Genomic DNA, 144,179 nt, shown 5'->3' on the forward strand with positions numbered 1-144,179 from the left:
TGACTTCCAGTGGCTTTTCCACTCAAGTAACCTTCATCAGCTCAAGCTGCATCTTTCCCAAAATCAAAGGTGAAAAAACACCAAACAAGCAGCAGCTGGCCTAAATGTGCTTCATACTACTTGCCAAGAGGCACCAAACCCAACCCTAGTGGCAGCTGGTCTTTGAAACTATGGAAATTGGGACTATAACTATTATCTTCTCCTGCTGTTTATTTTTGCCATTATCTCCCAATGTATTATTGCAGATTAGCAAACCCAATAAAAAAGTAGTTGGTTTTTTTTTTCACAGCCAAACTTCTCCCAGGAAAACGCCAAGCCCAACACAGGTGGAAACCAACTGCAGATCACTTGGCAGATTCTACCAGGTGGTCCCGGGCTGAGCAATAACAGTACTGGGCCTCCATGAGAGACACTCTCAAGAGACCCCAATACCAACACGTGAAATGGCTGGCTTCAGACCACACCGGAGCACAAGCTAATCAGCTCCACAAGTAAAAAATTTCCCATGGGCACACTCAGCAAACACCAGAAGCTTGCTAAAAGTGAATCCCACTTTATAGAGTCAACCCCCATGAAAAATTTTCTCCATAGGAGTCAAGACCATTCTTCACAGCCATTCAGCCTAAAGGTCAGGCCGCCACACTGACATGCCAACAGCAATCAAAGCTCAAGTACAACTTGAGGGCACATACAACCCAAACTAGGCACACCCTTGGAGCACCTGCCTCAGGTGATCAAGGAGACTGCACCAATTGGTCCCATAGGACACCTAATACATAAGGCCACTCTGCCAAGACCAAGAGACATAGTAGACCTATGTAATACATAAAAAACAAGGAGTGAGCCAAATTTAAAGGCAAAAAAAACCATGTCCCAAATAAAAGACCAGGTAAAAATAAAAATAATTAAATGAGATGAGGTCAAGCAACATACCAGAGGCAGAATTCAAAATACTGGGCAGAATTCAAAATAAGCTCAATGAACTTAGAGGAAGACAAATGAACACAGCAAAAACTTTAACAAAAAATTGAAAACATAAAAATGGAGATAGAAGACAAAATAGAATCAGTCAAAAATGTAGAGTACAATAACTGAAATAATAAATTCGATAAAGAGAATCAACAGATTTGATGAAGCATAGAATCACATCAGTGATCTGGAAAAGAAGCTAACAGAAAACACCCAATCAGAACTGCAAAAGGAACAAAAAAAATTTTTTTAATAGGATAGTTTAAGAGACCTCTGGGGCAACATCAAGCATGCCAACATTCACACCATGGGGGTACCAGGAGAAGAGAGAGAGCGAGTGTTTGAAAATTTATTGAAAGAAGTAACAATAGAAAACTTCCTTATCTTGGCAAAGAAGATAAACACACGAGTCTAGGAAGCAAAGAGGCTCCCAAGCAAGATGAACCCAAAGAGGCCCACACCAAGACACATCACAATTAAAATGCCAAAGGTTAAAGACATAGAGAGAATCTGAACAGTAGTAGAAGAAAGGCAGTTATTTACATACAAAGGCGTTCTCATACACTATCAGATGATTTTTTAGTAGAAACTTTGCAGGCCAGAAGGGATTGCAATATTCAAAGTGATTAAAAGCAAGGACCTGCAACCAAGATTACTCAGTAAACCTATTATTTAGATTGAAGAAAAGACTCTTTCCCAAACAAGAAAAAAATGTGTATGGTTGTTCATCACTGCTAAACCAGTACTACAGTAAATGTTATAGGTACCTAATTAAGAAGAAAAGATAAAAAATATGAGTAAGAAAATACAGGAAAGGAAAAAAATCCTCGCCGATAAAGGCAAACACATAATAAAAGCAGTGGATTAACCAATCATGAAGCTATAAAAGAGTTAAGAGGGAAAGTAAGATCACAAATAATTACAACAATAAGAAATACAAACACACACCCATAAGAAGTAAAAAATAATAACAACATAAACATGAGTGGGGTCAGTAATATTGTAGTGATTTTATAATATGTTCAAACTTAAGAGACAATTACCTTAATATAGATTGCTAGAAACATAGCTTGACATATGGGAAACACAAGATAACCACAAACCAAAATCTGCAAAAGATACAAAAGAAATGGAGAGAAAGGATTCAAACACAACACTACAGAAAGTCTTCCACACACCAGTGAAAAAAGCAAGAGAATAAGAAAAGGACAAAGAAAAACTACAAAAACAATCATAAACTATTAATTTAAAAGGCTCTGAATAGGTTAACTATTAATAACCACATACACATCAATAATTACTTTATATGTAAATGGACTAAATGCTCCAATAAAAAAACCAGAAGATGGTTGAATGAACAACAACAATAACAACAACAACAAACAAGACTCACAAATCTGTTGCCTACAATAGACCCACTTCAGATAAAAAGACACACAGGCTGAAAGCAAAGGGTATGGAAAAAATATTTCATGCAAAATGAAAGGAAAAAAGCTAGGATAGTAATACTTATATCAAACAAAATAGACTTTTAAACAAAGCCTGGAACAAGGGACAAAAAAGGGCATTTCAAAATGATAAAGGAATAAACAAGAGGATATAAATATCATAAGCATTTATGCACCCAATGCAGGAGCACCTGAATATATAAAGCAAATTATGACAGATATAAAGAGAGAGAACAGTAACAGAGTCGCAGTATGGGACTTTGACACCCCATTGACATCAATGGATAGATCATCCAGACAGAAAATCAACAAGGAAACAAGGGCTTTAAATAACATATTAGATCCCAGGAAGTTAATTGATATTTTAGGGCATTTCAACCCAAAGTAGCAGAATATATATTCTTTTAAGTGCACATGGATGTTTTCCAGGATAGACCATATGTTAGGCTACAGAACAAGTCTCAGTAAATTTAAGACTGAAATCATATTAAGCATCTTTTCTGATCACAATTATATAAATTTAGAAATCAATTACAGGAAAACTAAAAAAAAAGCACAAATATGTAGAAGCTAAATAATCTGTACTAAACAGTGGGTTAGCAACGAGATCAAGAAATAAGTAAAGGGATGCCTTGAGACAAATGAAAATTAAAACACAAATATTCGAACTCTGTGGGACACAGACAGAGCAATTCTAAGAGGAAAATTCATAGCAATACCAGCCTACCTCAAGAATCAAGAAAAATCTGAAATAAACAATCTAATATTACATCTAAATATGAAAGAAAAAAAGAGAGGGTCCAAATAAATAAAATAAAAAATGAAAGAGAATGTATAACAAGTGACACCAAAGAAATACAAAGGATTATGAGGAAATACTACAAATAATTATACACCAACCAATTAGATACCTTGGAAGAAATGGATAAATTCTTAGAAATATAGAATCTTCCAAGACTGAATTAGGAAAAAACAAAATTGAAAGAGACTTATAAATATTAATAGACTTGAATTGGTAAACAGAAAAACACCTAGCAAACAAAAGCTGTGGATCTGTGGCTTCATAGGTAAGTTTTAGCAAATATTCCAAGAAGAATTAACACCTACACTTCTCAAACTATTCCAAAAAATTGAAGGAGAGGGAAGGCTACCAAACTCGTTTTATGAGGCCAGCATTACCAGATACCCAAAACAGAAAAAGACACTATAAAAAAAAAGAAAAAATTATAGGCCAAAATTTTCAATGAACATAAATGGAGAATTTCTCTACAACATATTAGCCAAATTCAGCAAAACGTTAAAAAGATCCCATACCATGGTCAAGTGGGGTTTATTCCTGGGATCAAAATTTGGTGCAATGTCTGTGATACACTACATTATCAAAATAAATAATAAAAATCATAGAATCAAATCAATAGTTATAGAAAAAATGACAAATGTTGCTACTAAATGTAGCAACTAGTTAATAGCACCTCCTATCTGGCATTCACAATGTGCCCTCCCATCCAGGGCTCTGAAAGAATGGAATATAGTACAAACACTTTTAAACTTTTTCTAATCCAGCATTGCCTGCTGTGTATGTCTGTTAATATCCACGGATTGACCAAGTTCTTCCACAGTTACTTAACCTTTAAACATTTCTCCTCTTCAGAGAATAGATGCAGTGAGTTAGATATATGGACTTTGCACTCAGACAACCTGGGATCAAACCTTAATTCAGCTATTTACCAGTTGTATGACCTTGAGCAAATGATTTAACCTTTTCAAATGTCAGTTGTATCATTTCTAAAATGGGCACCATAATAGTACCTTTCTTAGAGGGCTGTTGAGAAAATTTAAGTAACTTCTATGAAGTACTTAGCCTAGCACCTGGCATATAGAAAGTTCTCAAATTTTTTATAATTATTATTGTATTGCTACTATCAGAGATGGCTCAGGCGTCTACATTGTAGCTACTCATAAATAGTGGGGGGGGGGTGTCTGTGCCCCACCCCCACCTAGACCTTGTCATTCAGAAATAACAGGTTTGCACGGGTAATGAATCTCCCAGCTGGCCTCCTTTCCCATCAGAATCTGTCCCAAATGTGAGCTACCACATCAAAGTCTAAGAAAAATCTCACTTGGAAGCAAATTCCAGAGATAAATTTATCTGCTCCAGTTATCTAACCTAACAAGATTACGTAACAAATTTACCTTTCTTATAGCTCTGATTCTTCAATCCTTTCCCCTTCTGTAGCTCTCTTTTCTTCTTTGGCTTTTCAGGTCCAGTACCGCTTTGGCTAATTTTTCTGTGTTTCCCCCCTCTTTCATCCAGCATCCACGGTACTCATTTAAGGTTACCTGGCTATGCTTACTAATCCACCAGTTCAAAAAATACTTTCTGAATATTTAAGTGGTTCTTGAGTTTATGTATCACTCTGAGCATCTAGTTCCAGAATATGACTTTGGCAAAGGGCAGAATCTGAATGCTTACGTAATATGAAAAGAATACAAAGAAAACACTTCGCTTCTTTAGCAAGCTACCTGGTAAAATAGCTTACAATCAAGAAGCCCTTTGGTTAGGAGCGAAGTTGTGCGCACAGCAGGAAGAAGCGAGACCCAGTGACAAAGGTTGAGTTTTTCTATTGCAGGCACACCTCTTGCCCAGATGTTTTCCAGAAAGCTGCTGACACAGGCTTTGGCCAAGGATCATCCTTTTGTCGGCTGATAAACTAAGCCCTGTTTTATATTTAACTCCAGAGGGGTGGGGTGGGAATGCTCAGTTTATAAGGAAGCCGCAACACTTTTCTCTCCAGTCTTCTTCCCGGGGCTCGGCCACTCTCCTACCCCGCCCCCGTTTCCGCGCTCACCCTTCAGGGGCTGGGCGAACGTGCACGGAGAGGAGAGGAAAGAAGCCAGAGAGGGGTGCGGGAAGAGCGAAAACAGGCTGCCAAACCAGGGCATTCCTTCCAAGTCAGAAAGGAAGTCTGCTGACATTAGTTACATTTCACATCCTTTCGAGTGTAACAGTTGCCTTTGGAAACAAAAATGAACTTTGAGGAGAGAGAAGACCCGAAGAGATACTGCATCAAAACGAAACATGTGGCCATCATCTGTGCGGTGGTGGTGGGTGTAGGGCTGATAGTAGGACTTTCTGTTGGCTTGACCAGGTCGTGTGCTGTCTCAGATGTCCCTTCCCCCAGTCCTTCCACGGCGAGCCCTTCCACGGCGAGCTCTCCCACGGCGAGCTCTCCCACGGCGAGCTCTCCCACGGCGAGCTCTCCCACGGCGAGCTCTCCCACGACAAGCCCTCCGGAGGATGAGGGGGCCTGCCCTGAAAGCGACGATGAAAGCGGAGCCTGGACGAATTTCAGGCTGCCGGACTTCATCATCCCGGTGCACTACGATCTGGAGGTGAAGCCGGTGATGGAGGAGGACTCCTACACGGGCAATGTGACCATCGAAATCAACGTGACCAGGGCCACCCAGTACCTGTGGCTGCACCTCCGGGACACCAGGATCAGCCAGCTCCCGGTGCTGAGGCGGCCCTCGGGGACGCAGGTAACAGTCCAGCGTTGCTTCCAGTACAAAAAGCAAGAGTATGTGGTGGTGGAAGCAGAGGAAGAGCTCACACCCAGCGACAGCGAGGGTCTCTACAGCTTGACCATGAACTTCGCCGGCTGGCTGAATGGCTCTCTCGTGGGGTTTTATAGAACGACCTACGTGGAGAATGGACAAATCAAGTAAATATTAATTTTGCTCTATTACTCTAAACTCCCATATTTGCTTTTCATTTCTTTTTCTTTTTCACTTTCCACCTTTTCATTATTTGTTGGTCTCATCTTTATCTAAACTTGGTGTCAATGCTGCCGGTTCGTCTGGGAAACAAAAATTATTGCCCTGTTGTATTTTCAGTGCCTATCATAAAACTTGAGAGTACTAAGTGAGCTGCGCAGAGTGAAAAAAATCAGTGCAATTCTTTCATTCTATTAGGAAAAATCATAATGTACTGAACCCAATCCTTAATATTTAGTATAAACTAAGATTTGTAAAAGATGTGTATTTGATAAATTTAACTGATGGTATTCTTGGGCTCTATGGCAATGACTTTAAATTGAACCTTTAAAATGCTATTATACTAAATTTAAGTGAAAGTCAGCACATGTCAATTATAATTTTGACCATTTTATTGGAGAAAAGACACTGATAGAGTAAGTAATGTTCATGGAATTGTCTTTGTATCTCCAACTGGAAGTGAAGGCGGGTCTGTGCCCTTTTACTCCACATGGCCAGAACTATTTACAGATTAGCTTTCAATAAATCTCACCGAGTCCACCCATCAGCGGCAAAACAGATAAATCTTTGCACTTATCACCTGTAATGCAATATGCATGTGACAGAAAATTCTATGAAGGACATAAAAAGGTATATAATTAAGGACATAAAGATATTTTTCCTCCCCAGTCTTCCAAGTGTGTGCGTGAACACACAAGTTCATTTCCTGAGTCTACAAAGACGGTTGGTTACTTGCCTTGGCCATCAATCAGAGGCTGTTATTAGAGTTGCATTGAAGGCAGAAAGTCAAGGATCTTAACAAACCTTCACACTGTGGGTGTGGCCCTGTATCAGGGAAGAAGTTCACACCTGAGGTGTCACTGAACTTGAAACTGCTTTGGCCTTTGCTTCCTTGGATTCTGAACAGGTAATGATTAAGAAACCTTAGTGTCACAATTAACGAAAATGAAACTGGGGCCAGCCCACCGGGGTCAGCTCACAGATCCTTCAGCATCCCTTTCTTATGCTGTTTTAAGCATCTTACAAAGCAAAGCAAACCTTTTGGTCAAAGTTCTTTCTGTTGTTTGTCAGAGACACCCAAGGACTAAAATAAAATATTTAAATAGCCCTATCTTACTATGGTACACTAATACATTGAGTAGAAATGCTAGTTTGAAAAAAATATTTGAAGAAGGATGCTTGATGGTGTATCTTAATATCACTAGTAACAAAATAAACTTCTTTATTGTTTACATTTTTCTGTTTATAAAAATTACAGATGTTGAAAGCATAAAAAATTATCTAAAAAAATCAAAAGAAACTATAAATACTTTCACCATGGAGTGGTAACCTCATTAACATGTTAATGTAATTCTGATATTTTCCTAGGCAATCAAAATTATATTATTTCTATGTATCTAGAATCTTTGTTTAGTTATATTTTATTGATTATACTATTACAGTTGTCCTGATTTTTCCCCATTTTCCCCTGTCCACCTAAATGGTTGCCACATGTGGGGGGGCTCACTCCCTTCAGTCCCCCCCACTGAAGTTTATGTTCATAGCTCACATGTATAAGTTCTTTGGCTACTTCATTTCTTATACTTTACTTTACATTTCCATGGCTATTCTGTAACTACGTATTTTGTACTTCATAATCCCCTCACCTCTCAACCCATTCCCCCATATCCATCTGACAACCATCGAAACCGTTTACGTATCCATGACTGTCTCTGTTCTTCTTGTTTTTTAGATTCAACTGTTGATAGATACATATTTTTTTGCCATTTAATAGTTCATAGTTTTGATCTTCTTTTTCTTAAATAAGTCCCTTTAACATTTACTGTAATAATGGTTTGGTAATGATGAACTCCTTTAGTTTTTTCTTCTCCAGGAAGTTCTTTGTCTATCTGATTCTAAATGATAGCTTTGCTGGGTAGAGTGATCTTGGCTGTAGGTCCCTATTTTTCATGACTTTAAATATTTCTTGCCAGTCACTTCTAGCCTGCAAAGTTTCTTTTGAGAAATCAGCTGACAGTCTATGGGAACTCCCCTGTAGGTAACCAACTTATTTTTTCTGGCAGATCCTCTCTTTATATTTAACCTTTGGCATTTTAATTATGATGTGTCTTGGAGAGGACCTCTTTGCATCCATCTTGTTTGGGACTCTCTGTGCTTCCAGGACTTGCATGTCTATTTTGTTCACCAAATTAGGGAAGTTTTCTTTCATTATTTTTCAAATAGATTTCTAATTTCTTGCTCTCTCTTTTCCTTCCCTATGATGCAAGTGTTTGATTGCTCAATATTGTTCCAAAGGCTCCTTATACTATCCTTTTTTTTTAATTCTTTTTTCTTATTGTTCTGATTATTTTTTGCTTCCTTCTGTTCCAAATCATTGATTTGAGTATTGGCTTCAACCACTCTACTGTTGTTTCCCTGTAAATGATTCGTTTCAATTACTGTGTTCCTTGTTTCTGACTGGATCTTTTTTGTGCTGTTGAGGTCTCCACTAAGTTCCTTGAACATACTTTTAAGCAGTGTTTTGAACTCTGCATCTCATAGATTGCTTATCTCCATTTCATTTAGCTCTTTTTCTGGAGTTTTGATCTGTTCTTTCATTTGGGCCGTGTTTCTTTGTCTCCTCATTTTGGCAGCCTCCCTGTGTTTGTTTCCATGTATTAGGTAGAGCTGCTTTGACTCCGTGTCTTGGTAGTATGGCCTAGTATAGCAGGTGCCTTGCAGGTTCCAGTGGCACAGCCTCCCCTATCACCCAACATGGTTACTCAAGGTGTGACTTTCGTGTGGGCTAAGTATACCCTTCTCTTGTAGTTGCACCTTGATTGATATTGGCAGATCAGTGCCAGGGTATTACCCAGGCCAGTCATCTACAAGGACTGGTTATGACCACTTACCACCAACGTCTACCCTCCGTGGAGGATCAGCTATTCAGGGGTAGGGTGGTGATAGTCAGACATGGTCTGTAGCTGTCTACTGTGTGCACTGGCCCTGGGGTTTCCTAGGTGATGCAGGTTAAGTTCAGCCCCAGCCTATGTTTTGCCCAGGGTCATCCTGCTTGAGTGGTAAAGCAATCTGAGATGGCTTCTACTTTTGCTGAGCTTGGAGATTCCCAAGTGAAGCCAAGCCATGAATCTAGGCTGGCTGCTACTAGTGCAGGACCTGGGGCTCACTGAGGCCAGCTGTTGCTTGTTGAAAGGATTTAGGAAATTGTGAAGCAGGAGCCAAGAACAGCCATTTATATGGAAAAGCTGCTTGGGTGGGCCTGTAAGTTGTGTGGGGCAGAGTCTCTGGGAATCTCCAGGGCAGGTCAAGCAGTGTCAGCCATGTTGTTGGAGTCTCAGTTGTAGCACCAGACTGCTGGCTCTGTGGGGGAGGGTTTTAAAAAGGGACAATGACATCTGCCTGCCTTGATGCCAGACACTTCAGCTTCTCCCTGTATGTCACTGGTGCCTTTCAAGTTGCTGCCCTGGTGCTGGAGCTCTGAGGGAGTGAGTCTGAGTAGGTGAGTCCATATGTGGGTTCTTTGAGAGGAACTGCTTGGAGCTCCAGCAGTTCCTTCCACTGATGCAATTCCCAGTGGTTCTGCCGTCAGAAGTTGTGGGAATTTATCCTCTTGGCCCTGGAATCCTGGGCTGGGGTCCCTGGTGTGGGGCTGGGAATCCTTGCTCCTGAGAGATCCCTCCAGAATTTTTAATCTACCACACATGGGTCAGGCTTCACATCTGTGCTCCTCTTACCAGTCTGGATGGATGTGGTTTTGTTAATTCTGTAGTTGTCAGACTTCCATTCAAATTATTTCTGATAGTTCTGAGTGATGGTTGTTGTATATTTTAGTTGTAATTTTGATGTGATTGTGTGAAGAGGCAAGTCATATCTGCCTATGCCTCCATCTTGACCAGAAGTCTTATCTATATACCTTTTTAATTTAACGTATTATAAACATTTTCCACCCATTCTTAAATACTTTCAAGAGTCTGGTTTTAAAAATTGTGCAGTATTCTATTGCATGAATGAACTTTTATTTTTTAAAACCAATTCTCTGTTAGACTTTTGAGTGCTTCCACTATTTTATTACTATAAACAAGTCAGAAAAGAAGGCAGTTATAAGTACATATTTAAGTGTGTCTCTGTGTATTACCTTATGTTAGGATATAAAAGGTATGAATATACCCAGAAACTTGTAACATTTATTTTATTTATTTCATAAATAATACACATTCACTGCAGAAAACTTGGAAGCCAGAGGACATTGTAAGAAAAAATAAAAATCCATTTTTAGGTCCATCACTCAAGTATAGTCTTTGTTAATATTTAGGCAGATATTTTTCTAGTATTTTTTCTGGACACAGATAAGCATGACATTATTATGTTGTCCATAGTATTGTGTAACATGCTTTTAGGATATATCAACACTTAACATGTCATTTGGCATTCTTCCATAAATAATTTAATGGATACATGATAGTTCATTGTATGAATCTAATGTGATTTATTTAACTTTTCCTTTAAACCTGGGCATCTAAGTTGCTTCTGCTCTTTTACCTATATACACCTAATGTTTGTAACATTTAATGAACATCTCTATAATAATCTGTATAACGTTCCTAATATTTCTTTAGGAAAATGGTGCAAACTACATTATGTATGAATGCACGCACACATGAATTTTATACACATATACGTATATATAAACTGGGCATGTGTGTGTGTGTGTGTGTGTGTGTGTGTGTGTGTCTGTGTGTCCTCAAACTGACTTCCCAAAGTATGTCCCAAGTTACATTTCCACCAACAATGAGTAAAAGTACCCATCTCTCTGGGCTGCACTAACACTAAACTGCTTTTTTAAAGTGTTTGCACTTCATTGGAGGAAATGAAGTTTGCACTTCATTGCATACTATTCTGAAGAATATCCATCTTTGAGAGATTAAAAAAATTCATTAGTGTAAATTGAAAATGACATCTTTTGATTGATGATTTCTAAGGTTTTAAAATTATCTCTTAGGTTATGAAAACAACAGAAATTTCATCCAAGTAAAACCATCAAAACACATTATAAAAATCCCACTACAGGAAGGCCAAAAAATATGAAACAATGTTCCATTAATAAATTTCTGTTACACACTTTACGCATTTTAAAAAGCACTATCTACAAAAATATATATTGTTCACTCTGATTCTTTGGGTTGACTGTACCAGTTAATTTTACCATAAAATATATATACGAGAGCTGGCATTCTGAAACTCAGTTGTCTTTATTGTTGGTCAAAAAATACTACACATCAGTAAGATTGGCAAAGAAGGCCTGTGCTCAGTTAGGTCCTCAGGGTAGACTGGTCTTCCCCAGCTTGTCTGTTTTCATTGGTAACTTTCTAGGTTCTCACATTACACAGGATGCTGCCAGTTCTGCTCTGCACACATTCTTTGGAATAAATAGTTCTGGCACATACTCAATAACTTCACTTAAGCAACATAGAATACTTTCGGTTTGCTTGTTATGAAATATTTCAAACATATGAGAAAATGCATTTTTAAGCGTCTGGACAATGCAAGCCCCTCAGGGTTCCCATACACAGTGTCCACTAAGGACCACGGGAGTGGATTGACTGGAGCAGCACCATTCTTTCACACCATACAGTGAGCTTTATAATATTGGATGCTCATGCATCGAAAATCCCATTGTAGTAATAGATTTTCGGTATGCGACCAAAATTATATTCTCTGACATGTCTGCCTTTATGTGAAATTTAACTTCAAGATTGAGTATTACCAAGATTGGGATATTATTTGTTGCAACCATAATGCAGACTAAACATGACTGCATTCAGAAGTCACCAAAATTACTTGATTTCTGCAAATATAACCTGGACTTGAACTTCACAGAAGGGAGAAAACTATCTGAGCTTCTTTCCCTCAAACTTGTGAAATCGAGTTGTAGGAGAAGGCGGAGCCAGCTTAAAGTTCCCTAGTACCAGTCTCCACATCATGTTGCTGGGGACAGGCTTGTCGTGAGGCCTAAGGGGACAAAGTCTGGAAAACTTCAAAGTCACTTCTCCTCCTCTCTGGTCTGTTCCTTAAAGTCTGAGGAAAACCACTCAAAGGATTGGAAGCTTTGAAATGTTTTCCTGTCCTCACCACCAAAACCCTCACTCTTTTCAGTTGTTCTTGTCCCAGACAGAGTCCCCTCTACTCAAATCTCCAACATATGTAATGATATTTTTCCCTCTTCCAGGTTCAGCATTTTTTTCTCAGCATTTGAATTGCTCTTATACAGCATTTCCCAAAGTATGTTCCACAGAGCTCTAGCTGCATGGGTCATTAATAGATTTTGCCAAAACAAAAGGAGGGGAGGGATTGTGTTGCCCAATTAATTTGGGCAATAATATTAAATACAGTATGGTTGTTTAACGGTGGGACTTTTCAGAGGCTTTTATATGACAGTGTCCATTATGAATTTCCAGAGACTGCCATAGTTGCCGTTTTCCAAACTCATGTGAGTGTGGACACTTCTGTGGGTGTGTGAGAGTACACCGAGTGTGTCTTGTTCACTGCCTGGCACACAGTGCACACTCCAACATTACTGAACGGATATGGAGAAACTATTTCCTGCAGGCCTTTGCACTCCTGATGTCCTCTGGCACCGCGGGGACAGGCCACAGTGCCCTCCCCCCTTTCCCATGAAGGGCTCCGAGTTCTCTGACCACACCCCCACCTCCCAACTCGGTCAGGGTGAGAAACTTCCCTTGGTTTCTCTTCTGCCCTTCTTACTGCAGGAAAGTGCAGTTGGTAAATCTTTTTTTTTTTTTTTTGATTTAAGAACACAGTCTTTATATGTTAAGGACTGAGAATATTGGAATTGATGGAAATCACAAAAATGTTGAAGGGGGACAGACAGACATTTTCCAAGTTTGAGTTTTATGGGGTGTTCTTTGTAACATTGGTAGGCTTGAGGCTGAATTTTGATATTATGGTGGGATTTTGATAAGCAAATGAGAAGGTAAAAGCAGGCAAAAAGGAAAGAGGCTGAGTCAGAGAAGCAGAGTGGGGAGATAAAATTAGTTTGTGGGAGAGGTTTATATGAAGAGGTTAGCTAGAGATAACCCTAGAAAACCTATAAGAAAGAAAAGGAAGGATAGCTAAATGACGGGCATTATAAAGGAAAAAGTAACTGGTGACTATTTAGATGTGGATGGTGAAGGAAAGGGCCAAGTTTATACTTGGGTACGTGAGAGACATTGCAATGACCCAGGAAAGAGAAGACGAAGATCAGGCAGGACAGTGGTTTCAAGACAGGCAGGAGAGGACACAATGGAGGAGATAGTTTGGAGGTAAGAGAGTCAGAATTTGCAAAGTGGTTGATTATGCAGCGGGTTAAATGAAAGTTATGGGTCTAGGATGCCCCAGATACCTGATCTGAAGAACAGACTACACATTAGTTAGAAATACAGAAGAACCAGGTTAGACAAGAAGACCCCAAGTTCAATATCAGACATGCCCAATGTCTATAAGACATCTAGGGAGAGATGTCTAGTAAGCACTTGGATAAATAAGTATGAAGCACAAGGTGAAGCCTTGTGATATTTAGGAATTAAATGGAAATATGATAAAAAAAATCAGTGTGACGGTCTTAGTGATGTGTGTGTGTGTGTGTGTGTGTGTGACACATTCTCACATGCATGGACATACAAACTCATTTGTAATGTTGATCTTGAAATTTTAGTTGTATGCCAGTTTGTTCATTATATTCTTAGATGGATATGGCAAGCTATTAGTATACCCATTATTAATAAAGAATCTTTTTTTTTTGGTCTCGTTTACTTGCTGCAGGAGGCTTAGTTATTCCCATTATTTTAGGAAAAAAGGGAACAAAATGATTTTACTTGACCTTGAATGTCGTCTTCTTAGAAAAAGACAATTGGAAGAAAAGGTTAATTAATTAATGGGTTAATTCGAACCACCGAAAGCCTGTCGGAATCTGAATAAGCTGGATGGGTTGTCTTGGACTCAGCAGCTTCTCTGCTTAAGTTTGGAACACTCGCTCTGCACAGGCACCTAGCAACTGCGGCTGCCCTGCTTACATCAGAAGTCTTTTGTTCAAGGTTTTCACCCAGACCCTGCTATTTATTTTGCTGGATTAAGTCATTAAATTGTTGACTATAGCCTGAGAGTCTTCACTGGAAATAATATGCCAAGTGATTTATGAGATAATCAAGTAGTTTGGTTTGTTTTTTCAGTTGATGCAGAGTGAACTGGACTGTGATTTAAATCATCATGTTTTCCTCTCTCTGCTCTCCAAAGTCTCCTTGATGTGATAGAGTCAGAGAAGTCAGAGGGTAATTCTTCCCTTCTACAAATTAATAAGCTGCATAGAATTGTATTTTAATGTGCTGAGCCTCAAAAGTGACTTACTAATGTAGCACAGAGAAGCCCTCATGGAAAAGTGGTTTACCTCAGCAGTTTGCCTAGCTCTGTAATTACTCAGGACATGCCCAGCCATTACTCCCGAATGTATTGTGCTATTAGCCAGGCCTTTTCCATTAATTTGTAACACAACCCAGCTGATTTTAAAAAGGAAAAAAGTTTAATCACTGAGTAAAACCTCCCACGAAGAAGTTGTGGTCTGTAATTGTTTTGTACTGCTATCTCATATACCTTGTTTTCAAATTTGCAAATCTTTACAAAACTTTAGTAACTTTGGATGGAATTTAGCATATTTAAATAGGAGCTTTTGAGTTCTACAGGAGTTCATGAGAAAACAAGTTATCATTTAGAAGAATCATATTGTCTGTAATATTTACACGCAAACTTGAAAAAACTGATTTTGTTCCAGTACATATGTTAGTTTCAAATGAATACATTTTGAGGTCTGTTGGTTATGGAAGGTGCTACATCAGGAAACATAATTAGGCAGGCTCAGCCAAGCCTTGATCTATGTGGCACCCTGGTTAGGACTCTGCTTTCTCATCTTGGGGTGGTTGATAGGCTTTTGCTTTGGAGCGCTCTGTGCAAAGCTGTTTAGAGGGGCGTGGCATCTGGCGTGGTCTGCAGGGTGGAAGGAGCTTAACCAGTCAAGTGTAGCCTGCATGGTCTGCACACAGGAGTCACAGTGTTGTCAGTCCTGGAGGCAGTCTGTCTTTTCCTGTAAGATGTATGAATGAAGTGATGGTGTCCTCACCAAGAAATGGTGTCTAAGGGTTCTGAGGAAATAAATGTATAGATCCTTATGTACAGACCTCTGGATAAACAAGTTCTGTGTATACATTTAGGATAGCTATTTTGAATTTATACAGTTGCACATAAAAGCTGTATTATTTAAACCTGTGTCAACATTTTGGACTTTTTTTCCTCGTACACTTGGGACTTTTTCATTTGGTTGATTAAAGTTGCATATGCTATGTGTGCATGAAAAAAAGTATAGTTAGTCTTGTAGAATTTAAGAAAATAGAATGAGATGTATCCTAATCCCAATTATGTAAATTTCAAGAGAGTTTCAATGTATTACTACCTGTGACCTATCCCTTCTCTGTGGCCCCAGCCCTGTGGAGAGGCCAGATGTGCTTTGGAGACCAGCTGCTACAGATGAGGGCATTAAGAATCACAGATTTTGTACTTTGTGCAGGATCACACTTAAGAGACCGAAGTAAAGTTAGAATCTAGGAAGTTTTACTCTTAGAAGAGGATTTTCCCCATAAAATCATATTGGCTCTGCCATTTAGAAAAAAACAGTACACGTTTTGTAACCCTTCATGTTAACGAATGTCACTTTGCCTGCACCAGTGCATGTCCAGATCACGGTAATGGAGTTCCCAGTGATTAACGTTCAGTGACAGGACCGGCAAAGACACCGCACAGAGACATCTCGGACACTGTGTGCCATTTCCAAAGTGTCTCTGAGCTTTCAGGCACAGGCTTTTTTAAAGAGAAATAGAGAAAGGCTAGACAATTCTTCTATCTCTTGGGTGCAGTGACATAGAGCAGAGACTAGAAAAGAGTACTTGAAAACCTACCCTACCGCTGTTGCTCAGGAACCTGGAATTCCACTCCCTCCTCTCCCTGCCCCACTCGCCCCCCCAACACACACACACTTATATACTCAAATTTCTGAGGCGTGACTAAGCTGCAACATCATTGCAGTGTTTTTTCCTTTTCCTTTACCTGTGGAAGAAATCAGAAGCCAGAAGAACTCAGAATAAAAAGGCAGCTGACAAACACAGATTGGAGCTTGGTGCGGTTTACTAGAAAACCTTAGTACCTGAGGAAAGTGTACAGATTTCTTGATAGTCTGATGTATTTGCAGTTCACAGCAATCTGTACAGTGTTAGAAACTTCAACTCACTAGTTAAATTGTTATCCTCAAAAACTCATCAGTAATTATTTTATTGAAGAATACATTCTTGACTGAGACTTCGAGTATTTTCTTTTATTTTGAAATAATTTCACATTTACAGAAAACTGTCATGAATGGTACAAGAGGCTCCTAAAACACTTTACCCAGATTCGCCAGTTGTTATCTTTGTCCTATTTCCTCCCTCTCTCTTCCCCTTCATTGTTTCTCTCTCTCTCTCTAGCATATCAAAACACTGTTTGTCTTTACCTCTTAACACTCAGTATATATAACACTCAGTATATAACACACATCATTCTCTAACAACCACGGTGCAATTATCAAAATCAGGAAATTTAACATTGTTATAGCACAATTATTTAATCCACAGTCATAATCAGTTCTCATCAGTTAACCACAAATGTCTTTTTGAGCTGTTTTTTTTTTCACGGTCCTGAAGACAGTCTGGATTCATTATCACAAAGACTATAGTGCCCGTTAGATTCCCTTGAACTAGAACTGTCCCCTAGACTTTGTCTTTTACAACCTTGACATTTTTCAAGAGTTCAGGCCACTTATTTTGAGAAAGTCCCTCAATTTTAGTTTTTCAGACTTTCCTCCTGATTTTAGAATGCAACTTCAGCATTTCGTCAAGAATTTCACAGAAGTAAGGCTGTGTCCCTGTCTCTGATTTGGCATCCGCTGCCCATCATTTCTAAACCCATCATTCCTCCTAAAATTATTGGTAGGCAATCTATTTGCCTACCAACAATTCCCCCGTTACTTATTTGTTCATTTGTTTTATGAGAGTAAGGATTCTTATTTTATTCAATGGAGTATAGTCCCATTGCTTATTCTGATGTTCCGATTCCCTCAGACTTGGCTGGCCGTAGCACCCTCTACTGGACTCCTTGTTCCCATGATTCTCTGAGAACCTCCTCAGTTTGCGTCACACCAACATGTTCCAGGATCATCTTGGACTTTTCCTGACCCCACACTGGAATCAGCCATTTCTCTAAGGGATCCCGGTTCCTTCCAGTAGAGGCTGATATTTCAAAACGATCATCCGGGAGCTAGTTGTGTTCATTGCTTCACTGCTACACGCCGGTCATTGCATCCAGTTCTCCTCAGTGGACAAAGCGGGGAAACGTATTTTTATATCCTTTTATTGATAGCTACTTGAAAATCACTCAGTTCATACCAAACCGGCATTTACAATTTAATACCAAGTCTGCGTTCTAAATTTCCCTACTTACAAATTTATAAATTATTTTCCCCAACAGGGAGAAAGCTGCTTTCCATTATTATTTTTTTCTTTTACATTTGCTCAAACAGAGAGGGCTTTTTCTGAATTGCTAACCTATGCCACTACAACAAAACAAAACTGCTTACTAGAGCTCAATATTCATGTGTAGTTATTTTTGGGTACAATTTATTTTTTATATTTTATAAAAATATGGTTAGATTTATTTGTGATCAGAAAAATACAACTTAAAATGACAGTGAGGTATCATTTACACCAATTAGACTGCCAGAAATTAGAAAGCTGAATAATGCCAAAAATTGGTGGGGAATGAGGAGCTGTCTCAGCCAACTCATGGCTGGTGGGGGTAGCCCAGGACACCCGCTCTGAAACACAGCCTAGCGACAATGAGGGGATTACACACAGCAAGCTATGGCCCTCCAGCTCCTCCTCTTCCAACTCCTCCTCTTCCTCTCCATCAGTAAAGCCCATGGGTTGGAGGTAGGATCTGCGAGTAGTCCAGCCTGATGGTCCCTGGCTGGACACAGCAGTGACCTTTCTCTAGGTCACTCAAGAGGAGTTGAGACCCCCTCAGCACTGGTGGCAGGTTTCTCCACAAGATGGCCTTTCTGGCTTTTCCATGTCCTTAGTTCATATCTTAAGAAATTAGTGTTGTTTAAAAAAAAAAACAAAAGAGAACTGTGATTTGTGTTTTGCAGTCTGCCAAGTTGACTTCATGCTCCTTTGCTATTTGAGTGGAATTCTGTTAGAAAGGTGGCATCCCAGGCCCCAGCCCAGACCTGCTGACTCAGAACCTGCATTTGAACAAGATCCTCCGTGATTCTTGTTTATGTTGAACTATGAGAAGCACCTCTCTAGGCTGTCCGCACCACTTCATCTCAATCCACTTTTCACAGCCTTTTATTTTGAAATTTTCCACAAGCAGATCTGATTTCTTGCACTGTCTTCATTTACTGAGCATCAGTTGTGAAGCCACTACTGTGTCAGCTCCTATTTGTACTTCTTAATCCCTGCACCTTTTCACCCATTGTCCCCATTCTCCCTTCCAACTCATAATCATCCAGATGATCTCCATATCTATGATTCTGTTTGTGTTCTGCTTGTTTGCTCAGTTTTTTTTTTTTTAGATTCAACTGTTGATCACTGTGAATACATTGCTATTTTAAAATTCATAGATTTGGTCATCTTTTTCTTAAATAAGTCCCTTTAACATTTCATATAATAATGGCTTGGTGATGATGACATCCTTTAGCTGTACTTTTTCTGGAAAACATTTTCTCTGCCCTTCAATTCTAAATGATAGCTTTGCTGCATAGAGTACTCTTGATTGTAGGTCTTTGTTTCTTAACACTTTGAATACTTCTTGCCAGGTCCTTTTAGCCTATGATGTTTCTTTTGAGAAATCATCTGACAGTCTTATAGGAACTCCTTTGTAGGTAACTCTCTGCTTTCCTTTTGCTGCTTTTAAGATTTTTTTATCTTTAACCTTTAACATTTTAATTATGATGGATCTTGGTGTGGTCCTCTTTGTGTCATCTTGTTTGGGATTCTCTGTGCTTCCTTGACTTGTACGTATATTTCCTTCACCAAACTAAGAAAGTTTTCTTTCATTATTTTTTCAAAGAAGTTTTAAATTTCTTGCTCTTTTTCTTCTTTTTCTGGCACCCAATGATGTGAATGTTGATATATTTGAAGTTGTCCCAGAGGCTTCTTAGCCTATTCTTATTTTTTCTTGTTGCTCTGTGATTGAATCGTTTTTTATTCCCTATGTTCCAAATTATTGATTTGATTTTCAGCTTTATGCACTCCACTGTTGATTTCCTGTAAGATTTTTATTTCATTTAGTGTAAACCTCATTTCTGCCTGGGTCTTTTCAAGGTTCTTAAAATATCTAATGAGTCCTTGGGCATCCTAATAACAAGTGTTTTGAATTCTGCATCTGATAGATTGCTTATCTCCATTTTGTTTAGTTGTTTTTCTGGAGTTTTATTCTGTTCTTTCATTTGGGGCACATTTCTTTGTTTCCTCATTTTGGCAGCCTCCCTGCATTTGTTTCTATGTATTAAGTAGAACTGACTTGACTCCCTGTCTTAGTTGTGTGGTGTATTGTAGAAAAGCACACCAGTAAGTTGGATGGGGTGGAGCCTTAGATAATTGCCAGGTTGGGGCAACTTGTGTGAACCAAGTTGATGGAGTCTCCAATATGATGTCACTGATTTTTGGCTCTATGTGGGAGAAGGCTCAGAAAGGAGACAGTGGCTGCTGCCGGGCCTCTGGGGTTTTGTCCAAGCAGAATCTGTCCTGAGGCACTTGCCCTAATGCCAATCACTTCAGTTTCTCCCTCTCTGCAGCTAGTGCCCTTCCAGGTGCTGCCCTGGTGCTGGAGCCCAGAGAGACTGAGTTTGAGTAAGTCCTAAGTCTGTTGCAAACCCTTTATGAAGCGATGTCTTCGAATCCCGCAGTTTTTTCTACTGCCCCAACCCCCACTGTTTTTTACAGCCAGAAGTTATGGAGACTTATCTTCCTGGCACTGGAACCCTGGGTTGGGTGGTCTGGTATGGGGCTGGGATCCCTCACTTTTGAGTATCCTTCCTAATTTTTATCTACCACATGTGGAATTGGGTCACGCATTCCTCATCTCCACATCTCTGCATCTCTGCCCCCCAGTCTGTATGAATGTGACTTCTCTAATTCCATGGTTGTTGGATTTCCACACAGCTCAATTTTCTGATGATTCTGGGTGATAGCAGTTTTCTAGTTGAGTTGTAAGTTCTGCTGTGGTTGTGTGAGGAGGCAAGCCATGTTTACCTAATGCCTCCATCTTGCTACTTTTAAGAAAAATTTATATATATTAAATGCATAAATCTGTTGGGTACAATTCAGTGAATATTGACAAATGTACCTACCTTTGTTACCTACAAAGGTATCTCCTACTTTGTTATCTCCTATGGAGATAAAGACTGTTTTCCAGGCATCCTGGAAAATTCTCTCTCTTAGTTCATAGTCCCTCCAAGCACACCTTTCTGGTTGTGTTTTTTACATAGATTAGTTTTCTTGGCTGAATTTTTGACAAGTAATTTTTATTTCTACAGAAAATTTTAAAATAAGTTCAGAAATATTTTAACTTCTTATAGATGGTTGTTGACTTATGGCATACTATTTTTAAAGTAAATTAATGTATATAATACACCATTGAATGGAAATGAAATCCAGGCTCTTACCACAGCCTCTGCTGGCCTCTTGAACATCTCTTTTGCCCAGTCCCTGTGGTTCACTATACTTCAGCCACATCAGACACCTTTCAGGTCCTCGGCCACATTAATGTCATTTCCACCTTAGAGGCTGTGCACTTGCTGTCCCCTCCCCTAGAACACATTTTCCTTAATCTTCACCTGCCTGGTGTTTTCTTATCATTTAGATCTCAGCAAACCATAAGCTACTATAAGAGACTGTCCCTGACTACTCTACTTAATGTTGCTTACATCCTGAGTCATTCTCTGTCACTCTCCTAGCTTTATTTTGTATAGAGCTCCCATTATGTTCCTCATTTAAATACTATTCACTTATCTATTTAGATATCTGTTTATTTTGTCATCGTTATTCCTTCAGCACACAGGATAATGCCTAGCAAATGTGTGCCTCTGTGAGAGAGAGAGAGAGAGAATGGAAGTAGGGGTTTCGTTAAATATTTGTTGGATGAATGAATGATCTAGTAATTGAGCTTGGTAACCTTTATGATATACCTTCCTTAGTTCCTGAGGATTTTGAAGGACAAAATATTTTCTTCGCACAAAATATTAGTGAATATAAGTCAATACTTTTCTTACTTTTCCTTTCTTTTCTATTTTTTACTTGGCTTATTCTTCCAATGAGTAATACAATAATAATAATAGCTTACTGTGATATGAATACACCTAACAAGTATATACTCATTGGTTTTTTGAAGAATTACTCAGGAAAAATATCTTTACTTTGAAATGATGGAAACATTAAACGTTAACATTTTTGCTTGCATAAGCATATGCAAGTTAGAACCGTAAAGAAATGCTCTCCTCAAAAACAAGCTTTAAACCTGGTCAAAGTTTGCTTCGCCTGGGAGGTTACTCAGAGCCCTGCTGCCTTGGCTTGGAAATGAAACTGAGTGTTTCCTCTGGTGTAAAATAAATAAGAAAGAAAGTGCCCTTAGGGACAGGAGCAGTGACTCTGAAATATGCTTCTCTCCTCCGTGACAGGACACAGCTGCTCACCCTCTCATGGGCTGTCCAAGACAAGTCCCCCGAGGTGGCTTAGGGTTTATCTACTTTTTGTTTGGTGGCTTTGTGGTGAAGGGAGTAATAGCTCATAACTGGTTTCATTTTTGCTCGTCTACAGTTGCCATCTTTTTAATTATGATGCCAAAATAGCTAAAAATTCATAGAAAATATCTGAAGTTGTCTCTGGACTTTCTTTTATTTGTTACCTTAAAAATTTCAGAAAAGTCTTGATAACTCTTTGATAGTTTTCTGGATGGGAACTCATTTTAAGAAATGTAATGGTTATAATGACACTGTTGATTGTTTTCTGTGGAAATAGCAACATGGGGGCTGTTAGAAGAGATCATACACATTTTGGTTTTTTGTGCGTGTGTGTTTGTTTCTAAGGAGCATAGCAGCCACTGATCATGAACCAACAGATGCCAGGAAGTCCTTCCCTTGTTTTGATGAGCCCAACAAAAAGGCAACATATACAATATCTATCATCCACACCAAAGACTACAACGCACTTTCAAATATGCCAGTGGAGGTGAGTATTTTTAAAATTTTTTGTTCACAAAGATATTCTGTTTAAGATATTGGGTAAAGTACTTGATTTATTATGAAAGAATCTTACTGATTTCTAAAATTAAATATACTCCAGTAACTTATTTAGAGGTTTCAAAACACATTTTGGGAATCTCTTTTCTTTGAATCCTGAAAGTCTTTAACCCACAAGATCGCAGTCCAGTCAAAAAGCCACCAGGGGCTTTTAAGCTTAGAGAGAATACAGTAGACAGACACCAGTCAGTAAAGAAATTACTGACTGAAAAATACTCAAGGGCCTTGTCACTATTCTTGGTTTATATTTTAATATAAATCCATTTTTTAAGATAGAGATACTGAAAAATATCATCACTTAAAGATTGGAGGGTAGAAGCCAATTTCAGGAAACAACATATGCATAGATTTTTCTGATGATGACATACTCATTAAATGTCTTTTAAAAAGGCTACAATAAGTTCTGTCTGTACAGTTATTTACATAAGACTTTTTCCACAGTTACTGTTCCTCATCCTTATAATGGGTGATGTAGTTAAGTAAATTAACATTACCTTGAAGTTGAGGCGTATTATACCTTAAACATTTGACATGTAAAAGGGCAGGCTTGTCCTTAGGCATAATTCTCACCTAACCAGTATCAGAAGGACACCCTGTCAAAAATGTATTTCCCATCTTTCTGATTGACTATCCAAAATATCATCACTAAAATCCATCCTTTTTTATTATAAATATTCCTCGGAAAAAAGCACTTCTGTGTGAATCAGTTCGTCAACTTATTTTTTTTTCTGGTGTCAGGTGCCTGAGCAATTGAGTTTTGATTGGAGGAGAAAGAGGAAAGAATAAACTTAAAGAATGAGACAGCAATCCAGAAGACTGGGTCAGAGGAAAATGCCATTAGAACGTGGAATGGGGAAAGTGAGGTTGGGAGGAAAAGGAATGCCAACTTCACTAACTTCTGCTTAAGACTTCTCCATATTACCTTTGCCCTTGGCAGAGTATATTTCTGGAAGTCCTGGAAAAAAAAGACTATTCAGTGTAATTCGATCAGAACTAACACCAATAAGTTTTTATTGCAGACCATCTTCGCTGAGGTTTCAACACTCCCATCTAGTACATGCGTACACATGCTCACCTTGTCAACCACGCATCAATTCTAGTTCAGCTTCCCTTGCTTAATTCCTTTTTAGAGCTTCTCGCTGTTGTGTGAATTAATGTGTGACTACAGCACACGGGGAAATGTTTACACAGTGGGTAGCAGTAGTAGGCAAGTATTCATAGATGGAGTCTGAGGACTGGTGATCGGCAGCGAGGAAGGCCAACCTGGCATGGACAGAAAGCAGACAGATGGGGTCAGCAGTTGCACCATGCAGTGGAACCCTTCTCTTTCTCCACGACCAGGGCAGTGACTTTAGTAGGGACCATACCATGGGTCTTTGATACAGACAAGCAGAGATGGAAAGAGAGCTCAACATCCTACTCTACCTGGTACAACTAGTGCCCTGCACATACTCAAATCAGAAAGTACCTACTTAGTTTTTCCTGTGGGCAGGGCTTTGAGCACCAGCCTCGACTTCCTTAAGGAATCACAGCAGCTTCTCAAACATTAGGGCCAGACTTGTGCATTTCATGTAGAAGGATAACTAAACTGTCCAATTTATATCACAGTCAAAATCGTATTTCTCTCTGAGAAACTTTATACAGTGTATAGTGTAATCAGTCATTCTTTCACAGTACTAAAAATAAAATAAATTTTCCTGTAGTTTTTTTCAACATCACCATTTAGGGGTAAAAAGACATTTTATTCTTAAACTTTGGCAGAGGACTTCTGACTAGAAAGCCAGGTTTAGAACCATCGCTTGTTTTTGTACACGATCAACCTTTTGATAAATAAAAGTTTGTCTTCTGTTTTCAATAGAAAGAAGAGTCGGTGGACGATAATTGGACTAGAACAACTTTCCAGAAGTCTGTCCCCATGAGCACCTACCTGGTGTGCTTTGCGGTGCATCAGTTTGATTACGTGCAGAGGACGTCAAAGAGGGGAATCCCTGTGAGTCACATTATATTTTTAAAACATTTATCATATGCATTTTTGGCTCACTTTCTATTTTTTGAATTTTTTTTCATACAACAGAGTAGAACAGCTCCTTAGTTACCCAACAGACAAACTCTGTGAGTTGGATGGTACACTGAAGAACAGAGGAAAAATGCCAAGTGAAAGGAGAGGTGAAGAGTAAACAGACTGGACAGATGTGGAAGTGGGCAGCCTCACATTGTTGGGGTTGGTCCGGTTTAGTAAAGTGGTTGAGTGTACGTGTCTGGGTGGGGTCCCCCAGAGCCCGGGAGGAAGAAGGAAACCAGAGGTAGATCAATATTCTTTGAGTGACTAACCCCTGAGTGGTTTACAGTGCTGTTGCTATATGTAATTCAAAATAAGACAACAGCAAAAGGTCAAGAAGCATTTTTTAATGTAAGAAAATATAAAATTTTTTATCAGGATGAATAATTCATTAATTTTTTTTGAAAACCAAACACTTTTACCTAACCATTTTTCTCATTTTGGCGTTCCCCTATTTGGCTTATGTTCTAAACACTCACTGAATCTGTTATTCCCCCTCTGTGCTGCATTTTGTGTTTATATAAATACCACTTAAATGATTTCTCTATCAAAGCTGAGCGCATACATTCTATCTTAAATCAGTGAAGATTTCTTCTTTCGAATGGGGAAAATAAGATAATACTGTCATAATATAATATTTTCTGATCATTTGTTTGATAAGAGAGGAACAGAAAGTCAGTCTCTTTGGATACTTACCAGGGACCCTGAGTCAGGAGAACTCAGTGAAACTGGGACGTGGGGCTGAGCCAAGTGGGTACCCCTCCCTCCACCTCATCTACAGAAGACGCGGAGCCAGAGTTTTCTCTCTTGCAAAAACCTGTGGACTGTTTGCCTCAAAAGTTGAACAGAACATGAAAGGAGAACTTTAAGGCATCCAATGTGAATGACAATTTATGGTAAATTCCACCTCTTTGACACTTAGGAAGTTCTTTGCCCCGCTTGCTACCCACTCACTCTAAACTGAAATCCTACAACTGACGAACAAGCACAAATGCTCCCAGCACAATCTCTCACTGCAGACTTACAACAACAACTGGCTCTGCTTACATCTACTTAAATGTAACAATAGAGGGACCCACACCATACAGCACTATGTATTCTTAGAGCTGAACAGATAACTTGAGATAAGCAGGCATATGAGGAAAACAAGCAACATGAAAGAGAAAAATTCAAGACACAGTGGGGGTAAATGGTGATAATCGAGAAAACAAAAGATAATCCTCTAAAATAACACACAAAATTACACTTACGCAATCAACCTTTAATTATTACACTCAGAGATTCAAGAAGCTATGGTCACAATAAATAAAAACAAAAGGTTAGGAGAAAAAAAATGAGAAAAAGTCCTCAAAGTTTAAAAATGTGTTTTCCCGAGCATGACCTGGCTCTGACCCCTAGGAACCCATTTCTATCTCTTCTGAAACCAGAGCCTGATAAGCTTATGCTTCGGTTTTTACCTACTTCCTTGTATTTTTATCAACTCTATGGAGAAGCCTGTATTATTTAAAGCCCTGATATGTCTCATGGGTTTTCTTTTATTTTTTATTGCATCTGCTATTTATGTACATTAGGAGCAATGGAGGTACATCAGACCTTCAATTTATTATACTCTCTTGACTCAAAGTCTCTATATTACTCTGTCAGTTAAAAAAAGTAGTCATTGTGTAATACAATATTTTTAGTACACATTTCATGAATCAAAGGACCATTCTTACCTACTCTACTTCTGATAGTATTATTCTGGTACATTAATCACCTGCTATTCAGAATCAGATTATACTGTGTAATCCAAGAATCTGTAATATCCTGATTAAACTCTCTTGGGTATGGTCAGCCCTCTGGCAAGAGTTCTTTATATCAATAAACACAGAGTCAATAAACTTAATCAAACAATTAAGGTCTTAATTATATACTTGGAGAGAGCATAGCTGATTAAACCATTCATTATGTTGAAATGTCCTTGTTGCTTATGAGAAAAATTATATTGGAGGACCCAGTCCTAAAACAATTGTTAAGAAAAATGGTAACTGAGTTTGGAAGGTAGCTCAGAAGACTTTAACTCTGCATTTTTTTTGAATATTAGTTGTATTGCATTTTGACTCACTCTTGGGGGAAAACAAAAAACAGAGCAACTTACAGCACTTTAGCAACGACTGAGGCCTGCCTTGATGGGTTTTTCCATGACTCTGTTGGCAAGATATCGACACCTGAAGTGTTTTTCTCAGGTGTAGTTGACTGGTTAAGGGTTTTAAAGTGAATAAAATCACTGAATTCTACCCCCAAATATAAAAAATAAAATACCCTGAACTATAAAAAATGTAGAGAGATTCCTTGACATTTTGGTTATGTGAGTTAACTCCTGAGTTACAATGGGCTTGGCTTCTCTTGCTCTTGCAGGAGTCACGTCATGGGAAACAATGTTGCCGGTAAGCATATTATCAAATTTTTAAAAAAGATTTTATTTATATATTTTGAAGAGAAGGTAAGAGAGGGAGATAGAGAGGGAAACACTGATCAGCAAAACAAATATCAGTTAGTTGTCTTTCGAATGCCCCCAGCTGGGGACCTGGCCTGCCACCCAGGCATGTGCCCTGACAGGGAGTCGAAGTGGTGACCTTTCAGTTTTGCAGGACTGTGCTCAACCTAGTGAGCCACGCCAGCCAGGGTGCAAGTTATTAACTTGGTAGTTCAGATCAAACTCTCTCATTAACATATACTGAAATCCATTTTCAATCCAAAACAATGCTACTCATATTTTTAGGTTTTTAAAATTATAGGCTTAACACACATACACTATAGAAAATTTGGAAGAAATAAAGCAAGTATGAGAAGAAAGCATTCCCATATTACCACATATAAAATTATTTAAAATTTTTAGGGTTTTGGTGCTATCTAAGGCACCAAAATTCATCCTCAGTAACTTGCCAGAATTTTTAACTTTGCACTAGTCTCCTAGGAACTGAATTTAGGAAAAGTTAAATAGCAAGGGTGATCCTATTCCTGAAAACCAGTGAGTTCTAATTAAGTCTTGAATTTTGGGGGGGCATTCGACCTTTGTCTTCTGTAAAGAAGGTTGTGCCAAAAGGAGCAATTACCTTGCTGGAGATTATTTCCACTCTTGACTTTCATGAGAAGAGGAAGTTGAGAAGCATTGTTCACTAAGAAAATGCTGGTTGAAAGCATTTGTTTAATTAGGTTTATACTATAGCCATATTAATTCTAATAACTCAGTTAAAGAGATTATATTGTGCTTCTTTGAAAAAGTCTTACAGGATGATTGAATAGTAGCACCTAGAATTACACCTGTGAATGGATCCTTCCTACTTGCCAATGTCTTCTTATTTGTTTCCATTTTGGTCCATTTTTTGTCCGGATTGGAAAGATTGGTTTAGGGCAGAAAATATGCATGTTGTAGATGTTTTATTTCCTCTATTTTTTTAGTTGTTTTAGGTTTTTTAATTTATGCATTTTACTCTGGTTTTTCTTCAGCTTGTATAAATCTTGCCTTCTTTACGTGAAAACATTGTTAGAAAAAGTTATTGTTTTAATACTTAGGTATATTTTTGAACTTTGTATTTTGAAATAGTTTTAGATTTTCAGAAGAGTTGTGAGGATACAACAGAGTTTGCTTATAATGTGTACCCAGACTCCCTCAATGTTAAAATCTGAAATAACATTTTATCACTTACTAAAACTAAGAAATTAATATTTGTACAAAAATATTAACTACTACAGCCTTTATTTGAATATCACTGTTTTTTCCAGCTGATGTTCTTTTTTTTCTGTTTGAAGATCCAGTAGATGAGACCACGTTGTATTTAGTCATCAGGTGTCCTTAATTTCCTACAATCTGTGACATTTTTTCAGTTTTCCCTTTTTTTTTTAATGATCTTGACACTTTTGAAGAGTACTGGTCATTTTGAGGAATGTCCTTCAATTTGGGTTTTTCTGTTGTTTTCTCATGCTTATGTTGGGGTTTTGGATTTGAGGAAAGTGTTGCAGAAATGAGGTGCCCTATGCCCTACTTACCACATCATGTCAGGGGTGCATGCTATCATGATGACTTAATACTGCTGCTAACTTTGATCACTTGGTGAAAGTGACGTGTTTTTTTCCACTGTAAATGAGTTACTCTTTCTCTTCCATGCTCTATTTGTTAGAATCACTAAGTGCAGCACACACCCAAGGGGAAAGGAATTAATCTCCACTTTCCGGAGGGAGGACTATCACAGAATTAGTGGATATGTATTATGATTGCCTCAGTAATTAGTAAATACATGGGAAGAGATCACTAAAGGCTATGTAAGTATCTTATTTCTCCTTAAAGTTTTGACCAGTCAGTGTTGTGTACATCAGCGGGTCTTGCCTATAACAATAACAACTCCTGTTTTCTAATGGCAATTGATTCACTTCCCTCACAGATATTTTAGCATAGGCTTATTTTATTATCTTAAAAATATATTTTTGGCATGGTTTTGCTAAATGATTTTTGGAAAAAATCATTCTGAATGAATGATTTTGATTTTTATAACACTATGAGTTTTTAATTTGTTTTACTGGAAAGATTATTCTAAATTAAGGGCTCTAATTTTCTCCAAAAAAGTATATTTAATTCAAGAAGCCATAGGTTATTGCTAATGATTCTTATTATTTATTTAAATTTAAAAAAATGAAAGTAACATAAAGTTCTATCAGGCAAGTTAGATTTTTCAAATGTTTATTTTTAGCTTTAAAAAAATTCCACTGCAGTAATAATAATCCCCAAGCATCAAACTTTGACTTGAGTGGAAAGTAAACTGCGAGGAGATGCCTTCTGCACCCTGACCCTAGGTGCTGGGTTGCTCCTCACAGAGCACTTCACCGCGGCTGGGCTCTGAGCTCAAGGTTCCGAACATGTCTCCCATGTCTGTAGTTACAGCAGAAGAATCGTTCTTAGTCACCCAAACATCCAACCACGGTTGTGCATATTTATAATTTATCCACAGGTCACGGGCAAATTAAAATTCAGAAAAAATATATCACAGTCCTGTGGTAAGGCAGTCACAGACAAAACTTGAAAAAAATAATGGGTTACTCTTTCTTTTTATCAAGTATTACCCCCACTCAACTTTTGCGCATGGCTAGAAAAACATTTAGAAGAACATAAACTTGTAAAATTAAGCACATTGGTATTATATTCTGTAATACCAACTGTGTACCTTAAATATGCATTTATGGAATTAAAAACAATATAAAATTATTTTCTCTTTCCCATCCTGCTAGCTCAGTCTTGATAATGAAACAGTTCCTCAGTCAGATTGTTTTATTTGTCTTTATTAAGCACCTACTATGTACAGGAGGAAGATGCTAAGCCCCAAAGGGAGTGAAATATGCTAAGCTCTCTGTACCTTTAAAGAGATGTGAAGCAAAGGAGGTCTCCACTGTCTAGTGTCACCCAAGTATGTTTTCAGGTCTTTGCTGGTCACAGCATCCCTTTGAGTGCCAAACCCCTCACCCTTGGTTTTAGGAGTCCTGCAACACGCTAGGCCATTTAAAGTGATGTGTCTCTTAGGAGTAGTTCAGGTGAGACTGCAAAGCCTCAACAGATGAACAGGTGTTAATTCTACGGTATGATAGGCAGTAGACAGGCAGGCTTTTGTTGACAGGTAAAGTGACCAGGCATTTTACCATCTATAAAATATAAATAGTAAGGCGTTCTTAATTATGAATAGAGTTATAAACAAGTAAGCAACAAACTTGGGACATTCCTAGGCAAACCTGCTTGGACGGTCACCTTTATCGATAGAAAATGCTCTGTAGACAAAGTGCAGTAAGGATGCAGACCCAGGGCACAGCTGACCTGCAGGCCTCCCAAGTGATGGTGGGAACCCTGCAGGCTGGCCGGCTTCTGACCGGGTGATAGTGCAGCAGTGGCTCGCCGTCTGCTCAGGCTGATTCCTCTCTGTTCATGTGGCCTTTCCAAGTTCAGCGCCACCTTCACCTCATGCCATAACACTCCCCGCCAGATCTTGCTCCATCAACCTCACTATTCCTCTCCTGGCCCAGGTGACTTTCATCTAGTTTTTTCCCTGAATTCTCTTTCCAGTCTGTTTTTATACCATACATTCTGTGGTTTGCCTTTTTCTGTTTTTATTCTAAAAGCCTTTTCTAACAGGGTCTTGCAGAGCAAATGGTTTTAGCTTTCAAATTTATTGTGTATTTTGGAAGTCAAAAACTTAACTTTTCCGTTTGACCCCTGCACTCTCCTAATGGTTCTAATGGTAATGTGGATACCACAACGTGGAGATCACCAACACAGGCAGAAGGGCGGGCAAAGAACATCAAGGGGTTAATAATTCTATGTATTGATGTTTCTCTAATGGGGCCCATGCTCTTGATGAGACACAAAACACTCTTATGTCAAGTGCTGCTTAGACTTTAGCTTAGTTAATGCTCACAGCAATTCAATAGAAGGTACAACTGCTATCTCTGTTTTGCACTAGAGAAAGTCAGGTTTCCGTGGTAGGAACAGAGAGAAGAGGCAGTACAATATAGTAAAAACAAACTTTGTACTGAATTCTGGTGTCAGTCTGGCCTCAGACTTCATTTTTCTCATGTATACAATAAGGAAGTTTATTTTTAAAACCCTTCTAACTAAAATTGTAGTTAGAGGTCTACAACCTTATTTAAAACCTGTGCATGTAGTTGAATGTTGAACAGATTTGCGAAAAGTAATAATGTTTTATAAAGTAATAATACTCTGTTTTATTAACTACAGTTGGATCTGGGGCAGCACCTTATAATCAAACAGTAATATTTCTGCAGCAATACCTTTGTAGAGAAAAATATAAAATTATTAAAAACTCTCATCAGTTAAGGTTAGATGACTGCCAAATTAGTTTTTTTTTAATGTATAAAAAATTTTTTTGATTTTCTGAACTCTCTCAACTTTATAATTGTGGAAGCAGGACTAGTGCAAAGATTGGGATAAAGTTATTATCAGTGATATAAAATATTACATTCTATTATTATTATTAATATCAGATTCATTGAATCGATGTGTAGTGAGAAACATTATATAGAAAAGCTATATGACCTGGACATTTTTTAAGTACTTGCTAAGGCTAGTGACCACTCATAATGATTATAGTGCTGGGCTTTCTACTACTTGGTTTTGGCTTCAGAACCCAATAATCATTGCATGTACTGAGGGTACATGGCCTCATTTGGTTTTTCTAAGGAGGAAGATGTAGTAGGTCTAATAATCACACTCAAAGGGACACATAAAGGGAGTGACAGTGACCAGTCAGGAACCAGGACTTGCATTCAATTTCTCATTCCTGCAGACTCAGGAATGGAAGGAGAACATCAAGCATTCCAAGACCATTCTGTACAGTAGGTTACAATGTGAGAAGAAAAAAAGCAGCAGCCACAACAATGATACAGCAGGTGTGCCACGCCCCCCCCCACAAAGAACAATCAGCTGAATGCGGGCTCTAGAAAGCACAGACTTTTACAACTGACACCAGCTCAATAGATTCAGTGCTTTGAGATGTGACTAATGGTATCCAACAGTGATGTATCTTGGTAATTTGGTTCATTGAGGGAACATACTATTTCTATTTTTATTTTTTAAAGATTTTATTTATTTATTTTTAGAGAGAAGGGAAGGGAAGGAGAAAGAGAGGGAGAGAAGCATCAATGTGTGGTTGCCTCTCGCACACCTTTTACTGGGGACCTGGCCCACAACCCAGGCCTGTGCCCTGACTGGAACTGAACAGAACCTTTGCTTTGCAGGCTAGTACTCAATCCACTGAGCCACACCAGCCAGGGCTTCGAAAACTAAATATATGCATACTAGTTAGTCATCTGAAGTCTTACAAATTTGATATTCATATATAAAACATATATTTAAAGTTATAAATCTTATGTATAAGCTTGACATTTAACTTTTATTAGAGTCCTTGAATAACAAAGGTGTATATGACTTAGAAGGTAAGAAGAAGGAAGAATATACATATGTGCTTACCTCCTCACTCTAAGCAATTTTAATATGGCTAGTCATTTCCTTTTTAAAAAGTCATCTCAGTCAAAGCACGCAGTTAATCTGGGAACATGACATTTTTTACTAAACAGTGATGACAATTCAGGGGTAATTTTCTGAGCTTTGTCAGGGGTAATTTTCTGAGCTGAGGCTTAGCAGCTGAGAGAGGTGTTAGCCCCCTCTCTAAAGCCCACAGAAAGGAGGAGAGGATGCAGAAGAAACGTGGGCTGAAGATGAGGTCAGAGAGCAGGAAGGCTGAGCTGAGGGTGAGAGAAGGCACCAGCAGAGAGGAGGATACTTTTCAAAATCACCAAATCTAAACATCACAGGTGTTCAGCTGTTAAATGGATGCCACATAAACTACTTTGAAGCTTCAACTAACAGATAACATTGACATGTTGGTAGTATTTTAAAAATAAAATATAAAAATAAATTAAACATCTATGGCAAACTCATAGACATGCTTTGTGATGTAGGACACACTCATGGACTTGCTTTGGCTAATTACATCATGAGATGAATACTCTGTGATTACTTAGCTCAGTTGGTAAAAGCAATGGTTGATCTATGATTCTTCAAGGTAAGAATCGTAGCTCACAGGTGATGTGCAGAAAGGCCAGACTATAGAGATGGAATATATTTCCATGGGGTTATGTTTCTCAGAAACAAAAGAGGAAGGGGCTATTTTTATTTTGGTTGAATTTACATTAATATCAATACTACTGAAGGACACAGCATTCCTGCTGCTGCCAATAACAGAAATATGGAGAGTAAGAAAAACTGGATTATCTTGCCTCAGCAGAATTCTGCTTCATGGAAATCAAACCACGGGCATGCGAAATGAGAAGATTTGGGTGGAAAGAGCACATGTCTTTCTCCTCCTCGGAGGGTGGGAGGCCTCACCAGGGTCTCCTCTTCCTCTTCCTCAGCCCCCTCACTCTGCACACATTAAGTGCAGCACAGAAGTACAGAGTGTGTAGACAACAATGGAATGAGTCCAGAGGAGCTGCCCTTGCTGAAGTTGTTAATGGTAGAAAACAGAGGTGGTAGAAATTCTTAGGGAGTTTGGACACACTCATTTATTTACAGATGAAGAACCTGGAGAAGCGTCCTTTACAACATGACCATCTTGTGTGAATGTGATGGTTTTGATTTCATTTAGAGCAACTACCTGAGCTCTGTTTAGTGGCCACCAGCTGGGTCCTTAGTTTCACTGAACCTCTTGGAAAATGCTTGTCATTGCAGTAGGTCAGGAGGGCAGAGAGGAAAAGTACCATCACTTATGGCAAGTTAAAAAAAAGTCTCAAAGAACGTTGGGATACTAATTGAGTTGTGTTGCCTTTGGAGATAAAGATGATCACATCTTTTCTCATGCAGATAAAACAAGGACATCAGTTGCCTGAGGAAGTGCGAACAGTGAGCCAGTGCTGGCAGTTTAAGGGATGCCCTTTCAGAACTTGTCCTTCAAATTGATTTCTCCATTGTTCTTCACTTCTAAGAAAAGATGGCTCTGATGTGTGCCTAAGTAAAACCAAAATTAGCAATGCATTTGAAATAATAAAGAAAGTAGACGTAATTTTCTTTTTCTTTTAATGATGAGTCATCTGTTCCCATCAGGTATACTGGCTTGAATTTACCAGATGACTGCATCTTTTGCTTTGCTTGAGGATTTTGAATCATTTCTGAAATTCAGCAAATATACTTTATTTGAAGTCTTCACAAACTTTTCTATTTTTTAAAATATTTTATTTATTTATTTTTAGAGAATGGGAAGGGAAGGAGAAAGAGAGGGAGAGAAACATCAATGTGTGGTTGCCTGTCACACGTCCCCCTACTGGGGACCTGACCCATAACCCAGGCATGTGCTCTGACTGGGAATCAAACCTGTGATCCTTTGGTTTGCAGGCCCACGCTCAGTCCACTAAGCCATATCAGCTGGAGCTTCATAGGCTTTTTTAAAAAGACATTTTTTTAGGGCAGTTTTTAAGTTTAGTTTACCACTAAATTAAGGGAAGGTACAAAGATTTTTACATAGAAGGGAGGACCCCCAAAAAACCCAGAATTATCTTCTGGAAGGCGGACCCATTGTAGTACAAGCTTCCCTCACTAGTTGAGTGTTCTAGGAACCCATCTGTATCAGTGTACCAGCTGGCGTTGTTGTGAGAGGCTGTGTTTGACTTCAGTGAATTTTTTTTTAAGACTTTTCCAAAACATTTGCCTATTTCATAATGGGTTTATCTACAAGTGCACCTGCCCACACTGCACTGGGTGTTTTTCAGTTTTTGACCCAAAACAATGTGACCCCCCCAAACCCCACCCTCTCTATTCACCTGATCTCACCTAAGCAACTTGATGTGGAAGGACATGAAACAAAAAATGATAGAAACACTAAAAGGCATCAAAACCAATGAGTTTAAAAACTGTGTTGAGAGGTGAAAAAAATGTCTCTATAGGTGTATTGCATCAAATGAATACTCTGAAGGTGACTGAAGTTTGAATGTGTAAGAATAAATGCACAATTTTTTTGTATATAAATTCTGGAGTTTTGAGGTCCTACCTTGAGTGCCCCCTGTTCTCACACATTCATAGCCTCTCCCATTATCAATATCACTCCCCCCAAATAGTTTTTTATTTTACCCAGGATGAACCTAAAATGACACATCGTGTCATCCAAAGTTCATAGGATACTTTAGTTAGGGTTGAGCCTTGGTTGTACATCCTACGGACCTCACCAAATGTACAATGATGTGTATATATCATTATATCATGCAGAGTGTTTTTACTGCTCTGGAAACCTCTGGGCTTCACCTATTCATCTCTCCCTCCTCCACCACACTTGCTCCAGGCAATCTCTTTATTGTCTCTATAGTTTTGCCTCTTCCAAAATGTCATATGTTTGGAATCACAGGATGTAACCTTTTCAGATTAGCTTGTTTCATTTAGTAATGTGCATTGAAGTTTTCTCCCTGTATTTTAATAGCTCCATAGCTCATGTCTTTTTAGGAGTAAATTTTTCATTGTCTGGGTGGAGCACCATTTGTTTATCTATTCACCTGCAGGAGGACACCATGGTTGCTTCCAGGTTTTGGGAATTATGAATAAACCTGCTATAAACATCTGTGTGCAGGTATTTGTGTGGACATGGTTTAAACTCCTTTGCGTAGATACCAAGGAGTGTGATTTCTGGGTCATACAGTAAGAGTCTGTTTTGTGAGAACTACCATACTGTCTTCCAAAGTATCTGTGCAATTTTACATTCCCAACAGCAATGTGCAAAAGTTCCTATCCTCCCTCATTCTCACCAGCATTTGGTGGTGTTGGTGTTCTGGATTTGGGCATTCTAGTAGGTATGTAGTGGTATCTTGTTTTAATTTGCATCTTATTGATAACGCACGATGTAGAACATCTTTTCACCTATTATTTGCAACTAACTATCTCTTGTTTGGTGAGGTGTCTGTTAAGATCTTTGGTCCATTTTTTAATTTGGTTGTTTGTTTTCTTCTTGTTGAGTTTTAAGTGTTCTTTGTATATGTTGCATAACATACCTTTATCGGATGGGTCTTTTGAAAATATATGTTCTCAAGCTGTAGCTTGTTTTCTCATTCTCTTGACATTGTCTTTCACAGGATAGAAGTTTTTAATGAAGTTCAGGTTATCAATCATTTCTTTCATGGATAGTGCTTTTGGTGTTGTATCTAAGATGTCCTTTTTGCCTCCAAGGTCATCTAGGTTTTGTCTTATGTTATCTTTTAGGAGTTTTATAGTTTCATATTTCACATTTTGGTCTATGATCCATTTTGAGTTAATTTCTATGAAAGGTAGAGGGTTTATGTCAGATTTATTTATTTATTTTAAAAGATTTTATTTATTTATCTTTAGAGGGGAAGGGAAGGAGAGAGGAAGAGAAATATCAATGTGTGGTTGCCTCTCATGCGTCCCCCACTGGGAACTGGCCTGCAACCCAGGCACATGCCCTGACTGGGTATTGAACTGCGATCTTTTGGTTCAGAGGCCTGCGCTCAACCTACTGAGCTACACCAGCCAGGCCTTAGATTTATTTATTTATTTTTGCATGCGGGTGTTCAGTTTTTCTAGCACCGTTTGTTGAAAAGACTGTCTTGCTCCAGTGTATTGCCTTTGCTCCTATGTCAAAGGTCAGTTGATTTTATTTATGTGGGACCACTTCTGGGGTGTGTATTGTGTTACATTTATCTATGTGTATATGTGTTTGCTAATACTTCATTGTCTTGATTACTGCCGTCTTATATTAAATCTTGCAATCAGGTAGTATCAGTCCTCCAATTTTGTTTTTCCTCTTTTAACATTGTGTTGGCTGTTGCAGGTCATACCTGCTTAGAATTGGTGGAGGGGGATCAATACTTGGTATGATTTATAAATGATGTCACAGAAACATCCTGGAGACTTAAACAGAATGATGTAGCTTATCAAGCTTCTTCCCTCTCAGGAAAATTTTGAATCATTTTATTTTAGATTCTTGAACTAGAATAGTTAGAATATCAGAACAGTCATTTAGAATAGAACTAAAAGGCAAGGGATAGAATAGAACAAGTGGTACACATGTATCCAAGGGCTGTTTAGATGAGGAAAATCACGTGATCGATTTCTTCACTGGCAAATTACACAGAAATGATAGATCAGATGGATAGATAGATAAATAGACAGATAGAGATAGAAGAGTGGACAAATAGGTAAATACATAAATACATAGACATTAAAAATGCAATATATATTCTAAGTAGAAAAAAGTAATAACATTTAAAAAATATATTGAATAGTATGCCAATCATGGTCTCAAATTATTTCTAATGATTGAAATCACTCAGTGAGCTATGCAATGTTACTTTGCTTTCCATATAAGTCTCAGAGAAGTAACGTGAATTTCCCACGTGCACCTGAGATTCAGGTTAAACTCACTTGGTTCTAAAACCGACCTTCTTTGCACTACTTCTTTATGTGTTTTATCAAATGAGGAATAATTTTCACTGCATGTTTGTGTTTTGTTTAATAGCTCACTGTATATGTCCAGCCAGAGCAAAAGCACACAGCTGAATACGCAGCAAATATAACTCAAATTGCGTTTGATTATCTTGAAGAATACTTTGGTATGGATTATGCTCTTCCCAAATTAGGTGAGAATCATTTTTTCTTATTTTTTAATATTTCTTCTGTTTTAACCTAAGTTAACTCACCTCCTCCAGTTTTATCATCCTCAGTTAATACTCATCCCTAAGCCTTTTTATCGTATACCTACAGTATGTGTCTAACACTTAGTTGATGTGGAAAGATCCATTCTGGATCTTCCAAGAATAAACTCTATACTCTGTTCCTACCTGATAAATATGTAGTCTTTTACTTAACAAATAAAGATTAAAGTACCATATGTGCACAAAACTGCAGATGTTGATAATGATGGAGCCAGAAGTGGCAACCTAGATCAGTTGATTTCAAAATTAGTACCCATCCTAGTAGCTTCCATTGCTTCCCTACCATCAGTGAGTTAGGAAATAAGAATAAATGCACTGTCAAAGTCCCATGTGCCCCCAGTCTTTCTACTATTGCACAAGACTAATTCTAGATTCTCCAGCAGTTAAAAAGAAACAATGGTGCTTCTTCCATGAATATTTTTTCTAATGTGGGAACATTTTATTTTTAAATAAAAATAGAGCTGTAATCAAAATGGTATCAATATGACACTTCTATATATAGCAGAAATTCTTTATTAGTAAGTTTGGGTGGTTTTAGCAAAGACTTCAAGTGGAACACCCATATAGATGTCTGAAATGAAATACAAGCAACAAAAAAACAAACCAACCAAAACTTGACTTGTTTATTTCTGCTCCTGCTCTTATTTTGATATAATTCTCAATGCAAAGCAACTGGAATGCCAGATTCTTTGCATGAGAATGGCCATGCCTCTAAGCAAGTTTGTAGATAACCTCATTTTCTCCTCAATGGCAGTGGCTCCAATGTTTAAAAAATTGCGTAGCAGCTATTATCAGTAGAGGAAGAGACAGGAAGAGAAACAGCTTTTCATCACAACCAGAATAATGTTTAATAAAATGTTCAACACATCAATTTGAAAGGCTTTTTTCTCTTTATCTCACCTGTGCCACCCGAGATGATCCAGGAAGTGGAAATCTCGCAAATTTATTTCTCTCTTCTTGCTTTGTTCCTTCCTGTCCGCTACCACTACCACTGCCACTGTTACTGCCACCACCGCCACCACTACTACGTCTACTCCTGCAACTACCGCAACTACTGTCACCACAACTGCCACTACTACTTCTGTCACTGCAATTACTGCATCCATGGCCACTGGGACTGCAACTAGTATTACTGCTGTAACCACTACAATAACAACTATCACAACTACTTCTATTATAACTGCTCCCACAACTACTATAACTAATACTACAACTTCTTTTTCTCCTTACCATCCTCCTCCTCCTTCATATTTTATATACATTTTATCTTTTTCAAAGTTGACTCTATCTTAGACTTTCCTTAGAAATGACATCTGCACTTATTATACTCAAAATTAAATTCACTGGAGGTAATTATAATGTCAATTCTCAGCAAAGAAACTAGGTTACAAAAACTTCCTTTTTTCCAAACAGTAGGTGCAAATTACACTCCATAATATTATGGAAAAATTGGCCTTGTGGGGAATATTTCTCTACCTTTTAAGTGGTAATCTTGTGAATCTAAGAATGAAGATAATATGAAAAGGAAACTACAGCTATAATCGTGACCTCCACTTAAGATATATTCATTTTCCTTCTTTTATAAAACCTTTAAGGGCCATTATTTTAACCAGAAAAAGCCTTCCTTATATGTTAGATGAAGTTTTAATTTATTTTCATTTTTGTGGCTCATTTAAATTCTGGGTAACGATAAAGAAATGATAATGTTATTATACTTCATTAACTGGAGAAGTTGGACTCTGTCTAGGACTTGAGCGGAATATTCCCTGTTTTGGGATTCGGCGCAGAACTGGTCACACTGCTTCTTCCTGTCAGGTAGTATGTCCAAGATTATAGGCCCCAGAAAAAATAAGGAATACAGAGTTATGATAAAATTCAACATTTTAGACCTGGAAGGGAATTTAGAGAGAATATAGTCCATTTCATATCAATCCAGCTAATTTAATACATACAGATTTAAGGTGAGTTTACTTGATTCATAGAGAATCAGGTTTACCTCAAATTGTACAGAGTTAGGGAAAAAAGTAGAATTTATATTTTCTAATGTTCTATAACTAGATAGAAATATATTTTTGTGCACTTGGAAGCTCTGTACTTCTAAATCCTTATTTGAAAAGTTTATTTCCTTAATTTTCACAACTTATCCCCAAAACAGATACTCTATGTTATCTAAGTGAAAATTATTTAAAAAGCTAATAAAAAAGAAGGACAGATAGGAACAAAAGACACAAAATTATAGAGGACTTGAAAAGAGCACTGCCATTAGTAAAAATGTGTAATTAGTAAAATTGTCATTAAAAAAAAAAAGATGCTGATATCTGGAGCCAACAGGAAAAGGTCCATGGAAATTCTGAGTGCATGAAGACCGAAAAGTTATTTTTAGACTTTTTAAAATGCATTCATCCAAAGAACTTAAATTGGTAAGAAATGTCATGAACAAATGGAAAGAATGTTCTTCTCACTGGACTCTCTTTTTCCATAGATGAAATCGCTATTCCAGACTTTGGCACTGGGGCCATGGAGAACTGGGGACTCATCACGTTCAGAGAAACGAACTTGCTTTATGACCCCCAGGAGTCAGCCTCATCCAACCAGCAGAGGGTGGCCAGTGTGGTGGCCCATGAACTTGTGCATCAGGTATACAATCTTTGCATCAGATTTGCTCAGTTTAAAACATGGTTTAAACCACAGAAATAATCAAAATGAATTGTAAATTAGCAAGTTAAAAATAGCCAACTCAGAAAGTCCTGCTTGAAAGTCTTTTTTAGTGCTGATAAATACTTTACCATAGAGAAACTTATAAGACACATTGTTTTGCCTTTAATAACTATACAATATGACTTCTTATAACTTTCAATATTCCCATAATACCTAAATCAAGACAAGAAACTAAGGGAATTTTAAGATAATTTTAAAACCAGGAGATAAATGCTAAGGATGCCTTCCACTTCTGTGTCAAGTGACAAAATTTACATGAACAAATGATTTATTGAAATTTTCTAGGTCTCTCTACCAGAGGCACAAGAATTTAACTCACTTTACTGCTTATAATTTCAGTGGTTTGGGAATACTGTGACCATGGAATGGTGGGAAGATTTGTGGCTGAATGAAGGCTTTGCTACCTTCTTTGAGTACCTGGGAGTAAACCATGCAGAGGGAGACTGGCAAATGGTGAGTCCTGAACACATGCACTCCAGGTCTCTATTTTTCTCATGCAGAGCAGATCGAAGCATTTGGACGATCACCCTGAGTCTGGGCCATGTGAAGTGGTGCATTGGGAGTTTCATCGTGAGAATGGGGTGGAGCCAGCTTGCTCTACTGAACTGTGCCTTGCTCACAGCCTAAGCCCAGGCCCAAGAGGGCAAATGGCCACCAGGATTTGAGGGTATCCTTGATAGATTTACTCAGGAGTATGTGTCGAGGCAGGAAAAAATAGCTTAGACAATGCCAACTCTGTGTGCAAGAAAACACCTGTAGTCCTGACCCTCCGAAAAATGTCTAAGCTTACTTTTGTACATGACTCACCTTACATAGGTTGCTTAAACAGTGTGGAAAGAGATGAGAGCATCAACGTGGTAGTTAGACTCAAGTTCAGATCCTGGATTCATCACTTCCTAGATGCTTTCCAGGGAATGTGGCCTTGAGCAAGTTACATATCCTCTCTGAGTCAGTTCTCTCCTCTATGAAAAAACATTGTTCTCTGTCGTGTAAACTTAAAAACTCCCAAAATGTACATACAATTATTGTTATCATACCCTGTGTCCTTGAGGGGCCTGTGACGGAGGCTTCTATGAACTCTGCAGATATTTCTTTCTGAAAAGCTAGAGTTTTTGGCATTTGTATTTAGGTAGTAAAAGTATTATTATCTATTTGCATGTATGAAAGTGTCAAGTGTAGATGTGTGAAAGGAGAGAACTACAGTTGCATACTGCATGGACTACTGCCCTCTTCTGGACAGAATAAAAAGACAGTGTCAAATGCTTGAAGCTCTTAGGTCCCACTACTTTAAAAAGTGAAAAAGTTAATTTGTAACCATTGTTTCTTTACTAGTTTAATCTACATCAGGGCTTTCAACCATGAGACTATTGCTATTTTGGGCCAGATAATTCTTCCTTGTGGGCTGTTGTCCTGTGTCTCACGATATTTAGCAGCATTTTGGGCCCATGTCTACCAGTTGCCTGTAATCCTCCCACTCCGGTGTGAAAACAAAAAAAACGACTTCCATATTTCCAGATGGCCCCTGGGGGACAGAAATGTAGTCCCTTAATTGGAACTACTCATCTACTCTGAAAATTCCTGATTTCATAATTTATTGAAATTAAGCTCTATAAATGAACAACATTTTATCTTTTATTTTCTATAAAGTAATCTGGTACCCTTCTTAAGTCAAGCTATTATTAGAAATCAAAACATTTTTTATTTCTGTATTATGTATATTTTTATATAATACATAATATTTTAACATTCCAATTTCAGTGTTTCAAAACACCATTTAAATTCCAGAAAAATTCAGTATGCAGTTCTAAATGAAATTTAATCACATGATTCAACTCATTCATTCATTCCTCATTCAGTTAACACTATGAAAAACCCAAAACTGAATAAAAATTTCTGCCCTTAAAAAGTGCCCAGATTAAGAGGGGACAGATAAATAAAGAGATGTGTCGTGAGAGAGCTTGGTAAGCACCCCAATAGTGGAACCTGATTTCACAGGTGAAACCCTCATGACCAGGAAGGTTGTGTGTCTTCCCCTCGTCACACAGTCGGCAGCATAACTAAGACTAAAGCCCAGTGTTCCGACACTGAGAACCAGATCCTGTCTACTTAACTAAGTGTTTTACAGGGACAGAGGGAGTTAAAGTTCCAGTCAAAATGACGTGGATTGGCAATCACTACTCTAATATTCTGTAACCTCGAGTGGAAGCTCAGTAGTTCTAAGTCCTCATCTGAAAACTTTATCCTCTTAACTCCTCACAGTTTAACTTGATTGATGATAGTACCTTCCTATTGAAAAGGAGACCATGAAATCAGATAATGTATACTAATATTTTTAATTCAGTAAGACCAATACAGTTTTTGATTTTTTTCTTAGTAGTGATTTCACAGAGTTAGATTTGGGAGTCTAACTGATAAAGAATCAAAGCAATAACAGCAGCTGTGCCAGGTTTTCCCCTATGCCCGGTGCCATGCCAGCTGCTTCCCATGCGTTGGCTCTTTAAACCGGCTGCGCAGTTCTAAAAAGTAGATGCCACCCTTCCCCGTGTCAAAGTTAAAGGAACTTGTTTACACTTATGTTCAAGAAAATGGAAAAACTGAAAAATGGAAAAAAGGAAGCCTGACTATCGGACTAGATGGCTCAACGAGCCTGTTTTGCTGAGAAAACAGGACTGGAATGAAAAGATGATTATTAATGAGAACTAAAGCAAAGGTTATGTTTTCTTTCATTAATTATGAGTCATCCAAGTTCTAATGATTAGTTGACAAAAAAAATTTTTTTAACCCAAATGTCAATTTTTGACAAATTGACTTGCCTCCTCACTTAAATCTCAGAACAAATCTGTGCAATGATATCATATTCCCATTGCACAGATGTGGACACAGGGCTTGGAAAGTTTGGCACCTGTTTGAAAGTCACGCAGAAGTACCAGAGACAGAACTCACAGGTGCTCATGTCCTCTGGGCCCGTAATAAATACAGAGGCAGAATGAAAGAGGAGAAGGTAATATAATCTGTACAGGCCAACTAGTGTACAACATGACTAATTGAACACTTACTGCTTGTTTTAAATATTTTGAGTCATTTGTATTTATTTCCCCCAATTTACATTATATACATGATACATTGCTACATGAATCAGTATGAAGAAAGTACTATCTTTCTCGGGTTCATTCTGTCACTTTAGCTCGACCAAATGCTGCTTGAAGATGTACTGCCTGTACAGGAGGATGACTCTCTGATGTCTTCACACCCGATTGTTGTCACTGTGTCAAACCCTGATGAAATAACATCTGCTTTTGATACAATATCCTACAGCAAGGTGAGGAAAATATGGCGTTGTTCTTAATATCTTCCTGCTCAGTGCTTTTTCTTTAGTAAATGCCTAAAAGTGATGGTAAGACGGTCATACTCTGTTAAAGAGCTTTAGAACGGTGTAGAACGTTTTCTGAGTGTTGCATATTCAGTGGCTTGTGTTCTTCGGTGGAAATGAGCAGTGCTGATATTGTGCCCAGATTTTGAATCACAGTTTTAAAAAATTTTCTACTTTTGTTTATAAGAGCTCTCATGCTGATAATTGGACATTTCAACTTGAAGCATCAAATTTAAAATCGTTTTGATTTTTTAAAAGACAGTAAAACTTTTTCTGCCTGTGTGGTTGATGTGAAATGCCATGTATTGGACACCTTTTACAGTAGAGCCCTTCAGTGCTGCTAATAGGCATTTAAATCCAACTCAGTTTGAGGAATTGCTTGTATCTATTTTTAGATAAGATTTAACGATGGCTTTGTTAGCATGTAAATGAGGCATTTTTGTCCATAATAATTTTGTGGGAAGGTGCTGAAAAATCTGTGGAGACCCACAGGTTTACCTCGTTTCTCTCTCAATATCTCCTGCAACTTCTCCTCAAAATACGGTCATGCCTGAGCGCAGCATCATTCTGTCATGTCCCACCTCGGCCTCAGAGTTTACCCACTATATGAAGTTGCTCAAAAGCCACAGAAAACTGGCACATTTTGTTATTCTGAGTGATACTTAAAGTTTCATAGAAGACGAAACATTATAATTACTGAAGTCGATGTTAGATAGAGTTGACTGGCGCGAGCTCTGGCGGGCACATGCCCAGGTTGCGATCCCCCTCTGCTCCCTGCCCTCCTTTCTTGAATGAGAATAAAATAAACCCTTTTTAAAAATTGACTTCAGTGGGTGGGGGGGAGCTTTATATATGTATGTGTATATGTATGTGTATGCATATTAGTATTTGAAATATGTAGCATCATCTTTTTGGTCTTTTTCTCATATTATTGCTATGGCATTGTTCAGGCTTCTTTTATTTATTTTGTTTTCACATTGTCAATGATGCTTTTTCATCTTCTGTTAAAATGAAAGTTTCCAAATCAGAGTTATTAGTGTATGCTAATAACTCACAAGGTCAAGTTTATATTTATTGAATCAGCTTTTTCCTGAATCCTGGATACTCCATGGGTTTAAGATATTAAGCCTAAAATAAATAAATATTTATAATCCTCCTACTATGGACAAAAACAAGTTATAGTAAAAGTTACTAACTTAAATGTTTTTCTGGCCAGTTACTTGAAAAAATTGATTTAAAAAATCTATTAACAGGAGAAGCTAGTCCTAATATTACAAAAGGGAAAAGAATGTAGACAGCAGGGATAGTAATCAGGTTCTTCAGACTGAAGAAAACCCCATGAGATAAATCACTTTTGAAGAAAGGATTTTATACCTAAATTATACATCTATGTATATTAAACTATTTGACAAGATAATATCTCACATATATGCTTCCTTCTGTTAAATGTATTTTTTCAATTATTTAAGTATAAACAGCCAAAATTTTATCCTGAAACTGTTTTCCTTATTCATGAAAGAGCCCAGTATTTCTAACTTTCCTCCTTCATTAGGAAAGCCCCCTCTGCTGGTTTATTTGGTGAAGTGCAGTAATTACTTGAACCTCAAGTCGCTGAAATGCTGGCCATTTTATATATTTCTCTTCACCTTTAAGTTATTTCAGAAACACAGATACAGGGAGTGTGCCAAGTGGTATTATAACCCTAAAATCATAAAACTATAACCATATAATTTACCAGAATTATCTTCAAGAAGTCTCATAAATATGATCATGAAATACTAGTCACAATAGTGATTACTGATATTTATCCCATATGTGTTTTTCATTAGTTTAATTTCTCATTTTTTTCATCATAGGGAGCTTCCATTCTGAGAATGCTTGAAGACTGGATATCATCAGAGAACTTTCAAAAAGGATGTCAGGTATGATTTAGCATTTTAATGATATTAAAAGTAAATATCATTACACTGACATGTGGCTGATGAATTTAGGTATGTGATTAATTAAGGGCAGTTCTTTTTTTACTTTTTCTTTCCTTACTCAAGGATAAATAACATAGCTAAACACTAAAAAGTAATTTTCTATCCAGCTAAGTGCCTACATGCTATCAGTAATTACCATGTGGCAGGGGTTTCATGGAGAATTTTAAACAGATTACTTCCTTGTTGTTGTTTGTTAATCTTTTAATGTGTGTGGAGCTGCTGGGGCTGCCATAACAAAACACCAAAATATCACAGACTAGGTGACTTAAAGAGCAGACACTTACTTACCTCTTCACAGTTATGGAGGCTGAGGAGTCGAAGATCAAGTTATCGGCATATTCAGATTCTGGAGGGATCTGTTTTGCTGACTTGCAGATGGCTGCCTTCTCACTGGGTCCTCAGGTGGCTGAGACATTTAAACCTAAATGCCTCCCAAAGACCTCATTTCCAAATACGATTACGTTGACATGGAGGATTAGGGCTCTACTGGATGAATTTAGTCCATAGCTACATAATAGAAAAATATAAACCTATCTATTAAAGTCTTCGCTTACAATTTTTAGAGAGACTTTTTCCTTACTACTGGATTTGAAAATGGTTAATATAAACATCCCTATTGTGATGGAGTCAGTGAATAAAAAGAGCCTGCTTCCTTTTGGAAATGGAGATGACAGTGAACTTTCTAAAGCATTTCACATATCCCACTTAATTGTATTACTGTCATTAGATGTTTTGGGTTCATTTTGTTCTTCTAGCAGACTCTAAGCCAGTTCTCTCAGGGTCTTATATTACCGAAGTAGCTCCAGCGTGTCCCTAACCCTGTCTGCAGGTTGGCCCCTCTGCAGCCTAGAGATGGAAATGTCTTCCTAGTGTTTGCCTTCCACTGCCCCCGCCCTGCTCAGATGTCCCAGGTAGTCAGGCAGAGCAGCGCTGATGGGGCCCAGTGGGTAAAGCAGACCGCAGGTCAGATCAGCGGCCCTGCTAGCCTTCCCAAAGAGTAACGGGATGGTGGTTCCTGTAACTCTCACTGCCACCAAGTCTGCCTGTGTGGCATTTAGTACTGTCTATACTGCCCCCAAAGGATATATATGGTCCCCTTCTACCCAATACAAAAATTCCCAGGTGACTATTAAAGTAAGAAGTAAGGCTAAGATTTAGCAAATATTCAGGGAGTCCATCAGTACCTTTTCCTTCTGTCCATTAATAAGGTATTCTGTGTGGACATTAGGTGGAAAGGGCGAGGCTATGTGCTTGTTCTTATGTGTACATTGGAAAGTCTTGCCCTGGCTGGTGTAGCTCAGTGGATTGAGCACGGGCCTGTGAACCAGAGGATCGCGGTTCGATTCCCAGTCAGGGCACAAGCCTGGGTTGCAGGTGAATTCCCTGCAGGCCAGTTCCCTGCAGGGGATGCACTAGAGGCAACCATACATTGATGTTTCTCTCCCTCTCTCCTTCCCATCTAAAGATAAATAAATAAAAATTAAAAAAAAAAAAAAGAAAGTCTTATAAGCTTTCCATCCGCTTCAGACTCAGATTTCCTCATATCCGTGCTCAGTGTAGGCACCGTTAGTGCGGAACTCTCCCATCCATATCTGTGCATGCGCCCCGGTGCCTAGTAGAATGCTTTACCTGTGTTAGGTGATCCCCAGAATGTTTCTGGAATGAATGAGTGAATAGTCTATGATAAGTAACACAGAAATAAGCAGGCAATTCCTTTAAAAAATTAAATTAGAATCCATTTGCATCATTTTTATTCCAAATTAAACTAATGGACAAAACATTCCTGGACTCTCCAAAGTTGACCCTAAATTAAATGCTGTTTCACGTTAACTTCTTTGGAGAAGTACTGAGAGTTTTTACAAGTGAGCAACTACTCTAATCATTCAATAATAGTGTTGCACTTTCTTTAGCTCAGGATCTGCTGTATAATTAGTTAAAAACCCAGTCCTGTCTAAAACTAATATTTCTAAAGTTAAAACTGTGTTCCTTCACCCTGACTGTGATTAGAGATGGCACCAGAAGCTGAATAGAAAAATGGAAATTCACGTTTCATACTATTATAGTGCTATGAAGTGAATTTACCAACAAATAAAAATAGCCCCCCCTGTAACACAGTAGCTCTTTTCCTTCAATCTACGAGCACTAGCTAAAATCTGAAAATAGTATACAAGGCCACACTCAATAAGCCTCAATAAACTCTCACACCAATTGGAACTACCCTTCACATAGTTCGAGGTTCCAAACAGGATTTTACCTTGAGTTATCATCATACTGCCTGCCATTGTCTGAGATCTTTCCCTGGCAAATACTGACTTTATGCCAAAAGCGACTCTTCATTAGCTAACCAGGGGCAGCACTAACTCTGGGGTGGCCGGCCAGCCATCTCTTCTCTTTCCTGCTCATCACCTTTCCCCAAGCACAAATTAGCAAAGCAGGAATGGAGTGAGGGGGAATAAGAGCAAAACCACCAGTGGGAAACTCTTTAAGGCTGTGCTCATACAGAGAAAAAGCATCATAGACAATAGGGCCTTCATAACAGTGTATGGTCAAGAAATGTTTAGAAGCTCAGAAATATATCCATCCTTTCTTTTTCTCCTCATTATCAGCAGTACCCTTGATAACACAGGAATGGCTCAGCTGGAAAATGTCTGTTCCTGTCCTGTGATACTGGTAATAGAAATGGTTGTTTCCTTTCCTGAGGGGCTGCTATTAGTTGACCTAGGTTGCCATGAAATTTTTACTGGAATTGTGGTCTTTCAAGGTGAAGAAGAACATTTCTTAGTGTAGAACATTCATTCAGAAGTACAAATCTGGACAAAATAAAACGAGTACCTTTTTTACATTTAATACTATTCTGTATTATTTCAGGTGTACAGCACAGTGGTTAGACAATCATACACTTGACAAAGTGTTCCTCCATATCGCCAGTGCCCACCTGGCACCACACATGTCACAGTACTATTGACTGTGTTTCCTATGCTGTACTTTACATCTCTGCAAGTATTTTGTAACTACCAATTTGTACTTCTTAATCACTGCAGCTTTTTCACCCGCTTCCCCAAAACCCCTCCCCTCCGAAACATCAGTCTGCTCTCTGAGTCTGAGCTCATCTGTGCGTCTGTTCCAACTTCATTTATTTATTCTGTTCTTTAGATTCCACATATAAGTGAAATCATATAGTATGTATCTTTCTCTTTCTGGCTTATTTCACTTAGCATGATACCCTCTAGGTCCATCCATGCTGTCGTAAATGGTAAGGTTTCATTTTTTTATGGTCCAGTAACATTTCATTGTATATATGTGCCACAGCTTTTTTATCTACTCATCTATCGGCAAACACTTGGGTTGCTTCCATATCTTGGCTATTGTAAATAATGCTGTAAAGAACATAGCATTGCATATATTATTTTATGTTAGTGTTTTGGGTTTCTTCAGATATATACCCAAAAGTGAAATTGCTGGGTCATGAGGCAGTTCCATTTTTAATTTTTTGAGAAACCTCAAGACACTGTTTTCCACAGTGTCTGTTCCAATCTGCACTCCCACCAACAGTGCACTAGGGTTCCCTTTTCTCCACAACCCCACCAGCCCTTGTAGTTTGTTGATTAACTGATGATGTTCATCTGACAGGTGAGAGGTGATATCTCATTGTGGTTTGCATTTACAATTTTCTCATGATTAGTGACATTGAGCATCTTTTCATATGGCTGTGGGCCCCCTGTGTGTCCAAAATGAGTACCTGTTAATATAAATGTTCATTTAGCCTCTAGATCAATAGAAGCAAGCAAATGCAATTTTAAAAAGCAACAATAACTATAGTGATGAAAACCACACAAACTGGTCCAGGATTCAGAATTCTTTACAGAGTAATGTCAGGCAAATTTCTTTACCTCTTTAATCACCATTTTCCTTTGCCCCTCCCTCAAAATATGGGAGGTACATTAAATAATATGTAAGGTCCCTTCCAGTTGCAATAGTGCTCATTTCTAAGCTCAAGACATTGGGAAAATACTAGTAAACTCCTCCAAATTAATTTCAAGAAGCTACTATTTACTAGAATTTGTAATTAACAGATATCTATGGTTATAATTACTAGTACAATAAGCCAGGCAGTGAAAGACAAATACCATACGATTCACCTTTAACAAGAACCTAAACAACAAAACAAACAGACAAGGAAAATACAACCAAAGACACTGAAATAGAGAACAGGCTGACATTGACCAGAAGGGAGAGGGGAGGGAATTTCAGGGGAAAAGGGGAAGGGTTTGCAGGAACAAGTACAAAGGACACATGGACAATAATAGTGGTGGTGGTGGGGGGGGGATGGGAGCGAGGCGGGGGGGCTGGGGGAAAGGCAGAAAACTGTAGCTGAACAACAATTTTAAAAAAAGAACAGAAAGTGTTATTTTCAAAGTGAAAAACCAACACAAAAGATAAAATGAGTGACTTCTGCAAACTCTGGAATGAATACCTGAAATTTCTTCTCCCTTCCTTTGCCTGCCCTCTGGTGGCAGGGCTGACTCAGAACAAGTCTGAAGGCAGCAGTCCAGACTGGCGGGGCCCTTTCAGGCTCTGTGGAGCAGTCTGCTAATGCTGTTTGATCTCTCCATGCCTAAAAAGCAGAGGGATTTGGAAGCTAATGTGACTTAGGTATGGCACCTCCTAAAAATTATAGCAACTTACAGTGAAAATTATATGTGCAAAGTCACCCACTAGTTATTTTCTTTGGAAGCTGAAGGAACACTAAGGAAGCTTCTGTCTCTGTCAAAGACGCCCAGGTTGTAAGCGGGACCGTGCTAGAGAGAAACGGGGGTGATGCAGTGGGAGCCGTGCAAGGGTCCTGGGGAAGCACCAGTGGGCTCAGTTTGAGATTGGGAGAAGACAGGGAGTGTTCTCTAGGGAGATAGATGTCTCATGACATCTGAAAACTCCGATGTACAGAGATTTTCGTGAGTAGAATTGCCTACAAAGGAAGTCTTCTAGTTAAAAATGTGTATTTTAAAAATATTTGAAGAGTGAAGACTTATTTGAATAATTTCCCCAGTTTTCCCACCATCGGTATCATCGTTATTTGCAAGCTTGCATACTCATTTCTGTGCAGCGGGGTCTGCAGACTACTGCCTGTGGGCACCCTCTGGCCCACCACTCAGTTTTGTAAGGCCTGCAAACAAAATTGTTTCTAAATTTTTAAATGGCTAAAAAAAATCTGGAAGAGAGGACTATTTCATGACACATGAAAGTTATGGGGAATTCAAACACCAGTGTGGGTAAATGAAGTTTTATTGAAAGTGCCCGTTCATTTACATATTATTCATGGCTGCTTCTCGGCTATGGAGGCAGGGCTGAGTGACTGCAACAGAGATTTTTACAGCCCACAATGCTTAACATCCTTACTGTGTAGGTTTTTACAGAAAAAGTTTGCTGAGCCCTGGCTTAGAGCCAAGCTCCTTTGTTTTATGTCCACACATCACTTCATCCTTCATGTGTGTGATGGGGTCATACAGTGTCTGCGATGAGAAAACACCACCAGAACTGAAGGTAGGAAATGCAGCCAGTAGGTGCAGCCAGGTTAGCACCGCTGAGTGAAGATCACAGAATTGTGGGTCATCCTGCAGAGTAGATGGGGAATGTTAGGGACTGTTGACTGCTGAACACTTGACTCCCTGTAAGTGTCTTCTATGGCTTATCCTGAAAAAATGAAATTCACAATTCCATTGATGAAAAAACTCTATCTCATTAATAAGAACAAATATTTCTTATGCTTTACAAGTAAGTTATTGTTTGTGCAGTGTTTTTATAGGTTAACAGTGTTTTCCATACAGTATATCATTTGATCTTCATTCCAGGTACACTTGCTACATTATACTTCTCAGGGAAATATGTCCAGGGGGTTCAGGTCATGTTGGGAAAGCACGAGAAAAGCAAACAGTGACTCCTAAAGAACGTGTTCTCTTTCACATACAGGCTTATTTGGAAAAATACAAATTTAAGAATGCAAAAACTTCCGATTTTTGGGAAGCACTTGAAGAGGTAAGGAGTATATACCCAAATATTTCTTTGTTTTATCAACAAATGATTTACCAATCACTCCTTTACCTGATTATTTATCCCATGTTTTTTAAATCCTAGGCAAGTAATCTACCAGTGAAAGAAGCGATGGACACATGGACCACCCAGATGGGTTATCCTGTACTTAATGTGGAAAATAGGAGTGCCATCACACAGAAACGCTTCCTACTGGACGCAGGAGCTGATCTTTCTCAGCCACCTTCAGATCTTGGGTAAGGGTCTATAATGCATTTCAAGAGAAAAGCAGAAATTTGATGGAAATAATGGCCATTTGTTTAGATCTTGCTCTTCAGTACATGACTGATCGGGGAATAATATAAAAGTATGGTGTCTTTAGGGAAACGAAGGCATTTAAAAATAGCTCAGTGGTCTCCAGGTTCAAAATGCATCAAGGTCCTGTTCTTCCCAGATATCACTGAATAAAGAGATAGAAGTGCTGGGAGAAAGAAACTTATAAAAGAAAAGAAAGGAAAGGAAAGGGAAGGGGCTCCATGTACCAGAGCATTCTAGAAGAAGGAAAACAGAAGGAGACCTATTGACAAAAGACAAACTAAGGAAGATGCAAACAGTGAAAAGAGACTTGCGGTGTAAGTGAAAGCTGATCGTCCCTTTCCCTAGACAGGCTCTGGGCTCAGTGTCAGCGTGAAGAGTTGGCGGCAGCAGTGAGAAATGAGGCTGGAAATAGGCAACTCGTTTGAATTCTAGACTCAGGTCATTGTGCCCTCAGAACGTGCCCTCCACTTTTCCTTTATCTACTGCCAACGTTCCTTCTGTACGGAGCTCTCAGAAGTCTGGCAATGACTCAAGGCAAAATTCCAGAGGGTTTTTTTTCTTTTGGTCTAAAGAAATTGATTTCGTAGAGGAGAGCTAAGGATTTCCCTTAGGTTGAGATGCTAGAGTAAATCTTCCCTTGTTATGGTAGGATGGATGGGTGGAGACACCACCTCCCCTCATTGATGCACAGAGCTCCCAGTCAGACTTCCCAATGAACTTGTGTTCATTAGAGAAGCCAGTGTCAAAAAAACGTGACTCCTGCCCTGGCCGGGTAGCTCAGTTGGTTAGAGCATTGTCCCCATATGCTTGGCTGTGGATTTGATCCCTAGTCAGGGCACATACAGGCATCAACCGATGAATGCATAAATAAGTGGAGAAACAAGTCAATGTCTCTCTCTCTCTCTCTCTCCTTTCCTCTGTCTCTCTAAAATCAATCAATAAAATGTGTGTGTGTGACTCCCTTCTCAACAGTAGAGTGATTACATCCCAGACACTAAGAATAATCAATTTTGTCCTTTTTAAAATATGAATGGATGATCAAGGATTTAAAAAACACATGAAAAGAATCTAAAATCATAAAGGATAAAATCCCGCCTGGACAAACATAACACCTGTCTCTGTAAGAAATATAATTGAGGAGTAGAATAAATTTATGGAATAGAGTAAGAGACCAAAGACCTTATTCTAGCCACTACCTAAGAGGAAGATGACTTTTAAAAGACAAAACGAGAGCACAAAAGGTCTCTAGAAGATTAAGTTTTGGATTGTAAAAATATGTAATAGACCAAAGAAATTTGGGGCATTTTCTAAAAATATAAGACTAATAATACACATAGAACTGGCAAATAGGATAGAGAAGACAAATATGGAAAGTCTAACTGCCAGCTAATAAAAGTCTCCCATAAAAGGAAAACAGAGAAACTTGAGTTATATTGAGAAATAATAAAAGACACAAGGATTCTGACGAAGAGACCCCATTGAGTACACATTTTTGCAAGAAAAAAATGGAGCAATGGTCTAAAATGGTGAGACGCGGCGTATTTTCAACCCGTTCTCATTCTCTACCCAGTGAAACTAAACCAAATGCAAAGAAAACTCAGTAAAAATGTCTTCAGACAGGCAGTCCCAGAAAATGCTTTCCACACAGCACTTCTTCTGAGGCACTAAGACTGTGTGTACACCAGGAGGTTTGGAAGAAGGAGAGGAAAAATATGAATGCATCAATAAAAGATGAAATGAGGTCCGGGCAATAGTGCATCCCACCTAAGAAAGCCAGGAAGGGAAAAGCAGGCCGGTAGTGATGCAGGGGGCTCAGGGCCCTGAGCCACAGCAGGTGACCGGGGTAAGGTGGGTGATCTGGAGAAAGAGTGATTGGGAGGATGGAATCACTTGAGGAGTTGATGAAGGCCCGTCATTTTGCTCGACTATAAAGAGATAAATAAATAGTTATATGTAAAAATTGTGATTAAAAATATTAAGCAGGTAGAATGATTTCATGCCATTGGTATAAGAAAAAAGAGTCCATTTGACCCTTATGTTAGGATGTTAGGGGAAATCTTAGTTATTATTTTTTTTAGATTTTTAAAATTTATTTACTTTTTAAAAATATTTTATTTATTTATCTTTAGAGGGGAAGGAAAGGAGAGAAGGAGAGAAATATCAATGTATGGTTACCTTCTCGTGAGTCCCCTGCTGGGAACTGGCCTGCAACCCAGGCATGTGCCTCAACTGGGAATTGAACTGAGATACTCTGGTTCACAGGCCTGTGCTCAATCCAATGAGCTACACCAGCCAGGGCTATTTACTTTTTCTTTTTAAAGATTTTATTTAGGGAAATCTTATTTATTTAACTCTTGGCCATGGGATTAAACTGTAGAGAAGGACATAGGAGGTCTGTCTGGAAAAAGTCCAGCCATTGTTAATATAACAGGAATGACTTCTGGACTTCAGTGTAACCTGGCAGCCAAGGAGAGTGGACTGGAATGCGCACACACATGAGCAATGATGACTTCACGGTACTGGTCAGTGGGCGCAGTAGACACCATTGAGTGAGCATGTGTACTGTGTGGCCATCACATTCAAAATGACTTAGCAAGTAGAGCTGTGAATCTGCATCAGACTTTGCACGAAGCTTGAACATTCCTCTGCAGAAACCATTTGGATGATTCAGAAGGCCGCAGCTGTGGGCAACTGGTGATGGACAGCTTAATCAAGACAATGCGCCTGCTCACACATCATGTCTCTTGCAGTTTTTTGGTGAAACATTGAATCACCCAGGGAACTCAGCTCCGCTATAGCGCAGATTTGGTGCCCTGCAACTTCTGGCTTTTCCCAAAACTAAAATCACCTTTGAAAGGGAAGAGATTTCAGATCGTCAGTGAGAATCAGGAAAATACAATGGGGCAGCTGATGGTGATTAGAAGAATTGTGCGAGGTCCCAAGGTGCCTGCTTCGAAAGGGACTGAGTCATTGTCCTAAGTGCAATGTTTCTTGTATCTTGTATCTTCTTTAATAAATGTCTCTATTTTTCATATTACGAAGCTAAATATATTCTAGACAGACCTTGTATACCTCCAACACACTTGTCCAATAATATGCATATAGTATAATTTCATAAGTGTTATTTATCGGCTTTTAACTTTTACAATCAACCAATGGATAACAAATACAGAAATCTTATTATGGTAGCAGAGTAGACTGTAAATATAAATAGTCAACATTGTAATAAGGAAAAAAGCTGACATGAGAAAGGAGCTGGAAGAGGGAGAAAGCTGGAACACTAATTCAGGCAAGTGCTGGAGCCGGCTCCAATCCTGACGCAGTAACATCATGCTGGTACCTTGGAATAATTGGTCATAATGTGAGTTCATGGAAATCAGCGAAATAACTATACACTTCTCCCCACAGCCAGTTTATTACCAGTACTCCACAAGAGAAATCCTTTCTTTGCAGTTAGAAGGAGGAGCAATACTCACATTTATGAAACAAAAACAGCAGAATGAGTATATTATTTAAAGGAAAAATTATAACCTAGAGAGAGTTTAATAATAATAATAATTTTATTTTATTAGATTTTGACTGTTAAAAGGGGAATGGATGAGGAAGTAATATAAGGAACTAAATCACCCTCTTTCTTGGGTGAGTTAATAAATACTATAAAAAAATAGAGGTGTCGAGTTATGGAGTTAGACATTGGAAGAGTAAAAACCAGAAGCATTTAAAAGACGTTGCTTCTAAGAAGTACTGGCCTGTGGGAAACATGGAGAAGGAGACTGTGGCTTTTCAACAATCCTTTCTCTAGATTTTGCTTAAGGATGTTTTGCTTACTAATTGTACAAATGAAATTTTTGGAGCACTTACACAGCAATTACAAACTCAGATTCTCTTGCATGTATCACTTATAAGAAAATTTTGAACATCACTTAAAATTTTATTAAATTCTACTTATAATTTCAAAATACAAACACCTAAAGACACAGATTTATAAATCTAATTATAAAAACCTTAGCCCTGGCTGGTGTGGCTCAGTGGATTGAGCACCGTTCTGCGAACCAAAGAGTCACTGGTTTGATTCCCAGTCAGGGCACAGGCCTGGGTTGTGACACCCCCCTTCCTCTCTCTCTAAAAATAAATAAATAAAGTATAAAAAAATTTTAAAAAACTTTCCTATACATTTTATGAATTTAAAAAATCAAAATTTATAAATATAGTATATTGAATTTCTTGGACATTTTCAATGTAGTAAGAATCATACCTTTAACTACAAAGTCGGAACTATCTAGACAAATACAACTGTGCATTAAGGTATTCTAAGAATTCCAATTAAAATTACAAACCAAATATGTCATTTCCTCTAGTTTGCCAGACTTTTGAAAATCTGAACTATGTGGAAGCTGACAAAACATGTACAACATGACTGATGATTTCAGTTTATCATCCTTGTATAAATGCTACTCGTACAAAAGTCTTCATACTTTATCTCTTTATGTGTAACTGAATGCTTATTTTTATATATGTTTCTGAAGTGCCAACCACTCCCAGCTGGAGAGAACAAAATCAGGCTCTCGGGACCCCCAGCCCCTCGGTGTACCCGTTTGGGGTTGTCACTCCAGAGCCCCATTACCCACCTGCGCCTCTTCCTAGGCTGGATCCTGGCCACATGGGGGCTACACGGTGTGACGTGGTCCCCTTGGACATGGTCCAGTCTCACCCATGCTAATTTTCATTGTCCCTTCTTTCAACTTCTTCACACAGTTTATATGGAAAAAATTTTGCATCTACCCCAACTCAGGTGGCATCTAATCTCCACTGCCTGATTTCCACTGGGAAGCCCTTTCACCCTCTTTATCTCTTTTTTAATAGTCTTATTGGCCTTATTTTATAGTCACACATATAAATCATCACAGATCAATTATTCAGTAGCAATTAGGACGACATGAGGAAGAAGAGTTATAGGGTGTGAAATGTCTCAGAAAGTGTTTCATTTAAGAACTGTAACCTCCTTCCTTTATAGTTACTGTTTTATGTTCTAGCAAATTAGATTGGCCAAATTTAATACTGGTGGAGCCTTTAGATATTAAAATTTAAAAGTATTTCTCTCTTGTGAAACAAGCTTCCGTTTGGAAGTTTCACAGCAATTATTCTCTCCTGTCACATGTACCCACTGCTAGGCTGAGCCTGGATTGATGGGCAGGTCAGGACGTGGGGGGGGGGGGGGGCTACAGAGGAAGTGATTTGTAAGCTGAGTAAATTGGTGTGGGGGGTTGGCCATCAGGGGTGTTCAAAACAAAAACTACGTGTCTGAGGGCTCCAGAGTTAAAAAGGAGCATGAAACGTGTAACATGCAACACTCATTGAGAATTTTCTAAGTAGCTGGCACTATTTTAAACAGTATTTATGGTGTATTATTACAATGGATGGGGAAGTGGAGGCAGCAAGTGATTAAATTTTTATGCGTGGTTACACAGAGTAAAAGCGATGGAGCCTTGACTCGAGCGCAGGCAGTTTGGCCCCCAAAACCAGGCAATCAGGAGGCGCTGGGAGGAGTCGTGGGAGACGCAGCCGGAAGGAAAGCAGGTGCAGGGCGTGCAGACCGTGTTAAAGGTTTTGAACAACAGTGTGCTAATTCGAGGACTTTAAGGAGAGAACTGCTGGATCTTATTTACATTTTTCAAAGTTCCCCTCTGGCTGCACTATGGAGAACGGATCAGGGGGTAAAGAGTGGGACACGGAGACTGGCTGCGGCAATACTATGGGGAGATAGGAGAGCCTGTGGAATGATCAGCTGCACCGAGGGGTGTGGCTGATGTTTCAAAGATTAGGCTGAGCTCAAAGTCCTCATTAAAGAGCAAAACAATATTCAGGGAATTCAGTCAGATGCGTTTTGCAAAAACGATCTCTTTTTAGAATATTGTTGTATAGTGTTCATAGCCATTTTTTTTTCTAGAGAAATGCAAGATCTTTACAGACACACTTTGAGATACGTGTTCTATGCGTTAAGTAACAGAACCTGTTCTCTGGCTTCTCATTCAGAGCTTTGGGAATGCTAACAGCATTCCCAGTTACAGCACACTCGGGTGTTTATAAAAATTCAAATTGGCAAAATACTTTCTGTCCGTGACCTCAGAGAATGAAGAGCACTGAGAATTATTAAATTAGCTACTTGCAAGGTGCTGGTTGGCACCTGCACTGCAGAAACCCGGAGAAAGCCCGCGCTGCTCCCGGTGGAGGCCTGCGCCCAGCCTCGCTCCTGGAGCCCCCAGGCAGGCAGCGCTGCGGGCCGAGAGGAACTGCAGACACTGCATAACGTCCTCTCCTCCGAGTTCCGAAAATTAATAGTTCTCCCCAAAACAAAGGAGAAAATAGGAGTGCCTAGACCAAATGAGATCAGTCAGGGAGTGTCTGTGTATACTTCTTTATCGTTTGTTGACTTTGGAAAGCAAAAATCATGATGGCAAAAACTTTTTTTCACTCTTCTCCACTGCAATGGCATAATAAAATATATTAAAAATAAAATAAAAATAATAAAAAAGATCATACTAACTTAAAAAAAAGAATGAATGGAAATAGAGAGGTGACTTGTTATCAACTGAATAAAGTCTGCTTGTCCTGTTAACTATAAACTGTTTATTTCATAGTTACTGTTTTATGTTCTAGCGAATTAGATTGGCGGTATTTAAAACTGCTATTTAAAAATGAAAAAAGAAATCCGCTGAAATGTTAAAGGGACTTATCTAAGAAAAAGAAGTTAAAGAAACATGAACAGTGAAAGGACAGCAAACTCACAGTTACTAACAACCACACCTAAAACAAAAGCAAACTAAGAGGACAGCTAGATCAGGAGCAGAACCATAGAAATGAAGATCTCATGGAGGGTTAACAACAGAGGAGTGGGAGGAGGAGAAGGGGGGAGAAGGTACAGAAAATAAGCATAGACAGTAGATAGAAAATAGGGGGGAGGGCAAGAATAGTATGGGAAATATAGAATCTAAAGAACTTAAGACACGTGGTCATAAACTAAAGAGGGGGAATGGTGAGGGAGGGGTGTGCAGGGTGGAGGGGAGAGAAGGGGGAATAGAACAACTGTAACAGCATAATCAATAAAAAAAATTTTTAAAAATGAAAAAAGATTTCTCTCTGGAGAAACAAACGTCCGCTGGAAGAACCAACGGCACAGTGACTGCTCCCTTCTGTCTAATGCACTCACCGATCCTTGAGCCGGACTCATTAACACTGTTTGTGAAACAGAGAAATTGGATTTCTTAAAACTGCTCCTTGGCTATGGGTTCTTCTTCACACAGAAGAGAAAAAAATTATTTAGAAGTGAACTAAATATAACCTCATGTCTAGAATTACTTTTTAAGTAATAATAAAACTATAAGTTGCATTCAAGTTTTAAAACATGGAATTATGTTAACATTTATATTTTCTCTAATATTTCATTTCTACCTTCAGCTACTGTATTTAGGTTGATAGATGCATGATTTTTAGTGCTCATTTATCATAAAGTCAAGAAATTGTACCATTTAAAAAAAAAACATATTACATATGCGTAGAAAAACAAACGTAGGAGACAGATGCTTCCCTGTTGAGAACACTTGTTAAAAATCGGTAGTTGCTCCTGAGCAAATAAGTGAGAGAAAGACATATCAAAAGTCATCCTTACGTATTTTTCACTTGATTGAAAATTTAGATTGTAATGTACTCCTTCGTGCCCCCAGAGTAATGGGTTCCTTCTCCAGCCCTGGTGGCCTCCTGCTCCCAGTTGAGACTTGTTCATGTCAGGTGGACAGTGGTCGGTTAAGTCACACTATAAACTCAACAGCATCCTTCTCTTTCTCACTGTTTAAATATTCCAAGATTAGGGAATTCTTACTGACCAGTAACTTTTTATAATCCAAATGGTGTAAGTTATGGTTTTAACACCATGGCCTCAGCCGTCTCTTAGAAGCGGTCCCCATCCAGGTCTCCATTGGGGGAATTCACTGCCAGGCAAACGCGTGTCTCTGACAGGCCACTCAGTGTGGGAGCGTGGGCGTAGGGGTCTTCCCTGGGCCACAGTCAGTTTCCTTATTGACCATTAAAGTGACCATATTGAATACTGCCAGAGCCTGTTATATTGTTAGATATAAAGATAAAGGTGAATGAATTATGCTTTTAAAAATGAAATCTGATAGTCCTGAATTTTAGATAACATATAGGAGACTCTATTGCTTCGTTGATGTCATTTCCATTGCTTGACATTTTATATTCCATAGTCTATTATTTTACTCAGCTTCAACTAGATTAGATCCGGTAAGTGATTCTAAAACTATAAAACTATATAGCCTCAACCCTCTATCCTTTGTTTCTTAATGATACTCTTGCAGACCTCAGAGCAGCGTTTTTCAACATGACCTTAGCAGTCTAACTCGTGCCCACTTCCAGGCACAGTGCAGCCCCAGACACCATGTTTGGGGAGAAACAGTTGAGTGTGTGCATGGGGCTCTGTTGTCTCAATCAGGTTGGCATTGGGGAAAGGCAAGGAGAGGTGAAATACCAGTAGTTTACATGCAGCAGCAATGAGCAGAGCAGCGAAAGAGTGAAATGTGTAGGTAGGATGGGGCTTTTAAATATGTCTCTTTGTCTGTCTGAGAAGCTACAAGGGATCATTCTTAGGTTGGCTTCCCTAAAAGCAGACCATCAAGTGATAGCCTCTCATTAGGATGGTTTCTAAGCAAGACTGGCAGAGGACTGGGAAGTGGGAAATCAGGCAGAACAGGGTACTATATCAAGCCAATCTTGCAGAAGAAAGTGTCTGGGGACAGTGCTTCAGAGAGGTCCTGACAGATGAGGCAAGGTAGTCTCATGCCCATGCATCGCTGGCTGAGGGCTGCATCCAAGCATGTAAGTTCCCTGGCCGTTCTGGCTTTCCTTGCTCAGGCAGCCAGAGGACAGCCCTTCGACAGGGAGACTCGGGTTCTGGCTGTCTCAGGGAAAGCACAGTGGAATCTGGGGTGTACGAAAATGACGAAGAGACTCCAGGCGGTGAGGGTGGAGCATTGACAATGTCCGCTGCAGCAGCCAAGAAGCAACCTATATATTGGTTCTATGAAACTTGCGACCAAAAACATCCCACTGCAATAGAACCCTCCAAGACAGCTAGTAAGAACACAACCCTGTAAAACATTTTAATCGCTATGAAATAAAGCATAATTTCTTTCATGTAGATAGCAAAATATATTCTCCCTGAATGACATAAAACTTATTATATACTGAAAATAGGAAATATCATTCCCCCATTTTCTACTAAGGGCTTAAACAGACGAGGAAAAACAAGGCCGGCTGTGAGAAACCCAGACACAGACTCTTCCTCTCCCTAGATTTCCTCTATTTTTCTGATTGATAGAAGACGATATGAGAACAAACAATGAAAAAGACAGTTAAGATCTCGTTTAACTTGTTTTTATGTAGCTTATTTTTCAATTACAGTTTACATTGCCGATTATTCTGTACTAGTTTCACATGTACAGCAAAGCAGTTAGAGAATCATGCACTTTACACAGTGGCCCCCCACTGCTTCAGATACCCACCTGGCCCAGGCATCCCTGTCCCCAGGCTCGGACCAGTACTTGTCAGTGGCCAGTTAGGAACCAGCTGCACAGAAGGAGGTGAGCAGTGGGCCAGGGAATGAAGCTTCTCCTGCATCAGCTCCTGAGCTTCACCCCGAGTCCTCTCTCCGCCCCTCCACCCCCATGGAAAAATTGTCTTCCACAAAACTGGTTTCCGTTGCCAAAACGGTTGGGGACCACTGACCTGGCCCCATACGTAGTTACCAGGGTATTACTGCCTCTATTCCCTATTTATGCTGTAATCTACATCTCTGTGACTATTCTCTGTAACTACAAATGTGTACTGCTTAGTCCCTTCACCTTTTCACCCAGCTCCCCCCAAACCCCCTCCCCATGATAGCTGCCAGTCTCTTCTCTGTTTCTGTGAGTCTATTTCTATTTTGTTTATTTTGTTCTTTAGATTCCACATGTAAGTGAAATCATATGGTCTTTGTCTTTCTCTCTCTGGCTGATTTCACTTAGCCTAATACTCTCTAGATCCACCCATGCTATTGCAAGAGGTAAGATTTCATTCTTTTTTCTGGCTGAGTAGTATTCCATTGTGCAAATCACAGCTTTTTTACCCACTCATCTTATTCATGGGCACTTGGGTTGCTTCCATATCCTGGCTGTTGTAAATAATGCTGCAAGGAACACAGGGGTCATATGTCATTTAAGATCTCCTTTATGAGTTTTCAAGACTAACATGTTAAACATATATTGTATCAAAACACAAAGGTAACCTCCTCTCCCCCCACACCACCACAAGAAAATACTAAGTATCAAGAGGAAACTGAGTTGTGCTTGCCTGGTGGTATTTTCTTAGCACACTGGTTCACATGGTTCTACATAGGAGATTTTTGGAGCATGAGAAATTTGAGGAGATGATGGTGCTTGTATCACTTCAGCGTGGTTTCTGAAATGTGTTATTCCCTTTACACCATCTTCAGATTGCTTTCTGAATTCTAAAAATGCTCTGTGCTCCTTGACAGAAACTATAGCATATTGGAGCACATGCAAGTGTACGTATGAATGCTCAGTGTTATTATATGATGTTACGTTTATGCAATATCTGTCTCCCAAAGCCTGGAGGCATTTTATTGAAATGGTCATCTTTATCTTCAGCTACTTTTTTGGCCCAAAGTTCTAAGTTTTAGAGGTTCATGGAGATTGAAAGCAGTTTACACAGCCTGTCTTCATCACTCGAGAACATTGTGTTAACTGTATTCATTGCAGTGCATACGCTGGGTGATCCCTTACATAGAACATATGCTTGTCTATTGCCTTTTAATTATATTTACTTTGGTTATGTTTTAGTTCTTTAATAATAAAAGTAAAATTTTTCTTTTTAAAACACTTTAGTTACACGTGGAATATTCCAGTTAAATGGACTGAAGATAATGTGTCGAGTATTACATTCTACAATAGGTCAGAACTGAGAGGTAAATGTCATCAATTTATTTCTTCTTTGGATTAATGTGATACAAACCTAAGAAATAACAGTAAAGCTGAAACTTATAAGGCAAATTTCAGCTAGAAGAGATATCTTAAATAATTTATGAATGTGTACAAATACTTATCTACAGCCATGAGAACTTTCCTACCTTGAGATATTCTTTTTAATGATTTACCATGACTGACACAACACAAATCCCATATTCAAAGGAGAAGCATCCCATTCTCGAAAACTGGAAGATCAGTCTATGTCCTTTTTCTTTTCTTTCTCCCTTCCCTCCCTCCCTTCTTCCCTTTCTTTCTCTTTCTTCCTTTCCTTTATTTCTTTATACCAGATTAGTAAGCTGTTGAATTTTTTAAGATGTTATATGACAAGCCTGGTTTTTTAAATGCCGTTACTAAGTTAGACCTACCATTTTCCCAAATCAACATATTGAAATATTCAAATGATCTTTTCTGAGCTGTGAGTTGTCATTAATAGCTCAAGACACTATCAGTATCTAAATACACTCATCCATCCATCTACCCACCCATCCATCCTTCCACTATCTCCTTAAATGAATTACCTGGCACTTGCCTGTGTTAAAATTCAGCTGTGACTGTTCTGCTCACTTAAATTGAAATGAATGTATTTCTGTATCCTGTCTCCACCGATTTGTCTTTTTCTTGCTTGGAAATTGTACTTATATAAAAACAAGGAGAACTTACAACATGCCGTCTCCTTCAAATCACTGAAAAAATAACATAAGGCATGCTTTAGCACCCACCCCAGAAGAATCCTGCTTTTTATACTTTACCATTGTATTTGAGTTGTTTCGAAACCATGGCTTATCTAAGACAATGAGACACTTCTTCACCCCTTCATACTAAGACTTGATTTCAGAATAGCATTTGGTAAGGGAGGGAGGTAGATTTGGTTGGGGTGGGGGGCAAGTGGTGGTGGGGGGGGAATGCAGATGACTGTAGTTGAACAACAATAAAATAATTATTTAAAAAAGAATAGCATTTGGTATGATATTTCACCCTTGGCTTCTTAAGCATAGAACTATTTAGATCACCTATCTTTTATTTGCATATATGTATTTGCTCCTGCAAAATATTCTAAAATATTAGTTAGGTATTATTTCCCCTGGCAATTAAAATTTTACTCTATTTTCGGTAGATTATTTATAAAAAACAAAATTTTTGAGCTATAATTCACATGTTATTCAATGCATGCATTTAAAGCATACAGTCCAAAAGTTTTTATTATATTCATAGATACATGTAACTATCACCACATGCAATTTTAGAACGTTTTAATCACCTCACAAAGAAACTCCATACTCTTTAGTTGTTAACACCTCCCAGAACCCTCGCCCTAAGCCACCACTAATCCATTTTCTATCTTTATAGACTTGCCTGTTTGGGAAATTTCACGAGAAGGAATGGTGTATGCAGTGTTTTGTGACTGCATCTCTCACTTACCATAATGCTTTCGAGATTCATTCCTCTCGCTGCATGTGTTAGTATTTCATTCCTTTTTATTACCAAGTTATATCCATGTCATATCAATATAGCTTTTATATACCTAGCTATCAGTTGATTGGCATTTTTTATTGTTTCTGCCCTCGGGCTATTATGAACAATGCCGCTATAAACACTTGTGCAGAAGTTCTTGTGTGGATAGAGTAGATTTCTTCACCTTTTTTTTTACTTCCTTTATAAATCGTTTTTGTGATTTATTTTTTACTTTTACTGTAATCTCTACCCACTTTGCAACTGTCCAGCTAAGATCCTTTTTCTGTGGCTCTTACAACAAAACTTTCTCTTAGTCATTTATGCTATGATGACTTTAATTGCTGTGATTGTGACAGTTTTTCTGAACTCCTCCAGAATTCCCAGACCGCTGCCATTTTGTCCTGGTATTTTACGATTATGCTGTGTTTGAGTACTAAGTTCTATTTTTTCTGAACTGTCTTCTGATCATTCTTGTACTCATAAGCACATTTGCCAAAGGAAGATGGAGAATCAGAAAAGCGCCAGCTTTAAAAATGTGTAATAGCGCTGATTGAAGGCATAAGAAGGCCCAGATCCCAGTGGGGGGTTTTCGGCAGATTTGGTTTAACTGTTACCACACATTTTCCCCATTGGTCACCACTGGTTCACTGAAGGTTGGAGAAATGTCTTGGAAACTGCTTGATTTGCTGTGTACAAATTTAAAAGCATGAATAATTGATTTGTACTGATGTAATTTGCCCCTAATTTTCATAAAGCGAGGCTTCCACACAGTGAATTTTCCAGATAACTAAAGCTTTCTCAAGTGATGGCATGGCTTAGTGGATTGAGTGCCGTCCTACCAATTGAAAGGTTGCTGGTTTGATTCCCGGTCAGGGCACATGCCTGGGTTGTGTGGGCCAGGTTCCCGGTTGTGTTACCGAACAAGAGGTCCGAGGGAGGGGCAATACAATATTTGGCCCACCTAGGGATGCCAAAAACTGCTATACAACAGGGGCCCCTCCCAAGGACAAAATACTAATATCTACTGGGCTCTTCTGTCTGCCGCCAATTGGAAAGATATCTCTCAATGCCAGAGATTTGTGAAAAGGAAACAAAATGTTTATTTAATGCTATTCAGGCCTAATGCCACCACTAAAATATCAAAGTCCTTTAGGGTATACACCTACACCCACACAGCTCTCCCTTCTCCCATTGTCCCAACTCCGGGTACCGTAAATCAGGAAAAGAGCACATGTCTGTATTGCAGGCTGCTGGCACCGTCAGCTGTGTCACTGTGCAGGATCTCGAGTTAATCCAAAGTACTGTGGTACCCTCTCATGGTCCACTGGCAAGAGTTCTTTGTACCCAGTTCCAGTCAAAGTCTCTCTTGCTTTCCAGGCCACGCAGCCAAAGGGGGCATCCCAAAGCCGCGTGGGCCTCTTCTACCAAAGCTGCAGGAGTCCGCACTCCACCAAAAGCATGTGGCTTTCTTCTTCTCCATTCTGGCAAAGCTGCATGGTTTTCTCTTTCACCTGGGCAGTTATCCCCTCATGTCCTGGAGCCTATCTTTTCCAAGCTCTCTCGCAGGCACCTTACTCAGGAGCACAGCCCCTAGTTACATCTTGGGCTTCTGCCCCTCCCTTCTTCCTGAATCAAAACTGGGCCACCGCTATTTAACATATCTATGAAACCAGTTAAAGGTTATAGATATGTTAAATAATCATTCCAGAGGTTAGTTGCAGAACTGTTGCTATGCAAAACAGCTCTCAATGGCCTGGCTCCATTCGTTTCTTCCCCCTGGGGGGAGGGGTGAGGACATCTTATATGTCTCTCCAATATTCCTATACACTTTGAATTCTGGACACCATTCCAAATCTTTTTTGGGGGGACCCCCCCTTGTATCAGTTGGGGGCACATGAGAGGCAACCATGTATCTCTTGCACATTGTTCTTTCCTTCTCATTCTTCCTTTCTTCCCCTCTCTCTAAAAAAGAGTAAATTTAAAAAGTTAACGACAATAAAGATTTTTATATATTATTTATATATTAGAATATTTGAAAAATAAATTTCCTCTTTAATTAATTAAATAAATAACCGATTCTTTCAGGCAGGTGTTTATTGAGGACTAACTGCTGTGCCAGACACAGGGATAGGCATGGAGACAAACCGAAGGGGGAAACCGCGCAGTCCCTGCCCTGCCTGCACTTACTGTCCAGGGCGGGTGCGGGCCGGCAGTAGGCACGTAGAATGCTGTTCTGTGAGTGCCTGCTGTGGTGATAGCCAGGGGTGCTCCCCAGAGAAGCACTGGTCTAGATCTGGGGGTTTGGGAAAAGGCATAAAGAAGGAGACATCTAGGCTTAGAGTTAGGGGGCCTAAAGGTAGAGTTTAAATGGGTGCAGGACTTGACTGAGTGTAGGCAAGAGTTGTGCTAGTGAACGCTGGTATGAAAGGGAGAGAGCAGAGGGCTCTCACGGTGACTGTCTGTCTGTCTGTCGTTATAGTTAGCACATTTTTTTTCCCCTGTAGCTATTGACTCACCTGTCTCGCCCCTTTCCTTAGAATATTCCTTGAGGAGATGGAGCTTATCTTTTGTTGTTTTTCTATATCTGCTGCAGGTACCTACTAATTGTTTATTGAATGAATGAATCAATAAATTAATTAATAAACTCTTAATGCCCACTGAGCTTTGATGACAAAACCTATTTTTATCTGAAACTTCAGAATCATGACGAGTCACTTAGCCAAAAGCAAACTAGCCCACTCTTCCTACATCAAAGTGCCTGCTCCATTCTCAGGCTATACACTAAGTCCCTGTTTCCTATTTGGGGACACCCTCTGCTCTCAGCTCAGTGTACTGAATGGGCAATCAGCTCAGGTTACCAGCCTTACCTCCCTGCTCTTGGCTGCTTCCATGACTCACCAGTTAGAAATTTCCCAGGCAATGGTGGGACTTCCCCCAAGGTCTTTTCTTTACATGTTCTATATAACAAAAGGAGAGAAGCTTGCCCTGAAAAATCTCTCTTCTTGTCATCTGTAGTGTATTTTATGCTGTCAGTTTTATTAATCCTTATTCCTAGTACTATTACTTTATATTTTAAACAGTACCGTTGCTGTTTAAGTGTCATGTGATTTGTCCTTTCTTTTTAAAGTAAATTCTAAGCTCCCTGAAGATACTACACATCAGACTTCTTGTCCCCTGCCCACCCTGTTCCCAACAGGGTGCTGTGTGCATCCAAAAGCTGGCTAAGAGTTTAGTAAGTCATTGCTGAATGAAGGCTTGCTTGCCACCACGCGCCTGTGCTTTTAGAGAGGACCTATGCATCCTCCATGCCTGTCTTTAGTCTTAGCTGCTATATTTTCGCTATAGTCAGTGCATCTACATTTAGTAGTATTCCACCTTTTTGTGGAATACTACTTTCCAACATTTAGAATAAATGTTGGAAAAGTCCTGCTTTCCAACATTTAGAATAATTGAAGATTATCACATGATATCCGATAACTAACCTTGCTAAAACAAACTATTTTAAAATAGGCATTTCCAAACACAGGGTCTAGGAGAAGATCTAGGGCATAACCCTTCATCAGGACTTAGTGATGACTGACTTCACATTTGGGAACCCATTCTGAATGGTTTAGATGGCCAAAGTCTGACTATATATAAATAGGATATCACTAAAATTTGATGGTTCTCATATTTAAGTTTTTCATATTGAAATAATGATGGGGATATATTTGAAGATTTAATATAGAAAGAGCAAGAGATATTCTTTATTCTTTCAAGTTGAGCCTTATGGAATGTTTGAATTTTGATTGGATTATTAATGATTCAGTTTTGCAGGTTTGGAAGCTCAGTTTCATCGGTTCACCCCTGGTTGACCAAGTCTTAGAAGATTTATTTGCATAAGTCAAGAGTATCAGAACATTAATTTGTTATTTACACAAATAAGAATATACTTGCCAAAATGAACCAGAATACTTATATCTGGTAATTAGGTTATCTCTTTCCAGGAAGAAAGTTTATTTAAGAAGGATAAAGAGAGAACTAAGGTAGATCAGTTATTTAGAGATGTCATACTGTTATAGGAAAACGAAGCGACCAGACACCGAAGAATTCTGGAGTACGAGGTTTACTATTTAACGTGCACGGGCTCAGAGGAGTCAGTCTCCAAATTCTCTGAGCCCTGAACAAAGGATTCTTGGGGAATATATAGATTAGGGGTCTTCCTGTGTACGTGACAAACGTGGGGTACAGAAGCAGAATGTGATAATCGTTCTATCAGTGGGGGTGCTAGTTCCAGTCCTACTGGCTATCCGCTCTCCAGACAGCCCCATCGCTCTCCTATTGCACCTGGGGCCTGGGCAAATAAAGGTTAAATAGAGGTTTTTCAAAGTTTCCCATATCAATACTGTGAAAACCTGATGTATTACATTAACCAGGGAAGTCTAATTATTTAATGTAGACACTATCAGTAGTGACTGCATGAAATAAAAATTTCTCATTTATGCAATAGTCCAAGGGAAGTTTTCTTGACTTGCCCTTTCTCCAAGGTGGTTGTCCCCCATATACGGACTGAGAAATTATCTTTTACTTCTTATGCCTCCACCTCCCTCCTAAACCTTGGGCTTCCCTGCTGGATCTTTGGCATTTGGTCAGATGACACAGGAAGATAATGAAGGGACCAGGCCTAGAAGAGCACTTACTAGTTTTGTCCACACTCATGGCCAGTTTTCAGTCATGTATAGCCACCTAACTGTAAAGGAGGCTGACAAATACAGTGTAGCTGTGTACCCAGGAGGAAGTGGGAACAGCATGCTAAATAATTGACAGGTCTCTGCCACACACACTGTTCTCTGTAGGAGCAGATATGTCAAAAGATCTGGAACCCATATACCAGACCACAGGGGCACCTGGTTCGCTGGGCAGACTGGAGACACACTGACAGATCTTCACTGCCCACCCAACCCTTCTCTGCAGTGATGGCGTCCCCATTGCCAAAGTCACAGCCAGTGACAGTCTTCATCAGGGTAGCCAGTTTGCATTTTTCCAGATTTCTGTTTATTGTAAATTAAATATTAATATTATACCTTTCTTTTCTGGGAGAATCTCTAGGCGTTGTGCTGAATTTGAGGAGGGACAGGAATACTTTCCTGACTAAGCAACTTGTTGAAGACATTGCCACAAATGGATAAGTGATGCATTTTACAGTGTCTCATGTTAGTCTTAGCTCCAGAAATAGAAATTTTCTTCTTGACCCCAAATCCTGATAGTGCATCATCCTACATGAAGTTTTTAGCTCTCCAGCACAATCTGTGTGTAATAAGTAGCAGTTATTACCCTTTATCTTTCAGCTGCTTTACTATTATGTGATATATAAAATTTAATAATATAGCCCTGGCTGGTGTAACTCAGTGGATTGAGCGCGGGCCTGAGAATCAAAGGATCTCAGTTCAATTCCTGGTCAGGGCACATGCCTGGGTTGCAGGTCAGTTCCCAGCAGGTGATGCACAAGAGGCAACCATACATTGATATTTGTCTCCTTCCCTTCTCCTCTAAATATAAATAAATAAAACCTTTAAAAAATTAATAATATATAAGCTGCCATTTTACAATGAAAAATAACTCATGTAAAGACAAATGCAGCACAGCATTTTTATAACCAAAGAAAAAATACTTATTTTCCTAGAAATCTCAGGCTATCACAAGCTGTCTAGTTGTCTAAAGTTTGTTGTTTATATTATTTATATAAAATAGTACATTAAGGAATTATTATGTGTGCTCTCTTACTGAAATCTATTTGGGTTGAAATTAAATAGCCACTGCATGAAATTTTGAAAAGGTATAGTTATTTATGTTCTATATCATCTAAAAATAATAGAAAAAATTTTTGTAGAAGGAGCACCTACCCCCAAATTCATTCAACCTGCAATACTTTTGTGCATAAAATCAGCAAGAAGCAAAATAAAATAATACATAAATTGAATGATAGAGTATTATGTGACCATTAAATTTATATTTTCATGTATGTAAAACAAAATTGCAGGTGTTTATAATATAATTCCAGATAAAAAAGAGTACTAATTATAAAAACAATAAGGTTCCATTATGTGCATTTTCTGTGTGTGTGTGCAGGTATGTGAAAGACACTCATTCATACAGAAGATAAAAGCATGTTACTTCCATTCTCTATCTGGAACAAGCATCAGTATTTTAGTCCCGGTTACTTCATTATGTAACTAAACAACCAACAGTATTTTGCTGTTGACACCTGTTCTGAAAGTATCATGAACTTGGAAAGTCTCTAACTACTAATTTCCTGGATCTCAGCTTCCTCATCTATAAAGTGAGAAAAATCACAGTAACTTTAGACAGGCTTAACTAGGTATATATAAAGCACACTAAAATACTGCAGTATTTAGATGGATTGCCAGGAACTTCTCAATGTTATTTATATTTGCCTTGCTATTTATAGAACTGGAGGCATATCCCCTTTCATAGTATGGGGGATAGTTACCATCTGTTGTGCGCACAACTATAGGACCAACACTTTACTGTGTTATCTTATTTAATCTTCACAGCAACCCTGTGAGGGAATTTTATCCCTGTTTCCCTCGTGGTGAACTGGGACACAGAGAGGTCAAGTGATTCGGCCAAGAGCAAACCGCTCGTGAGTCACAGAGCAAGGATTTTATCCTTGATCTGTCAGACTTGGAAGTCCATGCTCTTTCTCCTGTAACACATGGCCCTGTGCTTAGCAAGAGGCTCGCCCCCGATACAAACATTCGAAGTGTACGTTGCCAAAAGATTAGCTTCCTTTTAACAACTTGTCCATGGGAGAATGACAAAGAACGAAATACTCCATGAGTGAGGTAGAAGTTTATAATATGTCAAGTGCCTACATTGAAAGGTCCTGAAGAAACTTATTGTCTTGTTGAAGAGGGTACAAATACATTATGAAAAACTACTGTGTCCTGGATATCGTCCGAACCTTATAAATACTTCCAAAATTTAAATCACCTTTCCTCCCAAACTGACACATACTCCTCTCTTCTCTAAAGGCAAATTCATTATTCCTCCAGTCATGCAAGCCATTTTCCCACTCGCTAACTCTCCACGTCAACTGAGAAAGAGAACTGTGCTCATTTTACCTGTGGCGTGTCTCTTGTATACATCATCTCTTTTCTGTTTTCGTCATCTCCACTTTAGGGTAAGCCCTCGTTCTCTTGCCCTGCATTATTACAGTGGACTCTAGAATCTCCTTCCAGCATGTCTCTCATACCACTATCAAAATTATCTTTCTAGAAAACGGACTTAAGTATGTTGTTTCCCTGCTAAAAAGTCTTCACCATCTTATCATCCTCAAAAGATGCATTCCTTAGTATGGCTTCACAGTTAAGCCCCAGCCCTTACTTCCAGCCTCATCTCCTATTTTTCAGTAGCACCTTCTACACTGTCAGTACACCAAACTGTCTGCAATTCCTCAAATATGCTAAGTAATGTCACACCTTATTTAAATTGTACACTGTCCATGCAAACTATATATATATTTTAAGTATAGGAGTAATCCTAACAAATCTGGTCATGTCGTAGCATAGCTATTATGTGAAAGGTATATTTTACCTAAACCTTAAGTCTGTGTTCCTTCAACACTGAGCTCCTAAAATCTGTTTACTGGAGCCTTATATAAATAGTGGGTGCTACTTTAAAAAGTTAATTCAGAAAAATCCATTGATGAATAAGCATTGGTGTAATCAACTGAAATAAAGTAAAAGACTTTACAAAGATAAAATTGAAAAGAGCAAGTATGGAATGGTTTATAAAGTAAAAGATGTCACGTTTGGGTTTCAGTTCTAGCACAAGCCTTGCCAGTTTAAAAGTTTTACTGATTCTCAAATCATCTTGCTTAGCAATAGCCATTTCCATGAATTTGAATGTTGATTTTAATAAACAAACTATTTTTTAAATGTTTTTACATTTTGTCCCCTCGCCAGGCTGTTCCAGTGAATATTCTTTGTGTAATTAACCTGTCATGAACTCCTTATTTTCAGGCTTTGTTTTCTTTTATTGAAGGGTTGATGAGCACAGAATTATTTTGCCCCTTCGGTAAGCTTCTGCCAGTAAAATATACAAATCACAAATTATAGGACACTTATTTACATCTCTTTTTTTTCCCAGGGCTCATATTACAGTGACATTCTAATGTCGGGCAACAAAATAAGAATTAGGCTTTGGGTTTTGGATATAAGTAAAATTCAACTCTTTGACTTAATATTCTTCTCTTTTTTCTTTATGCTCTGGGCCTAATTTCCCTGTGTTTACATTATATGCAAATATGTTTCTCATTTGTGTTTATTTACTACCACAGGAATCACTTTGAACTCTTCTAATCCTAGTGGAAGTGTTTTTCTCAAAATAAACCCAGATCACATTGGGTTTTATCGTGTAAATTATGAAGTATCAACCTGGGACCTAATAGCTACCAGTCTTAACAACAACCCCAAGGTAAGAGTAGCAATGACTGTGAGTTGTATTTTTGTTCTAAGAACGGTATCTTAACAGTTTACTTTAACCATCATGTTTCTTAACTCTCTTTCTTTCTCTTCCCAGAACTTTTCCTCCGCTGACCGTGCGAGTCTCATTGATGATGCTTTTGCCTTGGCAAGGTGGGTTTTGGAATGAGATTCGATCATTTAAAATACTGTGGATTTTATCATAAATTTTCAAAATGAATCACAATAAAATTTCAGAATTAATTATAGTTTAAAATATCCAAAGCCACTATTTATAACATTATTCTTTTCTTTAACTCTTTTTAAAAAATTCCTATGAGCCTCATAGCCAGAATACTGATGGTGCCCTTAACACACACAAAAAACCTCACCCACCTTGTTGATTCTGGGTAGAGTTTGTCTATATCAGAGTCCTTGAGCTAATTAGGAATGAAGTTCTCAAATGCTTAAAAGTACACCTTCCTAATTTGATTTAGGAAAAAGACAAGCAATGTGTTTCGTAAATTCAATTCTGTGAGCGGAAGCCCATTGTAAGATTCTTATGGCTGGAGTCATCACATACTGTTCAGGTCACGGGAGTAAGAAGAATGAGACACCATGTGTGAGGACTGCAGAATTAAAATACCAGTAGGAAACCTGACTTTTTTTTTATGGCCTGAAAGTGACCTACACTTAAAAAAATAATTAGCATAGACTGGGGGGATGGAGTAGTAACTATAGTAACTCTAAGGTTTAGTTTTTTCTTCAGGTAGTCTAACATCAGTAATAGGTATTTGTTGCATCTGTGGCACTTCTGTGGGAGCTAGGGACACAGCTGACTTTTTTGCTGCTCATGTAGTGGCTCCATGCTAGATACAAGCTATGTACCGAGAATGAGGCACAGCTCCAGTGTGTGCTCAGCAAATTGTAAACATGCATCCACCATTGATTAGTGGCAACAAGGGAGCATTTAGGAAAGCTCTTCTGAATTTGTAATGTAACATCCCTTTTAGGTAATAAACACTATGATTCACTTGAGTGAATCTCCAAGTTTAATGTCCTGGGTATATAACAAATTAATTATAGTAGTTGGCCCTTATTTGTGGTTTTGCTTTTTCTTAGTTTCAGTTACTTGAGGTCAACTGGAGTCTGACACATAACTTTTATTACAATATATTATAATTGTTTTAAATTATTAGTTATTGTTGTTAATCTCTTACTGTGCCTAATTTATAGGGAGTCTTGGAACGTGTTCCCTGTGGAGAAGGGTGAACAATATTGTATTTTCATTATATTACAGTATGTCAGTCACTCGTTTGATAAATACTCACTGAGCACCTACTCTGTCCCAGGCACTGTGTAGACCTGGGAAGTTATAATAGAACCATTAGAAATTTTTTTGCAGGAAAACTCTCCTATGAATATATAATAACCTTTTCCAAAGCTTAGCATCTTTGCTGTTGAAAATTACACAGAACTGTGATACCTTTATAGCTTAATTCCCATCACAGCACAATACACACAATTCTTTTTGCTTTAAGAAGTAAAAGCCACTTGAACAGCTCTCTCTGAGGAACCATGTATAAAGCGAATAACTCACACAAGTGAAAGACTTTCTTACATTTGCTCAGCTCCTTGGCCGTAGCCCCATAAAATTTTGAAGAGCTGCAGAAAGAAAGAAAGTGAAACAAATTTGAAAACCCAAAAAATTGAAGAATCACACAAAAATGAATCCAGAAAAGACCTGAAATATGAGCTAAGCTATTGAGCTATCACCCAATTTCCTTTTGCAACACCTGAGCAAAGCAGGACTCCGAGAGGAACACACTCCACCAGTTTTAGCTAGCGATGGGTCCGGACCAGTCTGAAACCTTAGGAGGAAGAAAAGGAGAAATGTTTGGTGAAATAGAGAAGTGTTCATGGGAGGACTAGAATTTACGTAGTGCTACTCAGGTAGAACTCAGGTGTTCAAAAAGAAGTGTAACCACAAGATATCATGTTGCATAAGCAGGACTAAAAGGGCACATCTAAAAGTAAATGTATTCTGGATTCCTTTGTCCCACATTTAAGAAGCTGGGACTCTTATTGCCCTGGATGGAATATCCAGCCAGACACATTTGTTCAGATAAGGTGTAAAAATTCACCCAGTCACTTTGCGTCAGTCCCCCAAAGAAGCTCAGTTTGATTTTATGCCCAGCCCAAGGAGATCATCAAAGTTGTCAACTTCAAAGTTTCTCCAAGCCCCCGACTCAGGCCAGCTTCAGGCAAGCTCCTTGCAATGGAAACAAGGTGCTTGATTTCCTCTCCATCTCCCTGTGTGAAACACCTGTAAAACTCTTCAAGTGGTCCCACTAAAGGCCCCTTTCTTAAGCTTGAAGTGAGGGGGCAACCTCTCAGAAGTCCGACAGCACTCCCAAAGCCCTCTTCTACAATGTCACTCTCTCCCACTTAGCTATTCCAACCTCTTTACTAAGATGGTGGTTGCTTATTAGCTAAGGGTCACAATCCCTGTTTCTGACTATGTTAGCTCCAATTTTGTGGTCTGCATCTTACTTTGGAGCGTAGGCCAAAGGGCCGAGTTTTAGGTTCTTGCAAAAAATGATGCAGGAAAAAACTCTTTGTTATACACTGTTCCAGTAGATTTTATCCTTTTCGATAGCTTGTGCTGTGCTCTGCAGCCCACTGTGTGCTAAAGCCAGGAGAGAGGGGTCAAGATTAACATAAGGGAAAGCAGAGCTGGCTAACTGGCCCCTGGGTGGAAGCAGGAGCTTCTGGGTGAGGGAGGGATGGCAAAGCAGACGGCTTAGAAGAACACCTAAGCTAATGATACAAACAGAATTCCGGCCAAGTTTAGAGGATCAGTGGCTCCACTGATATGCAAGGTAAGGGCCACCAGGGAGCATCAGCCATGCCGAGATGATGGTTTTACCATTTTATAAGTATTTGCAGTGGTGACCAGAGGACAACACAGAATTGGATACGCAACTTGCCTGCCTCCTCATGGACAGTCCTTTTTAAATAATAGGAAGAAGTAGACAAATGGGGAAAGGTAAAAAGGGGTCTGTTTTAAGCCAGAAATCTGAATTTCATTGGCACTTCAGTGTTGAGAGACCAGATACATGGGAACTTTCCAAAACTCTCCACGCCACCTGAAGGCTTTGCTGGACATGAGCACGTGGGGTCAGTTCCATCTACCCGGGCACCTCTCTAGGTTGTTCCCTTCCAGAGCCGGGTTTAACAAGGCACTATGCTCAACCCAGGCTTCTCCGAGGACCATGCAGTCACATCCAGGGGAGCAAAAACAAATCTCTGTTACGGGATTCCTCATAGCTCCTGCGTGCCCCGGCCCAGGACAGGAGAACATGAATTCCCTCAGAGGACCCCTTTGTCCTCTTCTCCATCAAGTTTGGGGGAACTTTCTTTAAGTTGTAGCCTCCATCCTCTCTACACTGTGAATTATAAGAAAATTCTACGATTTGAGTCTTTCAGACTGGGTTCTCATTGTATAAATGGAAGATTTTGGAATAAAGAAAATTCTCAATCATGTCTGGCTTTCAGAATTGCTGTTTGCTATGGAGTTAAAAAGAAATGAAGCTTGAGACTCAAAGTTGAAGAAGAATGCTGTCTTAGGTAGAGTTCCCTAGAAGCAGAGTCTGAAATGGGAGGTTCTGTACATGTGGTTATTGACAGAGTACTCTCTTGAGGTAGAGAGTTCTCGAAGCAGGATGGAACAGGGAGGAAAAGATGAGCAAAGACATGGTCTGATCTGGAGCCTGGCTTTGTCAGATTCTACTAGGAAGCTATGAATTGTGCCACAGATCAACTACAGGAACCCAGGATGGCTTGCTGCATTCCTGAATCGGATGACTGATGGTCAGAAGTAAGGGTTGTACAACCTCTTAGGCAAGATAAATGTTTCTGGCCTGCAGAAGGTGGCAACTGTGAACCAACATAGAGCTGTAAAGAGATATGGGTGGGGTACTATAGAAGACTCTGTTCTAAAAAACCAGTTCTTCACATGTGGTCCCCGCAGTATCAGCATTGCCTAGCAACTTGTGAGCAATGCAAATACTTAGGCCCTACTCCAGAGCCACTGAATCAGAAATTCTGGGAATGAGACCCAAGAGGATGATTTAACTGGCTTTCCAGTACTGCTGATACAGACTTAAATTTGGGAATCATGGTTCTAAATGGTATTGTTTTTCCTCTGAGGTATCAAATACCACTGATCCCATGGGTAGGAGCTGCAGAATAACATGGCTTGTGGGAAGTGAAAAATACATTATCTTAATTCTCAAAATATTGTCTTCTGTAATATCAAGCACCAAAAATTCACTCCCATTCCAGTGTTCTGGCCATATGACTCAGACGTAAAGAAAACAAGGGATACCAAAGTGGAACTATTACATAGCTATCAAGTGTGCTAGGAAAATAAGACACCAGGAGAAGATAATTGATTTTTCAATATTTGAATTCATAGCACTTAGTCAGGGCCTTTAACCTTTGGGTCATCAGATTTATGGTGCCCACATAACCAATTTTTCTGGTCCTAGGAACCAAGACCCTTCTAATCTTTTCACCTCCCAGAAGTATGCAGCCCACTTGATTTCTGACCAAATTATCTGCCATTCTTTCTAAAATTTCACTAACCTCTTTGCTAATTGGATCCTTAGAGCAACAACTATCCTTCAGCATTATCCTAAAAAAAAACCACTGATTGGGTGTAATTGTTGCTCTATCCTCCTGGGAAAACAGGGAATGATTAAAATTAGCAAGTTATCAAGTTTCAGTTGTCAACACAACATTCTACAGTTTTTTACTTAACACATATTCTCCATTAAACACTCTATTTCTCAATATTATTTACACTTTTATTAAAGGAGGCCAAACACTCTGAAATATAACTCCTAAATCAAAGATCAGGAACTGAGACAATAAGAGAAATCAGCTCCTTGAACTGAAAAGAAAACTCTGTATTGTATCTCATTACTAAAAATCATATGATGCCAAAACAAAGATTTTTATTCTTATCTATCTCTCCAATACTAGTTCTTCCTATAAGCAAACTCCTCGGGAGAAGTCAAGATATAATTACATTATTCTTTATTCACAAAATGACCTCAAACATACTAGCACTCAATGCTTCAGTGTTACTAACTCAATACTTTAAAATGTATTTTTAATGGAAACTTACAAATATAATTTAGAAAAATAAGATTCTCATAAAATTTTTCCTAAAACCTAGGCTAAAAATCAAAGCATGACAGATTACTAAGAATATGATTTCAAAAGATTCTAGCGCTCTTTCTAAGGAGGAAGATATGGGATTCTTTATACTTTTAAATGCCAATAGTAACTTCAAATTTTCTGGTGGAACGAAGTTTATTTTTATTTAGCCATATTATTGGGAAATGTATAAAACAGGAGATGTTTCATGGGAAAAATAAGTTCACTTTAAATGTTTTAAGCATTCATGAGTTGTGAGTATTGTTATTCATGTTTCTTCATTTCAAATACAAATAATTTCATTCAGATACATTAATAATGATGTATTTGTGTATTACAGTTAGTTTATAAACCTAACATTTAAAAGTTTCTATTCACCAATATTAATCACATGGCTTTTGTTTTATCTCAAATTTTGCCAGAATTTTCAAATGTACATTTTAATGTTCTATCTTTCCATTTACTATTGAGTGTTTGAAGGCATAATATATCATTGTGAACAAAACTATTTGCTTAAGCTTCAAAAATACATACACTTTCTAAATTGTGTAATAGAAGGATTCTCATTAACATTGAAATCTGTAATCCCCATATTAATTCTTTCAGTTAAATGGAAGCTAATTAATCTTTCTAATTAACTGTGGTTTTTTCATTTCTTAGAGCTCAACTTCTGGATTATAAGGTAGCTCTGAACTTGACCAAGTATCTCAGAATGGAAGAGGATTATTTACCATGGCAGAGAGTCATTTCAGCTATAACCTATGTGATTAGCATGTTTGAAGATGATAAAGAGCTATACCCTATGATTCAGGTAACGTTAATGGTATATTGTATGACAATAAATGCCTAGTCATTAGCAGAATAGGAAAATTTCTGAGAGAAGGAGCTCCTGGGAGATAAAGCATATCTTTCTTGCCAAGTGAAGTCAAAGGAAAGTACAATGACTTGACTAGTCGAAGCAAAGAGGTGCTATTTTTTTCCATTTTTATTTTATTTTAAATTATATTTTATTCATTATGCTATTATAGTTTTCCAATTTTCCGTCCTTTACCCTACTCCACCCAGCACTCCCCACTCTCTCAGGCAATCCCCACACTCATGTCCATGGGTCATGTGTATAGGTTCTTTGGCTACTCCATTTCCTATACTGTACTTTACATCCCCATGGATATTCTGTAATGACCTATTTGTACTTATTAATTCCCTCACCTCTTCACCCATTCCCCAAAGCTCCCACCCATCTGGCAACCATCAACATGCTCTCTGTATCCATAATTCTGTCTCTGTTCTTATTGCTTGCTTAGTTTCTTTTTTAGATCAATTGTTGATAGAATATATTTATTGCCATTTTAGTGTTCATAGTTTTAATCTTTTTCTTGAATGAGTCCATTTAACATTTCATATAATAATGGTTGGTGATGATGCACTTTTTTTTGTCTGTGAAGCTCTTTATCTTCCCTTTGATTCTAAATGATCTCTTTGCTGGCTAGAGAAATCTTGGCTGTGTGTCCCTGCTTTTCATGACTTTGAATATTCTTGTCAATTCCTTCCAGCCTGCAAAGTTGCTTTTGAGAAATCAGTTGATAGTCTTATGAGAAATCCCCTGTAGGTAACTAACTGCTAAGATTCTTTATCTTTAACTGTTGGCATTTTAATTATGACATGTCTTGGAGTGGGTGTTTTCGAATCCATCTTGTTTGGGACTCTCTGTGCTCCCTGGACTTGCATGCCTATTTCCTTCACCACATTAGAGAAGTTTTCTTTTGTTATTTTTTCAAATAGATTCTCAATTTCTTGCTCTTTCTCTTCTCCTTCTCGTATCTCTGTGATGTGAATGTTGGGGGGCTTGAAGTTGTGCCAGAGGCTGCTTATACTGTCCTCATTTTTTAAATTCTTTTTTCTTCATGTTTTTTCTGATCAGTTGTTTTATGCTTCTGTATGTGCCAAATCATTGATTTGATTCTTAGCCTCATCCACTCTACTGTTGCTCCCTTGTAAATTGTTCCTTATTCCAGTTATTGTATTCTTCTATTCTGACTGGATCTTTTGTTGCTGTTGGGGTCCTCACTAGGTTTCTTGAACATTCTTACAACCACTGCTTTGAACTCTGCATCTGATAGATTGCTTATCTCCATTTTGTTTAGTTCTTTTTCTGCAGTTTTGTTCTGTTCTTTCATTTGGGCCATGTTTCTGTGTATTTGGTAGAGCTGCTATGACTTCCTGTCTTGGTGCCATGGCCTAAATGTAGTAGGTGTCCTAAAAGGTCCAGTGGAACAGAAGCCTCTCTTATCATCCAAGCTGGGTACTTGAGGTATACCCTTCATATGGGCTGAGGACACCCTTCTCTTGTGGTTGAGCCTTGATTGCTATTGGCAGGTCAATGGGAGGGACTTACCCGGGCTAGTCAGCTGCAAGCACTGGCATTGGCTGTGACCACTGGCCACCAACCTCTAACCTCTGTGTAGGATCAGCTGTGCAGGGGCAGGGTGGTGGTGCTCTCATATGGTTTTAGCTGTTCAATCAGTGGGCATGCTCAGTGGTTTCCAGGGTGGTGCAGGCCAAGGTCAGCCCCAACTTCTGTTCTGCCTAGGGCTACCCTGCCTGAGCTATAAAGCAATCTGAAATGGCTGCTACCTGTGCTGTGCTTGGAGATCACAGGTGAAGCCAAGCTGTGAGTCTAGGGTGACTGCTGCTAGTGTCCATCTTGGGGCCACTTAGCAAAAGGTACTAGGGCTGGAGGTCACTGAGGATAGCTGTTTCTTGTTTGAGAGGATTTAGGAAGTTGTGAAACTTGAGCCAAGACCAGCCATTCATCTGGAAAAGCAGTTTGGGTGGGCATGTAGGCTGGGTGGAATACAGTCTTTGGGGATCTCCAGAGCAGGGGAAACAGTGTTAGCCAGGTTGATGGAGTATCAGATATGGCACTAACCTGCTGGCTCTGTGGCTCTGTTCAGCGAGTATTCAGAAAAGGGACAATGGTCTCTGCCTGCCTTTTTGTCTGGGAGAAAGCTGTTTCCCAGCTCATGCCTCGATGCCAAATACTTCAGTTTTTTTTCCTGTATGCCATGGCTGCCTTTCAAGCTGCTGCCCCTTTGCTGGATCTCAGTGGGAGTGAGTCTGAGTAAGTCCGTGTGTGAGTTCTTAAGATGAACTGCTTGGGACTCCAGAAGTTTCTTCCACCAACTCAATCCTCACTTGTTTGGCAGCCACTTGTTATGGGAACTTTACTTCCTGGCACTGGAACCCTGGGCTGGGGGGCCTGGTGTGAGGCTGGGACTCCTCACTCCCAAGATCTCTCTCCCAAATGTTTATCCATCACACATGGATGTGGGACCAGTCTGTTCTGTATCTCCACCCCTCCTACATGTCTGGATAGATACGATGTCTCTTATTCCATAGTTGTCAGACTTCCATTCAGCTCAGTTTCCGATGGGCTGAGTGATGGTTTTCCTATATTTTAGTTGTAATTTTGATGTGGTTGTGTGAGAAGGTGAGCTGTGTTTACCTATGCTCCCATCTTGACCAGAAGTCTGCTATTTATTTTTTCACCATGAAATGTATCAATATTTCTGGTTCAGTATATCACTTAAAGGTATATTTTAGTGTTATAATAAATATAATAATTAATATTTTATTCAAAATAGGCTACATTTTTCCCTGACTGGTGTGACTCTGTTGGTTGGGCATCATCCTGCAAAGCAAAAGGTTGCCAATTGCGTTCCATTCAGGGCATGTGACTAGGTTGCAGGTTTGGTCCTTATTTGGAGCACATACAAGAGGCAACCAGTCAGTTTCTCTCTCACATTACTCTTCCTCTCCCTCTCTTTTTCTCTTCCTTCTCCTCTCTATAGAAAATAAGTAACGTCTTTTTTAAAATAGGCAACATTTTAAGTCATAGATACTAACTAAATCTTATTTTTTAATGAATTCTTCTAGGTCAAAATGAATTTATTCTTTCTAAAACATAACATGATGTTTTTTGTCATTACTATAGTCATTTTTATATTGAGATTTTATTATAAGATATTCTAAATACTTTGCTTTGTGATTTCTGTAGCACTTTGGCAAGACACTTGTAATTTTAAACAAATTCTGGACTAGAATCTCTTGTCTCTTCCACTTGGTAAATGAAAGAACTTGGTTTCATTTGGACAAATGGTTTAATATTTGTGAGTCTTAATTTTCTTTGTACAGTAAGAATGTCAGCACTGGCTGCCTATGATAATGGGATAGTTAAGATTATATAATATAAACAGCCTTTGTAAATCCAAAGGCAATATGCAAATATTGAAATAACATTATTATTTCATCAATACTTGAGCAAACTTCTTAGTGCAGCAAGTATGTCATGTGTTATTCTGTTTCCTATGAGTGTTAAGTAAGAAGTGGAAATTAAAAGGGGCATACCCAAAATTTTATAAAACACTAGAGATTGCTCAGGATGTTCTTACTTCCAGGATTGAAGCAATATTACAATGTGATAAGAACTGAATACATCTCTTTCCTAATGACGGGCCCAGGGCCTGTAGATTATAATAACTGAAAGACTGCTGATAAATAATGAATGATTACTCATTGTTCATGGTGCTTTTATTTCAGGAATACTTCCGAGGTCAAGTAAAGCCAGTGGCAGATGTTCTGACCTGGGATGATACTGGAGACCACCTGACAAAGTGATTTTTTTACATTTTTAAAATGAATATCCATTCAATATCTGTTTGTTTGTTCTAAATTATGTTGAAAAGTACATCAGGCCCACCTTCGTGTGTTTTTGTTTTCTAAGGTTGCTCCGTGCTTCTGTGTTAGGGCTCGCCTGCAAGTTGGGGGACCCAGAAGCCTTGGACAATGCTTCCCAGTTATTTCAGCAGTGGCTCACTGGGACTGTAAGGTGACTGACTGTTCACCGTGTTTTCATTTGTAGAAGACTTTAAATTGGGAAAGCAAAAATTAAAAATTTTGAAACACTGCATTCTCCTAGGATTCCTGTAAATCTGAGGCTTCTGGTATATCGGTATGGGATGCAGAGCTCCGGCAATGAGACTTCATGGAACTACACTCTCAGTCAATACCAGACGACTTCATTGGCTCAAGAAAAAGAAAAACTGCTGTATGCATTAGCATCCGTGAGAAACATTACTCTGTTGTCAAGGTAACTTTGGGCTTTTTTCCCCACTTCTATGAAGGTATTTGATGGGGTTTTTTTTGTGTCACAGTCTCTTATAGATGCTATTAAAGTATAATTTTCCAAGAAAATCTATAAAAATTATTTTCCCTGCAAGAAACAATGTCTGTGTATTAGGAGCTTAAACAGTAAATAAATGTAATCTCATATGAAAAAATGCAAAAGGTAGACAGTTTTCAGTTGGGAGCAGTGGTTCAATATTCATCCTGGACCTAGGCTCTTTCTCTTTCTGTTCTGTCATCCTCAACATGTTGGATGTCTCCTGGCCTCCAGAGTTCCAACCCTTTTGTCTTCATCCATATACTCGGATGTTCAATGGAAGCAGGACAGGAGCAAAAGGGACCCTCCTCACAAGGCTCTGTCTTTTATGTTAAGAGATCAGTTATCTCCACTTCCCCTCACAATCCAGAAGTGGGTCACACTTGATCATTTTTGGTCATATTCTGGATCTACCACATGATCATTTGTAGATGAGGATGACCTTGCATTGTTTGACTGGCTTGTATCAGTCATGCTTCCTTGGAGCTGGGATGGGAGTCTAGCTTTCCTGGAATCAAGGACAGCTTGATCCAGAGCTGGTGCCTGTCAGCAGAGGAGTGTCTGCCACAATATGCATGCACTCACAAATAAAGTGTATTTACATTTCATTCAGAAGGTATAAAGACTTTCTGAAGCTGATCTATGAATCTTCTACTCCACACCTATGCCACAAGTCTGCTAACTTCTGCCTTAACTCATTTTTTGCTTAGTTGAGTTTCTGAGTTATTGTATTAATTTAACCAAATCTTAGGTTATTTCTTTGTATAGGCATATAAATTGTGAAACTAAAATTGAATATAACATGATATCTACCCCTGAAAAGGGTTTCATTAAGGGTTCATGAAAGAAGCAGAATGTAAATTATAAGTTACAAATACAATAACCAGTTTGTAATGACTACCAGAAACTGTTTATACCTGACAGAGCCAACAATGCACCGTCACCACCTTGCTTCAGGGCTATATGTCAAATTCTCCTGCTCACTGCTCTAAGTCTATTAAGAGCTTGATCATCCTGGCAGTCCACAGAACACCGCATTGATCTATTATGTGGATGGCATTGTGCTGATTGTATCTGATGAGAAAATTAGCAAATACTTAGATGTCTTACTAGACTCTTGTGAACTGAAGGGTAAAAGGTAAATTGCACAAAAATTCAGGGGCCCATCACTCCAGTGCAGTTTCTGGAAGTTCAGTGGATTAGATCATGTTGAGATATTCCCTCCCTATACAGACATGGCACAAATTTAATAAAAATCTATTGAGTTGGTCACGTAATCTATTGATTTGGACTTATTTGAATTATACTATAATTATAGCCAACTAATCTAACTACACAGGTTATGTTAAGAAATTATTTCTTACAATCCATGAAAGAACAAATGAGACTTAACTGTGATCCCACAGAAATCAGAGCATACTCTCCCTTAACTTACTGGCTTCTTTTTAATAGGTCAGTGGGATAATAGGTAAGTGGGCAAAATGCTTCTATTCAATAGATACAATTATTTTTTATTTTTATTATTTATTGGGGCAACATTGGTTAATAAAAATTATATAAGTTTCAAGTATACAATTCTATGATACTTCACACAAACTCAAATCTTCTGTCACTATATACCTGACCCCTTTATCCTTTAAGTCTTCCCATCTTCTCCCCTCTGCTAACCACCATACTGTTGTCTGTGTCTATGAGTTTTTGTTTATTTGTTGCTTTCAGTTTTGTATGCCACATAGAACTGAAATCATATGATTCTTGACTCTTCTTGTCTGACTTATTTTGCTTAGCATGATATTCTTAAGTTCCATCCATATTGTCACAAAATAAGGTAAGAGTTAAAATTGTGTTTTTTTATTGTTTTTAGTACCTTCAAAACAATTCAAGTTTTAATGTTTCTGTAGTTTACATCTCACTAGCCCTGAAAATTATAGGTTCCTTTCTTTAAAACAGTTAAATATTTTAGAAAATTTTAAATTGTTTTTCATTATTTGTCATATTTAATTAACTTGGTTGGTTGGTGCCTCAGGAACTGAATTACAGGAATGAAAGCTTTGTTGTATTGGAATTTAGCTAGGGATGAATGAACATTAAAGTTCATTTTGAATTTTTGGCTTCTCTTAGGTATTTGGATTTGCTCAAGGACTCAACCCTTATTAAATCTCAGGATGTGTTTACAGTCATTCGATATATCTCATATAACAGCTATGGGAAGAAGATGGCCTGGAATTGGATACAGTACAACTGGGAATATCTAGTCAACAGGTGGGATGATCAGATAATGGTTTGTTGTTCTCCTTGTTGGATACTGTCTGCAATTCTTTCTCTGTTTACTGTACTGTCTCTGACATTTATACAGTATCTGAAATGGGATATTACCAGAGGTAAAGGGTCATGGTATTTTCCTTCCAGTGAATAAATGTACTAATTAATTTTCATCATAATTTAGTTTTGGAAAGTATTCCACCTCATCTGTAGAATTCTGAGATCTGGAGAGATGCCTAAATCACATTACTTTTAGTTTGGTTAAAACAAGTTAATATAACTCTGCCTGTTGTCATAGTACCTGGCATAATGCCAGGTACATATGTAGTTCTCAATCAATATTAATGAAAACTAAATGGGAATTCTGAGATGTGTGTTCAAATTAGAGCCTATATCTTACTGGGCTTATGTGAATGATATATTTTATCTCCCTTGACCAGATAGTTAAATTTCAGGTAATTTGAAAAGTTCTTAAAAGGAATCTACACTTCCCAGTCAATAACTTTAAAAATGGAAAACAACATATTAACTGAAGAAATTCTTTCCCAATTTTTTAATTTCTTGAAATTACACATGAAATATTGCTATTCTTGGTCCTAATTCTTTAAATTTAATGCTTATTTTCCATTAAAAGGATATTTCTTTGACAGAACAAAAAATAAAATATAGCTTCCGGATCCCAAACAAATATGAAAACATTGACCAAATATGAAAACACTGACCATTGACCAAAGGTAAACATTGACCTTTCCCATCTGAAATCCCCACACCGAGAAACAGCCTCTGTTGGCCTCTTCTAGTCTCTTCTTCTTCCCATCAGCGCTACCTAATTGACTGCCTTATCAGAAATATTGAATATGACAACTTTTCCTTACATGATCTTTTCTTCCCTATCATTCACTGGAGGGCCATCATGTTGATTCATATTGCCCATCCTTCTGGGATCCAGATTCAGTCTCCAGCTCTCAACCAAGTTATCCTACATTGGTTTTTTTGCCTATTTGTGATAAATTTCTGCCTTTTTCATTCTTGCGATGATTGATAGTAATCACTTTTCCTTCTCTATGGAGATTGATTGGTGCCCACTCACACATACGTGATAATCTGTTCATCTGTTTGTAATTGTTCAGTGAAATGCTTGGTTTACAATTAATAAATCTGCTTATTCAGAACATGTTACCTGGGGGTAACAGTTCATATTATGCAAGGTAATGCCTTTCATTTTGAAAGATATATGCCTAATGATAAATACTGTGTATTTTGTCTTAATTCAAAAGGCTAAACCTTTTATTGGTGTGTGCTGCACAAAACCTATGTAGATGAAAAACAATGCTTACTTTTGAATTATTGTGAAAAGACAAGCAAATGATGTTTATTTTGCAAACTGTTTATTATAAGGCTTATTTAAATAGCTCTGGTATAATTTATTTCAAATAATGCATTTTTCACTTTTAGAAATTAGCTCATTGTTAATCCTCTTAAAAATTAAGAAGTAGAAAAAACAGATGTTATCTTGTCATAAAAATTATAAACATCTGGCCTTAAAATACATCTATTAGACATAATATTGGGTTTTTTTCAAGAAAAATGAATTGATAAAAAATTTCTGGTGCTAGTTCTAAAACCCACACCCAAGGGTTTTTGTATTTCTTCATAGCCTAGAAATCTAATTCTCATAAAGTATTATTTCAAAGAGCTCGAACAGAAAATTATGTAATAATCACATGATGGACACCCCCCCAAGATGCCCAATATTAATTATGACTAGTTTGATTAAGTAAAATTTTCCTATCAACATTGGATAGGACAAATTAAACAGGAATGAACCAAGCTTTATCTAAAATTTCTAAACTTTTGAACATTTTCCAGACTTCAAAATGAGTGGTTTTATTGCCTCCATTTCTGAATAATTTATTATCATTCTACCAAAAAATAAGCTGCTTTTTTTTTTTTTTACACTACAATAAGGACAATTTACAACCTGAAGCGTTAATGATAACCACAATAAATGATAAGAAACATATTTCATGAATAGTACATGAATGTCCTAGTAATAAAGATTTTGTCATGTGAATTTTTTGACAACTGATGGCCACATCACTGATGTGCTTTTCTAGTTTGAGACTTAACCACAAAGTTCCAACGATGCTTCAGAATTTCTTTTTTAAAAAAATTTTATTTAGTTATTTTTCAAGTACAGTTTTCTGTTTATTTCTCCCATTCCAGCCCACCCCTCCCCCATGCACCCCACCTCCCTCCCATTTGCACCCCTCTTAGTTATTGTCCCTGTGTCCTTTATACTTGTTCCTCTAAATCCCTCCCCTTTTTTCCCCTTAAATTCCCTCCCCTCTCCCCTCTGGTCACTGTCCTCCTGTTCTCTATTTCAGTGTATTTGTTTTTATTTTGCTTGCTTGCCTGTTTTGTTGTTTAGCTTCCTGTTAAAGGGGAGATCATATGGTATTTGTCTTTCAACACCTGGCTTACTTCACTCAGCATAATGCTTTCCAGTTCCATCCATGTTGCAAAGGGTAGTAGCTCCTTCTTTCTCTCTGCTCCATAGAAGTCCATTGTGTATATGTACCACAATTTTTTGATCCATTCATTTACTGATGGGCACCTAGGTTGCTTCCAACTCTTGGCTATTGTAAATTGTGCTGCTATGAACATTGTGGTGCATAGGTTCTTTGAAATTGATGTTTTGGGGTTCTTAGGATATAATCCTGGCAGTGGAATTGCTAGGTCAAAAGGCAGGTCGATTTTTATTTTTCTGAGAAAATTCCATACTGTTTTCCATAATGGTTGTACCAGTGTGCAGTCCCACCAACAGTGAACTAAGGACCCCTTTTCCCCACAACCTCTCCAACATTTGTTGTTTGTTGCTTTGTTTATGGTAGCCATTCTGACTGGTGTAAAGTGGTATCTCATTGTGGTTAAATTAAAACCAGAATTTCTTTTTGCTTTTATTTATTCCACTAAACTCTTAGATAAAATTGTGAAGTTGGACAAACCCAATAAATCAATAATGTAGTATGGTAAAGTTTGCTTTTAATTTACAACTCTAGCTAAAAAATTAAATGAATGGAATATGACTGAAACCATTCAAACACTACCACATAAACAAAATAATTTGAGAAAGAAAAGTTTTGGATGTGTCAAAATAATTTATTTTGAGAAACATAATACTTACGTAAATATTAAGTCTAAGAAGTTTATTTTTATATAAATTCAATAAGAATTTAAATAATTACTTTTAAAAGTTATCAATGTGATAGATGTATTTGATTCTGGTTTCTTGTGTATGAATATATTTGTTCTTACAATTCTAGTATTTATATAGGTAGTTGTAGTCTTTTTATTCAGTCTATTCATTGCTAGTTCCCAAATATATCCTTTACTTTTTAGTCTCTAAAAACAAAACAGAGGAGGAATATCGCAGAAGTTATAGAAGCTTGCTGATAACATATGTTTTCTTACCTGTAATTAGCAGACTTTTTGAAGTCTATATACTATCATGATAGTAACTTAAGTATAGTTTATTTTTTTTAATTCCCATTTTCTTATTATGAGTTACTGTTTTGTACAAAATACAGGTAAGCAAAATTAAGAATACAAAAATCACCGATAATTTTACCTAGAAATAACCCCTTTTGTCACACTATTGATTTTTCCTTGAGTCCATTTTTTAAGAGAAATAATCTGGTTCCTATTTTCATGGATCTTAGAGTCTAGTGATAGAGACCAATATTAACTTGAGAATCCCATGAATTCTTGTACACTTAAAATTGTAATAATTATAAACAGAAGAGGTTAGAGCACCCTGAAAGATTATAAAGGGAAAACCAATCAAATCAAGAGAAGTTGGAGGTTAAGGGCTTTCCTAAAGGAAGTGATGGTTGTGTTGAATTCTGAGGGAAGGGCAGGAGTTAATTGGGTGAACCAGAGTGGAAGTATTCCTGGCTGAATGCTTACTATCAGGGAAGAGGAAAGGTAAGTGTCCACCTTTGCAGGGTCATATTAAGATTTGAGCTTTTGTTCTAAGACCAGTAAGTCACTTAAGGGATATAAGTAAGAAAATGAAATGTTCAATTTTACTTTGAAAAGAAAACTGTGGTGCTGAGGTAAAGCACAGACCTAGATGGAGGCTACAGTGAATTTGGGAAAAGCAGTTGGAAAGATATTGCAGTAGTTTTGGTAAAAGATAACGGTAGATTGGACTATGGATGTAATGATGAAGATGGAAACATAAGAGCAACATTTAGAATTGGGTGGTAGATTAGAAGTGGGAGACAAAAATGAGGTGTCAAAGATAACGCCTAGATTTCTAGAAAAGATAAGATTCGCAGGAGAATGATGAATTCAGTTTGTTGCATGTAATGCTTTTGATTCTCTTTCAAGATGTTAAAGTGAAAATTGTTTCAAGGAGGTTCTAGTTGCTTGTCAAATGTTACTTAAGGTTTAAGTACACTGAAGACTGAAAAATACTCATTAGATTTGTTGGCATAAAAGCTATTGTAACTTTAGAAAAAGTTTTTCAGTGGAGTGATGGGAGCAGATCTCAAATTAAAACACATGAAAGAGTCAGTGGTGATGAGAGAGAGATAAGAACTGTAGAGAAATACCTCAAAAAGTTTGGCTATAAATGGGGGAAGCGAGAGAAAAGAAATTGAGAGCGATGGCAGATCAAAGGAAAGATTTTTAACTGTGGGAGATAATTTTAGTATGTTTAACATATTTAAAAGCTGGTAAGGAAGATCCAGTAAAGAATGAGAGATTTAATATGTAAGGCAGAAAAAAATATTCTTAAAATAAAATGTTTAATAAAATGGGGTAAAACAGGAACCACAGCACAGGTGATAGGAGGAAAATTGGTATATCTGTATATTTGTAGGATAAAAGATATAGGAGTTACTATGTATTTTTTCTGTGAAGTTAAAGGCAAGGTCATTTTTGGGGGGAGCAAGGAAAGCAGGGAGTGTTTGGAGGTTGGAAGACAGTGAAACATTTAAAAAAGGCAACTCAAAGAGGAAGAAGAGAAGTTGGCCAGAACAATGTAGGAGGATTGTCAAGGTGGAGAGCTAATTTAAGGTAGATATCCAGGAATTTATAGTGACACATTGTGAGGAAAGCTGGGTGACCTCCTTTGATAGAACTTGGCCACTTGGTGCAAACACAGAGAAAATGGCTATTGATTTCATGCAAAGCTGGAGTTTTACTAGACACACACAATTAAAGTATAAGGGAACAATGACCGGTGTGGTTTAGTTGGCTGGCCATTGTTCTGCAAAGCAAAAGGTTGCTGTTTCCATTCCCAGTCACATGCTTCGGACACATGCTTGGGTTGAGGGTTCGGTGCCCAGACGAGTCACAAATGAGAGGCAACCAGTAAGTGTTTCTCTCTCACATCAATATTGTCCTCCCTCTCTTTCTACCTCCTTCCCCCTCTCTCTAAAAATAAATAAATAAAATCTTTGAAAAATATATAAAGGAGTTCAGGACTTAGGCACAAATGTTATTAAAAATGGTAGACTGTGAAATATAAACTATATAAGAAAATAAGCAAAGGAAAAGGAAGAGCTTATGGTCCAGGAGAAAGTAGGAATAGCAATGGCTGAAGGACCAGAAATCCCCAAAGGGCCACGTATAGGGAAAAAGTGGTCTAATGGAAACCGAAAGATAAGCTGTGTGTCATGGAGGGTGCATAAACGAATCATTTTGGAGGAAGAGTACTTAAGGATGAGCACAAGGTATGACAATGGGAATTGATGGCTGAAATAGAGTAAAGAAAATACCACTAAAATTGAGGAAGTCAAGAAATAAAGGACCTCAGATGTTATATTGATCGTCCATGTGAACCTTGTAATTGCCCAGCATGAGCAAATGGCTTGGAGTTAGGTCCCCCCCCAAAGTATATCATAAATGAGGTGAGAAGGAATAACCTGAAGGAACAAACATTTTTAACAATAATAAAAGAATAATGGTCTGGAAGCAGCAATGGGAAGCTCAGCACACCTATTCCATTTTTGATCTGGTGCTACAAAGGGCATGGGAAAATAAACATTCCCCAAATGCGAAGTGGTATCCCCCAGAAAGGGATATCTTCAGAGAACTAGGTTGCAGGCTTGAAGAGAATGGGGCGACCTAGGAAGCTGAGACAGAGAAATGAGGAGGTGCACATTACGGGGACAGTGTTGAGAATGCATGTCTCAGAGTCTTAGATTTTGGATAATGACTGATGACATTAAGTAAAGGGAAATGGCTTGCCTTAGACTTCTAAGACAAAAGATGAAAGACACGGTGGATTTAAATTCAATGATGTCCGGGATAAAAGTGAACATTGGACCTAGTACACTGAAGATCATGGTTAATTATTAGAACTTTTTGTCTTTTACACATTGGTTTATTTTCTCTTTATATTTCTTTTGCCAGCTACTGATTCATTATTTTGCTAATTTCAGGTTTGCACATTTTCCCCTCTCACTAATTTAAAGGATTCTTTATATAGGTAAAATCTTTTTAGAGCAAAGTAATAAGTTATGACTTTTAGTTTGATGGCATTTTTAGTATAAAACTTTTAAAAAAGTGTATGCAACAAACTTTATCAGTTTTTATCTTTTTGGTTTCTCCTTTCACTATGTGATAATTTTTGATGTAAATTTTCTCCTATTTGTTTACTTCTTTATCTATTAATGTTATTTTATTTTATCCTTCCCTGACATTTCAACAGTTCACATTTTTTTAATTATATTTTCTTGACTATGTTAGCCCTGGCTGCTGTGGCTCAGTGGATTGAATGAGTGCCACATAAAGTAAAAAGAAAATGTTCGCATCTAAAGAAAAGACTTAAAGTTCTGTGCGCTTATATTCTCTTTACTCCCCTAAATTTCTCGTCAGGTACACACTCAATGATAGAAACCTTGGCCGGATTGTCACAATAGCAGAGCCGTTCAACACTGAACTACAGCTCTGGGAGGTATGGAAACAAATTTCTCTTTAACTTGTCTAGGAAAAGACTAAACTTTTCTATAAAACAGAGATGATATTCTTTTCTATTCAGATCAGAGAAACAAGGAGAAAGAAATAATTCTTGTATGTAATTAAATGTACACCTATTTTTTCTAAACTGAAAAAATATCTAATAAGCAAGAAACAGACAAAATTTTAAATCTGAGAAAGGCAAGCTTTAGAGATCTGCATGGGATCCTTCAGCTTACCAACACATGAACAGTAGGCCTTTCCTTTCCTGGTAATTGTTACCCTGGTAAAAGTTAGTCAAGATGTGATTCCTTTCAAAATTCATGGTTTTGGAATTTCACAACTTAACCCAAATCTTTTATGTTTCAAACATCTCAGTTTCCTGAGGGAAAAATGTATATTAATGTTGGGTACATTGTATGAATTTTTAGTATCTGTTTATTAGATATTAGAGTGTCAACATTCTTCTGTGTGTTAAGAAACAAAATAATTGTTAATTTTTAAATGGCAAACAGTTGAGTTTTAGGGAAAGTTCTGGAGAAAATTGGGAGGATAGAACAAGTTTAACAAAGATTTTTTGTGAGTCCTTAATAAGTGAACTGAAAGTATATTAAAATGCTCCTGATTCATGCAGTGAAAGACTGAGCAAAGCCGTCATTCCACAGACCAGATTTTCCAGGGACTGCCCTGAGACATGCACAGAAAATACAGAAACCAGCAGAAGCAGGAATGGGCATGCCAGCTGTTAGTTGCTGCTCTCCTTCCCCCAAACGTTAGAGTCTATTGTGGCTTGATGCTCTGCCAGGCATCCAAAGCCATGGGTGATCGCGACTATTCTGAGAAATGGGCTCAATCTAAATGATGGACTAAAAGATATATCTCAATGTTGTGTAGTGATCCTGAATTTCCTGGTAAAAAGGAAACCAATCCTATTTTCTAAATGACATTCTTGAAGACTAATTGGGCTTTAAAGTGCCTTGCTTAATTATTTCCCTCTCTTTTACAGGTGGAGAGTTTTTTCAAAAAATATCCAGAAGCTGGAGCAGGAGAACAATCTAGGCAGCAAGTGCTGGAAACAGTGAAAAACAATATTGAATGGGTAAAACAAAACAGAAAGAGTATAGCAGAATGGTTTGCCGATTTATAGGAATGGTTCAAATATCCTATTTTAATTTTGTGAATCTGTTGTTTTTACTATTAAGCATTTGGGGACCTGATATACAAGCGCTGTGGGGGGATCCTTATACACAGATTCTGCTTTTTCTAAGTATTATTTTTTTATGTTTTGCAAAGCTTTAAAATTGTTGGTATTTGTTTATGAAAGAAGATACCAAAAAAAGGAGTTAATGTACTCAGGGATTTCTTCTAAGTGTACTTCATAGGAGATTCTTTTCAAAGTGAGGATAATGTAATAGCCATTTAAATGTCTTTAAAATCATTCTTTGTATCTGAAATCTGTGAAAATAGAACAATTTGGTCTTGGCTTTACATTTTCAGTACCAAAGAAACACCACTAATCTTTTCTCTTGATTGATTTTTAAAGTTGAATACCGATACTTGAGGGACCAATATTACATCTTAATCTTTATTTTATTATTCAGAATTATACAGATCTAATACCATTTTATTCACATACGTCTTATTCCTTTAAATCCTACCAAAGTAACTGAGCTTAAATTTTACTCAAGGATTGCATGGAATAGCCAAAGAAATGTCTGACTGTTGCCTTTGCTCTTAGAACATCAATAAGAGAACTCTCTTCTCCTTTTTAAAATAAATCTGAATGATTACCTTGAAAAAATATATATTGTTTCCAGTGTCACTTTACTCTTGAATAAATAACAGCTGCAGTGTTCCCCGAATAATTTAGCACAATGCAACTCTGATTTAAGAACCCGCCTTTTTCATGCCTGCTACTCCATCTGCCTGTCCCATTCCCTGCAAAGCTCCCTCAGATATGCTATGAAATTAGAGGGAAGATAGTGCTTAACTCTGCTCCATGGACTTTAGAGGAAAAAGACTGAATAATTGGAAACTGGTCAGGGAGAAGCAAAGGCTGATTATTCTATCACACTAAATGGAATTAAAATTTAGCTTCAACCTAACCTAGCAATCTAAGTGTGAAAATGAGGAAACACATGGCTATCTGCAGCATGACTCTGCATATCTGAGGCTATATCTCCTTATAGTAACTTTTATGCATTAACCCCTATCCTAATCCATACAGAATAGCACGGATCAAATTTAAATCCGTGACTTGATTAAAGACATCAGTTATATTTAATATGGTACTTGATGCCTTGTAGATCCACAATTTAAGTCCAAGAAGTAGAAAAGATAGTCAATTACTATGTCCCAATCTTCTACCTTTAGAAAAATCTAAATTTATTTAGAATCTTCTGAAGTATAAAATCATTTAAGATTGGCTTGATGGTAATTGAAGCACATGAAAACAATCAAAGTTTTAGCACTGCCTTTATTTCCATAACAATGTGCCCTAATCAAGTCCTGTCAAACTTTGTAAACTTTCTTACTGCTGTCACTCAGGGACCATTTTCTCAACCTACATAGCTAATCTGACAAATTCACATGTAGACTGGGAAGAAATCAAGAGATAATCAAAGAAATCAAAGAGAAATCAAATTCACATGTAGACTGGGAAGAAATTTCCAGACCAAAACTTAAAAACTATTACTTTAAATTACTTCAGAAGAAAAACCACATTAACATTCTAAGTCATCAGGACGACAACACTATGAACTTCAAATTAACCACAATCAAAATCAGCACTTAAAGTCTAGTATTGTTTCAAGTATACAAATAAGGAAGTAAGATGGATTATTCTTCAGCTTTATTAATAAATGAATTTTAAAAGGAAAAAATATACAATGGTAAGTAATAATAGATGTCAGCTTGTCTATAAGCCATTCTATTTTAAGCAGTAAAATTGAGAAGGAACTGTTTAATCCCTTTACTCCACATGAAAAAGAGCTGTGCACACTTTGCCATAATTAATTCACCAGCCCACCAGGCCTTCTCTTTTTTTTTGTTTAAATCCTCACCCAAGGATATGCGTGTTGATTTTAGAGAGGAAGGGGGAGGGACACAGAGAGAGAGAGAGAGAGAGAGAACATCGATGTGAGAGAAACATTGATCTGTTGCCTCCCTTAGGCACCGCAGCCAGGATCAAACCTGCTACACGTTGGTGTACAGGACAGCATTCTAACCAGCTGAGCAACCTGACCAAGACAACGGTACCTGGTTTTTAAAAGGCTGATGACCAGTAGATAGACCTGTGCCAAGCACAACTTACTACTATACTGACTTGGTTTTGTCACAGTTTTCACAGGGGAAAAACTTTGTATATTGTTTTCAAAATTTAACCACAGTAAAACTATCAACTTTAAAAACATAACTGGGGAAAAAAACGTAACTGGAAAAATGATTGGCAAGGTCATGTAGCTAAAGGCAGAGACAGCGGTGCTTCCTTCCCTTGGGCAGCCTGTCCCTGTGTTTCAGATTGTTGCTGTGCACCCACGTAAAATAAAGTGGACGTTGAAATAATGAACCAGGAATGTAAAAGTGACACGCAAGGAAGGCCTGGGGAGCAAAGGTATACAGCTGGGTGGAAGGCAGTGCTATTCCTGCAGTTTACCCTCCAGGTTGTGAAGCTTCAGTCCAAAGATAGACCAATGGGAGGTGAGAACAAAAATCTCAAATAGTAATTCTCAAAGGAGATTAGGGATAAAGAGCGATAAAAGGAAGGGAGTAAAATCACCTATGGAGCTTCCCAAAACCTTGTTAAATAACGATAATATCAAACAATTTTTAAATTTGCCAGGTACTATGCTAAACACCAGCTCTGCACATGCATTGATTTTTACATTTAAACTTTACAAAAACCCCATGACGTGGTACCACTGATACCTCTGTTTTACAGATGGAGAAACTGAGAGAAGTTAGAGAACTTGACCAAGGCCATAAAAGTAGTAGCGGGCACCAGCCAGGATTTGAATCTAGGAAGTTCATCACCAGAACCTATGCTCTTATTGACAGTGTCAGAGGAGAAACACACATGTTAAAGTGAGGGTGATCTGGATTTGAATTGCAGCTACTTGGCAGTCCAGTGCCCTTAATGTCTTTATTGTTCAGTTTCCTCATCTATAAAGTAGAGATAAAAGTAATAACTCCCTCGATGAATTGTTGTGAGAATTAAATGCAAAAATGTATGCAAAGGATGCACATATGGGAAACAACTGTTCCATAAACATTAGATAAGTTAAAATAAAAAAACTAATAAAGGCCAACCTTGAAAACACCCTGAGCGGTCAAACCCAGTTTAGTCACATAAGCACAGCTTAATTTACCTTCATTTTCAGGCAGGACTAACTTGACCTGGGTCATTTCTTGTTTATACCTCCGGAAATCATAAACTAAACAATGTGTTATCCAAGGTTGACATGAGGTAGCCACTAACCAATTCCCTATTGCATAAGAAAATTCTAGTATTATACTAATCACTCTGAAAAATAAATAGACATTGCCTTCTCTCTATATAAGCTACCTTATAACAATTTGCCTCTGAGCTTCATTCATGTTTTGTTTAGAGTGCTCCCAGTCCATGAACTATCTTCCTGGTGTGTGCTCAATAAATTCTTACTTATTACTACTTCAGTGGTTAATTGTTTTTACTTCAGCTGTTTCTAAACTTTTGACAGATGCTATTACTGTAATTATTATGATATCTTCCAAGCCCCACTTAAGACACTAGTTTGGAAAATAGAATACGCTTGGTTCAGAAATAACCAAGCCCAGGCACTAAGGAGAGGCACTGTGTCAGACTGTGTTATTGTTCACAGATCGTCACTTCCCTCCCTGGGAGAGGATTCCATTATGTCGCCCAATGAAGTCTAGCACAGGTTTGTGACATGCTTGGGCTAGTGAAATGTGAGTGAAGGCGATGTGTGTCGATTTCAGGAAGAAGCGTTCAGAGCCAGCCGTGGTTGCCATGGTCTGCATTCTCCTTCTGCCACTAGATCCTTCAGTGCTCCAGACAGAGGCTGCTCATTTCGCCTGAATGTAGAATGAAAACAGCACGGAGCAGAACTTCAGCAACACGGTGCACATGCATTGTGACTGAGGAGTAGTACCCTTGTTATTGTAACTCACTGCAATGTGGAGGTTGAGCATAATCTAGCCTCATCTGTCTAATAGAAACACCGAGTTAACATGGTGCCCTACGATAGTTGTTTATTTCCAGTCCTTACTCTTCCTCCTTCCCCTATCAGGGTTAGCAACTTTGCCCAATTATTTTTGTAAGAACTGCAAGTTAAAAATAGTTTTTACTTTTAAAATGCTTGAAAAATCAAACAAAAAATAATACTTCATAGCACATGAAAATTATATGAAATTCAAATGTCAGTGTCCTTAAAGTTTTGTCAGAACACAGCCACATGCATTCATGTATGTGTTGATTCTGGCTGGTTTCCTGCTACAGCGGGAGTGCTGAGTGGCTGCAATAGCGATCTCAAGGTCCACGCAGCCCCAAATATTTACTATCTAGGTCTTTTACAGAACAAGTTTGCTCACCCCTGCTGGATCTCATCTTTACTCCTTTCTTTTTGCATTCAATTCCCCTCCCCCAACCCCTTCTTCCTCTTACTCTAAATACGGGTTTCTCACTATTGACTTTCGGGGCCTGTGAATTCTTTGTTGTGGAGGGCAGTCTTGCGTGTGGTGGGAGGTTTAGCAGCATCCCTGGCCTTTCTATCCTCTAGTTGCCAGTGGCACCTCTCCCAAACCAAAAATGTCTCCCGACATTGCTTAATGTCCTCTAGGAGGTCAAATTATCCCCATTGAAAATCACTGCCTAACTTTGAACTTGTCCATAGATGTTGCAGTATTACTTAGCTATCCCACAAGACAGGTGAGGAGGATGCTGCAGACTGAGGGCAATTGTGCTTGGAGTTGGAGTAACTGGAGAACCAGTGAAAGGGAAAGAGGCTTGGGGGGAAAGAATGGTAATGAAGAGAATACTGGATAAGACATTCATTCAAATAACTAACATTTATAAAGTACCTGTTACATGACAAACCTTGTTTCAGGTACTTGTTGTCCTAGATTTAAGAGTGAATTTAGAAAACAACAGAAAGAAAAATTGGAAAAATTGAGTCAGGGTAGCAGTGGAGTAAAATGAGACAAATGGGCAAGGAGAAAACAGGAAGGTAGTAACTGACTCCAGCAGTCGGCAATATTATGACCTGATGCTCCACTAGAGCTCTTAAATATTCATATTTGCCACATACATAAATAAAATGTTTAGGCTCTAAGACAACTTAAATAGATTTAAAGATGTGCTAGGTATTGTCTACAGTCACTGGGCCAACATTTCTACTAAATTCTATGAACTGATCTTCCTCTATTGCCAGGCTGGGATCTTAAAAATGGCAGCTCCTAGGTTTCTATGTGATTTACCAGTATGTTCTACTGTCATTATGCACTTGCATGAGATTTGGAAGGAGCAAAGAGAAGGATGATCAGAGGACACTTTTGAGGACAGTGCGGGGAAAACCAGTTCCTGGGGTAGACATGAGTTGGCAGCCTCTGGGTACTACAGTCTTGTGTATTTGCCATTTCTGTGGTGCAAGGGCAGAAATGTCACCAGCTCTGATGTGACACCAGCACCTCCTCACTTCTGGATAACGTGAGGAGTTTCTGGTATCTGAGTCAGAAAAGCAGAGATGTGCAATCTTGATGCTGAGAGCCTGGCCATGACCCTCTAACTTCTATTTCTCCAAATCCTATAATGGTATGTAAGTGCCTAATTCCCTGAAAAAAAAAATCCTTTTCTGCTTGGAACATCGCCTATATTTCCTAAACTGACCCCTGAATGATATGAAGTGGAACTACATGTTTTGTTTTGCTTTATATCTTCATTTCCTCTGGCCTCCTTTCCCACCCATTGCCCTTACGATATAACAAGCTGCGAGGTGCATCCTTTGTTTGGAAAAGATGAATGAAACAGGCTGACCCTCAAGGAGTCCACTGCGGACCTGGAAATTTGTAACGTATGGAAAAAGTTATGATAGACAACATTTGGAACACATTATTCCCTGTAGTAAAGGAAAAGGAGCTGGAGCAGTGTGTTCCCTTTTGGGGGGAGCACACAAGTCATTGGAAAGTACCACTGGTAAACCATTAATGTTCACTGCCCCCATTCCCTCAGATGTAGAGTTGCCAAATGACCCAGTAACTCCATTCCTAAGAATATATCCAAGAGAATTGAAAATATATGCCTACACAAGAACTTCTATATTAATGTTCATAAATAACCAAAAATTGGAAATATCCCAACTGTCCATCAACTGATAAATGAATAAACAAAAGATGGTATAACTAGACAATGGAATATTATTTGGCCATAAAAAGGAATAAAGTAGTGATATATGCTTTAATGTGGCTGAACCTTGAAAACATTATGCCAAGTGGCAGATGACAGTCACAAAAGACCACTCATTCTATGTCTATGAAATGTCCTAAGTAGGCAAATCTATAGCAATAGAAAGTAGGCAACTGGTTACCAGGGGCTTGGGAAAGGGATATGTGAAGTGAGTGCTAATGCTTCCTTTGTGAGGTGATGAAAATGACCTAATCCTAGATAATAGTGGTGCTTGCACAACCCTGTAAATATACACACACACACACAAATCCACTGAACTGTAATACTTTAAAAGGGTTAGTTTTATGATGTATGACATATCTCAGTAAAGCTATTATTTAAAAAGTTGTCTTCCTTCTTCGGAGCCTCACTAAACAAAATGACAGAGGAGTGCTGGATCATGCAGAAGTCTTATATTCTCTGCAATAGCGGCAATTTTCCTTCTGCCAAGACGTAGCAATTTGTCTCCTTAAAATTGTTTCTACTTCCAGATTCAGGAATTTGCCTCCTTAATTCAAAAGATGTTTATATTTTCATTCAAAGATAAAGCTGGTTCTTAAACTGAATTTTTCACCATCAGGACTCCACGTGGTCTTGACAGAATTAAAAGTCACAGTGCCGTGTTTCTCCCACCTCCCATCCCTCCCACCACAGTACCCATCCCGAGGGCACATTGGGAAACTCCAGTGACCGCTCTACCGAAGCAGAGAGAATTGATGTATTCTGGGGTTATGATATATGGACATTAAAGAGGAAACGTTTTCTTTCTGCGGGGGCCATTAAGCTAGCAGATCCTCTGCAGCTGATCTCTCTACACACAGAAGCCGAGCAGAGATAAGCAGTGAAGAGCGGAAGGATAGAGTCCTGACTATTACTTGAGCCCCTGAATCTAGTTGCCTGTATATAGACTGTCCTTAGATCCTTGAAATGCATACATCTATAAATCTTCTGTACATTTAGTTTAAATTGAGTTTCTCTCACTTTCAGTGAAAGGAGCCCCAGTACGATGTTGCTTCACATTCTCCCTCCCCGCCCTCACACAAACACAAATTAATTATGTAGCTAGGGGAGAATATTATGCAAAATAAATTACTAAGGCTAGTTGAATGGGTCAACAATTTTTACTTGATCAAAGGAAGAAAGGAAAAAAGAGGAAGGGAGCACTCATTCGAAAGGAGGGAGCATTAATTTGCCTTCCAATATTCCTACAGGCAACTTTTTCTCCATTTTAAAATAGAGAAAAATTTTATATAATAGTCCTGGTTACTAAGATCAATGTAATATTATCATCCAAACAAAGGCAATCAATTACGGATCTTCTGAGACCATGTGAAATACAAGAAAACCTCTCCCTGCCCCGAGGGAAAAAAAGACTAAAAATAGATACTGAGGGAAAAAGCTAAGTTACATGAAGAAAAAACATATTAATGAAGAAGGATGAAGCACACAGACTAAAAAATATTGGTTTGTTAATTTAACCGTGTGTCATGTTACCTTATGTATTTTTACAGTCTAGGGAGAATTATACACGTCTAATTAAAATAATATGATCTTATTATAATCTAAGAAAGGATAAGGTCCAGAGGTGAGAGTAAGGGCAACATAGTTTTTACAGAAAACTTATAACTGTTATTTTCTATACGTGTAACTTACATAGTCAGTATTCCTCTCAACCAGAGTTGCTCTCTTTATTTTTCTCAGTGTAATACACCCTTTCCTACATCAAAAATTATGATTATGAAAAGAGAATTCCCCCAACGTGTACAGAACACAGCATCCAACACCAATTTAATACCCGTTCTTCTCGGGTGCATGTGCAACGTTCTATGGGAAATAAAATAAGATTTAATACATTTAAATCATAAAATATGTTTTCCACCTACAGTGAAATTATATTAAAAATCAAAAACAAAAGGAAATTTGGGAAATTTATAAGTATGTACAAATTAAGTGACAGTCCAAAATAACCAAAGAATCAATGAACAAATCACAATAGAAATCAGACAGTACTTTGAGATGAATAAAAACAAAAACACAATACATCAAATCTTAGGGGATACAACAAAAGTAGTTCTTAGAGGGAAATCCATAGCTTTGAATATCTATATTAATAAGGAAGAAAGCTCTCAGATCAATAACTGAAGCTTCTACCTTGACAAACTTGAAAAAGAAGAGCAAACTAAACCCAAAGCAACTAAAGGAAAGGAAATGATCAAGATTAAAGTAGAAATAAACTACATAATAAGAAAATATCAATGAAACATAAAATTGGTTCTTTAAAAATAATGACAAATTGGCAGACATTTGTTTAAGCTGATCAAGAAAAAGGATTTAAATTTCCAAAATCAGGAATGAAGAAAGGGGATAACAGTGCCAACCTTACAGAGATAAAAAGAATTATAAGAGAAAACTATGCACAACTATGCATTGTTTGTCAATAATTATATCACTTAGACAAAAAGAACAAATTCCTAGAAAAATACAAACTATCAAATTGACTCAAGATGAAATAGACACTTGGAAAAAACATATAGCAAGTAAAAAAACTGACAGTAATTTTTTTAAATCCCAGGACTAAATGGCTTTCTCAGTGAATGCTACCAAACATTAAAAAAATTAACACAAATTCCTTTTTCACAAACTCTTGTGTAAAATAGAAGGAAAGCCTTTCTGCCAGACCATTGCCACTATCATGGACACAAGTCATGTGCAACCTATCTAGCTAGCCAGGATCACAAGTGCTGGGCAGGACCAGCTCCCAGGGACAGTGGACACAGGAGTGTGTGGAATTCATGGACGGCACAAGCCACACCATCACCTGCAATGTGAAAGGTCCCGTGCTCAAGGGCAGCACCCAACTTGAGTCAGAATGGGAGGCTTGAAAGCTGTGCTGAGTTGGTGTCTGGGTCCTGGATGTCTGGGTGGACCAGGTAGTCCATGGGGAAGACATTCAACTGTTAATAAAGCATTTATATTGTATATAAAAGAATAGAAGGAAAGGGAACAAATACCTCCCATTCCTTCTGTGCGGTCATTATTGCTCTGTTACTAAACCAGGTAAAGACAAGAAAAAAAATCACAAGAGAAAATAACCCCCAAACTACAACCAATACAGTCACAAAGATCCTCAGTCACAAAGATCCTCAATGAAATACTAGCACATCAAATTCAGCAACACAGAAAAAAATATTAAAGATCATGACCATGATCTTTATTAAAAAATATTAAAATCATATGTGAAAAAATATTGAAGATCATATGTGAAATTCATCTGGGAATGAATTTGACATATGAAAATCAACCAATATAATATACCAAGTTAATAGAATAAGAACAAAAATTGCATGATCCTCCCTACAAGTGCAGAAGAAACATTTGACAAAATATAATACCCTTTCACAGTAAAACATTCAACAAGCTAGGGATATAAGGGAATCTCCTTAACCTGGTAAAGGTCATCTATGAAACACCAACACCTAACCTCACAATTACAGGTAAAAGACTAAACACTTTCTCCCTGAGATTAGGAACAGGACAAGGATGTTCTCTTCTGTCAATTTACTTAACATTGTACCAGACATTCTAATGAGGGCATTTAGGTAAAAAGTAATAATGATTAATGAAAGACATTCAGATGGAAAGAGAAAACATCAAATGATCTCCGGCATCAGATGACAAGCTCTTATGCATGGAAATGCACACTGTAAGGACTACTACATGAGTTTGGCAGGTTGCAGGATACAAGGTCAACATACAAAATCAGTCATGGTTTTACACACTGGCAATGATAACTCTGAAAGTGACATTAAAATCAATTCCTTTCCAACACTACCTAAATGGATAAAATACTTAGAAATAAATTTAACAAAAGAAGTGCAAAGCCTGTTCACCTAAAACTATAAAACATTGAAAAAATTTAAGATCTAAATGAATGGCAAGACTCCTCAGGTTCATAAGTTGGAAGACTTAATATTGTTAAAATAGCAATATTCCAGAAGTTGATACAATGTTATATTTATGAAATTTCACTGTGCTTTTTTTGGCAAAAATTGGCAGCTGATCATAAAATTCATATGAAAATGCAAGGTACAGAGACAGCCAAAAGAATCTTTAAAAAAATGAGAGCAAAGCTGGAAAACTCACATTTCTCAATTTTCAGATTTACTACACAGGTACAGTAATCAATATAGTGTGGTACTGACATAAGGATAGACATAGAGACATAGACAATAAAATAGAATTGAGGTTTCAAAAATTAATCTTTACATTAATGGTCACTTGATTTTTATGAGAGTGCCAAGACAATTAAAGGGTAAAAAAAAAACAGTCTTTTCAACAAGTGGTATTAGGATAATGAAATATCTACATGCAAAAAAGGAAGTTGGACCCCTTTCGTACACCATACATAAAAAGTAACTCAGAATGAACCATTGATCTAAGAACTAAAACCACAAAACTCCTAGAAGAAAACTTAGGAGTAAATCTTTGTGACCTTGAATTAAGCAGTGATTTCTTAGCTGTGACACCAAAAGTACAAGCAACAACAACAAAATAGGTAAATTACACAATATAAAAATTTAAAAGTTTTATGTTGTAAATGATACTTTCAAGAAAGTAAAATGACAGTCTGTAGAAGGAATGAAAATGTTTGCAAATCATATATATAATTAAAGCTTTGTGTGCACAATATAAAAAAACCCTTATACCTCAATAATAAAAAGACAAATAGCCCAACTTAAAAATAGGTAAGAGATTTGAATAGACATTTCCCAAGATATAAAAATGTCTAATAAGCACATGAAAAGATGCTCAACATCATTAGCCATTAATGAAATGAAAATTAAAATAATAAAAGTCAAGGGGATGTAAAGTACAGCACAGGGAATATAGTCCATTATAGTATAATAACTAGCATGGTGCCAGGTGGATACTTGAAATACTGGGAGGATCACTTTGTAAAATATATGAATGTCTAACCATTGTAGTGTACACCTGAAACTAATATAAAATACTATTAAATATCAACTGTAATTGAAAAATAAAGTAAAAAACACAATGAGATGCCACTTCACACCCACTAGGATGGCAATAATAAAAAAAGACAGACAATGACAACTGTTGGCAAGGTCATGAAGAAACTGGCACCTTCAAACATTGCTGGTGGGAATGCAGAATGATGCAGCTGCTTTGGAAAACAGTTTGGCAGTTTTTCAAACTATTAGATATAGAGATATTTTATGACCCAGCAATCTTGTTCCTAGGTATATATCCAAAAGAAATAAAAACATAAGCCCGTGCAAAAACTTGCACACAGATGTTCATAGCAACACTATTCATAATAGTCCAAAATGGAAACAACCCAAAAGATGAAAGATTTAAAAATACAGTCTCTCAGGATAATGGAATATTATTGAAAATAGAGTGAAGTTCTGATACATGCTACAATGTAGATGAATCTTGAAAAGCATTTAATTGTATGCTTTCAGTGGGTGAATTTCATGGTATGTGAATTATGTCTCAATAAAAATGCTTTTAAAAATCAATCAGAAATTGAAGAGAGAGAGAAAATGTCTTCAAATATATAAAATCAAAATAGAGAAATACCATTTCCATTTTTTTACCAGTCAGATCACCAAAATTAAAGAGATTGGGAAAATTCACTATTGGTGAGGGGATGGGAAAATGGCCCTCTGACCACTGCTGCTGGCCGTGTATTGAAATAGTCCCTGTGATGAGAATTTGGCAACATATACTGTATTACAGTTTAAAATATGATATCTTTTGACCTGGCAGTACAATTTCTAGACATTTATCCGGCATATCCTGCACAAAGACCTTTACATAGTATATAAGAATAAAAGGATTTTCATTACATATCCCCTGAAAGTAAAAAACCTATGCCCATCAAAAAACTTTTACATTAATTACAGTTGCCATACACTGGAATAAGATACCAGTATTCATAGCCATGTTCTTTACCTGCTTTGCTATTACCAGTAAGCTCATAGCTAAGGCCAGTCCCATCCTCTAAGGCACTAAGTCCCATCCTCATTCAACTCTAAAAAACATTGCACTACTAAATATACATTCTCTCTTATGTCATTGGTGTTTACTTCTCTACTGAACTCTGCATCAACTGAAAAAATACCATTTCCTCAAAAGTTAAAAAAACCCTCTTGGTTCTGTTACTTTCTCCAGATCTCTTCTTCTCTTTACTGCAAGATTCATCTAAAGAGTTATCTATGCTAAACATTTTAGAAAAAATATGTTTAGAACAAACAGACTCTGGTCAGGATGGAGGCACAGATAGACATGCTTTGACTCCTCATACAACCACAGAGAGAATTACAACCACATCTTAAAACAAATAACAACCGAAACCATCAGAAGATTAGCTGTATCGGAGTCCGACAACCAAGGATTTAAAGAAGCCACATTCATCCACACAGGTAGGAGGGGTGGAGTGGAGAGGCAATGGTGGAACAGTCAGTCCCACATTCCCGTGTGGTGGATAAAAACTGGAAGGGATCCCTTGAGAGTGAGGGATCCCAGCGCCAGGCCAGACCCCACAGCGCAGAATTCCAGCACCAAGCAGATAAGGCACCGTAACTTTTGACTGTAAAAAACAGTGGGTATTGGGAAAGGGGAAGAAACTGCCAGATTTTCAGGAGAGTCTGTTTAAAGAGGCCACACAGACTTCGAATGCATGCAAATCCACCCACTCTGCGACTCCCCACTAGGGCAACAGCTGGAAGGGCGCCAGTTGCATACGAGTGCACACTTCACCCAACTGGATGTGGGTGAAGCGACTGGAAACGGCGAGTGCTGGGCAAGCCTCCAGAAGCCAGGCAGCAGCACTGTGCCCTCGTGGAGCCTTCTTACTGCATAGAACCACACAGCGGTGAAGTGGGTTGCCTCGCCCTGGCAACTACCTAAGTCTCCCCCTGCACAATTTACAGGTACCTTTCCTAAGACAGGGAGTCAAAGCAGCTCTACCTAGTACACAGAAACAAACACAGGGGAGCTGGTGAATTGAGGAGACAAAGAAATATGGCCCAAATGAAAGAACAGAACTAAACCCCAGAAATAGAACTAAACAAAGTGGAGATAACCAACCTCTTACATGCAAGGTTCAAAACACTGGTTATCTCACCTTTAACAGGAACCTAAACAACAAAGCAAACACTCAAGCAAAATATAACCAAAGACACTGGAATACAAAACAGGCTGACAGGGACCAGAGGGGAGAGGGGAGAGAATTTCATGGGGAAAAGGGGAAGGTTTCACAGGAACAAGTATAAAGGACACATGGACAAAAACTAAGGAGGTGGATGGGAGGGAGGTGGGGAGCACAGGGAGGGGCGTGGGCTGGGATGGGAGTAAAAGACAGAAAACTGTACTTGAACAAAAATTAAATTTTAAAAAGTTAAAAATTGAATGTAATCACACACACACAAAAAAACCCACTGGGTATCTGAATGCTCAAAGAACTCATTGCAAAAGCATAAGGGAAGAAATGAAGGTTACACTAAGTGAAATAAAGAAAAATCTACAGTGAACCAGCAGTGGAGAGCATGAAGCTGAGGACCAAAACAATGATTTGGAACCTAAGGAAGAAGAAAAGCATTCAATCAGAACAGCAAGAAGAAAAAAGAATTAAAATATATATACATGGATTGGCTTAGGAACCTCTGGGATAATTTCCAACATCCAAATCATAGGGGTGCCAGAGGAGAAGAGGAGGAGCAAGAAATTGAAAACTTACTTGAAAAATAATGAAAGAAAACTTCATTAATTTGGCAAAGGAAATATATATATATGCAAGTCCAGGAAGCACAGAGAGTCTTAAGCAAGTTGAACCTAAAGAGGACCACACCAAGACACATTATAATGAAAATGCCAAAGGTTGAAGATAAAGAGAGAATCTTAAAAGCAACAAGAGAAAAGCAGAGAATTACCTACAAAGGAGTTCCCATAAGACTATCAGCTGATTTCTCTAAAGAAACCTTGCAGGCAAGAAAGGACCAGCAAGAAGTATTCAAAGTGATGAAATGCAAGGACCTACAACTTAGATTATTCTATCCAGCAAAGCTATTATTTAGAATGGAAGGGCAGATGAAGTACTTCCCAGACAAGATAAAGCTAAAGGAATTCATCATCACCAATCCATTATTATGTGAAATGTTAAAGGGACTTATTCACAAAAAAGAAAACCAAAGCCATGAACATTAACATGGCAACAAATTTACTGCTATCAACAACTGAATCTAACAAAAAAACCCCAAAAGCCAAACTAAGCAAACAACCATAATAGGAACAGAATCATAGGATGAAGATCATTAGGAGGGATTTCAGCTTGGAGGGGGAGGGCAGAAAATGAAGAGAAAGGTATAAGGATGAAGAAGCATAATTGGTAGGAACAAAGTAGATGGGAGGATGATAAGAACAGTATAGGAAACGGAGAAGTCAAAAAACTTATATGCACGACCCATGGACATGAACTACGGGGTCGGGGACATTGTTGGATGAAAGGTGGGTACCCAGCGGAGGAACATCAAGGAGGGAAAATTGAGACTACTGTAATAGCATAATCAATAAAATACTTTTTAATTATCAAAAACTTTCTGATTTTAAATGGGTATGACATCAAACCCTGCAATTCCACTGTTGGGATCTCTAAATCTTTATGTGTGTGCACCTAGAGATATTCATTTATTTGTTCCACAGATATTAGACAACACTTTTTATGTCCAAGGTCTGCTAGAATCTGGCACCGGTTCTTTTATCAGAGAATAAAAGACTAAAAACAACAACAACAACAACAAAGAGTTGTCTAAGCTTATCTAAAATTTCTTCCTGAGCCCATTCTAACTGAGCTTTCATCCCTACTATCTCACTAAAACTGTGCTTTTGAGGTCGTCTTGCTAAATTCAAATGTCAATTCTCAAAGCAATACTCCAGAAAGGTAAGATAATGGCATCCAAGTATATACTGATACCTGGCTTAACTAAAGCTGAATTTAAGATTATTTAGATGACTGAAATGGACTATATCCTTTAGATAGTCTCTCGAAATAACATTTTAAACTGAGTTTTAATACATCTTATCAAAATAGTGAGTTTGAGTGCAGATTTCCTCCCCTGTTACTTTAACAGTCAAATGTACTGAGGTTTATGTTGACAACTTTTTATAAAAGTTGAGAAGCAACTGTCCACTAAAAAAATAGAACCACTGTGCAAAGTGAGATCTTCCCCAATACTGGCTTTGCATCCGTCTACTCTAACACACAGGCTGATTATTCTGGCCCCAGAATGACAGGATACAGAGCGTGGATCTGGTTGTTTCGGCGTGTTCAAGGTTTTAGGAAATATTGCCATCATTCTTCCTCAGCCATCATCCCTCAGAGGAAAGAAGTAAAACAACTTTTAAATAAAGTATCATAAAATCTATCACTCTAATCAATATATCTTTGTAATTCACTTCAAGATAAACTGAAGGTGTATTATAATGGGAAGGATTTGTGTCAACATTATAATAATGATTATCCCTGAGTGATGCAACTGATTTCTACACAAAGAATGAAAGGTCCAGGGTTAAGGATCGATAATGGCTCAAATAAGTGCACGCTCTTCCTGAAAGATTTATCCACAACGTGATGAGAAGGAGAATCCATGCTCCGATTTTTCAGAAAAGTCCAAAGTTGAAGTTTATCAAAAAAGTAGCTGGAAAATTTAGACAAAATGCATGGAAAACTAACAAGTGCCTACTTTGGGGTAAGTACAGGCTCTGTGTGTGTGTGTGTGTGTGTGTGTGTGTGTGTGTGTGTGTGTATTTTCTTCTTTTAAGTATAAAGTGATACACTACACTGTAGATCCAGCTAGGATTAGTCGATGCCTATACATGTAATGTCAAAGCTTAGCTTAAATTTTAAAAAATCAAAGGTACAGTCATAAAATAAGGATGTAAGAGAGCAACATGGGACCTACAATTTTATCCAGAGTGTCTGGCCTTGGTTTGTAGAACTGAGAAGGGTCCCAGTGGTCAGCTAAGATCTGATCTTTGAACCCCACTCCCTGAATTCCTGTTTCATGTAACTGCCCCAGAATCTACCCTAAGTCTTGGTTCTGGCTGTCATACTTGGATTTTTCTCACATAAATATTTTAAAAATATTTATTTATTTTTTTAGAGATAAGGGATGGAAAGGAGAAAGAGTGGGAGAGAAACATCAATGTGTGGTTGCCTCTCACGTGTCCCCTACTGGAAACCTGGCCTGCAACCCAGGCATGTGCCCTGACTGGGAATTGAACTGACGACCCTTTGCTTCACAGGCCCGCACTCAATCCACCAAGCTACACCAGCCAGGGCTCACATAAATATTTTTATTTTTATATTTCTTCATGGTATCGGGAGAGAAGTTTCCTTATTTTGAGGCAATAAGGAAAAACATTGAAGTATGCAAAATCTCATGTGGACACAGACTGATATGGTCATAGTTTTAGGCATGTCTTATTTAATCAACTGCCAATCTTTTTCAAATGAGACACTGTCAACACGAGGAAATTATGAGTATTAACGGTGTAGCTATCTACAAAGTAAACTCAAGAATTAGGGTGATATTTTGGTTATTTTAGAAAGATTTCATTCTGCAGTTTTCCAGAATGTTGATGCAAATACTGTAAATCCCTAGGAAACTTCTCTGGCAGGAATCTTTCCTTTTCTTTCTTTCCAAATGTTAGGAAAGAATTTATTTTCAACCCCTAATGCATCCTTCAATGCGGAGGTACCTTCCAACAGAATATAAGGACTGGCCTTTTCCCGCCTCTTACTCACTTCTCTCATCATATTTAGGAACTGGGAAAACATGGGCCACTCCTCCCCTCCCCTTGACTTCCCCTTCCAGGAGCCTGCCTGTTCAGAAAGCACATGCTCTCACCTGCTTTCAGAAACAGAGCACACTTGGCCGTATAGGCTCCCTGTGGGGAAGGGAAGTGGGCATAACATTGCCATGGGGCTGTGGCAGGGTGGTGAGCCCACCTAATGCTATGCGTTCAGTATTATCACTGCACACCGAAAGGATGGCTTCCAACCTAGTCTTTAAGGTAATAGTCCCTTATTTATCTCTCAGTTGACTGTGAATTCAGCTGGGGACAAGGAGGCACACAGATTATTGATGTGCTAAAACTCAACACCAATACAAAGTCCCTCTCTGGGCTGCACGAAGCTGCCCTTGCCCAGCTATACCAGTTAACTGACCTATCATGTTGGGGTCTTCAGAGAAACGCAGGATTGTCTGACAAGGATTATTTAGAAATAGTCCTGATTGTCCACTCTTTGCCTCTGAATATACATCTTTAAGTGTATAATGGTAAATAAATATAAGTAATTAGCTTTCAACTGCTATTTTAATAACAGGAGTTAGCCTTAAACAATAATTTGAAGAGTTGGTCAAGTCCTAACAGAATGAGAACCTAAACTCTGACTTGAAGAATCAGTAACACATAGCTAGAGGGGTGAGACAAAGCAGGGAGGCTGGGTTTTTAATAAACTGGATATGTATGTATGTAGAAAAGAATGAGGGACTAGGGCCAATGCAGGATCACAACAGTGAAAGATAAACCCGACCTGGCGTGGTAGGGTCCAGAATATGTGAAGTCTTGATGTGAACCTGAGGCATTTATCTTATAGGCAGTTAAGGACAGTGTTGGGACTGTGTAGTTGTGTCCCTCCATTGTAGTGCTGTCTTGGCATCCATCTGGCTTGGCCAACGGCCTGCGGGAGCCAGTCTAATCAGACACTAGACTCCCTCCTGTGGCACGTCCCCTAGATAAGAGCCTGCAGAGTCACAAGCAAATGTCAAGTCCCAGCATGTCTTCCCCATAGCCCTTCTGGCCAAGTCTCCCCTGCCTCCCAGGACTCTCCTGTGGAGCTTGTCAAAACCTTGCTCTTCTAGTTTGAATTGATCAATTCCACCTTAGCCTGGAACCCTCAGATCACCCACGGACCTAACCAAGCATGTTCCCCAGGTGTTGCGTCTCTCTCCCTGTCTTTACGCTATCTTGACCTTCCCACGTAACCCTTCGAGGTGTGCTGTGTACCTCTGCCAGGAGTAACGAAACTTCTCTATTTCAGTTTTTTTTTCTGGCCCATTTCTGAAGTGCAGCTCACTCACTATCAATGTGCTCCACTTAGCACATGTTATTTTTAACAAAATAATAACAGAAGTTCTAAAATCTTTAAATAGAGAAACAATACACTGAAAATAAAGCTTAGAAATACTAATTTGATGCTTTGTAATGTTAGGTGGATAGAAGTAGCAATAGAATCAAGTACATTGATGCAGGAATTCACAAGTGATGAGAGCCTCAAGAAACTGCCTTTCTTCCTTGTATCACCAAGTGTATTTGAAGCAAAGTCTATGATTAATCTTCACTTGGTCACCTGATATTCGCTTCTCAATTCACCCATAATATTATTTCTGCATCTGAAATCACTCTTCTGTATTAGCTTGCTGACACTGTCATAACCAAGTACTACAAACTGGTGGCTTACAGGAAGCCTAGAGGGCTGAATTATGGTGTCTGCAGAATTGTTTACTTCTGAACAAGAAGGGTCTGTTCCAATTCTCTACTCCTGATGTAGACAGCTCTCCTCATGTTCACATGGCACTCTCCCTGTATGTGTCTGTGTCCAAATTTCTCCTTTTTATTAGGATGCCAGTCATATCAGATCAGGGCCCACCCTAATGATCACCCTGTAACTTGATTATCTCTAGTAGAGCTTCTATCTCCAAATAAGGTCACATTCTGAGGTATGGGGGGAACTTTGACATATGAACTTGGTTGGCTGGGGGGACACAACTCAACCTTTTATGCTCCTTGACATTTTCCTCTCCTGGCTTCTTTAGAGCTGTCGCTCCCAATCTCTGACTACTCCTTCTCATTCTCTTTTTCCATTTTCTCTTCCTTCATCTGATAGCCTTAACTATTGGTATTTCTCAGGATTTTGTTCTCCTTCTTCCTGTTTTTCATTCTACCTGCGACCCTGAGGGCTCCATGCCTGCATGGCTATAACTGTCATATATATTCAAGGGTGCCTCCAAACTATATCTAAAGCCCAATCTCTTGCATTTGTCAAAATCCATAGAATTTTACAGCACAAAGAATAAAGAGGAACATGTACAAATTATGGGGAAAATTCATTTAGGAGGACAGGAGATCTGGAATAGAGAATGTGACTAAAACAATGTAAATTATTACAAATCTATTTGCGACTTCACTGAATGGGGGAGAGGAAAAGGAGCTGACCTGTGTAATTGTGCAGATTAGTGGAGTCTGTAAGACTTAGGGCAGAAAAAACAATACAGAAGCATTGTACTTTAGTTGCTGTAGTTTTCCCCGAAGGAGTTCTGGTTAACAATTCTAATTCTGCTACAAGTGGTAGAATTGAACAATTAAGCAAATGGATGGCAGATGGTGGGAGTTAGGTTTTTCACTGTTGGAATGGAAATCTAGAGATAAGCAAGGGAAGGAAGCTAGAATAATCCATGTGGCGATAGATTAGATCTTGAGGCATCAGTATGAACTTTTGTTTATTTTAATATGGTCACAGATGGTTACATATAGAGATACTTACAGATGTGTATATACAGAGAGATCAGTGTACACACATATTTCCTTGCTTTATCAGCTGACAAAAACTAGGAGCAATGACACCCCAGGATTATTGAGCACATTTGGATGCATGTTGGTTTCTAGGACTATTCTCCAATAGACTAAACCAGGGGAAAACTGACTGACTCTAGGACTGGGGCTGGAAATATACAAAACAAGCCTGGAGCATCTTATAGTGTCAGAAAGGAAGTGCTGAAAAACAACACGAGACAAAAACCTCTCAATTGTGGAGGTATGTCAGAGGGACACAGGAACCAAGTGAAAGAGCTCCAATGGCCAAAGTTAGACTACTTTGATAAATGAAGTAGTATCGAATAACCCAAAGTATAATATAAACATCCATGAGTCACACTGATCTAAGTAAGTGATTAAATAAATTAATAAATGGGGGTGAGTGCATAAATCTCCTTGGCAGAAGTCCACATAATTGATGTAGATGCTCTCCCTTCAAGGAGGTGGAGCACACCCCTCCCCTTTATGACTCAGTATTTGCCTACTGGAAGTCTAACTATATCTTGCCTGTTTAAAGAGTCCCCTTGAATATGCTTTTTATTGAAAACAGTGAGTAACAGAGAAAAACCATTTAATTCACCATAATGATTAATAAGAAAAGTGATAGAAACCATTTTGGCCATGGATTGTGCCTTAATAAACAACTGAAAAGTTGTTTATTACTGGTAGGTTTTCTGTCTAATTGCAAAAAAAGGAAATTCAGTAACAACAGCCAAAAACAGCCCAGGCCTACATCTAGTGCTGACATGCAAAAGCACACCCCCAAAGTAAGCGAGCCTTCATCTTCTACGTAGACACCACCAGCAAAACATGAAATAGAACTGATATGAACCAAAAAAATAATAAAAATGTAAAATAAAAGAAAGGACTGTTAATGGGAAAAAAGACCATCAAAATGCGAATGGCAAAGACACAATATTTTCTAAGTAATTTCCAGTTCCTTACGGACTCCGGAAAAAAAGCTCTTTTTAAGTAGATTAGTCCTCACATATTAAGAATGAAGAGCAGCCTCTAGTGGCAGGTAAAGGATTTTACAAAGTGGCCTTGCAGAAACCAAAACAGTCCTGTGCCACATGACTACGCAAATAATGGTGATGCCATGAGAGGATAATGGAGCTGAATATTTCCTGTTGCCTAACAGTGTCAGAGCTGTCTTAAAGTCATAGTGCAACACCTTACTCATGTGCTCGTGCAACGCTGGTGTAAATGGACATACTGTGCTGCCAGCTAGTACAGCACATACAATTGTGTACTGTACATGATATTTTTAACATCTTTTAAAGATTTTATTTATTTTTTTAGAGGGGAAGGGAAGAAGAGAGGTAGAGAAATATCAAGGTATGGTTGCCTTTTGTGCATCCCCTGCTGGGAACTGGCCTGCAACTCAGGCATGTGCCCTGACTGGGGATGGAACCTCGATCGCCTAGTGTGCAGGCCCGCGCTCAATCCACTGAGCTGTGCCAGCCAGAGCTGTACGTAATATTTGATAACAATAAGTGACTATGTTATAGGTTTATGTATTTATCATACTATATTTAAATTTTTTAAATTAAATTTATTGAGGAAACACTACTGAATAATGATTTAATTTTCAGGTGTACAAGAGTGTAATTTGACATCTGGGTACTCTGTTGTGTGCTCCTCAGCCGAGGTCTAGTTTCCTTCCATTGCCATATATTGGGCTCTCTTTATTCATTTTGCCCTCCTCCACACTCTTTTTCCTCTGGAAACCACTTTTTGCCTTTTAGTGTCATTTAGAGCACTTTTTATTGTTAATTAAAGTGTACTCTTTCTACTCATAAAAATAAAAGCTTGCTGTAAAACAGTAATTCAGTGTTACGTATATAAACACATATATATGCAGCCTCATATACTCCTGTGTACCACATCGCCTTATTCCATTATTTTTCCTTGTGCTTGATTTAACTTCATGTTGTTTTATAAACTTAGTGTAGCCTAAGTGTACAGTGTTTATAAACTCTATAGTACAGTGGAGCAGTGTCCTAGGCCTTCACATTCATTCACCACTCACTCACTCACTGACTCACTTCTCGTCTTGCAAGTTCCATTCATGGAAAGTGCACAATACAGGTGAATCATTCATCTTTTATACCATATATTTTACTGTGCCATCTCTATGTTTATATATGTTTAGATACAAAGGTACTTGCCATGGTGTTGCAATTGTCTACAGTATTTGGAAGTACAGTAGCATGCTGGACTGGTTTGTGGTCTAGAAGCAGTAGGCTGTATGTACTATACGGCCTACAAGTGTAGTAGGCTAGACCATCTCTCCGATGTTTGCACAATGGTGGAATCACCTAATAATGTATTTCTCAGGACATATCCCTGTTGTTAAGCAGTTTATGACTGTATTTGCTTTGAAGAGAAAGTACCCAAGGAACCCGAGGAAGCTCAGAGCCAAATTTCCTAACCAACTTTAGCAATTATGCATAATTTCACCACACATTGAATGTTCTTAATACTTATATTTTATTTGTACTCTTTTATTTATATGTGTAGTTTAAAAATCTTCTTCAAAGTCTTTGTTTACAGCCCTGGCTGGTGTGGCTCAGTGGATTGAGTGCCAGACTGGGAACCAAAAAGGTGGCTGGATCAATTCCCAATCAGGGCACATGCCTGGGTTACAGGCCAGGTCCCCAGTAGGGGGTGCTCAAGAGGTAACCACACACTGATGTTTCCCTCTCTCCCTTTCTAAAAATAAATAAATGAAATCTTTAAAAAAATTCTTTGTAACCCTGGCTGGTGTAGCTCAGTGGATTGAGCGTGGGCCTGTGAACAAAAGGATCACGGTTGGATTCCCAGTCAGAGCACATGCCTGGATTACAGGCCAGTTCCCAGCAGGGGACCAAGAAGAGGCAACCACACATTGATATTTCTCTCCCTCTCTCCTTCCCTTCCCCTCTAAAGATAAATGAATAAAATCTTTTAAAAAATATTTGTAGCTAGAGAGAGGCTATCAACTGAATCAGCTATTATCTGAATCAGGGGAGGAGGTGAATATTTTATTGTAAGAAATAAAACAACTGACAAAACCCTAAATGAAGACAGAGGTTTGATGAACTGAATTACAGCTCTCACTTAGGCTTTTCTGTCTCTCTGAATAAGGAGTGACCGAAAGTAGAAATAACTTTGAGGAAAAGAGAAATATCTCCACCACCTGAGAAACTATGAGTTTATCTGAATCTCATTGCATTTTTTGAAAAGGGGCCCTTTTCTCCAACAAGGCAAGGGAAAGGCTGAGAATGTACCAAGTAAATATTGTGTTGTTGTTTCATATCCCTGTGTTTCTCCTTCCTCTGAACTCTGGTATACTCATCCAAACGTTTGGTTTCTAACCACTTATGAAATTAAAGGTGAATAAGTAAATAAAATATGTTCCTTCTCATCAATTATTGTTACAAAATCACCAGTGTGACCTGCGAATAACACTCAGAGTGCTACTGGGAGGTAAGGTTTGCCCACAGTGACCGCTCCCTTGCGGCGGCACAAACGAAGCTCACAGGACACGCCTCCTACAGGAACAATCAGAAAGTTGGGCGAGTATCCGAGGGCAGACATTTTTTTTTAAGTTTCCCCAAAAGAAACTGCCAGGGAGGAAGACAACAGTTACTGCTTTAGAGAGGCCGTGCACGGAGTTTCGCAAATCCTTGCCTCCCTCGGCTTTTGATTAGGCACCACCACTTAGAAAGGTGTGGGATGGCGAGGCCACACGCCTCGCGCGCCTTCCCGCTGTGCGAACACCCTTCCCTGTTGTCAGGAGCCCCGAGATTGCCCGGCGCTGCCCCCTCGGCGGCCCAGCTGGGGTCGCGCCTCCGCCCGCCAGGACGCCCCCTGCGGCCGGCCTCCGCGCGGGGTGCAGCCTCCCGCTCCAGCCCAACCTCCTCCAGGCCGGAGCGTGCGCCACGGCAGAACGAGAAGCCCGGGAGGCTCGGGGGGGGGGGCGGCGAGAGCTGAGCCTCAGGCTCTCCAGCAAATGGCGTGCTCGGTCTAGGAGAGGGAGGAGGAAGACTCGGGACAGGCGTAGAGGCGACCGGAGCCCCACGAGGACCTAGGTGGGCTCGCCTGGCCACGCAGACCCTCGGGCCGCTGCGGGGGGCGGCAGCCCGGGACCCCGTGCCTGGGTGCGGTGAGGATCCCAGGGACCCGGGCGGCGGGCCGGCCGGCGATCTGCCTGCAGACTTGCCCCTTGCTTAGCCTTAGTCACGTCTCCATGGAAATGATGCTAATTGTTCCTTCACTTGAGAAAAGAGAGTGGAAACAAAAATTTTGAAACCTTGACAGGCCCTTGACTCCCATGAGATCCTCCTGAAATTACTTCAAGGGAGAGTGATTCATCAAACAATATTGCCTTCTTTCACATAATTAATATAGTCATTTAATTTTTTAGAGTTTCTCTGCTTGTCTTTCACGGGTGCTTTCAAATAAATTAATCTAGAGTATATTTTATTTATTAAAATTTCCTACCTCCTCGTAGGAGTGCTAAAATGATGAATTAATATTTGCCGAGCATTTGGAAGGTGGAGTTACTTTATTATTATTGATACAAGAAAACAATAATAACTTGATGGGATTGGTAACCCACGCCATCTGCTATGTTAACTGAGATGACATTGGAAAAAGGCTTTGCCTATTCAGGCAAAGCGGTTGAGCGTAGAAATAATTATCCAGGTAATTTAAATTTCACAGAAAATGGAAACCTGCTTTGAAGAAGAGTAAGTCTCCTGATCAATTTTGTTTTGTTTTGCGCTGTTATTACTGCCATATTTATTTTAATCAGTGGTATGAATGTAATCACCTATGCAACTTCTACATTTTAATTTCTCCTGTGATTTCAAGTGAATTATTTTAAAACCAGGTCTGCATTAACAACTGGAGAATTAAATAACGCTCTTCCTTTCACAGCCACCCCAGTAGTTTACTTTATATTCAGTTATAGAAATTTAAATTTAAATAAAACTCCAACACACTTGAAATATTTTTGTATCTGTATCATTGTTTGCACAGCATTTCTGACTAAGAGGAGTGAGGTTGATAATGTCTAATTTTTCTGAGGTATAATGTAACCAGAGCAAAGACATCCATTACACCTAGACTTAGATTTCCAGTTAAATTCATTCCTACCATAACACTTCATTAGGATGAGTGCTTTAATTCCCCCACTTTACGTTGATAGTGTCAAAACAACCATAGCTCTCAAAATAACATGGTTCCTAATGGAATTCAAAAGTAAGCTGAAGAGTTTTGAAATAAATTATTTTTTCAATGCAGGATTTTTAAATGTACTGTTCTAAAATATCCAGTAAGCAGTTCTAATCAATCATAACAAAGCTTCCCTATGTCCAATCACAGAAAACATTAAAATGCAATATCACAAAAATAGGCCAGACCACTATCATCAACCTAATAGTCATCATTATTTATATCATTTATTATATTACTCAGGGCCAACAGTGCCAAAAAGTGAAGTGATATTGTGAATTCACTAGAGGGAGCAATTTTTTTTTAGTAAATTAGTATTACTTCACTTAGTTCTATATATTTAGTAGTCCTAGACTGCATTTGGACATTTAACATAATTTGAGTAAAAATATGTGGAATGTATGAGAGAGATATATCAGTGAAGATGTCATTTCCATATTTGTTTAGATGTCTTCTTTAAAACATCTAAGAGCTTAAAAACACAAGATAGATCAGATCCAAGTTAATATTCAATCTAACATCTATCAGCATTTTCATCTTATTTTAATTTTCACATACTTGTACTTTTAGGCAAGAAATAATTGCTTATAAGAAATTACTGGCATCTAATCCATTAAAAGTTTAACAATCACAGGAACAATAGCTAGATTCCAAGTGTTTGATATAAATGCAAATAAACTTCAGATCCAATTGAATGAAGATACTTATCCTAGTTAATAACATAAGACAAATGTTCAGATCTATTTGTATTTCTGCTATACATTTCTGTTTTTTAGCTGTTGATGACTTAACCTCAACAATTCCTTTAGATTTGCATCATATTTGATATATTTAATGCTTATGATTTAGCCAGAAAAATATTTTAAGCTAAAATTAATACTAATTATTAATGGAATTAATAAGTAGTATTTATATAATTGTGTTTAGTTGTATTAAACATCACTAGTTAAATGTTAATGGTTAATGATACAGATTTGGCCCTTGTAAACAAAATAAACTAAGTTATTATTTAATTAACCCCAAATTTAATAATATACCAAAGATGCTATATTTTTAAAGGGTAATCTTATTTTATTTATGAAATAATTCATTCAATACATATTTAGTGAAGTCCTATCTGATGCTGGGTAGTGTTAGGATCTGAGTATATGAAGATAAATAAGATCCATTTTAGCTCACAATTTAGTGACCTTTTAAAAAAAACATTTGCCTAATAATTTAATTACATTTATGTTTCTTAACTGTGTATTTAAAAAGCTTCCTCAAATCCTTTATTGAAAATAGTGACATTTCTCTCCCTCCCTCTCTCTCTCTCTCTCTCTCTCTCTCTCAACACTGGGAAACCAGCACAGGAGCTCAGAGTTTAAAGAAAAATGTTAGAGTCTTCCAATATATGAGACATGTTTAGAATATAAATTGTCAATTCTGGCAGCTCTATGTCAAGTAATTACTACTGTTTATTTGTATGTGGATGGGCCAGATGTTCTCCACACTGCATTCTCCAAACTCCTTTCCCTAAAACATGCCTCAAAAGAATGTAATGTGAATAGTTGTGCTATTGAATTAGCGGTTTTGATGTTGTCTTCACTTAAGAATGAAGAAGCAGTAGAGGTGACTTAGGAATCGCTGGTAATAGGGTACCGCACACTAAATCTCTCTTTTCCTATTACACCATCTAAAAACAGTACATATTTCCACAGTGTTATAATGTACTGAATTAATCATAGTCTTTTATAAACCACAATAATGTATCAAAGTGTCTGTGACATCACATTCTAAAATATGAAGCTCTGTATCCTTTGTCACACTGTTAGTGTCATTGCAAATGGGATTCTGTGAATTTAAGTGTAAATATCAGAGCTACCAAGGAAGAACCATAATTGAAATATATTAGGAATAAGGATTACAAAAGTTGAGGCTGGATCAATTTTCTTCCAAGTCAAACTTTGTAAAAACTCTAAAACTTTAAACTATGACTTAAAAGAAATACTGAACTTTCATAAATATTCTACATACCAATAATAATGAGATATTTTGATATTGGCATTTAAGTTAAAGAGACAGTTGAGAAAATAGAAATTCATTCATTCTATATTTACAATTTTATTTTCTTTTAAAGTTATGAACTACCTTCTATTATAGAAAATAAGTACCATAGCAATAAGTACAATTATATCCAGTATTAAAATTTTATTTGGTTTATGTCAATTTGTCTTTAAGACTAAATCTTCAAACATGATTAATTTAACAGTAGTTTTAGAATTAAAGCCCTCAGCCTCTCTAAGAAGAGAACTAACTAGCCCTGACTGGTGTTGTTCAGTGGGTTGGGCATTGTCCTGCAAAGTGAAAAGTCACCGGTTTGGTTCCTGTCAGGGTGCATACTTGGGTTAGAGGCATGCAAGAGGCAAACAATCAATGTTTCTCTTGCACATTGATATTTCTCTCCCTCTCTTTCTCCCTTCCTTCCCCTCTCTCTAAAAATAAAATTTTAAAAATCTTTTAAAAATAAGGAAAGTAACTACGTTCATTTTTCAGTATTTTACATATTTAACCTTGTCACACACAAATAGCCATCCAATGTGAAAGTGGATATGTCTCTCATGATCAGAAATATACTGTCTCAGAAAATTTCCAGATTCTAAACCCAGACCAATTAAGTTTTTAAAGAAACTAAATTTAATTGCAATATACATTGAAAATTAGTGCTCTCCATTCTCTTTAATGATCATTAAAATTGCCTCATTTTACCACTACAAGAAAAACAAAATTATACCTATTTAGAAAGCCTTAGCCCTTGGCTATTTGTGCATTTGCAATTTATAAATGTTAATCCCAATGGATCCCAGGGACTGATGGAGGCTCATAGGCTGGGAACGTGTTTTGTAAGGCATGAAAAAGCAGACATTCTTCCTCAGTTAGAAAGCAACGAATTTGAAGAACTTTGAACTAAATCTGAAAATATTGGCATATTAACTGAGATTCTGAAAGGTAAGTATCTTTGATTGTTGATGTATTTATGAATACTTTGCCTTATATATTTTCTTCTTAATCTTTACTGCTAATATAAAATAAAATAATGATGGTAGAAAAAAAATAACTTGGGAGGCTTAGCCTGGAAGAGCAATGATAAGAAAAATTCTTACATTAAGAATTATCTAAGAAAGCAATTTAAGAATGGGCTTTTGCATTCTCAAAGAGCTCAAAACACTGAGTCAGTGTAACATCAAAAAAATTGTTTACTTAGGACTAAACTTGGCATATTAATATACATTATTCAAGTGAGAATATGATTACTATCCCAATTTGAAAAATGAAAATATTTTTAAATGTGTGTTGACTTCTGGTAAAGATGGAGGCGTAGGTAAACACACCTTGCCTCCTTGCACAACTACAGCAAAAATTACAACTAGACTACAAAACAAATATCACCCAGAATTGTAAGAAAATTGAGCTGTATGGAGGTCTAACAACCAAGGATTAAAAAAAGACATATTCACCCAGATGGGCAGGAGGAGTGGAGACATGGAGATGTGTGGAGAGGTGCAGTGAGGTGGAGAGGCACTGAGAGGCACAGGGATGCCAGATGGGCAACCCCACATCCATGTGTGGTGGCTAAATACTGGGAGAGCTACCTTAGGAGCCCCAGACAAGATTGCCCAGCCCAGGGTTCCAGCACCAGGAAAATAAGTCCCCATAACTTCTGGCTGCAAAAATCAGTGGGGGTTGGAGTGGCAGAAGAAACTGTGGGGTTCTCAGGAGACTCGTCTTAATGGACCTGCAACGGACATAGGACTTACACAGACTCATGCCCTCTGGGATTCAGCACCAGGGCAACTGCTGGAAGGGCACCAGTGGCATACCCCTGTGTGAAATTGAAGTGACTGGCTCACAAGGCAAGTGCCAGGAGACAGTTTCCTTCCAGGCAACAACTCCAGTGGCCCAGGAGCAGTATGTGCTCTCTCTCCTTTTTTAAAGTACATTTTATTGGTTATGATATTATGGTTGTCCCATTTTTTCCACTGCTCCCCTTCTCTCAGTGCTCCCCTTCCCTCCAGGATTCCTGCACCCCTTAGTTCATGTCCATAGGTTGTGCATGTAAGTTCTTTGATTTCTCCATTTCCTACTGTTCTTAACATGTCATGTCTATTTTGTACCTATGAATTATGCTTCCTAATCTCTGAACCTTTTCTACAGGTTATCCCCCTTCACTTTCCCCTTCCCATTCCCCACTGATAACCCTCCATGTGATCTTCATTTCTATGATTCTGTTCCTGTTCTGTTTGTTTGCTTAATTTGTTTCTTTTTTTTTTTTAGATTCAGTTGATGATTGTTGCAAGTTTGTTCTCACTTTACTGCTTGTAGATTTGATTGTCTTCTTTTTTCATAAATAAGTTCCTTTAACATTTCATATAATAGCACTTGGTGATGATGAACTCCTTTAGCTTTACCTTGTCTGGGAAGCACTTTGTTTCCCCTTCAATTATAAATGATGGCTTTGAGGGATAAAGTAACCCAGGTTGTAAGTCTTTGCTTTTCATCACTTTGAATACTTCTTGCCAGTCACTTCTTGCCTGCAAAGTTTCCTTTCAGAAATCAACTGATAGTCTTATGGGAACTCCTTTGTAGGTAACTGTCTCCTTTTCTCTTGTTGCTTTTAAGATTCTCTCTTTATCTTTAATCTTTGGCATTTTAATTATGATGTGTTTTGGTGTGGCCCTCTTTGGGTCCAACTTGTTAGGGACTCCCTTTGCTTCCTGGACTTGCATGTCTATTTCCTTCACCAAATTATAGAATTTTTCTTTAATTAATTTTTCAAGTAAGTTTTCAATTTCTTGCTCTTCCTATTCTCCTCTGGCACCCCTATGAATCAACTGTTGGTATGTTTCAAGTTGTCCCAGAAGTTCTTAAGCCTCTCCTCATTTTTTTGAATTCTTGTTTCTACCTTCTATTCTGGTAGATTGTTTACTTCTTCCTTATGTTCCAATTTGTTGATCTGATTCTCAGCTTCATGCTCTCCACTATTGGTTCCCTATAGATTTTTCTTTATTTCATTTAATGTAAATTTTATTTTTGCCTGGGTTTTTTTATGCTGTTGAAGTACCCAATGAATTCATTGAGCATTCAGATAGCCAGTGTTTTGAATTCTGCATCTGATAGGTTGGTTAACTCCATTTCATTTAGTTCTTTTTCTAAAGTTTTGTTTTCTTCTTTTGTTTGAGAAGAAATGAAGATCACATGGAGGGTTCTCAGTGGGGAAGGGGAAGGGGGATAACCTGTAGAAAAAGTTCATGGATCAGGAAGCATAATTCATAGGTACAAAATAGACATGAGTATGTTAAGAATAGTATGGGAAATGGAATAGATGAAGGACTTACATGCACAACCCACAGATATGAACTAGGGCAGGGATTGCTGGAGAGAATGTGGATATTGTGTGGAGGGGAGCAAGGCGGGAAAATTAGGACAACTATAATAGCATAATCAATAAAATATATTAAAAACATATTTATTCATATCAGGGTCTTTATTTAAAAAATACAACAGGTAACAAATCAATGTTTGCATAACATTCATATATACTCTATATGAATATTACTTTATAGATGATAAAACTAAGAAAAGATTATTTTATAACTTCAGACAACTGGTAAAAGATTGGTATTATTTTTCACATTTCTGTTTAAAGAAATACTATTAGACAGTCTTCTAACATAAAATGTTGCAGATATATTGTTGTTTTTAATATTGCAAACACTATCCTAACAATAATTTCTTAGTTATTTTTGAGAATGAGGACAACAATTGTACTTCTGTGTAGTTTTATTTTTATTATTTAAGAAAAAATTGTATGTTTCTAAAAGACCCCCAAATTAGTAGTGTTACCTTGAGAATTAATAATTAGGAATTTTAAGTTTTTTCCAATTCTGTAATCAACAATTATATGACTTTGTTTAAATGATGATGTAGTCAAAATAGCACATAACATTTTTGAGTACTTATTTCATACTATTGCCTCATAAAGAAGTTGTAAATTACTGTAATAGTTATCTGTTGCTGCATGAAAACCTACCCCCCCCCCAAAATAGTGGCTAAAACAACAAATGTTTTCTGTCTTACAGAATTTCTGTGGCTCAAGAATTTGGGGGCAGCTTAGCTCGGTAATTTTGGTTCAGTCTGTCTCATGAGATTATAGTTTAAATCACTGCTAGGGCTACGATCCTCTAAAAGCTTGCTGGGGCAGGAAGATCTACTTCTAAGATGGCTCACTTACATGGCCATCAGGTTCATGCTGGCTCAGCTCCTTAACCATACTGAGCTGTCCTGAGAACTGCTTGAGTATCCTTGTAATATGACATGACTCTGACTTCTCCAAGAGTGAGTGATCCAAGAGAGAGCAAGGCAGAAGCCACACTACCTGTTATGTTCTAGTCTTGGAAGCCACACTTTGTCATTCCTTTAATATACTATTGGTTACACAGGTAGGCCCTCTCTAGCATGGGAGGAAACGACACAAACATGAACACTAGGAATCGGGGATTACTTGGGGGCAGGTAGGAGGCTAGCACTAGAGGGCATCTTCTATCCCTCAGTGAGAGAGTTTATAAGTAACCTCTCCCCCACATTTAAGGTATACTCACATTTTTTAAGGCCGCCAAAAGTTTTATCCTATTAAATATTATCTCAAAGTCTAGAATCTTATTGTCCTAAGTGGGCTCAGATGTGGATGAGGCTTTTGGGGTGCTGTTTCTTGAGCTTAGCTCCTTAGAACAGTCCTGTGATCTGAAGACCTGTGAACTAAGGAGATAAGATATCTGCTCTTCCCTCCCCCCCAACTCCAAACATACAATGGTAGAGTAGACATTTCTGTTCAATGGGTGGAAAACAGGAGGGATACAGGAGTTGCTGGTCCGCAGTAATTCTATAATCCAGCTAGGTGAATACTGGAAGTGCTTTCACTAGAATTTATTCCTACTGCTTCCTGGGAATGATTTTCCATGTCTCTTGGAAGAGAGACATGGAAGAGAGACATTACCTTTAAATTCTTGGTTGTGCCTTCTGAGTAGACTTATTTTCTCATGGAAGGCAGCCTAGGTTTGCAGCTCTGTAGTTTTCTCAATCTGGTTCCTGCTTGTAGAAATTTTCAGGTCTAAAGACCCCTTTTCCTTTTGTTCTATCTTTGTTCCTTTCAGTCCACACTGCTAATGTTTCTTATGATTAAATACTCTTAAAAACTCTGTGGGTTACCTCAGAACTTTACTGGGGTCTACTACATTATGAAAAAGCCACACCTATTAATCTGTTTGGGATAAGCCCTTTTCTACTTAGGGTTCCTGCTGAGATTACTGGGCAACAGTGCCCTTAAGCTTCCTAGAAGCCATAGTGGCTGACTGAATGGCTCTCTGAGTCACAACACTCGATCTTCCTAAAGTTTCAGCAAATGACTTTACAACCATACAACCAAAGAGCTTCATTTTTATATCATGATTGTCCGGCAGTGCACGGATTTGATCTTTGCCCAGAAGCCATTTCTCTGTTTCAGCATTTTCCCCACCTTGAGAGGCTGGCAAATTTCAAGACTCACAAGTCTTGGCTCCTTTTGGGTTAAAAATTTATTCTTTAGTTTATCTTCCTCTCTCTCACATTTTACTATAAACAGCAAGAAGAAACCAAGCAGCAACCTTTAATACTCTGAGTGAAGAATGTCTTCCTTAGACCATCCATTTTATTAGATCTATTTTCCAGTTCACACATTACTGCAGCTGACAGTGTTGCTCAGTTTCTGCCACTATATTAAACTTATCTGCCTTTCCTCCAATTTCCAATAACATTTTCCTCCTAATCACCTCCTCTGGAACCATCAGGCTTATAATAATAGTGTTTCCAAGACATTTTCAACTGCCACCAACATTCTCTTTAATGTTTTTCCGTTTCTGCCACTGCCTGATTCCAGTGCCTCTCCTATATTTTTTGGATTTGTTATGGCAGCAACCCCTTTGTAGATGTATTATCTATTAATGTGTAGCAAATCACTGTGAAAGCTAGTAGCTCCAAACAAAATAAACATTGACCGTTTCAGCTTCTGTGAGTCATGAGTTTGGGAACAGCTTAGCTATGTAGTCTGGGTCAGGATCTTTTAGGAGGTTGGATTCCAGACACTGACTGAGGTTATATGGATAAAAAAGTGTAACTGGAGCTATACATTTGGCTACAGAGATGCCCCTACACATGGCCGGAAAGTGCATGCTGATTGTTGGCCGGCAGCCTCAGTTCCTCACCGCGTGGACCTCTTCATAGGGCTGCGGGAGTGACCTCCAGAGAGAGTGGTCCAAAGGAAAGCAAGGAGGAAGCTGCTATATCCTTTATGTCCTAGTCTTGGAAGCCACGTATCATCATTTGCACAATACTCTATAAGCAACATAGGTCAACCTTATTATGTGAGGAGGCAGCAAGAGTATGTGAATATAGGAACTTATAAGAATTATTGGGGGACATCATGAGGTCTGGGTAGCACAGTCACTAAACTCTGATCATTTAATTTTAGGAGTTTTATTAAATTGGCTTCATCCTTTTTGGCATTTATTGATTTTTTTAAACCTAGAAACTCTCTACATCTATTATTAAATTTTAATTGTAGTTTCAATTCTGTGTTTAAATACATTCAGATATTTTTGAATTTTAATGCTGTCATATCAACACTTCCCAGCTTTGAATTACTGGTAAATATACTAAGTTGTGGATTTTAAAAATCCAATTCGTTGGTAAAGATGTTGCTGAAGATTTGCATCTCTAGGCCTATCTATACTTTTAAAGTTGATAAAGTAAGCACATATATCCTCACCTGCACCATTATAAAATGACACTTGCATTAAGTCCATTCTCTGTCAAATATCAACAGGGGTACCATTCTCTCATGCACCTTGATAATACAGTATGCTGAGCAATGGGAAGCTCCCACTTCATCAGGAAATCTTAATATATTTTGAAAGACTGATTGATTAGACTGGCAAACCACTCAATGAATAAATGCTAAAGATGACAATATCTAAAATATTCTAATTTGGGAACCTGAAACATGTAACTTAATTGCTAGGGCTGTACACAAAATACCATCCTTTGGTAAAATTATGAGGTGAGCTAAATCCCTTATCCTCTGCATACTAAATTCCTTAAGAGTAGAGCCCTGACCTGTATAGCTTAGTTTGCTGGGCATTGTCCTGCAAACCAAAAGGTCTACAGTTTGATTCCCAGTCAGGACACATGTCCAGGTTGTGGGTTTGGTCCCTGGTCCAGGTGTGTTCCTAGAGGCAACCATTGATGTTTCTCTCACATGGAAGTTTTTCTCACATCAAAGTTTCCCTCCCTCTCTTCCTCCCACCCTTCCCCTCTCTCTAAAAATAAGTAAATCATTTAAAAAAAATAGAAACAAGGTTTTTATCGTTGTTGTTTTCTCCCATTGGACTTAGCAAGATGCTCTATACACAGTACATCCTTAACAAATATTTTTAAATTGGTACATAAATTAATAACTTATTGAAAGGTTATGAATGCCTCTCCTCCAAGCTTCTTGGTACCTGATTCCTCTTGCTTGTACTGGCAATCCCGGTGTTCTGAAACAGGAATCTTTTTCAATCTCCTTCTATCTAATCAAAATTTGATTTATATTGATTAGGAAGAAGTTGAACAATCTAATAACATTTAGGGACATTTAATGTCAATATCTGAATCCATATAAGGTCTTCTAATGGTGTGGATTAGCTGATACAGTTGCAAAATGAAAGCTTTGGGGCAAGCTTTTGGCTGCCTTGCAAACCATAAGTTAGCATCAACTTGACTTCTTAGTTAGGATCAGTCTTGGCTAAATATGTCAGCTGGTAAATTCTCTACCAGAAAAACCTCGACCTTCTTTGAAGTTGAGATACCCATACAATATTCCTCAGTATCTGCCTTGTCATGATTCCTTTTCTTATTCACTGAAGTTAAGAAATTTTTTAGATGAATAACATTTTCCTATTTCTGTTAATGGTGTCATCAGTCAGTTAGTCACACAAACTCAAAATCTTTCAGTTTGTGTGAATATGTTCATTCCCTAAGCCCTCTCACCCAGGATAGTCTTTGGCTATCATTCTCAGCTCTATCTCTTTTTTTCTACTGTACCCCAGTTTAAACCTTTTCTTTTACTTCTTGCTGCAGTTTGGTTGCACATCTTTGTCACATTAGCTTGCTAAAAAAGCACAGCATCTATTCATTCATTGTACTGCTCAAAAGTCTCACTTTTATCCACTTGGTGCCTATACAATAGACTCCAAACTTCCCAGTCTAGCTTTCAATATCTGCCACTTTCCACCCACAATTTAGCTTTCTGGCCTTATCTTCCACTACTTCTCCACACTGGGTTATTCTTGATTAACCAAACTCATTCCACATTAAGTCTTTCTAGTGCTTTTTCCTTGGCCTGAAATGTTCTCTCTTTACTTCTATGGAAATCCTACCTGTCTTTCAAAGCCAAAACCAAAAGGAATCTCAAACATGACATTTTGATATTCCCAGCCAGAAGTATTCTCTCTTTTTTGAAAGTTGAAGGTACTTTGTACCACTCATGAAGTACTCACTGAAATCTAACTTAGGTTATGTGCATACATAATTTATCTCCTCTTATATATCTTAAGCTTCCCGAAAACACTGGTTGTATCATTCTGCGTGTAAGTAGTTAGTACATCTCCTTTACTTGGAGGTGGTTGTTTCTGAGTTGGAGCCATCATGAAATGAGTTTGGTAAGTATTATGCTTACTTATTTGGTAAGTATTATACTGGTTTTGAGGTGGTGAGTAGAACACAGCAATATGTGGTTACGAGAAAAACCTTTGGATGTCAAACAACCCCATATTTAAATTTTACTAGTTTCTAGTTAGATGATCTTGGGAACATTGATTAATCTCTTTGATGCCTCAGTTTCCTTATGTGTAAAATGGGAAAGCAGTGACTATTTTATAGATTTGTTGTCATAATTAAATGAGGTGGTGGGTATAGACCACTTACCTTAATAGGTTATTATTTTTTATCTCATATTGTTTCTAGACAGACTTATAACAATGTTTAATAACTTTTGGTTAAATGTATTATTTAGAAAACAAAAACAGATTATGAATTACATTTAAATATACATGCATACTTAACAATTAAGAAAATATTAGAAGAGTATAGAAGATAGGTTAAAAATGGAAGAGCAAAGTAAGAAATCAAGATATAATATATATTTTTAAAAGTGAACAAGAATATAACTTTTGACATACATTTGTAGTCTTAAGCCTACAGAATATGCTAGAAATTCCTCACAATTTTCTAATGGAAAAAAATCTAATTACCTATCTTTAATTCTCACAGTTCACATCTTAAATTACATATAAAAATGTGTAAATACTGTAGCTAATGGGAGGCCCAGCCAGACTCCAGATTCTCAGCCACTGGGGAATTTCTCTGTCAGACCACCCACTGTGAAAATGAAAAGTTGGTGCCTTTGCCAGTGTGGAAATGTCTTTGGAAGAGAGCTCTAAGCTGTTGTAACCATTTTCCCTGAGGAAGACCGAGGGAGTAAAAAAAAACACATGAGAAATTACTGGACAAACACTAGTTGTCCAAGTTTCAAAGTAACAATGAAAGGTGGAATTACTGGCTTCTACACCAGAACTGTCCCGAACTGAAGTCTGTTTATATAGATTTGGACTTACTGGTTTTAGTTCACTTCTTTGGAAGACACAAGCTTATATGAGTAAAGCTAGGATTTCAAGGCAAGTCACGCTATTCAATTGTAGTTTGGTTTGGATTTTTGTTCATGTTTTGTAATTTTTCTCAAAATATCTTTAGAAACAACTCATTCAAAGAGTAATACCCAAATAGCTGTTGCATTTGAAATCTCATTTCAAATTTCTTGCTATAAACTTTTATCATGAAAACAAAAGAGACGTCCAAATGTTGTTAGAACTGGAAAAGGCAAAGAAAGGTGCGTGGGGTGACAATTTTTGCTCCTATTCCGTAAAGACTAATATTTAACATCTTTTATCTTAAAGGTACTATCTCATCCATAATTAGGAACAGTCTGAAAATTTGGTTTCTTGAACTAATGCAGGACAGATGTTTGTGGAAGTGCCTTCAGTAAATATTGTGTTGGCAAAAAAGCTTAACAGTTGTGTGTGTGTGTGTGTGTGTGTGTGTGTACAACTCCCCTTCACTGCCCCCAATACTTCCCAAGCAGTGTCAGCAGAAGGCCACTAGAAGATATTTTTTGACTTACACTGAAGGCTCTTATGATCCCAAAGGTTATCTCAAGTCATGACTCCAAATGCACTTTCTTCTGCTCTCCCCGGAGGAGAAACCTATTTAGGGAGGTGGGGAAGGGATACTTTAAAAAAAATCAAAGTACACTTGGTATAGTTGGTATACATTATTATATTAGTTTGGGGGCATAATATAGTGATTTGACATTTATATACCTTAAATGTGATCACCACAGTCAGTAAGTTTAGTAATCATCAGTCACTGTGCAAACTTACCACAATATTGACTCTATTCCCTTTCACATTTTTCACCCATTTCCCCCACTGCCTTCCCCTCCAGCAACCTTCAGATGATTTCTGTTCCAATGACTCAGTTTTTGTTTTCCTTTGTTTTTAGATTTCACATTTAAACGAAACCATAGAGTGCCTTCTTTGTCTGACATATTTCCCTTAGCATAATAGCCTCTAGGTCCATCCATGTTGCCACAAATGGCAAGGTTTTATCCTTTTTATTGCTGAGTAATATTCCATGATTACAGACATACACACTCACATACACATACACACCTCCAAGGTTGCTTTCATAGCTTGGCTATTGTAAATAAGGCTGCAATAAACATAAAAGTGCATATATCTTTTCAGATTAGTGTTTTTGTTTCCTTCAGATAATGCTTAGAAGTAGAATCACTGCGTCATATAGATAGATCTTTTTTTAGTTTTTTGAAGAATCTCCATACTGTTTTCCACAGTGGCTGCACCAATGTGAGGTCCCACTAGCACACAGAGGAAACAGGGGTTCCCTCTTCTCCATGTCCTCACCAGCACATATTGTTTGTTGACTTTTTCATGATGGCCATTCTGATTGGTGTGAGGCAGTATCTGATTGTGGTTTTGATTTCCCTGGTAGTTAGTGATATTGAGCATTTCTTCATATATATCTGTTAGCAATCTATATGTCTTCTTTGGAGAAATGTATCTTCATGTTCTCTGCTCATTTTTATTGTATTTTTTGTTTGTTATTGACTTCTATGAGGTCCTTATATATTTTGAATATTAATCTTTATCTGATATATCATTTGAGAATGTATTCTCCCATTCAATAGGTTGTATTTCTGTTTTGTCAGTCATTTCTTGTACAGAATCTTTTTAGTTTGATAAAGTCCTATCTGTTTGTTTGTTTATTTATTTTTGTTTCCCTTGCTTGAGGGGACATATCCAAAAAGATACTATTAGGACTAATGTGAAATAGTTTACTATTTATGTTTACTTCTAGAAGCTTTATGATTTTAGGTCTCACATTTAAATTTTTAAACCATTTTGTGTTAATTTTTGCATATGATGTAAAAAACTGGCCCAGTTTCATTTTTCTTTTGCATGTATCCGTCCAGTTGAATAGCATACCATTTCTCTATTGTATATTCTTGCCTCCTTTGCTATAGATTAATTGACCATATATGTGAAGGTTTATTTCTGGGCTCTCTACTCTGTTCCATTGATTTGTGTGTCTGGTTTTCTGCCACTCCATACTGTTGTGATTATTATAGTTTTGTAATATAGTTTGGAATCAGGGCACATAACTCCAACTTTGTTTTTCTTTCTCAAGATTGCTTTGGCTATTCATGTCCTTTTGTGATTCTGTATAAATTTCAGGATTATTCATTGTAGTTCGGAGAATGCCGTTAGCATTTTGATAGGGATTGAATTGAATCTATAGATCGCTTTGGACATTACGATCATTTTGATGTTAATCCTTTTAATCCATGAGCACAGTATATCCTTTCATTTATATGTATACTTTACAATTTCTTTCTTCAGTGTCTTACAGTTTTAAGAGCACAGGTATTTCACACCTTTGATTTACTTATTCATTTTGATGCAGTTTTAAATGGGATTGTTTTCTTTTTCATTTTTATTTTTAATTTTTTAAATCATTTAAAAATGTATTTTATTGATTATGCTATTACAGTTGCCCCATTTTCCACCCTTCACTCCCCTCCACCCTGCACACCCTCTCCCACCCACATTCCACCCCTTTAGTTCATGTTTATGTGTCATACTTCCCACACTATTACTACCCTCCCCTGTCTTATTTTCTACCTCCTGTCTATGCTACTTATTCTCTGTACCTTTGCCCCCTCTCTTCCCCCCTCCCACTCCCCAGCTGCTAACCCTCCATGTGATCTCCATTTCTGAGGTTCTTTTCCTATTCCAGTTGTTTGCTTAGCTTGTTTTTGTTTTTGTATCTTACTATACATATTTTCATCTTCTTTTACTTAGATAAATCCCTTTAACATTTCATATAATAAGGGCTTGGTGATGATGAACTCCTTGAAATTGACCTTATCTGAGAAGCACTTTACCTGCCCTTCCATTCTAAATGAAAGCTTTCCTGGATAGAGTCATCTTGGATGGAGGTCCTTGCCTCACATGACTTGGAATACTTCTTTCCAGCTCCTTCTTGCCTGTAAGGTCTCTTTTGAGAAATCAGCTGATAGTCTGATGGGAACTTCTTTGTAGGTGACTGTCCCCTTATCTCTTGCTGCTTCTGGGATTCTCTCCTTCATTTTAATCTTGGCTAATGTAATTATGATGTGCCTTGGTGTGTTCCTTCTTGGGTCCAACTTCTTTGGGACTCTCTGGGCTTCCTGGACTTCCTGGAAGTCTATTTCCTTTGCCAGAATGGGGAAGTTCTCCTTTATTATTTGTTCAAATAAGTTTTCCACTTGTTGCTCTCCCTCTTCTCTTTCTGGTACCCCTATAATTCGGATATTGGAGCGTTTAAAGATGTCCTGGAGGTTCCTAAGCCTCTCCTCATTTTTTTGAGTTCTTATTTCTTCATTCTCTTCTGTTTGGTTATTTGTTTCTTCCTTCTGGTCCACTCCATTGATTTGAGTCCCAGTTTTTTTCCCATCATTATTGCTTCCCTGTGCATTTTGCTTCATTTCACTTAGCGTAGCCTCCATTTTTTCATCTAATTTGTGACCAAAATCAACCAAGTCTGTGAGCATCCTGATCGCCAGTGTTTTGAACTGTGCATCTGATAGGTTGGCTATCTCTTGTTTGCTTAAAAGTATTGGCTCTGGGGCTTTGAGCTGTTCTTCTGCTTGAACCATAAATTTTTGGTCTGTTCACACCTGTTATGTATGAGGAGCAGAGCCTAGGTGTTCACCAGGGTGGGGCAACCCAAGTCGCTGGGTTGTGACACTGTATGTGGGGGTGTGGTCAGAGGGAGCAATGGCATTTTTTCCTCTCTCTCTCGAATTTTGTTCCCCTCTGCCACTTCCCACAAACAAATTGGGACCTTCTGGTGCTGGTTCCCAGGTGGGTGGGCCTGTGTATGTTCTAGGACCCTGTGGGTCTCCCCAATGGACTCTCCTGTGAGGCTGAGAGCCTGTCTTGGCACCTCTATCCCCGAAAGTTTTTTCAATCAGTGCTTTTAGGCTTTATTTCCCAGCACTGGGGCCCTGGGTTGCACAGTCCGTCTCACTGACTGGCTCTAAACCTGCCTGGTTTATCTGCGTGGAAATGTGTGTCCGAGGTCAGCCAGCCGCCTTACAAGCCTTACTGGGTTTTTGTCCCTGCACCTGCCCAGGTCCACTAACCACCACCTTTTCTTGCTGGGACTCCACTCCACTGGCCATCGACCCCACCCCTCTTACGGGTCTGGATGAATGGTTCATTGTTGTCAGACTTCGGTACCATTCAATTTTCTGTCTGTTTTGGTTGTATTTTTGTTTCTAAATCATTGTTGTCCTTAAATTTGGTTGTGCAAGGAGGTACAGTATTTCCATCTACGCCTCAATCTTGGCCAGAGGTCTGTATACTCTTTTCAATGTACTGTTGAATTTACTTTACCAGTATTTTAGTATTTTGTTGAGAATTATTGCATCTATATTTATCAGGAATATTGGCCTGTACTTCTCATTCAATCCTCTCCCTCTCACTCTCTTTTCCCTCTCCCGCTCCTCTTCACTCCACTCCTTTCCTCTCTCTTCTCTCCCCCACCCCTCACACTCTAGTGTCTTTGTCTGATTTAGTATCAGAGTAATGGTGGCCATGTAGAATGCATTCAAAAGGCTTCCTTCCTTTTCAATGTTTTGAAATAGTTTTATAAGATAGGTATTAATTCTGCTTTAAACATTTGAGAGAATTTACCTGTGAAGCCATCTGGTCCTGTGCTTTTTGTTTGTTGGGAGTTGTTTGGTTACTGTTTCAGTTTCATTGCTAGTAATCAGGTTGTTCAGATGTTCTGTTTCATGCTGGTTTAGTTGTGAAAGGTTGTATGTTTCTAGAAAATTATCTATTTTTTCTCAGTTGTCCAATTTATTAGCATACCATTGTCCATAGTATTCTTTAATTGTCCTTTGGATTTCTGAGGTGTCAGTTGTACTCTCTCCTCTTTCATTTATGATTTTATTTATTTGAGCTCTCTTTTTTTTCATGAGCCTTGCTAGAGGTTTGTAAATTTTATTTATCATTTTAAAGAAGCAGCTCTTAACTACAGGACACAGCAAAAGCAGTCCTCCATAACGTCATAGGTCTACCTGAAGAAGATAACAAAACTTCAAATAAAAAACCTAACCTTACACTTAAAATAACTACAAGAACAACAACAAACAAAGCCCAGAGCAAGTAGGAGGAAGGAAATAATCAAGACCAGAGCAGAAAAACAACATAGAGACCAAGGAAATGCTTCAAAAGACAAATGAATCCAGGAGCTCGTTCTTTGAAAAAACAAGCAAAATTGACAAACCTTTAACCAGACTTATTGAGGAAACAAGAGGGAAGACTCAAATAAATAAAATAGGAAATGAAAGAGGGGAAGTAACAACCAATACCACAGAAATGCAAAAGATTGTAAGACGTTACTATAAACAGTTATATACCAAGAAATTGGACAACCTGGGTGAAATGGATGAATTTTTAGAAACATACGATCTTCCAAAACGGGATCAGGAAGAAGCAGAAAACCTGAGCGGAGTGCTAACAACTAATGAAATTAAAGCAGTAATTAAAAAACTACTGGCACAAAAAAGCCCTGGACCATATAGCTTCACAGGCAAATTTTACCAATCATTCAAAGAAGAACTAACACCTATACTTCCTAAACTATTCAAAAAAATTCAAGAAGAGGGAAGACTTCCAAACTCTTTCTATGAGGCTGATAATATCCTAATTCCAAAGACAAGTAAAGACACAACAAAGAAAGAGGATTACAGGCCAATATCTTTGATGAACATAGATGCTAAAATCCTTAACAAAATAGTAACAAACCATATCCACCAATACATAAAAAGATCATACGCTGTGATCAAGTGGGATTTGCTCCAGGGATGCAAGGATGGTGCAATATCTACAAATCAATAAACAATATACATTACATAAAAAATGAAAAACAAAAATTACTTGAACATGTTAATAGATGTAGAAAAAGCATTTGATAAAATCCAGCACCTGTTTATGATATGTAAAAAAAAACCCTCAGCAAAGTGGGAATAGAGGGGACATACCTCAACATAATGAAGACCATATGCAAAAAACCTACTGCCAACATCATACTCAGTGGGCAAAAACTGAAAGCATTTCCCTTAAGATCAGGAACAAGGCAGGGATGTCTGCTTTCACCACTCTTTTTCAACATAGAGCTAGAAGTCCGAGCTACAATGATCAGACAAGAAGAAGAAATAAAAGGCATTAAAATTGGAAATGAGAAAGAAAAGGTGTCATTATTTGCAGATGACATGATATTGTACATAGGAAATCCTATAGGCTCCATCAAAAAAGTACTTGACCTCGTAAATGAATTTGGCAAAGTAGCAGGATACAAATATTCAGAAATCAATGGCATTTTTACACACCAGTAATGAACTATCAGAATGAGAAACTGAGAAAACAACCCCATTTTCTCTAGCAACAAGAAAAATAAAGTACCCAGGAATAAATTTATCCAAGGAGGTAAAAGACCAGGACTCAGAAAACTAACTATAGGACACTGAAGAAAGAAATTAGGAAGACACAAAAGTAGAAGTGATCATGGATTGGAAGAATTAACATCATTAAAATGTCCATACTACCCAAAGTAATTTATAGATTCAGTGCAATCCTTATTAAGACACCAGTGGCATATTTTACAGATCTAGAATAAATATTCCAAAAACTTATATAGAACCAAAAAAGATTCCCAATAGCCTTGGCAATCTTGAGAAAGAAGAACAAAGTTGGAGGGATCACAATACCTCATATCAAACTATGCTGCAAGGCTCCTGTAATCAAAATGGTTGGTACTGGCATAAGAACAGAAACATAGATTAATGGAACAGGATATAGAGCCCAAAAATAAACCCATAGCTTTATGGTCAATTAATATTTGAGAAAGGCACTAGGAGCATACAATGAAGCAAAGAAAGTCTCAATAAACAGTGTTGGGAAAACTGGACTGGTACATGAAAAAAATGAAACTAGACTGCTATTTTAAACCACACACCAGAATAAACTCAAAATGGATTTAAAAAACCTAAAATAAAAAGCTTCTAAGGGGGATGGAAATGGGAAGGAGGTGGGGAGCACGGGGGGGGTGAGCTGGGATGGGAGTAAAAGAAACATGTACTTGAACAACAATTAAAATAAATAAATTATTTTAAAAAGCTTCTGCACAGCTAAAGAAAACATCATGAACATCAGTAAATGAGTGGATGAAAAAAACTGTGGTACATTTACACAGTGGAACACCACAAAGCAGAAAGAAAAAAGGAGCTCCTACCCTTCAAGTCAGCATGGATAGAACTGGAAAGCATTATGCTAAGTAAAATAAGCCAGTTCATATGGTAAAAGGCAAATGCCATATGAACTCACCTATAAATGGAACCTAATTAACAAAACAAACAAGCACGCAAAATATAACCAGAGATACTGAACAAACTGACAGTAACCAGAGGAGAAGGGGGAGGGAAATAATGGAGGATAGAAGGGAAAGGGTCATCAATGAACATGGATAAAGGACCCATGGACAAATCAAAGGGGGACAGGATTTAGGCCGAGAGATGGGAGTGGGTGGGGTGGAGAAAAGCGATGGTGGGAAAATGGAGATGATTATATTCAAACATTAATAAAAATGATTAAAAAGAAAAAAATAAATAAACCCCAAATATAAGTCATGATACTATAAAATTTCTGGTGGAAAAGATAGGCAGTAAAATTTCAGATACCTCGAGTAGCAATATTTTTGCCAATATATCTCCTAGGGCAAGGTAAATAAAGGGAAAAATAAACAAATGGGACTACATCAAACTAAAAAGCTTTGGCACAGCTAAAGAAACCATCACCAAATTAAATAGGGAACCAGCCATATGGGAGAACATATTTGCCAATGATACATCAGACAAGGATTTAATCTCCAAAATATAGGAAGAACTCATATGGCTGAACACCAGAAAGACAAACAAAACAATTAAAAAAGGGCAAACGACCTGAACAGACACTTCTCCAAGGAGGATATACAGATGGACCATAGACATGTGAAAAGATGCTCAGCACTACTAACCATCAGAAACATGCAAATTAAAACCAAAGTGAGATATCACCACACACCTGCCAAAATGGCCATCATTAAAAAATCAACAGACAGCAAGTGCTGATGAGGGTGTAGAGAAAAGGGACCCTAGTGCACTGCTGATGGAAATGCAGATTGATGCAGCCACTGTGGAAAACAGTATTGGAATTTCCTCAAAAAATTGAAAATGGAACTGCCTTTTGACCCAGCAATTCCACTATAGGGCACATACTCTAAGAATCCTGAAACAACAATTCAAAAAAATTTACACACCCCAATGTTCACAGCAGAGCTATCCACAATAATGAAGATTTGGAAACAGCCTAAGTGCCCATCAGTAGATGAATAGATAGAAAAATACTGTGGTAAATGTATGTAATGGGATACTGTGCAGCCAAAGGAAAGAAGGAATTCCTCCCTTTTGAGACAGCATGGATGGAACTGGAGACTATTATGCTAAGAAGTGAAATAAGCCAGTTGGTGAAAGACGAACACCATATATCACTTCTATGTGAATCTAATGAACAAAATAAATAATGAGCAAAATAGAACCAGAGGCATGGAATTATGGAATTGACTGATAACTGTAAGAGTGGAGGGGGGAAGGTGAAGACTGATTGGAAGGAGGTGAAAGGATTAGTCAAAGAACATATATGAAGGACCCATGGACGTGGAGAGCGGTGAAGGGAATAATTATGGAAGTTGGGGCAGGCTGGGTGGAGGGGTTAAGGGGAAAACAGTAGAAAAACTATAACAATATAAACAATAAAAGAAAAAGAAGAAACAGCTTTTAGCTTCATCAATCTTCTCCATTACTTTTTAAGTCTCTATTTCATTTATTTCCACTCTAATCTTTATTTCTTCCTTCCTTCTACAGTACTTCTGGTTTTCTTTGTTCTTCATTTTCTAGTTCCTTTAGGTGCAAAGTCAGATTGTTCATTTGGAATTTTTCCTACTTCTCAAGGTAGGCCTGAGTAGCTATGAACTTCCTTAGAACTTACTTTGTTGTATCTCATAAATAAATGTGTTCTCATTTTGATTTGTCTCAAGGTAGTTTTTAAAAATTTTCTTGCGTAATTTCTTCTTTGATGCATTGGTTGTTTAGTAGAATGTTGTTAAATCTCCACATATTTGTGTATGTTTGTTCTCATTTAAAAATATATATATTTTATTGATTATGCTATTACAGTTGCCCCATTCCCCCCTTCATTCCCCTCTACCCTACACACCCCCTCCCACACACATTACCCCCCTTTAGTTCATGTCCCTGTGTCATAAGTTCTTTGGTTTCTACATTTCCTATACTATTCTTACCCTCTGCCTGTCTATTTTCTACCTACCATCTATGCTACCTATTCTCTGTATCTTTTCCCTCTCTCTCCTCCTCCCACTCCCTTGTTGCTAACCCTCCATGTGATCTCCATTTCTGAGGTTCTTTTCCTATTCTAGTTGTTTGCTTAGTTTGCTTTTGTTTTAGATGTGGTTGTTAATACCTGTGCATTTGCTGTCTTTTTACTGTTCATATCTTCTTTATCTTAGATAAGTCCCTTTAACATTTCATATAATAAGGGTTTGGTGATGATGAACTCCTTGAATTTGACCTTGTCTGAGAAGCACTTTACCTGCCCTTCCATTCTAAATAAAAGCTTTGATGGATAGAGCAATCTTGGATGTAGGTCTTTGGATTTCATGACTTGGAATACTTCTTCCCAGCCCCTTCTTGCCTGTAAGGTTTCTTTTGAGGAATCAACTGACAGTCTGATAAGAATTCCTTTGTAGGTACTGTCCCCTTATCTCTTGCTGCTTTTAGGATTCTCTCCTTCATTTTAATCTTGGCTAATGTAATTATGATGTGCCTTGGTGTGTTCCTCTTTGGGTCCAACTTCTTTGGGACTTTCTGGGCTTCCTGGACTTCCTGGAAGTCTATTTCCTTTGCCAGAATGGGGAAGTTCTCCTTTATTATTTGTTCAAATAAGTTTTCGATTTGTTGCTCTTCCTCTTCTCTTTCTGGTACCCCTATAATTCGGATGTTGGAATGTTTAAAGATGTCCTGGAGGTTCCTAAGCCTCTCCTCATTTTTTTGAGTCCTTGTTTCTTCATTCTTTTCTGTTTGGTTGTTTGTTTCTTCCTTCTGGTCCACTCCATTGATTTGAGTCCTAATTTTCTTCCCATCACTATCGGTTCCCTGTGCATTTTGCTTTATTTTACTTAGTGTAGCCACCATTTTTCATCTAATTTGTGACCAATATCAACAAAGTCTGTGAGCATCCTGATCACCAGTGTTTTGAACTGTGCATCTGATAGGCCAGCTATCTCTTGGGCACTTAAAAGTATTGGCTCTGGGGCTTTGATCTGTTCTTTTTTTTTAGCGTTTTTTTTTTTTTTGGTCTGGTCATGCCTGTTCCATAGTGAGGGGTGGAACCTTAGGTGTTCACCAGGGTGGGGCAACCCAGTCACTGGTGTGGGGGCAACTTTACCTGCAAATCCCCCTGTCTGCCACAGATGAAAATGAAACTGCCAAGACATGATCTGCTTGGGGAGGAGGGAGAGGGGGTCAATCTCTCAGAGGAGAAGGACCAAGAACCTCTTCTTCAGTGGCTTTTATTAGGTTGTAATACAGAGGAATACAGGTAAAGCTCATCAATCAATGTCAGGGGACAAGGATCAAATAATAGATAACATTTCAAAGAGATCTGAGGGCTTAATCTGAGTCAGTGTCTGTCAGGTAAGGGGGTTGCAAAAACTTTGAGAGACATACTGATTTTCTGCTCAGACCCTTATCGTATGAATGAAAGCACTCTTAGCAAAGCAGGCTTCACAGGACTTTAGGAACTCTTTCTTATGCCTGATCACCCCAGAACCCTTTCTAGCCAGCAAAGAGCTGCACCGCCTTCCCCTTCATAGGTTTTCAGTCTTAAGTGGATTAGAGCCAGGAAGGGCTTCTCCCAGATAGAAATGGGGACTTGGGCTATATCAGAATAACTGTGGGGTGAGGGTGTATTATTCCCTCTTTGCTGCAGTCCCCTAAGTCTTTCCTTGTGGACCTCCCAAGTGATCGTGTCTGGCTTAGGTTGCCCCCTCTCTGAGGGGACTTACCGGTCTCTGACTAACTGACCAAGCACTGGGGGCAGGGGATGAAGCAGAAGCAGCACTGCTGCCAGAGTTAAGCTTTGTCTCCATAGTGGCTCGCAGTCCAGAGGTCACTCACTCAGCCTTAGCCATGTGGGGCAGTTAAAACTCCTGAAACCAGGCAGAGTGGTTCCCAACACACTGTGTTGTGACACTGTATGTGGGGGCAGGGTCAGAGAGGGAACAATGGCATTTGCTCTGCTCTCTTTCAGATTTCAGTTCTTTCTGCTGCTTTGCACAAGCAAATTGGGCCCTCTGGTGCTGATTCTGGTGTGGGTGGGCTTGTGTACATTCTAGGACCCTGTTTGTCTCTCCAACAAACTCTCCTTGAGGCCGGGAGTCTCTCCTGGCACCTCAACCCCCACGAGTGTTTTTCAATCAATGCTTTTAGGCTTTATTTTTTGGTGCTGGGGCCCTCAGTTGTGCAGTCTATTTTGCTCTGCTTTTTTACCTAGTTTATTTGTGTGAGAATGTGTGACTGTGGTCAGGCAGCCGCCTTGTGAGCCTCACTGGGTCTGCTCGTTGCCTTCCAGTGCCTAGGGTCTGCCAGCCACCACTTTTTCCTGCCTTGACACCTCTCCCCTGGCCACCAACTTCGTCCCTCTTATTGGTCTGAATGAATGGTTGTTGGACTTCTGTATAGTTCATTTTTCTGTCAGTTCTGGTTGTTTTTTTGTATCTAAATTTTTGCTGTCCTTAATTTTGGTTGTGCAAGGAGGTACAGTGTGTTTACCTATTCCTCCATCTTGGCCGGAAGTCCTGTTCTCATTTTCTTTATGGACTTGATTTCTAGTTTCATACCACTGTGGTCAGAAACCATGTTTGATATAATTTTATTCTTCTTGAATTTACTGAGGCTTGTTTTGTGGTTTACCATGTCATCTGTCCTAAAAAAATATTCCATGTGCAGTTGAGAAAAATATGTACTTTGCAGTTTGGGATTGAAAGTCTTATAAATGTTTATTAAGTCAATTTGTTTTAATGTGGTATTTAAGGCCATAATTTTCTTATTAATTATCCACGAGGTGAGTGGGGTATTAAAGTTCCTAACTACCAACCTAATAGCCCTTATGTTCATTAATACTTGCCTTATATCCTTGAGTACATATTTACATTTGCTACACCTTCTTCTTGGGTTGATTCTTATATCATTATGTAGTGTCCTTCTTTGTCTCTTTTTATATTCTTAAGTTTAAAGTCTATTTTGTCTAATATGAGTATTGCTACCCCAAATATCTTTTCATTTCTATTGGCATGAAATATCTTTTTCAGTCCTTTCACTTTCAGTCTGCGTGCTTATTTCAATTTAAAGTAAATCTCTTGTGCTCTGGCTGGTGTGGCTCAGTGGATTGAGCAGCCTGCATACTGAAAGGTTGCTAGTTCAACTCCCAGTCAGGGCACATGCCTGGGTTTACAGGCCAGGTCCCCAGCTGGGGGTGTGTGAGAAATAACTGATCCGTGTCTCTCTTACACATCAATGGTTTTCTCCCTCCCTTTCTTCCTTCCTTCCCCTCTCTCTAAAAATAAATAAATAAAATCTTTTTTTAAAAAATAAGTGTCTCATAGGCAGCATATAAATGGGTCTTTTTTTTAATCCATTTTCCTACTTTGTCTTTTGATTAGAACATTTGGTCCATTTCCATTTAAAGTAATTATTGGGTTACTTATTGCCATTTTGCTAATTGTTTTTTAGTTATTTTTATTGTTCTTCTCTGTTTCTTCTTCTTTTGATTTCATTCCTTTTGCTTTGCTGGTTTTTTTGGTGTTTTGATGGGATTCCTTCCCTTTGTTTTCACGTATTTTTTGGATGTTTTTGGTTGGTAGTTATCATGACGTTCATATATAT

The 144,179-nt window shown here is 38.2% G+C and overlaps 1 protein-coding gene across 1 annotated transcript; it reads left to right on the forward strand.

Annotated features, from left to right (window-relative positions):
* The first annotated feature begins 5,202 nt into the window (after positions 1–5,202).
* On the forward strand, positions 5,203–94,842 carry ENPEP (glutamyl aminopeptidase). Its single transcript, XM_037156260.2, has 20 exons — positions 5,203–6,139; positions 22,414–22,555; positions 24,485–24,616; positions 37,738–37,858; positions 40,416–40,570; positions 40,991–41,104; positions 43,836–43,970; positions 45,878–45,943; positions 51,971–52,036; positions 52,136–52,287; positions 63,301–63,380; positions 73,235–73,371; positions 73,477–73,532; positions 79,245–79,395; positions 83,184–83,257; positions 83,368–83,472; positions 83,563–83,733; positions 85,927–86,067; positions 92,959–93,037; positions 94,046–94,842. Exons 1-20 carry the CDS (start codon positions 5,445–5,447, stop codon positions 94,184–94,186), a joined length of 2,913 nt encoding a protein of 970 aa, XP_037012155.2. The 5' UTR covers positions 5,203–5,444; the 3' UTR covers positions 94,187–94,842.
* Positions 94,843–144,179: the final 49,337 nt, after the last annotated feature.

This window comes from Artibeus jamaicensis, unplaced genomic scaffold, assembly GCF_021234435.1.
Source record: "Artibeus jamaicensis isolate MK-2021 breed Jamaican fruit bat unplaced genomic scaffold, CSHL_Jam_final scaffold_3222, whole genome shotgun sequence".
Classification (NCBI taxonomy): domain Eukaryota; kingdom Metazoa; phylum Chordata; class Mammalia; order Chiroptera; family Phyllostomidae; genus Artibeus; species Artibeus jamaicensis.

Coding starts and splice junctions, on each gene's coding strand:
- ENPEP (XM_037156260.2), top strand. CDS start 5,445: ATGAACTTTGAGGAGAGAGAAGACCCGAAGAGATACTGCATCAAAACG. Junction 22,556..24,484: donor TTTCAAATATGCCAGTGGAG/GTGAGTATTTTT, acceptor TGTTTTCAATAG/AAAGAAGAGTCGGTGGACGA. Junction 86,068..92,958: donor TGGGAATATCTAGTCAACAG/GTGGGATGATCA, acceptor ATTTCTCGTCAG/GTACACACTCAATGATAGAA.